Source organism: Aquarana catesbeiana, linkage group LG04 (assembly GCF_042186555.1).
Source record: "Aquarana catesbeiana isolate 2022-GZ linkage group LG04, ASM4218655v1, whole genome shotgun sequence".
NCBI lineage: Eukaryota > Metazoa > Chordata > Amphibia > Anura > Ranidae > Aquarana > Aquarana catesbeiana.
In genome coordinates this window covers 130,915,419-131,049,776 of record NC_133327.1, presented here as the reverse complement: position 1 = coordinate 131,049,776, position 134,358 = coordinate 130,915,419, and the positions used below count along the sequence as shown (strand labels likewise).

General features: G+C 43.1%; 1 protein-coding gene across 1 annotated transcript; it reads left to right on the top strand.

Moving 5' to 3' along the window:
• The first annotated feature begins 27,468 nt into the window (after nucleotides 1-27,468).
• GRK7 (G protein-coupled receptor kinase 7) lies at nucleotides 27,469-132,302 on the top strand. Its single transcript, XM_073625639.1, has 4 exons — nucleotides 27,469-28,227; nucleotides 77,326-77,763; nucleotides 117,176-117,447; nucleotides 130,019-132,302. The coding sequence occupies exons 1-4, from the start codon at nucleotides 27,622-27,624 to the stop codon at nucleotides 130,362-130,364; spliced, it is 1,662 nt and encodes a 553-aa protein (XP_073481740.1). The 5' UTR covers nucleotides 27,469-27,621; the 3' UTR covers nucleotides 130,365-132,302.
• The last annotated feature ends 2,056 nt before the right edge of the window (nucleotides 132,303-134,358 follow it).

Genomic DNA, 134,358 nt, shown 5'->3' with positions numbered 1-134,358 from the left:
TATATATATATATATATATATATATATTTTTTTTTTCCATATTCCGTATATACTCGAGTATAAGCCGAGTTTTTCAGCACTTTTTTTTTTTTTTTTTTTTTTTTTTTTTTTTTTTTTTTTTGTGCTGAAAGTGCCTCCCCCCTCGGCTTATACTCGAGTCAAGCACTTTTCTGGTGCAAAGAATGACCTTTCCCGAACCGAATTTGGGGCCCCGTATCCCGGGGCCACTTGGTGCTAGGAACCCCAAATTTGGTGTGCAAACCCACTGGAACTAGCACTACAACATAAGCCCAAAGCTGGGCTTCCTAGCACCAAGTGGCCCCCAAGATATGGGGCCCCAAAATCGGTTCAGAAAATGTAATTCTCTGCTGCAGAAAAGTGCTTGACATTTTCTGAACTGATTTTTGGGGCCCCATATCTCGGGGCCACTTGGTGCTAGGAACCCCAGCTTTGGATATGTTGTAGTGTTAGTTCCACTGGGTTTGCACACCAAATTTGGGGTTCCTAGCACCAAGTGGCCCTGGGATACGGTGCCCCAAAATCGGTCAACTGTGTCCATCTGCGGCAATGTCATTGCGGGACCCTTTGGTTCCAGAGACCCCAAATTTTGGCTGCAGCTAGGGGGCATCTAGGAACCCTTTAACTACCGAGTTTGAAATTCGGGGGACCTATGGCTGCAAATGGGCACAGTGAGGCTGCAAATGGGCATTGTTGACCCTCTTTTTCACTTACAGTAGCTGCGCATTTCTCACCCTAGGCTTATACTCGAGTCAATAAGTTTTCCCAGTTTTTTTGTGGTAAAATTAGGTGCCTCGGCTTATATTTGGGTCGACTTATACTCGAGTATATACGGTAGTTCTAGACTGACATAAAAACGTAAAGGCTTAGGCCCCTTTCACTCGATCGTCCTGCAAAGATCCGCTTGTCCATTTTTCAGGCAGATCTGACCGGGCCACCCATTAACTTCTATGGGCAGGCGGATGTCAGCGGAGATGTCTGCTGACACCCGCGTGGCATCTGATCCAACAAGATCTGCTCGAAAAAGATGAATGGCGATACGTTTACCATCCGTCCATCAGATGAGATGAGAACAGACAGGCTGTCTGTTTTCATCCGATCTCACCATAGAGGCACCGTCATCTGCCGGCTCAGCTGGGATTAACGGAGCCTTTATTTTTCTCCCTTCGCCTTTCAGGACAGCACCTTGGAGAGAGCGCAGCTCCACCTCTTGACAGGAAACACTGCGCAACAACGCCCCTTTAAAAGCAGCTGCTTCCACCATGCCGTCAGTTCTAGTGTTTCCTCCGCCATGGTGGAAGCACTGCTTGGGGAACCAGAGGGACTGCGCGCTCTCCAAGGAGAGGGTTTTGGGAGGACCTCCACGTTTTGGTGCTCAAGACCAGCCCAGCTCCTTCCCGCACGTGAGGGGGGTGCTCCGGTGTCCCTTCCTTCTCCGGCTCACAGAAGTAATGGTCTGCCGGAAGTTTTACACCCAGGGTGTTCGGGGGCCGCGGTTGTGCTCAGTAAGAGCGTCCATGCCAGGCCTCTGCATGGCGGCGCCGAATCCCGGACAGCGGATGACGCCAGTTCCGGTGGGTTGAGACTTCCGGCGGGGCATAGCAGCAATTGGTTCCTGCTGCTGGAACGCAGGAGGAAGGGGCGGGTCCTCTGGCCGGGACTTCCTTTTGTTTGGCACATGGAGCCTTGTACACAGTGCAGTGGCTGCAGATTTCACAATGGACACAGTGGAATCGTCAGCAGCTATGGCGGATGCAGGCGCCCAGGTTCCTAGCCAGGCCCAGGTAGGAGAGGTGTGGTGGCACCTCTTTCCTTTTGTCACTGGATGTTTTTCTTTTATATGGTTCAAAGCCTGCTGCTGTCTGCTATGGGGTACAATTTTTCCATTAGCAGTTTAGCAAAGGAGTGAGACTCGGGGTACTACTTTTCTCTGAGGCCTTAGTTCTAAGGACCTGGCTTTCTCTTGTTTCTCTGTTTCAGAAAGCTACTGCCAAATCAGTGCCCCTCATGCAAAAATCCTTTAAGGGACTCTTGGCCCAAACCACTGTGCAAATCCTGCATTGCGGATTTAGTAAAAGAAGAGTCCTCACAAGAGTGTAAAGAACTCTTATCTTCTGTGAGGAAAGAATTAGCAGAGGCCCTAGGGACAGTGCGTTCCCTTGTGAAACGCGGCCAGAGTTCCAGCCAAGAACAGAGTTCTCACTCCAGTTTCCCTCAGTCCACTTCCAGACAGCTGGAAAGTGAGTCGGAGGAGGAAAGGGAAAGCATTCCACCCTCAACCATTGTTTTTGAGGAGGTGGAAGAAGAGACAAGATCATCTAGATATAAGCTTTCACTTGAGGAGGTGGATGAATTACTCAAGGCAATTTATACTACCCTGGAGATCCAGGAAGAAAAAGCCCAGCATGACAAGATGTACCTGGGGCTGGAGGAAATTAGACACAGGGTGTTCCCTGTGCATAAAGTGTTAACAGACACTATTAAAAAGGAATGGAAGGATCCAGAGAAAGGACAGTTCTTTTCTAAAGCCCTCAAAAGGAGGTTTCCTTTTGAGGAGAATGAGGAACTGTTGTGGAATAAAAAACCAAAGATAGATGCTGCTTTTTCTCAAGTATCTAGGAAAACTGATTTAGCTTTTGAGGACATGGGTATTCTCAAAGGTGCTATGGATAAGAGGGCAGATGGGCTACTGAAGAAAGCCTGAGACTCATCTCTGGCTAATCTTAAGCCAGCAATGGCGGCTACAGTTGTGGCTAGGAATTTGGAGTGTTGGTTAGATCAACTTAAAAATCATGTAGTTGCAGGTACCTCCAGAAAAGACTTGTTGGAGTCCTTCCCTACTCTGCTTAAGGCGGTAAAATATATGGCAGATGCCTCTGCAGAATCTATCAGGATGTCAGCCAGGTCCTCTGCGCTTGTTAACTCAGCAAGAAGAGCACTCTGGCTAAAGACCTGGTCAGGGGATTCAGCTTCTAAAGTAAAACTGAAGAATTCCCTTTTCAGGAGACCTGTTGTTCGGGCCAGAACTGGAGACTGTCCTTGACAGGACAGCAGATAAGAAGAAAGCTTTCCCGCAGAAGAAGAAAATGGTACAGCAGAGGAAAAATTTTCGTCCTTTTCGACAAGCTGATAAGGAAAAGGACCAGACACAGAAAAGACCCTGGTCTTCTCAGAGAGGAAGAGGTAGAGGTGGGGTACTCTTTAGAACCCCAGAACAAACCCCTAAAAAACAATGACCATCTAGTAGGGGGGAAGACTACAGGACTTTTTACCAATTTGGGAAAAAACAACAGAGTCCTTTTGTTCTGGGGTTAATCAAAAAGGGTTATCAATTGGAATCCTCGCAAAGCCCCCCAAATCTGTTTTACATCACAAACCTGCCAAAGGATCGGGAAAAGGCTCTGGCCATGAAGTCTGTTACAGGAACTGATGCAACAGAAGGTCATTTCCCAGGTTCCGGAAGATCAAGAGGGGAAGGAGTTTTACTCCCACATTTTTCTGGTCAAAAAGCCATCAGGAAAGTTCCGCCTGATTCTCAATTTGAAGGTTCTAAATCGATCCATAAAATACAAAAAATTCAGGATGGATACGATTTTCTCAGTGAGGAACTTGCTAACCCCCAAATGTCATATGGCTTCCATCGATTTGAGAGATGCCTATCTCCATATACCAATAGCGCCCCCATCACAAAGATTCCTGCATCTCGCAGTCAATCTGGGAGGGGGAGAGATTTGGCACCTGCAGTTTTGGGCTCTGCCCTTCGGACTTTCCTCCTCTCCCAGAAAGGTGATGGTGGAATCTTTGGAGCCCCTGAGGCTGAAGGGGATCTCAATAGTACCCTATTTGGACGACCAGCTACTGTTTGCCAACTCAAAGGGTCAAGTAGAGGTCAACCTACAGACAGTTCAAACACATCTGAAAAGTTTGGGATGGCTTCTCAATCTTCAGAAGTCAAACTTAATACCATCTCAAAGGGTAAGGTTTCTGGGGTACGAAATACTCGATAGAACAGAGAATTTTTCTATCCCAGGAGAAAATAGAGAAGATGCAGTTGACCCTGAAAACCCTTCAATCCAATGCAGAGATCTCGGTATGACAAGCCATGTCCGTTCTGGGACTGTTGACAGGGGCAATTCCTTTGGTACAGTGGGCCAGGTTGCATGCCCGTCCTCTGCAATCACATATTCTGATGAATTGGTCATACCAGGAACCTCTGGAGAAGAAATTCAACATGGGGGCAAGAGCAAAAAGATCGCTCTGGTGGTGGAGGAACCAAGAAAACATTTCGAAAGGGCTTCCTTGGGCCTTTCCGGTAACCAGAAGGCTGACTACAGATGCCAGCGCATGGGGATGGGGAGCTCATCTGGAAGAAAAAACAATTCAGGAAGTTTGGTCCAAACCAGAGGCGAGAAGATCTTCAAATTGGAGAGAGTTAAAGGCGGTTCACCTAAGCCTCCTCTCCTTCCGGGAATTTCTAGTGAATCAACATGTCCAAATATTGTCAGACAATATGACGGCAGTATTATATTTAACAAAGCAAGGGGGCACAAAAAGCAGAACCCTAATGGGTCTAGCTCATCAGATCCTAAGATGGGCAGAGAACAATGTGGCCTCTCTATCAGCAGTCCATCTGAAGGGGACAGAAAACACCTTAGCAGATCTCCTCAGCAGGAAAGAAATAAGGGAAGCAGAGTGGTCTCTCAATCAGGAATTATTCAAAACAATTTCCAGGAGTCGGGGTTATCCCCAGGTGGACCTCTTTGCAAAACAGGAAAATACAAAAATACCAGTCTTCTCTCTTCAGAGACAGGATCAAGCTCTCGGAGTAGATGCGTTAGCTCACAAGTGGGACTTCCATCTGTCCTACGCTTTTCCCCCGTTTCAACTGATACCAAAGGTGTTAGCCAAATTCAGACTGGAGTCCACGGAGCTAATATTAAAGAGGAGCTGTACCTTTAAAAAAAAAAATATTAAAAGCCAGCAGCTACAAATACTGCAGCTGCTGACTTTTAATTAATGGACACTTACCTGTCCCAGGGTCCAGCGATGTCGGAAGCCAATCAATCGCTCGGCTCTCGGCTGCCCCCGCCGCCATCCTCGGTCAGGGAATCGGGAAGTGAAGCACTGCGACTTCACTGTCTGGTTCCCTACTGCACATGCACGAGTCGCGCTGCGCCTCTGCACTGGTCCCCGTTGTGTGCTGGGAACTGTGTTTCCCAGCACACAATGGGGGGGGGGGCGGGCTTCTGTGGCTGTCTAAGCCCGGAAGTGGCTGCAGATACCTGTATTAGACAGGTATCTGCACCCCCTCCCCCCTGAAAGGTGCCAATTGTGGCACCGGAGGGTAGGAGGAATCCGATGAGCGGAAGTTCCACTTTAGGGTGGAACTCCGCTTTAATAGCTCCTTATTGGCCGAAAAGACCCTGGTTTTCAACCTTGATGAACCTTTCAGTGAAACCTGCTTGGAGATTACCAATCAGGGCAGATCTGTTGAGTCAGGGCCAGATTCTCCATCCGGGTCCAGCTTATCTCAAACTAACAGCTTGGTTTCTGAAGAACAAATCTTAAGACAGAAGGGTTTATCAGAGAAGCTTATTTCTACCCTTCTTGCAAGTAGGAAAAAAGTGACGAGAGACTTTAAAGTCTGGAAGATCTATAATTCTTAATGTTCCAGTAAAAACTTTGATTTTCGTTCCACATTTTCAGTTTTGGAATTTCTTCAAGAGGGATTGGAGAAGGGGGTTAGCAGCAAGTATGCTCAAGACGCAGGTAGCTGCTTTATCAGTTTTTTTGGAAAGAACCCTGTCAGGGGAACCTTTTTAATAATCAGATTTTTTAGGGCAATGGCAAAGGTAAAGCCTAGACCTGTTGTTAGTTTTCCCAAATGGGATTTATCTTTAGTTCTTCAGGGACTGACTAAGGCACTGGTTGAACCCATACAACCCCTGGCAAAAATTATGGAATCATCAGTCCCTGAGGATGTTCCTTCAGTTGTTTATTGTTTGTAGAAAAAAAGCAGATCACAGACATGGCCAAAACCTAAAGGCATTTCAAATGGCAACTTTCTGGCTTTAAGAAACACTAAAAGAAATCAAGAAAAATAATTGTGGTGGCCAGTAACAGTTAGATTTATAGAACAAGCACAGGGAATAAATTATGGAATCACTCAATTCTGAGGAAAAAATTATGGAATCACCCTGTAAATTTTCATTACAAACACTAACGCCTGCATCAGATTAAATCTGCTTGTTAGTATGTAGGTAAAAAGGAGTGATCACACCTTGGAGAGCTGTTGCAACAAGTGGACTGACATGAAGCATGGCTCCAACACCAGAGATGTCAATTGAAAAAAAGGAGAGGATTATCAAACTCCTTAACCACTTCAGCCCCGGACCATTATGCTGCCTAAGGACCAGAGGTCTTTTTCCAATTTGGCACTGTGTCGCTTTAACTGCTAATTGCGCGGTCATGCAATGCTGTACCCAAACGAAATTTGCGTCCTTTTCTTCCCACAAATAGAGCTTTCTTTTGATGGTATAATATGTGGTAGGACCTCTGCGCTACTAAATAAACGTGCTAAATAATCAAAAATGTGTAGAATCATGAAAGTGATGCTGCAAAATCAATAGTGCTCACTGAATCACCATAAGAATAAATGCTGTAAATAGGATTTTGCGCAAACACATACAGTGAATAAAGATTAATAAATGTAGGCTGATAAATCACATAAGTGGTGTACAACTAATAAAGACAATAATAAAAGTGTCCAATAGTGGTAAAAAGTGCAGGTTTCTAATTTCCAGTTAGACAATTTAGTGATAAATCAGCTGGATGATAAGCTTCCATATATACTCAGTGGTCAAATAATTTCCTTCCCTTTATATAAGGTCTCCCATTGCCCTTACCTTGAAGGGCTTAAGATAAAGCCTTAATGTAGATAAAAGGTGATAATCTAGGAGTAGTTGGAAGGTATCCACTGGTTATGGTTCCTGGTGAGTGGATGCTTTAGCCGCTTCTGGTCAGGGGCGATTCAGGATCATGGGCTCCAATCCAACCGAGCAAGGAAAAAAGAGAAGGAACAAGGGGGCTCCCAATGGTGTAGTTCGTTTAAAAGATGGTTTTATTACATCAAAAAGGAATAACTTTCCAGCAAATAGCTACACACTGCTTTAACCCAGAAGTGCTGTCAGTGTGAACCGGAAGCTTTGCACCAGGTGACGGCGTTCCGCCACCATCTTTGTCTGTCACCGCCCCACACTGTATCCACAGTGTGTATGTTTTTACCCACCGTTTTGGAAAGTTATTCCTTTTTGATGTAATAAAACCATCTTTTAAACGAACTACACCATTGGGAACCCCCTTGTTCCTTCTCTTTTTTCCTTGCTCGGTTGGATTGGAGCCCATGATCCTGAATCGCCCCTGACCAGAAGCGGCTAAAGCATCCACTCACCAGGAACCATAACCAGTGGATACCTTCCAACTACTCCTAGATTATCACCTTTTATCTACATTAAGGCTTTATCTTAAGCCCTTCAAGGTAAGGGCAATGGGAGACCTTATATAAAGGGAAGGAAGTTATTTGACCACTGAGTATATATGGAAGCTTATCATCCAGCTGATTTATCACTAAATTGTCTAACTGGAAATTAGAAACCTGCACTTTTTACCACTATTGGACACTTTTATTATTGTCTTTATTAGTTGTACACCACTTATGTGATTTATCAGCCTACATTTATTAATCTTTCTTTTGATGGTATTTGATCACCTCTGCGGTTTTTATTTTTTGCGCTATAAACGGAAAAAGACCGAAAATTTTGAAAAAAAATGATATTTTTTTACTTTTTGTTATAAAAAAAAAAACCTCGATTTTAGTCATACATTTAGGCCAAAATGTATTCGGCCACATGTCTTTGGTAAAAAAAATGTTAATAAGCGTATATTTATTGGTTTGCGCAAAAGTTATAGCGTCTACAAACTAGGGTACATTTTCTGGAATTTACACAGCTTTTAGTTTATGACTGCCTATGTCATTTCTTGAGGTACTAAAATGGCAGGGCAGTACAACCCCCCCCCCCCCCAAATGACCCCATTTTGGAAAGTAGACACCCCAAGGAAATTGCTGAGAGGCATGTTGAACCCATTGAATATTTTTTTTTTTTCCCAAGTGATTGAATAATGACAAAAAAAAAAAAAAAATATTTACAAAAAGTTGTCACTAAATGATATATTGCTCACACAGGCCATGGGCCTATGTATAATTGCAAGTTAAAATATAGGGAGTGGCGCTGTGTTAGAGCAAAGGGTGTGGCTGTAAATTAAACAAGTGCTCAAGTGTGTAATATAATTGCTTGTTAAAAGTGAAGAAATTTGTTATAATACAAAACTCCCACATTGATTTTTGGGAGTTTTGTATTATAACAAATTTCTTCACTTTTAACAAGCAATTATATTACACACTTGAGCACTTGTTTAATTTACAGCCACACCCTTTGCTCTAACACAGCGCCACTCTCTATATTTTGACTTTCAATTTTTTGGGGGATCACTTAGGTGTCCCCTCCTTACATAGGGGGGCTGCAGGTGTAAATCAGTCTGTAAGCGCAGATCTGTTGACATATTTACTATGTATAATTGCACCCCAAAATACATTCAGCTGCTTCTCCTGAGTACGGGGATGCCACATGTGTGGGACTTTTTGGGAGCCTAGCCGTGTACGGGGCCCCGAAAACCAATCACCGCCTTCAGGGTTTCTAAGGGCGTACATTTTTGATTTCACTCCTCACTACCTATTAAAGTTTTGAAGGCCATAAAATGCCCAGATGGCACAACCCCCCCCCCCCCCAAATGACCCCATTTTGGAAAGTAGACACCCCAAGCGGCGGTCTGTCGTCAAACATAAACAGCAATTGCACCATGCATGTGAGGTATCACCGTGAAGGTCAGATCGAGGGCAGTAATTTTAGCAGTAGACCTCCTCTGTAAATCTAAAGTGGTAACCTGTAAAGGCTTTTAAAAATGTATTTATTTTGTTGCCACTGCACGTTTGTGCGCAATTGTAAAGCATGTCATGTTTGGTATCCATGTACTCGGCCTAAGATCATCTTTTTTATTTCATCAAACATTTGGGCAATATAGTGTGTTTTAGTGCATTAACATTTAAAAAAGTGTGTTTTTTCCCCAAAAAATGCGTTTGAAAAATCGCCGCGCAAATACTGTGTGAAAAAAAAAAATGAAACACCCACCATTTTAATCTGTAGGGCATTTGCTTTAAAAAATATATATAATGTTTGGGGGTTCAAAGTAATTTTCTTGCAAAAAAAAATAATTTTTTCATGTAAACAAAAAGTGTCAGAAAGGGCTTTGTCTTCAAATGGTTAGAAGAGTGGGTGATGTGTGACATAAGCTTCTAAATGTTGTGCATAAAATGCCAGGACAGTTCAAAACCCCCCAGACACGACATCTTTTTTTGGGGGGGTTCGTTGGGTAGGGGTACTCGGGAGGACATAAAGAAAATGCCTCTCATGCAGCCGACTGCATTTGGTTGGGGATGTGAATGGGGGAAGTACGGGCGATGCAGAAGCGGTGGGTTCCCAATTATTAGGATTGGCGAATGCAGCAGGAAGGGCACTATGGGCATGACGGGGCTTTGTTTGTCTTCTTGGTGGCAGCGGGACACTACTTGTGCTTGCCACCTCACCAGCTTGAACTGCACTTATGGGACTCGCCACGTCACCAAGTGTTACTGCAGTGCTGGTTTGACTACAACCGGGGTGTACTAGGCCGCTGGCGCTTGCCAGTCCACCAAAGCGCTACCAAAAAAACTGTTAGCGATCGCAGGGATCAGGCCTGACTCTGCGAACGCTGCAGTTATGTGTTTTGTAAGTGACAGTGATCGATCGATACTGCACTTGGGTGGGGTGGGCTGGGCTGGGCCGGGCGGAGGGGCAAAACGCAGGTGCTAGCAGGTATCTGGGCTGATCCCGCTAACACTGCGTTTTTGGGAACCCTAAACTGCTGGGGACGCTAGTATAGATCTGATCGGATCAGATATTATACCACTAAGGGAGGTGTACGGTGCGTGCGTGGGTGTTAGCGCTACTGGCGCTAACCTGACGCTGCCTGGGGCTTGTGCTTGCCAGTTCACCAAAACGCTACCCAAAAAACTGTTAGCGATCGCAGGGATCAGGCCGGACTCTGCGAACGCTGCAGTTATGCGTTTTGTAAGTGACAGTGATCGATCGATACTGCACTTGGGTGGGCTGGGCCGGGCGGAGGGGCAAAACGCAGGTGCCAGCAGGTTTCTGGGCTGATTCCGCTAACACTGCGTTTTTGGGAATCCTAAACTGCTGGGGACGCTAGTATAGATCTGATCGGATCAGATATTGATGCGTTCAGATACTATATCACTAAGGGAGGCGTATGCTGCGTGCGTGGGTGTTAGCGGTACTGGCGCTAATCTGACGCTGCCTGGGGCGACGCATATCACCGCCGAGCGATCAGGGGGCTAAACCTTTATTCGGTAATAAATGGCGGGTGCCCTGACACTATAAAAAATAAACGAACTAACCAGCGTCACCCGTAACGGTTATACGGTGATCAGTGGTGAAAGGGTTAACTAGGGGGATATCAAGGGGTTAAAACATTTATTAGGTAGTATATGGGGGTCCCTGACGCTATAAAACGCTGACGGCGAACCTAAATATTTACCTCCCTGACTAGCGTCACCAGTGACACTAATACAGCGATCAGAAAAATGATCGCTTAGTGACACTGGCGACGGGGGGTGATCAAGGGGTTAAAACTTTATTAGGGGGGGTTAGGGGGGTACCCTAGACCTAAAGGGGGCTAATACTAACTGTCCTAACACAGTAACTGTCACAAACTGACACCATGCAGTAATCAGAAAAAAAAAAAAAACCTGCTTGGTGTCAGTGTGACAGGGAGGGGCGATCGGGGGTGTTTTGTGTGCCTGGCATGTTCTACTGTGTGTGTGTGTGTGTGTGTGTGTGTGTGTGTATAGTGTTTGTGCACTCACATAGATGTCTTCTCTCCTCGGCGCCGGAACGGAAAATACCGAGCCAAGGAGAGATGACATTTCCTTTGCTGCTGTTTAGCATACAGCAGCAAAGGAAGATTCTCATTGGCCGGCGGCGATCGCGAGGGGGGGGCCACGAACGGATGGCCTCCCCCTCACCTCCGATCACCGGGGGACAAAAGAGGACCGCCTCGGGCACCGGGGGGGGTCCGATCGGACCCCCCACCCGCGGGAGGCAGATCACGTAGACGTACGTGATTTTGCCTGCCCTTGCCGACGTACATCGGCGTGAGGCGGTCCTTAAGTGGTTAAAGAGGGTAAATCATCATGCAGTGTTGTACAAGATGTTGGTTGTTCACAGTCGGCTATGTCTAAAACATGGACCAAATACAAACAACATGGGAAGGTGGTTAAAGGCAAGCATACTGGTAGACCAAGGAAGACATTGATTTTTTTTTTTTTCTGCCTGGAAACTCCCCTGCGTGTTAGCCAATGTGTCCATGCGCACACTGGCATTTTTCAGGAGCTTACAGGCATAAAACTAAACCCAAAACCACCACGAACTCGCATTTTTGAGAGGGACTTTTGAGCAAAAAAGCAGAAAAATGAGGGGAGGGTTTGTGGAAAAAATAAAATGCAATAAAAACGTGCGAAAGAGCTAAAAGTATAAACTCTGGCACGAACCCTGTTGCCCGTACATCCAAGGATGCCACACCTTGTCATATTTTCATGGACAGTCTCTATTTATATAGGTAAGTTTGTACACTGGAAGAGCAGCATCAATTATGGCTTCTCGGGAAGATACGGCAAGAGAGTCTGCCGAGGTCCACTTCAATGGTATTTCTTTCTTAGCATAGTATAATAAATAAGATACCAGCAGTTTCACATGGTATGAGTGTTGTGCGTCCTCATGAATTCTTAGCAAGGCTAATTCTGTTGAAATAGGTAAAGACATTTGCAAGACTGATCAGTTAAAAAATGGACTGTATTCTTAAACACACAAATGTACTTAGAGGAACTTCACCCTTCTCATAAAAATTACAACAAAGGCCGCTTTAGAAATATTTAGTAATGGCAAACTACAAACAGAAACTTATTGATACTTGCAAGCTTTTTATACTTTGCATAATTTTGTTTTCTTCCCTGGTGACCATTTTCATTAAGGACAGATGAATCCATCTCCTTTTACTTCCTGGAATTCTAAAACATGTGACAGGAACTTTCCAGTATGCAGCTGTGAGACCAGAGGTACAGTATATCACCAGTGCCTCAAGAAACCAAGAAGTGAAACAACAGTAAAAATGAACGCTGCAGCACACAAACATTTAACACACGTGCATGCTTACAACCAGTTTGGTGAAGGCCCTTTTCTGCATGACTGTACTCCTGTACAGACAGCCAGGTCTATAAAGGCATGGTTTGATGCAGAGGAACTTAAATGGTTTGCACAGAGCCTTGATCTCAATCCTACAGAACACTTTTAGGGTGAATTGAAATGCTGATTGCGAGCCAAGTCTTCCCATCCAACATTCATACCTGACCCCACAAATGCGATGTTGGCTGAATGGGCACAAATTATTACCAGACCACTCCCAAATCTTATAAAAGCCTTCCCTAAAGGAGGCCACTAAGGGAGGGGGGTGAAATTTGATATTGAAGAGATCGCCATATACTTGCCTTCCCTGTGCTCCTTTACCATTCCTTTCATTGCAGCCAGTGACGCTCGCAGGTATGGGGTAGCTTGTGACAAGCATGAGTGCCACCAGCTTTTAGGGTAGTATACACCCTGAGTTGAATGCTCAGAGTGCCTACTGCTTGCAGTCTGAGTATTTGTTCTAGGGCATATACAGTGCCTTATAATACCCCTTTGAAATGTTCCACATTTTGTCATGTTACAACCAAAAATGTAAATGTATTTTATTGGGATTTTATGTCATAGACCAACACAAAGTGGCACATAATTGTGAAGTGGAAGGAAAATAATAAATGAGTTTTAACATTTTATTTGTTAAAAGAAAAGTGTGGTGTGCATTTGTATTCAGCCCCCTGAGTCAATACTTTGTAGAACCACCCTTCGCTGCAATTACAGATGCAAGTCTTTTGGGGATGTCTCTACCAGCTTTGCACATCTAGAGTATAATTTTTGCCCATTCTTTGCAAAATAATTCAAGCTGTATCAGATTGGATGGAGAGTGTCTGCGAACAGCAATTTTCAAGTCTTGCCACAGATTCTCAATTGGATTTAGGTCTGGACTTTGATTGGGCCATTCTAACACATGAATATGCTTTTATCTAAACCATACAAATGTAGCTCTGGCTGTATGTTTAGGGTTGTTGTCCCGCTGGAAGGTGAACATCTGCCGCAGTCTCAAGTCTTTTGCAGACTCTAATGCCCTGTACACACGGTCAGATTTTCCGACGGAAAATGTTCGATGGGAGCTTTTTGTTGGAAATATCAACCGTGGCTGGCTCCATCGGACATTTTCCATCGGAATATCCATCGCACAAAATTTGAGATCTGGATCTCAAATTTTCTGACAAAATCCATTCTTGTAAATTCCGATCATGTGTACACAATTCCGATGCACGAAGTGCCACACATGCTCAGAATAAATTACGAGACGGAAGCGATCGGTCTGGTAAAACTAGTGTTCGTAATGGAGATAGCACATTCGTCACGTTGCAATTTTTAAAATAGTTTAATGCAGCGCATTCACTTCTTTATAATGCTAGAATAATGAAGTTGTTTTGCTGCTCATATTCACACAGAGTTCTGACAAGCTGATTTCTTTATTATTTCTCATGATCTCCTGAATCATATTTTTTTTTCCGTCAGATCTCCATAATAATGTTTAATTTTTGTTAATATAATTTTTTTTTATCAAGATCTCCTATTTTTATTTTATAGTGATCTCCATAATATATTTTCTCATTTTGTGTGTCAAGTTACCACAACACCATCATGCTCTTGTATTTTTTAATCTCAAGGAGGTTGGTTGGTGTTGGTGTCCCTTGTTAATTTGACATTGTATTTTTGGAAATGTACCTGCCTACTCACAAACAAACTGTCCTTTTTGAAGTAAAACACATAGCCAAGTATTTCTGAATAAAAATATCCATTTTATTATGGGTTATAACAAAATAAAGAGGAAGGCAATGCTGGAGAAACTGCAGAAATTTGTGAAACCTTTGTACCCCAGGGCAAACATTAATAATTTTACAGTCAGAATTGGTGGCCTGAGGAGTCCTTATAATAAAGAGATCAGGAACAGCAGCAGATGACATCTATGTCCCCAGGCTGTGGTCATACCACAGCCTGCATCTTTTGTCAGACCAGACTGAACCCAGGCCATCACTCTTGTCTTCCTTACACACTTCCTTCCAGGCTTCCTTTCAGGCTGTGGCTCTGGTGTTGTAGTTGTTGCAGGAGTTGGAAGAGGTGGTAGTGGAGGAGGACCATGGTTTAACTCACAAACATGGCTTTGGTTTGTGAGTACATCCCTCAACCCCTTATTTAGGGCTTGTAAGATCAGATACTCACATAAGAGGTGGTGGCCCTCCTCCATTTTGCAGGCTGCCATGTAGGCATATTCCACTTGATTATTGGGGGGGGGGTTTCTGAGGGCTGCAGTAGCCTTCTAAAATCGGGCAAATGCAGCCTCTTCCTGGCACTTTTTGTTGGAATGCGGAGGGGAGGGACCTGGGATTCGGGCAGGCTACTGGGCCCGGCCACCTCCTGGCTAGGGATGAGCCGAACACCCCCCTGTTCGGTTCGCACCAGAACATGCGAACAGGCAAAAAATTCGTGCGAACACCGTTAAAGTCTATAGGACACGAACATGAATAATCAAAAGTGCTAATTTTAAGGGCTTATATGCAAGTTATTGTCATAAAGTGTTTGGGGACCTGGGTCCTGCCCCAGGGGACATGGATCAATGCAAAAAAAAGTTTTAAAAAACAGACGTTTTTTCGGGAGCAGTGATTTTAATAATGCTTAAAGTGAAACAATAAAAGTGTAATATCCCTTTAAATTTCGTACCTGGGGGGTGTCTATAGTATGCCTGTAAAGGGGCGCATGTTTCCCGTGTTTAGAACAGTCTGACAGCAAAATGACATTTCAAAGGGGAAAAAGTCAGGAAAGGGGAGAGAGCACCCCCCCTCCTGAACCGTACCAGGCCACATGTCCTCAACATTGGGAGAGTGCTTTGGGGTAGCCCCCCAAAACACCTTGTCCCCATGTTGATGAGGACAAGGGCCTCATCCCCACAACCCTGGCCGGTGGTTGTGGGGGTCTGTGGGTGGGGGGCTTATCGGAATCTGGAAGCCCCCTTTAACAAGGGGACCCCCAGATCCCAGCCCTCCCCCCTGTGTAAAATGGTAAGGGTGTACCATTTCACTAAAAAACTCAAAAATGTTAACAATGACAAGAGACAGTTTTTGACAATTCCTTTATTTAAATGCTTCTTTCTTCTATCTTCTATCTTCCTTCGGTTTCTTCCTCCATCTTCTTCTTCTGGTTCTTCCTCCGGTGTTCTCGTCCGGCATCTTCCTCCGCAGCGTCGGCGTCTTCTTCCCTTCTTCTCCTCGGGCCGCTCCGCATCCATGATGGCATGGAGTTAGGCTCCTGCTGTGTGACGCTTCTCCTCTTCTGACGGTTCTTAAATAATGGGGGGGGGCACCCGGTGACCCCGCCCCCCCCCTCTGACGCACGGTGACTTGACGGGACTTCCCTGTGTCATCTCGGGGAATGCCACAGGGAAGTTCCGTCAAGTCACCGTGCATCAGAGGGGGACGGGGTCACTGGGTGGCCCCGCCCCCCATTATTTGAGAACCGTCAGAAGAGGAGAAGCGTCACACAGCGGGAACCTCCCTCCATGCCATCATGGATGCGGAGCGGCCCGAAAAGAAGATGAAGCCAAGAGCGGGAGCCTCCCTCTATGCCATCATGGATGCGGAGCGGCCCGAGGAGAAGAAGATGCCGGACGAGAACACCAGAGGAAGAACCAGAAGAAGAAGATGGAGGAAAAAACCGAAGGAAGATAGAAGAAGCATTTAAATAAAGGAATTGTCAAAAACTGTCTCTTGTCAGTTTTTTAGTGAAATGGTAATGGCCCTTACCATTCCACACAGGGGGGAGGGCCGGGATCTGGGGGTCCCCTTGTTAAAGGGGGCTTCCAGATTCCGATAAGCCCCCTGCCCGCAGACCCCCACAACCACCGGCCAGGGTTGTGGGGATGAGGCCCTTGTCCTCATCAACATGGGGACAAGGTGTTTTGGGGGGCTACCCCAAAGCACACTCCCAATGTTGAGGGCATGTGGCCTGGTACGGTTCAGGAGGGGGGCGCTCTCTCGTCCCCCCCTCTTTTCCTGCGGCCTGCCAGGTTGCGTGCTCGGATAAGGGTCTGTTATGGATTTTTGGGGGGACCCCACGCCGTTTTTTTTTTTTTTAATTTTGGCCGGGGTTCCCCTTAATATCCATACCAGACCTGAAGGGCCGTTTTTATCAATGAACTTCTATGTGTATTGTCGGACCGGCAATGCATTAATAGCCGCGAGTAGTTTTAAATTACTTTTTCCCCTTTGAAATGTCATTTTGCTGTCAGACTGTTCTAAACACGGGGAAACATGCGCCCCTTTACAGGCGTACTATAGACACCCCCCAGGTACGAAATTTAAAGGGATATTACACTTTTATTGTTTCACTTTAAGCATTATTAAAATCACTGCTCCCGAAAAAACGTCTGTTTTTTAAAACTTTTTTTTGCATTGATCCATGTCCCCTGGGGCAGGACCCAGGTCCCCAAACACTTTTTATGACAATACCATGAATATAAGCCTTTAAAATTAGCACTTTTGATTTCTCCCATAGACTTTTAAAGGGTGTTCCGCGGCATTCGAATTTGCCGCGAACACGCCAAATTGTTCGCTGTTTGGTGAACTTGCGAACAGCCGATGTTCGAGTCGAACATGAGTTCGACTCAAACTCGAAGCTCATCCCTACTCCTGGCTGCCACTTTCCACTGCCTGGCTGAGGCTTTCCTGTGTATGAAAAAGGGACATAGTTTTAGTTTTTTGTTCAGAAATCACACACAATTTTCAGCTCATGACTGTTGCAAATTGAATGTTAATAAATAGAAATGACTATCATTCTGACCCCAGCATTTTTCATTCTTGTCCCAATCATTTGTGGCCACTACTGACTATTGATATGTAAAATACTGTGAAATCATAAATTAGTGATCAAAACTAACATCTATTTAACATAATTAATTTGCCAACCAGAAATATTTTTAAGAATGCTATACTTGACTCAAGCTGGGCTCCTCCACATGTTGCTGCCTGGAAGGCCCAGGTTGGTCGTCGGAAGCCTCAGCTGGGGGGAAAGAAAGCCTTAAAGGAAGACTGGAGAGTGCTGGCCTGTGTTCCCTATGGTCTGACAGAAAACGCAGTCTGTCATATTACCACAGCCTGGGTACATAAACGTTATCTGCTGCTCCTGATCTCAGGGAAACCTGGACTTTCTTGCGGTTCCTATTATAAGTGCTCCTCTTGCCACCAATTTTGGACGTTAAATACTTGATGTCTGCTGTGGGGATCATCGGCTTCACAAATTCAAGCCGTTTCTCTAGCGCTGCCTGCCTCTTTGATTATTAAAAAAGGTTGGTTCAGCTGCCAGACAGGGCAGCTCCCTGAACATATCAATGAATATTCCTAGAAATTCCCTATCATTGAGATCCATTTTCTCTGCAAGACCAACCCTAATGTCAGGCAAAACTCTCCTAATCTTGACCCAATATAGGCCTCAATCTATAAGCAGTATAGGCCACTGATGCACCAAGTTAAAATTGTGCCTTTGTTATAACGATCGTCGCTTCCGCTTCTCCGTCCTCCGCTCACAGATCGTACTTATGTCGCACACGTGTTACGCTTTATATACACTGCGCATGTATGAAACTGCCCGCCCCTGAAGTTCTTTATAGAATATTCCCCTCCCCTTCTCTTTCAGCGCAGTGGAAGAGCACATGGCGGAGAAAGAACAAGTGCATGAAGACAGCAGCAACGATGAAAAGCCGGAGCCACGAACGTCCCGATCCTGGAGGAGACTTAAGGCCTCAAATATGTCCTTTATGGAGATGGTGGACTTCTTGAAGAGGGCCGACTATGACCGGAAGCATGGACCTTGCCCAAACCCAGATGTGAGAAAGGCCAAGATCATGACTAAAGTTGTGAAGAGGCCCACTTTCCCCTGCCCTGTTCGCCCTGGCCATAGAACCAATGGCAATCCTCCTCCGATCCTCCCCTTTAGTTACCGGGATTATGATTGGCACGGTACTCGAAAAGATATCCCTATATGCGGATGACACCCTGCTGTACCTTAGGAATACCAGTGATTCCCTGGGTGCTGCCCTGTCACTTATTAATACCTTTGGTGGGTTCTCCGGCGTCTGTGTTAACTGGACCAAATCGGTAATCTTTGCATTACATCCCGGGGAAGCCTCAATACCTGCTAACACTCCCCTCAAAAAGGTATCTCAATTTAGGTATCTGGGAGTAGAAATACACAGAGACTTTGCGCAGTTTATTCCCCTTAACTTAACTCCTATAATGTCTACTCTGACCCAAAAATGCACCATTTGGAAAACACTGCCTCTGACCCCAGTAGGCAGGGTGAACTTGATAAAAATGTCCATATTGCCGAAATTTCTTTATATCTTTAGACAGACACCTGTACACATACCGAATGCCTTTTTTTTAAAAATTGACACCGTGATCACTGCGTTTATATGGAACGGTAGCATACCTAGAATCTCTAAATCTACTCTACAACTCCCTCTGACACTAGGGGGACTTGCTCTACCGTGCTTCCAAAAGTATTATTGGGCAGCGGTGTTGGTTACCCTCCTCTGGTGGCTGTCTGAGGAACCAGCAAATCCTGCTTCCACTTTGGAGGCGGCTTTGCTGGGCTCATACTCAGAACTAAGAAACCTGATACACAGAGGGCCCAGATCTAGCTCTGGTGTTACCACCTCAATGAAAACTACTCTGAAGGTTTGGGAGACGGTTAGGGGCAAGATTAGAGGAGCGGACAGTTGGTCCCCCCGCACACCCTTGTGGGGGAATCCGCGCTTACCGCACTTCCAGACCATCCCGGACCCAGTGCTATGGGCCCGCTACGGAATAACCACCGTGGCGGACATAGTATCACGAGATGGCCTACTTCCCTTCGATACCCTAAAACAACAAAAAGGACTACCCAACAGTATGTTCTTCAGATACCTACAGCTCAGACATGCCTACCACTCCCAATTTCTCACACCCCCGACACTCATAACTACTGGGCTTGAGCGATTGCTGGGCGAAGAGGGTGAGGGTAGGTTCCTATCCAATCTATACGCGGCCCTGGCGGGCCTGGACACATCTAGAGTCTCGCAGTTGTTTTCGGTCTGGCAGAAGGATATACCTTCGCTGGCCGATGATGATTGGGAAGAGGGTATCCAGCAATATTTGCCCCTGGTGGTCTCTGCCAGAGACAGATTCATCCAGCTAAAATTTTTGCACAGAGCCTACTTCTCTCCTCAGCGTCTAGCCAAAATATACCCCACTAACAACCCGGTTTGTACCAAATGTGCAGCAGAGGAGGGGTCCTTCTTCCATGTAGTTTGGTCTTGCCGCTATATACAGACGTTCTGGAGAGGGGTGGTTAATACGATAAATCGAATTGGCAAATTAAAAGTCCCCTGCGACCCAATACCCTTACTGCTTGGAATAGTTGACACATTAGATTCTTCCCGAGCTAAAAAACTCTTTATATTCTATGCAGCCTTCTACGCCAGAAAGGCGATCTTGCTGCATTGGAAGGGATCTGTCCCCCCATCGATAGGTTTTTGGAAAACTCTCATTAACAAGGCACTACCGATATATAAGTTAACGTATCTAAGCCGTAACTGCCCAAAAAAATTTGGGAAAATCTGGGATCCCTGGATATGTGCGGAACACCTAGACTTAGAATAGAGAGTTGACACGCAGATGCGAAACTCCTCCTCATGCGCAGTGGGCATGTCGACTCTCACATATGCAAGCTATTTCTACTCTGCTGATCTCCATGTTGGGTCATCTGTGAATCAAGGGGGCCCCCCCTATGCTTATATAGTATATAGCTATATTGTACACGAAGCTGAAGTCACTAGTCTACTATTAAGGAAAAGATGAGGAGGTCCTAGAAGGGATGTAGCCACAATATTCTCAATTCATGTATACCCCCACCACCACCACTGTTCCTACTGACCTACTTCTGGTGCCTATATATGTGCTATAAGACTTGCTCTGTAACATCTGCTGCTAAACACCTGTACACCCTGTACTGTAACCACTGCACAATGTATCAACTGTATGTTTTTTTTTTTTTTGTATTTGCTTTTATTAAATAAAAAAACTTTATGTTAAAAAAAAAAAAAAAGTTGTGAAGAGTCTGCACAGGAATTTTGGGGTACGGCGATCCAAGGAGCAATTGAGGAAACGCTGGTCAGACAAATTGAGGGAGCACGATCAGTACAGAAAGATCAGGAAACTGCTTCTAAAGCAAGTACTTGTCGTGTGTGTTCGTTGTGTATTATTATTATTATTACTTGCATACTGCTCCATGTGCTTTTCTTTACTGTTGTACAGTTTAAAATGGCAACTTTCATGTTCATGGGCACAGTAATTGGTCGTAGGAAACATTGTTCGTTCGCCCACTTATATTTTTGGCAGATACAGGTTAACTACATTTGTTCACACCTATTTTGTATTAAAAGAAGTTTGATGTCTAAATGGGTTTGTAACTAGAATGAAATGCAAACTTGATTCAGTGTAAGGAGAGGACACTCAGCAGCTGTTTACACATCTGGACACAGGAGCACTAGTGTGGGATACCAGAACAAACTTTTTAGGGTGTCCCACGCAGGTGCTCCAGTGCATACTAGAGGTGTCTTCATGTGTGAAACTTTTACAAAAAAAGTGAAGTATTCCAGCTTTAGAAAGGAGATAAAAATTTCTTCAGCTTGGAACTCTGCCAAAACAGACAATTGTACGACACTTCCAAGCAATGTTTCATATTCCTATTTCTGCCATCAAATATCTGTGTGCTAAGTATACCTTTTTTTTTTTTTTTTTTTTATTCACATAGGGGAGAAAAGACTTGGGACATCTGAGGACACCTGGACCCAAAACCTCCTAAAGAAGGGGAAAGCCCAAAACAGAATCTCATTTCACAAGTGAAAGTGCCCAGATCCTCGTCGGGGAGTTAATGGGGTGCAATCGTGATTTCGAAAATATAAAGGAAATCATCAATGATGTTCAACAAAAAATGAAGAACATCATTGATGTTTTAGGCAGAATATAAAACACACAAACATTGTACCGTTTTAGCGTGTATTTTTGCTTTTAAAAACAAGCTTTAAAGTATTTTAAAAGCCAAATTTTGAAGATGCACACGGTGTGTCAACATGTGCTATCTGCCATCACGAGATATCCATGATATCAACCCCTTCCTCGCAACTCAAGTAGGTGAGAGGAAGGGGTTGCACCCCTAAAACATGTCCATTGACCCCACATGATGGGAGTTAGCACATGTTGACATTAGGCATGGGATCAGGAGGGAAATCACCATTTTGAATCACAATTTGTGTGCATCTTCAAAATTTGGCTTTCACAGGGGTGACATCACCCCATCTATGAAGGTAATATCAACACAGTTTGGACATACTCATGTCTGATATTGCCTTCACTTTATCTAAGTTGAACTTTGTAAGTTTCTGAGTTGTGGATGTTATGGTTTGAAACATGCCTGTTTAACCAAAAAAAGGATATTTACAATGTGAAAAAAAAAAATGTTATAAACCAAAGATGTTGGTTTGTTCAAAAACCCTTTTTTAACGCACATGTGAATGTGCTTTGAGTAAAATGTTTTCTACTCAACAATGTGTGGCTTCTTCTTTCAATGCTCAATAGCAATTTTTGTAGTAAGTTGGTGTTTACAGTGGCAATGGGGGTTATTTACTAAAGGCAAATCCACTTTGCACTACAAGTGCAGTTTCAGTGCAGTTTCAAATGCACTTTTGCAGTGCACTTGGAGTGCAAAGTGGAATTTCCTTAAGTAAATAACACCCACAGTGCTTTATAATTTGCCACAATCACGCCATTTTCGTGACTCCCCAAAATTCATTAATGGTGCTGAAAATGATGAATATTTTTCTCAGCAATGTATTACATACATTAACAACAAAAACAAGATGTGTGTGTAGCAGACCCACATCATAATAATATTTCGCTGAAGAAGAGATTGTCACCTCATGTATCAAATAAGTTACATTTGCACTATTGAAGAAAATGTCCAAAAAGAAAAAGCCCATTGGAGAACCTAGGAGACAGCTAAAATAAACCCAGGCAGTAAATCAAAGTAAATCTTTCAGTTTAAGTTAAAAAATTTTCGATAAAATGTTTCTTAAACAGTTGTTTTGCATATCAATGGCCACCCTACCCGCAAAGTACTCGACATACTTCTGTCTTACTTCGTGGGCGCTTTGGGGGGGCAAGCCAGGATGGCCAGCTTCAAGCGCCATCAGTGTTTCTTGTTGAAGTCCGGCCTCAGGCCTGACTGAGGCCATATAGTTCATTGAATTTCTCCTTAAATAGTTTTGTAGAACGCAGCATGCAAGGATTATGTGGTCAAGATTATATTCCGCCATGTTGATTGGCGTAAGGAATAGGAGGAACCGGCTGGCCATTATCCCGAAAGTGTTCTCCACCACTCTTCTGGCTCTGGCCAAACGGTAGTTATAAACCCTCTGGTCCAAGGTGAGTGTCCTCCATGGCTTCAAAATGTTCGGCTGGTCAGAACAAACTAACAGGAAGCACTGAAAAACAGACAGGCCGGAGCTGAAAATCAGAAACAAAAGGACAAGAATGCACTGAAAATTAAATACGTAATATAAATACGAACCCACAAACTGAAGAGCAGTAACGATCGGAAAAGCACAAAGCTGAAAAGAGCGAATCGTCTGTCACCAAACTTCTACTAACACGAGATTAGCAGAAGGTGCCCAAGGGGTGGCGCACTTGGTATTGAACTTCCTTTTTCTAGGGCTGTCGTGCGTGTTGTACGCCACTGCGTTCTTGACGTTCGGAATTTCTAACAACATTGTGTGACCGTGTGTATGCAAGAGACGTTTGAGCCAACATCCGTCGGAAAAAATCACATGGATTTTGTTGTTGGAATGTGCGATCGTGTGTACGCGGCATAACAGGTTTTCTTCTAAGATTTCCCTGCAGTTGGCTCCATCCATCTTCCCATAAACTCTGACCAGCTTCCCTGTCCTTGCTGAAGAAAATCATCCCCACAACATGATGCTACCACCACCATGTTTCACGGTGGGGATGGTGTGTTCAGAGTGATGTGCAGTGTTAGTTTTCCGCCACACATAGCGTTTTGCTTTTAGCCCAAAAAGTTCAATTTTTGTCTCTTCTGACCAGAGCACCTTCTTCCACGTTTGCTGTGTCCCCCACATGGCTTCTTGCAAACTGCAGACGGGACTTCTTATGGCTTTCTTTAAACAATGGCTTTCTTCTTGCCACTCTTCCATAAAGGCCAGATTTGTGGAGTGCACAACTAATAGTTGTCCTGTGGACAGATTCTCCCACCTGAGCTGTGGATATCTGCAGCTCCTCCAGAGTTACTATGGGCCTCTTGGCTGCTTCACTGATTAATGCTCTCCTTGCCTGGCCTGTCAGTTTAAGTGGACGGCCATGTCTTGGTAGGTTTGCAGTTGTGCCATACACTTTCCATTTTTGGATATTTTTTATTTTTTTTATAACCCAACCCTGCTTTAAAATTCTCCCTGACCTGTCTGGTGTGTTCCTTGGCCTTCATGATGCTGTTTGTTTACTAAAGTTCTCTAACAAACCTCTTAGGGCTTCACAGAACTGAGATTAAATTACACATAGGTCTTTACTAATTAGGTGACTTCTGAAGGCAGTTGGTTCCACTACATTTTCGTTCGGGGTATCAGAGTAAAGGGGGCTGATTACAAATGCATGCCACACTTTTCAAATATTTATTTGTAAAAAAAAAAATTCAAAATCATTTATCATTTTCCTTCCACTTCACAATTATGTGCCACTTTGTGTTGGTCTATCACATAAAATCCATTTACATTTTTTGGTTGTTACATGACAAAAATGTGGAAAATGTCAAGGGATATTTTACAAGGCACTGTAAATATCTTTAAAACCCGGTGAGTGTGTGCATTAAACCGCAAGTCTACAAAGGTCAGAGAATACCTCTGTGCAGCACTTTTCTGTCACTTCTCAATATTAGCTTGGTGGCTATGGGATTTCCTTTCTTGCATGATTACCAAAAGGATTATGCAGTGTGGTTGAGGAAAAAGCAGTGAGGATTTATAAAGTGAATCAGACGACTGTAATTAGACCATTTCAGGAGTGATTTCTGATCCTGTGGGTTTCTGCTCTCTACATATCTTTATTGATTCTGAACCCTGTAGTGCTTTACTGAATAAACCTCTTTGTTTGCAAGCTTCTTGATGAAGCACTTGTATGGTCCAAGGTGGACCAGCAAACCCAATTTAAGCTTAATTCACCAATCTCTGACCATTATAACTAGCTGTGGCTATTGTTATTTTATAACTTTGAGAGCTAAAAAAAAAAAAAAAAAGTGTCTTTATATTAAGATTGTTGAGCGTATAGTCCTGAGCTGCAGTTGCTTGGTGTTATTTGTATGTCCTTGCTAAAAGTATTCTGCTGAACAGCTGCAAGATTCCTGCTAAACACATTCTGTGCCAGGTACAGCATTTAAATAATCTGGTGCAGTAACAAAGGTTTTGAAGAAAAATAAAAGTACATGATGTCCTTTTGTAATCAAAACTTCTAAGATTCACTTTAAATCTGCTGTTTCCCTTGCTGCTTCCATAAAGCAACAGTTACACCATTAAAATACTTACCTCTTTGCATTTAGCCTGCTGGTAGGTGTTCCTCTGACATTTCATTTTCTGTCGCATAGCATGAACCTGGGGTCTGTGTAAACTTAAGGCAGTAATCTACTTGGGCAGATAAACAGGGACAAGTTGGTCCCATTCTATGCATGAAGGTAAAAAAACTTCAGTATGCAGGTCCCCCTGCAACCCCTGTCTAATACTTACCCGAGTCCGATCATGATCCAGCGATGTGCATGAGAGCGGCTGCTCTCCCAGACCTCTGCCTCCTCATTGGCTGAGAGACAGAAGTCAATCACAGCCAGAGCGAGAGGAGGCGGAGGCAGGGCTGAGTCTTATGGATGCACAGAGCAGGTCTCCTCCTATTCTCTGAGTACCCCCCATAGGGTCAAGTCATTTGCTGTGGAGGCACTTGGAGAAGAGGAGGAGCCAGGAGCAATTGGACCCCAGAAGCGGAAGATCGGGGCTGCTCTGTGCAAAACCACAGACGCGGTAAGTATAACATGTTTGTATTTTTTATTTTAAGCTTTAATATCACTTTAAAGTGGTTGTAAACCCTTACACATCATGTTCCCTACAGGTAAGCCTATAATAAGGTACTGGAAATATCTCCTAAACCTGCACTTTTTAGGAGATATTTACATATACGCTTGCGCCAACGTTAGCGGTGCACTAAAGAAAGGGCACGATCGTGCTGTGGCTGTTGGCTCGGGACTGATGTCACGCGACTCCGGCCAGACACAGAGCTGGAGTCCACGGCCCCGGGAAGGAAGAGAGGTTGAAAATGGACGCTTCCGCACAGTGGGCTTCGTTTGCAGGTAAGTGCAACATAATGGGCTAGCGTGCGATGCATACTAGCCCATTATGCTTTTACTTTGTAGGGGTATAAAGAGGAAGTAAAACCCATCAGGGTTTACTTCCTCTTTAAGTAAACCTTTGACCACAAGGTCCACTTCTGTGTCAAGTTTATACAGTGGGTATAGAAAAGAATGACCCTTTAACAAAATCCCATTTTGTTGCAGTCCACAAATGATCACCATCAAATTTAAGTGAACTATAGCAGTTCTGCAAAGAAGAATGGGCAAATATTACAAAGTATAGATGTGCTAGTAGAGACATCCCAACAGACTAACGGGCTGTAAATAAAGCAAAAGATGGTTCGACAAAAAACTGACCATAAGGGGGTGATCCTTTTTCCAACTCAGTGATTCTGCTTTTGTTTTTTCCTGACATGTTGATGTTACATCTTTCACTTGGATGTTATAGGTTAAAAAATACAGCTGGATAAAACAAAAACTGTGCCTGTCTTCATTTCAGGCTGCAAAGCAACAAATTGTGATTATTTTAAAGGGGGGGGTGATTCTTTTTCTATACCCCCTTCAATTAGAGCAGCTTTTCAATAAAATGTACTGTTTCATAGGTAAGGCCTCATCGCTTTGTATATAAAAACTTGTTTCCGATTTATAAGTTGCAAATCCATTATATACCTGGGTGCAGCCTTATTTGCTCATTACATACTCATGTTATGCTTCCCACCTTCAACTGCTATACAGTGACTGTGCTTTACTGCTCCTTCTCACAATGCAAGAGTAAAGCTGGCCATACACTGTCTGGATCAACAGTTTTCATGTCCTAGCAACAAGTTAGGACATAGGGGGCTGCTAACTCTGACTTTTAAGGCCAGGCTTCTGAGGGGACCCAAATGGCCTACAGGTATGAAAATAATATTACTGAACACTTTACAAAGTTGCACAGTTTTTTCTTTTAATACCCCCTGTGCCCTTTGACTGAATAGGCTATTTTCTAGGAAAAGGTGAATACTAAAATGCTGCTGCTGTTCTCTCCTAGTACAGGTATGCCAGTCCATTAAGACTTGGCAACAGGACATTGGCTTAACCGTCATCTTATCAGGTATTCAGATAAGTAACTTGTATGGCCTATACACAAATGGCTATTAAAATAAGTATTGAAAAAGATTACAAAATAGTCAGATCAGTGTGGTACATCCCATTCATCTCCTACCATATACAAAAAAAAAATCTACTTTGGCTAGATCTACACCTCCATTTTTTTTCTCACCTAATAACATTTTACTTATTTTGGAAAAAATATCATATAATGATGTGGTGAAGTCATAGTGCAGACAGTGCAGTTTAACCACAAGACTGTCAAAGGTAACCTATTATTTTGATCAATTTGTTCTTTATCTTTACCATTTTTTTTTAGTGTACATAATTCACCATGAAGGTTCACACCTGGCTCTTGCTGTTCTACCTTGTACATGTGTTGGGCTCCCATTGACTCTCATAACACGCCTTGCTGTATGTAATCGGCAGCTATAGATAGCAAAAGAAAAGCTCCTTACAGCAGATATACCTCTTACTAGTCACTTTCCACAAATGGTACAAGCAAAGGTCTTAATGAAAATCCCTCAGTGGTATTTAATGCTAACTGTTGCTGGCACCTGTGTCACAGTGGCTGAGGAGAGAGACGATAGTCCCAGGGAGAGAGGGTAGAAGTCTTGTGACCTCTGTCCCAGAAAGGTGTATTTCTCATATTTGCTAAGACCCAGCAGCAGCCATGTGTGATATGGGAGGACTAGATAATCTTATAGCCAACACAGCTTACTTGCAGGCCAGGAAAAGCAGTGAGGGGGATCTGAGAGAGTTGCAGAAAAGGCGTAAGAGCCTGTCTTTGCCCCCGCCGGATGTTTGTCGCAAGGAAATAAAAGACACCATTACTCTTGACTTTCAGAGCATCTGTGTGGATCAGCCCATTGGCCGACGTCTGTTCAGAGACTTCTTAAACTCAGTACCAGAGTACCTTATGGTTCAGGAACTCCTGGATGAAATACATGACTGGGAGCTGGAGGAGGGTTCTGCCAAGGAGCAGCTACTACAATCTTTGGTGAGCAAAAGGTTTAAACAGGACTCTCCGTATCGCCTCACTTTTTTCAGCGAAGACCTTTCCAAACGCCTCCAGAATGCCCAGGGTGCTGAGATTCCACCACTGGTTCAGCTTGTCAAGGAGGAGACAAATGCTTACCTTGCAAAAGACCCATTTGAGGCCTACCAAAACAGCAATTACTATGACCGATTCCTCCAGTGGAAAGCCTTTGAGAGGCAACCAATTACCCATAAATATTTCTATGAGTTTAGAGTGTTGGGAAAAGGTGGTTTTGGAGAGGTAAGAACAACTGATTTCACAACTGCATTTAAAATATAATGCACTTTACATCTCAGTATTGTAGACGTTGTGTATCTGCAATGGCATATATATTATGATGCGCACTGCTGAAAGTGCAAGCTAGTTTTCAGTGTTTTATGTTCATATTTGATAAAAGACTCTTACAGGTCTACTAACTGTGCTTTGACAGTATGAGAATCATGAGATGAGATATGTGTATTTTAATTCCTGTGCCAGTACACCTGGCGTGACCACTATAAAGGAGTCCCACTCTCTGTGTTGTATTCTTATGTTATATTATAAAAGATGTAACAAGGGAGTACTGGGACATGCAAAGGTGGAAGGAACACCCTAAACTCCCATCTGAACAGGAACGCTGTTGCGAAACATCGTATTTTAGGAACCAGGGCTCACCAGGCCCTGCCTATAACTAAAGTTAAATTTTTGATGGACTGACCCTTACCTGCCTACACGCAGACAGATTAGGCCTCCCAACAACTTCCTGTTAGCTTTAGGTATCCCAATCTGCTTTTGGCCATTCTTACCAACTTGACACATCTTTGTGATTGGAATCATAGTCTTTTAAAGACCCCAAAAATATTTCACTATCTGCATTATGTAAAGGAGATGCTGCTGACACTTACAGCTTTGTATTAAAATAAAATTTAAAAAAAGCTCTCTAGTCCAGCAAATCCACTGATCTGATGAATCCTCTTTATTTTGGATGATTAGATTCCCACTGGAAATAATAGGATTCCCCAGGTTAAAGTAGGCAAACACAAATCACCAAAACCCGTCAAACGGGGACAGTGGCAAAAGTTTCTAAATAAATAACCCCATATGTTAGAATACAACACTGCAAAATAGTTGTCCTGTACATATCTTCTGTTCTGATAATCACTTGAAACTTCTACTTATAGTGATGAGTAATTTTTTAATTGTTTTTGCATACATTACATAAATAATGTAAATTATGCACAGTGACTCTTTACTGTCTTGATGATATCTTATACATATAAATAACTTCAAGTAAGGGTTTATCATAAGCATGCACTGTCCCGATGAGCAACCAGATCTAGTTATGAGAAAACACCCATGTGTACAGTAAGACTTTCTGAATGACGGTAGACTTGCATTACTATGCAATCATCATGTTATGTACCATGATGATTGTGTTTTCAGAGCTTATGTATTCAGTTGCTCCCATTGAAGTCAATGTGCCAAAAACGCCCAAATCTACGTAAAAAAAAAAATAAAAAAAATCTCCTGCACTTTCAGGTGCTCTAAAGCTTTGAAATTTAAGCTACAAATTACTCAGGTGTGAAAGAGGCCTAGATGGTTTTTCTTGGTAGGATTGACGTATGCTGGTGATGCCCAAATATCTCTGAACCTTATGAATGACAGCGCCATCTGTTGAGCCTTTACTACAGCACCCTCTAATCTTTTGGTCCACATACTGTTTGGAGTGCGCTGAATAATATCACCTTTTGTGTTATGGTGATGCCTTAGTGAATTAAGCCTACTGCAGTTTTCTACAGGGGATCTATTATAATGCCTTTTAGCAGCAAACTTCTATATCTGATGTAAACCCCAGGTTTTGTTGCAATCATTTTAGGCCTTGAGGGAACATACATATTACAATTAATGGAGCAGCCTATAAAGAGAGATTACTTAGCTGTCTATCAAAGGGGCATCAGGCCTAATTCACTAAGCTATAACACATGCTTTACGTACATTAGTTGTACTTTTCAGCCATGTTTTTTTGTTTATTTTTCTTAATGGCTCTCATTGCTGAAAATACAGGTCACTGTATCAAATAATGATAGTTATTGCTTGTTTTTTTTAGACTATTGTAAAAAGAATATATAGAGTGTTCAGATTTACTTTGGAGATTGTTAGCTGTGACATATGCATCCGTATGAGAGAAAAACAAAATATGATGACCTGTAGTCACTGGGTTGGCAGTTTGCTGGGTAAGCCTTAACTTTTCCCCCAATTTTTTAAACCTATGGAGGTGATATAGGATTGCTTCTTTTTATAAGTATGCAAAGGCATCCCTACATCACAAGGGAAGCTCAAGTCTGTCAAACAAATCAGGCAGTGATTATGTGACCTAGGTAGTTCAGTTACCTTATGTGGGTAAAGTCATTCAAGACTCAAGAGAATAAGTTGTCTATTAGAGCAGCCTGTAAATCTGAGAAGTAATGTACACAGCCAAGTTTCTGGTGTCATAGATATTTGTGTGACATAGTACAGAGGGAGAAGTCACCTGATAAAAGTGAAAGGTGTACAAAATTCAAAGATTGATGTGTTGGTCTTCACTGCAGAGAATCCCGCTGCAGAAGAGGTTAATATGCAACAAGAGGTCACATTTATATAAGGGGGATTAGTGGGAGGGTTAGTATGAGGGGGCCCTAGGGCTATTCTAGCAAATTTGTCTCTAGTGGCAACTCACGAGCGACAGGGGATGAAAGCACTCACCTGTTTTTAAACTGTTGCTTCAGCTAAAGCGTTGAACCAGCAAAATGTTGCTCCATCCCTTGCTGCTGAGTGAGATTCCACAGCATTTCAGTCAGCAAGCAATGCTATTGGAGCAGGTGAATGGTCTCTTTAGCAATCTTATTCCTAGCGAGTGACTGCCATTGACAGGGTAACTAGTATGACATGGCCTTCATGGCAAGGCATTACCTTCCACACCAAGAAACTGCTTGTGCCTAACCAATATAATATCACATACAGTTTTTGCAGGGCAGGTTCATACATGGAGAAAACCCTCATAATGGGACTTTAATTGCAATAGGTCATATCTAAGGAAATAGAAAGTGTCTGACCGGCCGCCGTCATTTTACTGCGGCAGGTCGGCACGATCCCGATCGCTGTCGTAGGCAGAACAGGGATGAGTGTGTGTAAATACACACTCATCCCTGTTCTGAGAGTCATGACGATCGTGACTTCCTATTAGCTAGGAACCACGATCCGTCACTTCCTCTAGATCAGTCCCTCCCCCTACAGTTACAAACACAGAGAACACAGTTAAACCCTTCCCTGCCAGTGACATTTTTACAGTAATTAGTGCATTTTTATAGCACTGATCGCTGTATAAATGCCAATGGTCCCAAAAAAGTGTCTGATGTGTCCGCCATAATGTTGCAATCCCAATAAAAATCGCAGATCACCGCCATTACTAGTAAAAAAAAATAAAAATAAATAAAAATGCTATAAATCTATCTCCTATTTTGTAGATGCTATAACTTTTGTGCAAACCAATCGCTTATTGTGATATTTTTTTTTACCAAAAATATGTAGAAGAATACATATTGGCCTAAACTGAGAAAAAATTAGCTTTTTTAAATTAAAAAAAAAATGGGGATATTTATTATAGCAAAAAGTACAAAATATTGCATTTTTTTTTTTCAAAATTGTCGCTCTTTTTTAGTTTATAGTGCAAAAAAAAAAACCGCAGAGGCGATCAAATACCACCAAAAGAAAGCTCTATTTAGGAGAAAAAAGAAAGTCAATTTTATTTGGGTGCAGCATCGCACGACCGCGCAATTGTCAGTTAAAGCGACGCAGTGCTGAATCGCAAAAAATGGCCTGGTCATTCAGCAGCCAAATCTTCCAGGGCTGACCTATATTCTTTTGGACAAATATATCATGACCAATGTATGATGTCCACTTGTATGGTTTAAATATACAGATGGTGCAACACAATTAGAACACTTTTTAATATAATACTCCTTCATTTTTAGTGACCATGTAACAAAATAAATACAAATGCCACTGGCTCTGCATGGACATTACAGATTTAGCACACACACCAATACTCCCGTTCGCGGTGAGCCATCTGGCCCCAGTGGATCTCCGTTTGGGCATTGGTTCTGACGCTCTTTGGTGATGTTTAGAGGACAATATGCAACCAATTTTTAATCCTGGTTATATTTTTTCTATATGTACTCATTGTTTTAAAAAAAGGGTAATCTTCTCTCTTTACTGTTCATGCACCTCTGAAGAAGAAAATCTATTTCGAAACACGTTGGGTGTTCTCCATCTTCACCTTCTGACAATTATTCAGCCCATTTTTTTTAACGTGCATTATAATTTTGTACATTTTCTAACAAAGATTTTGTAAACTTTTTAAACTAACTTTAAGACACTTTCTATTTACTTAGATATGATCTATTGCCGTTAAAGTCACATTATGAGGGTTTTCTCCATGTATATATCTTAGGGATGTTGGCATGCAATCAGCTACTAATTCCATTTTGAATTGCAGGGCAGATTTGTATGAAGCAGGGGTCTCCAAAGGCTTCTTTCATGCTGGGGCAGGCAGGTGTTGACAGTAAAATGGTGCTAGTTTTAGCGGTGCTTTACCGTTGTTTTAGCGGCGCTATTTGGGTGCTTTTAACCCCCGCTAGCGGTGTAATAAAGGGTTGTATGTGCCCGTGTAGCGCCGCTGCCGAAGCGCTTTGCAGGTGCTTCGGCAGTGATGCCCATTCATTTCAATGGGGAGGAGCGGTGTATACACTGCTCCTCCACCACCCCAAAGATGCTGCTTGCAGGACTTTTTTTAACGTCCTGCCAGCGCAGCGCCCCAATGTGAAAGCACTCTGGTTTTCACACTGGGACTGCAAGGGAGGCATTTTACAGGCACTATTTTTAGCCCAAAAGCGCCTGAAAAATGCCCCAGTGTGAAAGGGGTCTAAGGGGTATAAAGCAGTGAATTTGACTTTCACCAAGCATTCACTGGTGGTAAATCCATTACTGTCAGCTAAAATACATTCAGCTGCAGTGAATGTCAGATTCACTGCTTTTTAAATATGCCCTAAGTGCTTTTGGTGTTTTCTTGTAACACATGTGCAAAGGGATTTCAAAGTCAGTTCTGGGCTCTAAAACCCCGTACACAAGATCCGAATGTTGAGAGACATCAGCCAGTTGAATCAAAACCAGCTAACATTCGGCCCGTGTGTATGTCAGCCGGTCCAAATGAAACTGGCCCTTTGGACTTGGACGAGCATGCTGGAAAACCAGCAGCCGACTGGCTCCGGATCAGCACTCTCAGCCAATGGCTGAGAGCACCGACTGGAGTGTTCTGGCGGGGGGGCCATCAGAACACAACAGCTCAGCAGGGGAGATCACTGTACTAACGTTGGATCGCTAGTACAGTGGCTGTCAGTGTTTTTTTTTTTTTTTTTTTTTTTAGTGTGTACTAGGCTTAAGGCTGGGGCCAGCACAGTCGAAAGTCGGATTCCTACTAAAATGTTATTACTAAGAACATAGAACAAAACATGTTCTAGAGAAAATGCAGGGAAAGCTGTAAGTATTTATTTTGTTCTGGCACTGTAAGGGTTTTAAACAAAGTGAGGTTTGGTGGCAGGGCCTATTTTAATTGCATTTACTAAGAGCTCTTTCACACTAGTTTTAGCGGCGCTTTACTGCTATTTGAGTGGTGCTATTCGTCCGCTAGCAGGGAACTTTTAACCCCCACTAGCGGCCAAAGAAAGAGTTAACCACTTGCCGACCGCCGCACGACTATATACGTCGACAGAGCGGCACGGGCAGGCAAAAGGACGTATATGTACGTCCTTGCCTGCCCGCGGGTGGGGGGTCCGATCGGACCCCCCCCCCGGTGCCTGCGGCGGTCGGCAAATCTCCCCCGGCGATCGGAGGTGAGGGGGAGGCCATCCATTCGTGGCCCCCCCCCCTCGCGATCGCTCTCAGCCAATGGGATCATTTCCCTGCCTCTGTATTGTACACAGAGGCAGAGGAAATGATGTCATCTCTCCTCGGCTCGGTATTTTCTGTTCCGGGCCGAGGAGAGAAGACTGCAATGTAAGTGCACCAACACACTACACACAGTAGAACATGCCAGGCACACTAAACACCCCGATCCCCTCCCCGATCGCCCCCCCGATCCCCCCCCAATCACCCCCCCCCTGTCACAAACTGACACCAAGCAGGTTTTTTTTTTTTTTTTTTTTTCTGATTACTGTATTGGTGTCAGTTTGTGACAGTTACAGTGTCAGGGCAGTGAGTGTTAGGCCCCCTGTAGGTCTAGGGTACCCCCCTAACCCCCCCTAATAAAGTTTTAACCCCTTGATCACCCCCTGTCACCAGTGTCGCTAAGCGATCATTTTTCTGATCGCTGTATTAGTGTCGCTGGTGATGCTAGTTAGGGACGTAAATATTTAGGTTCGCCGTCAGAGTTTTATAGCGACAGGGACCCCCATATACTATCTAATAAATGTTTTAACCCCTTGATTGCCCCCTAGTTAACCCTTTCACCACTGATCACTGTATAACCGTTACGGGTGACGCTGGTTAGTTTGTTTATTTTTTATAGTGTCAGGGCACCCGCCGTTTATTACTGAATAAAGATTTAGCCCCCTGATCGCCCGGCGGTGATATGCGTCGCCCCAGGCAGCGTCAGATTAGCGCCAGTACCGCTAACACCCACGCACGCAGCATACGCCTCCCTTAGTGGTATAGTATCTGTACAGATCAATATCTGATCCGATCAGATCTATACTAGCGTCCCCAGCAGTTTAGGGTTCCCAAAAACACAGTGTTAGCGGGATCAGCCCAGATACCTGCTAGCACCTGCGTTTTGCCCCTCCGCCCGGCTCGGCCCAGCCCACCCAAGTGCAGTATCGATCGATCACTGTCACTTACAAAACACTAAACGCATAACTGCAGCGTTCGCAGAGTCAGGCCTGATCCCTGCGATCGCTAACAGTTTTTTTGGTAGCATTTTGGTGAAATGGCAAGCACCAGCCCCAGGCAGCGTCAGGTTAGTGCCAGTACCGCTAACACCCACGCACCGTACACCTCCCTTAGTGGTATAGTATCTGAACGCATCAATATCTGATCCGATCAGATCTATACTGGCGTCCCCAGCAGTTTAGGGTTCCCAAAAACGCAGTGTTAGCGGGATCAGCCCAGATACCTGCTAGCACCTGCGTTTTGCCCCTCCGCCCGGCCCAGCCCAGCCCACCCAAGTGCAGTATCGATCGATCACTGTCACTTACAAAACACTAAATGCATAACTGCAGCGTTCGCAGAGTCAGGCCTGATCCCTGCGATCGTTAACAGTTTTTTTGGTAGCGTTTTGGTGAACTGGCAAGCGCCAGCGGCCTAGTACACCCCGGTCGTAGTCAAACCAGCACTGCAGTAACACTTGGTGACGTGGCGAGTCCCATAAGTGCAGTTCAAGCTGGTGAGGTGGCAAGCACAAATAGTGTCCCGCTGCCACCAAGAAGACAAACACAGGCCCGTCATGCCCATAGTGCCCTTCCTGCTGCATTCGCCAATCCTAATTGGGAACCCACCACTTCTGCAGCGCCCGTACTTCCCCCATTCACATCCCCAACCAAATGCAGTCGGCTGCATGAGAGGCATTTTTATGTCCTCCCGAGTACCCCTACCCAACGAACCCCCCCAAAAAAGATGTTGTGTCTGCAGCAAGCGCGGATATAGGCGTGACACCCACTATTATTGTCCCTCCTGTCCTGACAATCCTGGTCTTTGCATTGGTGAATGTTTTGAACGCTACCATTCACTAGCTGAGTATTAGCGTAGGGTACAGCATTGCACAGACTAGGACACACTTTCACAGGGTCTCCCAAGATGCCATCGCATTTTGAGAGACCCAAACCTGGAACCGATTACAGTTATAAAAGTTACAGTTACAAAAAAAGTGTAAAAAAAAAAAAAAAAAAAACACAAACAAAAATATAAAATAAAAAATAATAGTTGTCGTTTTATTGTTCTCTCTCTATTCTCTCTTTCTCTATTCTCTCTATTGTTCTGCTCTTTTTTACTGTATTCTATTCTGCAATGTTTTATTGTTATTATGTTTTATCATGTTTGCTTTTCAGGTCTGCAATTTTTTATACTTTACCGTTTACTGTGCTTTATTGTTAACCATATTTTTGTCTTCAGGTACAGCATTCATGACTTTGAGTGGTTATACCAGAATGATGCTTGCAGGTTTAGGTATCATCTTGGTATCATTCTTTTCAGCCAGCGGTCGGCTTTCATGTAGAAGCAATCCTAGCGGCTAATTAGCCTCTAGACTGCTTTTACAAGCAGTGGGAGAGAATGCCCCCCCCCCCACCGTCTTCCGTGTTTTTCTCTGGCTCTTCTGTCTCAACAGGGAACCTGAGAATGCAGCCGGTGATTCAGCCAGCTGACCATAGAGCTGATCAGAGACCAGAGTGGCTCCAAACATCTCTATGGCCTAAGAAACCGGAAGCTACGAGCATTTTATGACTTAGATTTCGCCGGATGTAAATAGCGCCATTGGGAAATTGGGAAAGCATTTCATCATACCGATCTTGGTGTGGTCAGATGCTTTGAGGGCAGAGGAGAAATCTAGGGTCTAATAGACCCCAATTTTTTCAAAAAAGAGTACCTGTCACTACCTATTGCTATCATAGGGGATATTTACATTCCCTGAGATAACAATAAAAATGATTAAAAAAAAAAAAAAAATGAAAGGAACAGTTTTAAAATAAGATAAAAAAGCAAAAAAATAATAAAGAAAAAAAAAAAAAAAAAAAAAAAAAAGCACCCCTGTCCCCCCTGCTCTCGCGCTAAGGCGAACGCAAGCGTCGGTCTGGCGTCAAATGTAAACAGCAATTGCACCATGCATGTGAGGTATCACCGCGACGGTCAGATCGAGGGCAGTAATTTTAGCAGTAGACCTCCTCTGTAAATCTAAAGTGGTAACCTGTAAAGGCTTTTAAAGGCTTTTAAAAATGTATTTATTTTGTTGTCACTGCACGTTTGTGCGCAATTGTAAAGCATGTCATGTTTGGTATCCATGTACTCGGCCTAAGATCATCTTTTTTATTTCATCAAACATTTGGGCAATATAGTGTGTTTTAGTGCATTAAAATGTAAAAAAGTGTGTTTTTTCCCCAAAAAATGCGTTTGAAAAATCGCTGCGCAAATACTGTGTGAAAAAAAAAAATTAAACACCCACCATTTTAATCTGTAGGGCATTTGCTTTAAAAAAATATATAATGTGTGGGGGTTCAAAGTAATTTTCTTGCAAAAAAAAATAATTTTTTCATGTAATCAAAAAGTGTCAGAAAGGGCTTTGTCTTCAAGTGGTTAGAAGAGTGGGTGATGTGTGACATAAGCTTCTAAATGTTGTGCATAAAATGCCAGGACAGTTCAAACCCCCCCAAATGACCCCATTTTGGAAAGTAGACACCCCAAGCTATTTGCTGAGAGGCATGTCGAGTCCATGGAATATTTTATATTGTGACACAAGTTGCGGGAAAGAGACAAATTATTATTTTTTTTTTTTTGCACAAAGTTGTCACTAAATGATATATTGCTCAAACATGCCATGGGAATATGTGAAATTACACCCCAAAATACATTCTGTTGCTTCTCCTGAGTACGGGGATACCACATGTGTGAGACTTTTTGGGAGCCTAGCCACGTATGGGACCCCGAAAACCAAGCACCGCCTTCAGGCTTTCTAAGGGCGTAAATTTTTGATTTCACTCTTCACTGCCTATCACAGTCTCGGAGGCCATGGAATGCCCAGGTGGCACAAACCCCCCCCAAATGACCCCATTTTGGAAAGTAGACACCCCAAGCTATTTGCTGAGAGGTATAGTGAGTATTTTGCAGACCTCACTTTTTGTCACAAAGTTTTGAAAATTAAAAAAAGAAAAAAAAAATTTTTTTTTTTGTCTTTCTTCATTTTCAAAAACAAATGAGAGCTGCAAAATACTCACCATGCCTCTCAGCAAATAGCTTGGGGTGTCTACTTTCCAAAATGGGGTCATTTGGGGGGGGTTTGTGCCACCTGGGCATTCCATGGCCTCCGAAACTGTGATAGGCAGTGAAGAGTGAAATCAAAAATGTACACCCTTAGAAATCCTGAAGGCGGTGATTGGTTTTCGGGGTCCCGTACGCGGCTAGGCTCCTAAAAAGTCCCACACATGTGGTATCCCCGTACTCAAGAGAAGCAGCAGAATGTATTTTGGGGTGCAATTCCACATATGCCCATGACCTGTGTGAGCAATATATCATTTAGTGACAACTTTGTGCAAAAAAAATAAAAAAAAATAAATAAATTGTCACTTTCCCGCAACTTGTGTCAAAATATAAAATATTCCATGGACTCAACATGCCTCTCAGCAAATAGCTTGGGGTGTCTACTTTCCAAAATGGGGTCATTTGGGGGGGGTTTGTGCCATCTGGGCATTTTATGGCCTTCAAAACTGTGATAGGTAGTGAGGAGTAAAATCAAAAATGTACGCCCTTAGAAATCCTGAAGGCAGTGATTGGTTTTCGGGGCCCCGTATGTGGCTAGGCTCCCAAAAAGTCCCACACATGTGGTATCCCCATACTCAGGAGAAGCAGCTAAATGTATTTTGGGGTGCAATTCCACATATGCCCATGGCCTGTGTGAGCAATATATCATTTAGTGACAACTTTTTGTAATTTTTTTTTTTTTTTTTTTTCATTATTCAATCACTTGGGACAAAAAAAATGAATATTCAATGGGCTCAACATGCCTCTCAGCAATTTCCTTGGGGTGTCTACTTTCCAAAATGGGGTCATTTGTGGGGGTTTTGTACTGCCCTGTCATTTTAGCACCTCAAGAAATGACATAGGCAGTCATAAATTAAAGACTGTGTAAATTCCAGAAAATGTACCCTAGTTTGTAGGCGCTATAACTTTTGCGCAAACCAATAAATATACACTTATTGACATTTTTTTTACCAAAGACATGTGGCCAAATACATTTTGGCCTAAATGTATGACTAAAATTGAGTTTATTGGATTTTTTTTAGAACAAAAAGTAGAAAATATCATTTTTTTTCAAAATTTTCGGTCTTTTTCCGTGTATAGCGCAAAAAATAAAAACGGCAGAGGTGATCAAATACCATCAAAAGAAAGCTCTATTTGTGGGAAGAAAAGGACGCAAATTTCGTTTGGTTACAGCATTGCATGACCGCGCAATTAGCAGTTAAAGCGACGCAGTGCCAAATTGTAAAAAGTGCTCTGGTCAGGAAGGGGGTAAATCCTTCCGGGGCTGAAGTGGTTAAATAGCCCGTGAATCACTTTGCAGGTGCTTCGGCAGCTGTCCCTATTCATTTCAATGGGCAGGGGAGGTTTAGGAGTGGTGTATACACAGTTCCTCCACCGCCCCAAAGATGCTGCTTGCAGGACTTTTTTTAATTTCCTACAAGCACAGCACCCCAGTGTGAAAGCACTCAGGCTTTCACATTGGGGTAGCAGGGGAGGCCTTTTTCAGGTGCTTTACAGGCGATATTTTTAGCCCTTTAGCGCCTAAAAAACTCCTCAGTGTGAAAAGGGTCTTACAGTGACAGTTTGGTATTTGGTAAAGGGGTGGTAAATCTGTCAGAGGCCTTCTGTTTGAATTTAGTATAGTATGAAACTAGAAAAAGAAACAACTGCCACGAGGGATTAGAGTTTCTTCCAATCTTTGGGGGTTACAAAAGCATTAAGGGTTTCACTGATTTCTTTTTCTTTTTAAGACATCAGCCATCTCAGTACATTGTATACAAAATAAAGTGTGCAACCATAAATATATAACATAGTGATAAAAAGTGAGATGATAAACCTATAGTAAAGTCCACATCACTAATAAAAAATGATAGGTGAACAAAATAAATACATTTCTGTATATTCAGTGCCAAGCATGGATATCTGTGATGTACAGTGCTGTATTTTCTTACATCAGAGAGGGAAAGATTATAATAGCCTCTTACCAGACAGGATGGATCACAATTTATAGGGATCTAACACGTTTGTCATCAAAGTAACCACCTGTGATAGCCTTCTCTGTCGGCTCAGCTGCAAAAAAGCTTCATTTTCATTCCCCAGTGATGATCGTTCCATCCACCCCTTTGAGGGCGTGGCTTTTTTTGACACACAATTTTCAATTCCACCATTCCCTATAAAAGCGCTTGCCCATAGTGTACGAGACTAGCCTAGCTCTGAGGAAGGGGGTGCGCCCCCGAAAAGCGTTAGTTGTACCCCGTGTTCTGTGCATGTCCATGCTCTGTGTTTATGGCCTTTTGTCAGTTGCATTTTGTGAGTACCCACTTTTTTTTTAAATTCCTTCTTATTAAATTATCTTTGTTAATGCACTAGGTGTGTGCGCCTTCTATTTCTGTTTTTCTTGTTTTTGAGTAGTAAGGGTTGGTCTTCCTTGCAGAGAATCTACTCCCCCCCCCCCCCCCCCCCACCGCCCCCCGCCCTGCAGGAAAGCTGCTATGCATGTAGCAATTGGATTGAGTAATCTATTTATTGTGGCCCTGTCAAGATTATTAAAATACCCACAAGGAATACTCCTTAGAGAAGATGGTAAATACTTACCGCTGAAGTCTTCTGCATTTTTGGGAGTGTTGATCTCTTAGTCCTTCGCAACACTCCCTGGTCCCTCTCACCAATTTCATGTCACTATTGAGCAAATTTATACATGAATGGCCTATATGGAGGTATTTGCTTGGGATCTCTCTATTATTCGTTTGTGACATTCCTGGTTGCTGCCTTTGACTCTTTGGTGTTATCACTGTGTAGCACATGTACACTGTGTGAGGCTGAGAATAGGACTAGCACTGAGCTACAAGGTGAAATGCTTCTCCTTGAAATGATGAACTGTACATCAATACAATTAATCAGACTGAAAAAGTTGCCGTCCCCTGCTCCCTTCTCTAATTCCCGTTAATCCTCTGCATACAGTACAGATTCACCGCTGTGAAAAGGAACATTTCTGCTGGTAATTACAAGGGTTAGGAGGTGACTGCATCCACATTCAGGAACAATTATATAGACCTGTCAGGATTTAGATGAACTGGCTGACAAGTAGCTTAATGGAGCCAGGAATCCACTGAAGGCTATAGAGCCAATTTCAGGCTGCCTGCTTACATTTCCTGGCAATATGGCACAGGGCAGATCTAACCTGTCTGATCTGGGGTACCGTTAAAAAAAAAAAAAAAAAAAACTTTGGCGGTATAGTGTTTGTGCTATTCTCTCTAGGTTTTGCTGTCTCTCCAGGTGTCCCCACTGGCACTGGCTGTGTGTACTTGAATGGTTGTGTAGTACCCTTCTAGTTAGGATGCTAGGCAAATTTCGTTTTATTTGGCTCCCCTGTAATCAGTGGAGCAGTTGCTTAATTGATTTTGGCTGTTCAGGGTTTCACAGGCTGCAGGTTTGATTAATTCCCCCTGAATTCTAGACTTTCCAAGAACATAGTGGGCTGGAAGGTCAAATAGGCAGTCTGAATATGTATGGGACTTCAGCCAATCTCTGGGGAGGTGTGCCCAGTAGGTGGCTGAAGAGCATATAAATAGTCTTGGCTTGGAGCAGCCATGTTCTTGTCCTAATTTCCCAGGGGGGCTCTTCCCCCTTTGGGCAGACTGCTAGAGTTTGCTGCATGTTCATCGAGGTCCCAGCTGTGACATAGCTAGGGAGCGTTTTCTGGAGCTAATTGAAGGGTTTCACCTAAGGACCCGGTCTGGAGAGCTCACTAAAGAGTGGCCAGTGGAGGTTGGAAAGGGTCTGGCTGTCTTGTGGCATTGTCAGCATTAACCTGTCCCTCACTGAAGAGTGTCTGGTGGATACTGAAAGGAGGCATCCGGTGATCCTGTGGCATTGTGACTACTGACCTAAGCTCATGGTCTGTGTGCTGTTTACTTTGGGTGGAAGAGGCAAGAGTAGTCTTGCCTGGTATTGCTTTGCTATAGCTGGTAAAGACTCAGTTCTGCCATCCATACTTGTTCCTACATAGAGACTGTTCAGGGAGTCTTAGCAAAGTGGAGTGTCCTCCTGCAAATATTTAGTAAATTTGTTGTATCCCATATCATCCTATCCAAGTTCTTCAGCAAATAAAATAAATCATAAAAAGGCATCCCCTAGACTGATTACTGAGACAGAGTGGGAAAAGATCTGGTTAAATTACAGCGGCTCCTTCGAGGTTAGTGCTACAATAGTTTCCTATATCTCTACATGGCTGTATCAAAAAGTGCATGTATTAAGCCAGCTTTTCTCTGCCTTTTTTCAGTCAGGGGACCCTTTAGAAATATGCAAAATTTTGAAGCACCCTATCTACCTCACCTAAGAGTTCCCTTCTTTACATTATAGTCCATCCTATCACTCCTCCGTTACCCCTTTACAGATAGTCCTACCTTCAAATCTCTACCGACGCTGCGGCATCATGACAGAGGGCAGCAGGCATAGCATTTTCATGTATCCATGTATCGGAGGTATACAGCGGCCGCGAGTGATGTGACCGGCCTGAAGACAGCTCTAAACAGCTGGGGAGATACGATGGGATCTGAGTTCCAATAGTTCCATTTGGTGTCTTTGGATGTTTAATGACCACTCACGATTTTTGAATCTGAAGTCTATTTGTCAAGCCCCGGAGGGCTATCTCCGTACAGGCTTCCCCTGATCCTCTGTAGTGGGGGGTCATGGGGCTCTGGTAAGTGGCTAATTTTTATCACTGGTGGTGAATTGAACACATTTTCCACATTCACAGAAAACCTCATATATCTTACAATTTGATGTACTCTTTTCAATATTTTATTTATTTATTTGTACACGGGTGTTTGATTATTTATTTTTGGCTATTACACCATATGCCATATATATTTTATATTCAATCAATATTTCTATACTTTTTCTAATTTCTGGCACTATATTGTTTTTTGGCTACCTGCTCATCTTACATATAATTATGTCTCATGGACAGCATTACTGATTAATTATATATTATTGAGTTAACCACCTGGCATCCGCGCTATAGCCGAATGACGGCTACAGTGCGGACCTACATTCCCGGGAGGACGTCATATGACGTCCTCCCCTGTGCACGCTCCCTGCGCGCGCCCTGCAGGGCGCACGCCGGGCGCGTTGTGATCACCGAGTCACTGAGACTCGGCTGATCACCGATCTGTGTAAGGGGCCGGTCCCGGCCCCTTACCATGTGATCAGCTGTCAGCCAATGACAGCTGATCACATGATGTAAACAAAAGATCGGTAATCGTTTTTTTTTTTTTACTCACGCTGACAGCGCGAGTAGAAAAAAAGCCGATCACCGGATCGGATGTGAGGGACATCGGTCCCCAAGTGGAAGAGGCACATCTGCCTCATCAGTGCCCAATAAAAGTGCCACCTAATAGTGCCCACAGTGCCACCTAATAGTGCCCACAGTGCCCACAGTGCCACCTAACAGTGCCCACAGTGCCACCTAACAGTGCCCACAAGTGCCACCTATCAGTGCCCACAAGTACCACCTATCAATGCCCACCTGTAGTGCCAATCAGTGCCACCTGCCAGTGCTGCCCATCACTGCCACCCATCAGTGCCCATCACTGCCACCCATCAGTGCCCATCACTGCCGCCTATCAGTGCCCATCACTGCCGCCTCATCAGCGTACATCAATGAAGGAGAAAAATTACCCGTTTAAAATTTTTTAAAACAAAATATAAAAAAATAAACTTTTTAAAAAAAAAAAAATCAGTTTTTTACATTTTTTTAATAAAAAGTAAAAACCGCAGAGGTGATCAAATACCACCAAAAGAAAGCTCTATTTGTGGTGAAAAAATGATAAAAATTTCATTTGGGTACAGTGTTGTATGACCACGCAATTGTCATTCAAAGTGCGTCAGCGCCGAAAGCTGAAAATTGGTCTGGATAGGAGGGGGGTTTAAGTGCCCAGTAAGCAAGTGGTTAATGTTTTAGCACAATTTTATTATTATCTTTATATTTACACTGTTTTTGTTATGCAGAAGAATCTCTGCTTATATCATCCAGACTGTTCACTATTTGTTAAAATTGTAATTTGTGATTTGGCACATCTTGATACACCTTAGCACAGTTTTAATTCTTTTTTCCATAGCATTTTCATAGTTTTCTGAATGCCCACCCTGGAGCTTTGGCATCTATTGCCATGAGCAGGCCGGCATCGTAGCAATGAGTGATGCTCTGTGCTAATCAGCCATTCTGCACCATGGAAACAAATGATGCGGTCCAGTGGATAGGGACAGGGCACTGTGCAACCATGAAGATTTTGCATCACCCAGGCTGAGCGGTGCCCTATGGCCTGCCACTTCATAATACCAATGTTACTGTTCCTGGGGGGTTGCAACTGAGCACCCCAGCACCCCCCTAGACCTGGCCCTGGCATGGCAGTTATTGAACTTACTAAAGATGACACTTTTTAAGATTCTACATGTAGTACTACTGCGCTAAATGCAGGCAAAAAGGATCGCCCCCTGTTGCTGCTGGAGAGAAAAGGAAAGGACCATGACATTATCGGACTGACCCTTGGGAGAAAGGTGGAAAGGGTGGGGCTTAGGCTAAAGGGTTGACCAAAATATTTGTTAGTTCATTTTAAAAGTGCCTAGGGTAACAACCCACAAACCTGGGTGTTAGGTTCCCTTAATAATACAGGTCAGGGCTCAGGTGGTAAAGGTGGTGCTCAGCTCTTAGGGGAGGCACAGTTTAGAGCAAGAGAACCTCACCTAGCTTAGGAAGTACCTCAAGGTACTGATGAACTGTCACAAGCTGTGAATGCACCCTAATACTTATGCTACTAGGCTTAGTAGTAAATAGATGGGAAGCGTTAAGCGGTATGCGTTTGAGAATAATTTCCCGTAGGATGATTATAACGAGTTGTTTTTATCAATCAAATTTCTTTTTAAAAGCACACATCAATCGATAAGAATACCGACAAAATAGGGAATATTTATTCACAAGACATGTATTCACAATAAATAGTTAGTTAATGGATGACATAAAAACAAAACCTACTTACAATACAAAATTTGCAACACTCGCTACTGGGTTTTCCTAAGCAATGTGGGTGACATGAAATGATTAATATCTCCCTGTGTACATAAAAAAAAAAAAAAATATATATATATATATATATATATATATATATATATATATATATATATATATATATATATATATAATTATAATATATATTAGGGAATCAGACTCAATGCAGGGACAAACTCAGTTTCTTTAGGAAAACATAATGTGTCATGTGCCTTACTGTGTCCGTAGTCTGACCAGTCCTTGGTTTTGTAGTAAGTGTCCTTACAAACGCAAACCCTTTGTATCCAGAGTCAGGGAATAAGCAGCCATGCTCCTAGTTGGCTCCTCACATGGAGACACACACTCTCTCTGAGAGCTAGGCCCAGCTGCCTTAATCAAAACCTGAAATGAAAACATTAAACTGCGGTCCATGGACTTCGGAGTCTGTCCCATCCAGATCTCTATCAGACTCAATAAAACCAGCCCCAGGACGGACTTTACAAATACAGAGTAAAGAACTATCCTTCTTTACCCTGAAGTCTTTGCTGGTATTATCTTAGATTGCAAATCTAAGAATCCGTGCAGGAACATATATTCCATCAATCACTTTTCCTGAAATTTTAAACCGTTTCACAAGCACCCCGCTACATATCCCCCACTCTGCTCAAACTCGGGGGGGTTGAGCAACTTGGGCAAACAAACTATAAACTCTGGTGAGAGCATCTGCATTAGCTTGTTGGCTACCTGGTCTATGTTCTACTAAAAATTTTAAATTCTGTAGAGCCAAGAACCATCTAGTAACTCTTGCATTTTTCTCCTTATTTTGGGCCATCCATTTGAGAGTTTAAACTGTCACCCTAACAGATAATATTTTAAACTTTCAAGAGCCCATTTGATGGCTAGGCATTCCCTTTCTACAATGGCGTATCTTTTTTCAGCAGGGGTCAACTTTCTGCTTAAGAATGCTATGGGGTGTTCCTCCCCATTCACCACTTGGGAAAACACTGCACCTAATCCCACTTCTGAAGCATCCGTCTGCACTATAAATTCCTGGTAAGTGGCTCTCCCAGTCTGCACTAAAAATGACCACGTCATCTAAATATGCAGATGCATAGGCTTGGTGGGGTTTAAGGATGCGATCCATCATCTTCTGAAAAGTGGCCGGGGCGCAATGTAGGCCAAATGGCGTCCTCTTATAATGCCAGTGCCCTTCAGAAGTGGATAAGCATCAAATTTTGACACCTCATTCAGCTTTCGAAAGTCATTACAAAATCGGATGCTTCCATCCGGCTTGGGAATAAGGATGATTGGACTACACCACTCACTATGGGATTCTTCTATTAAGTTCCAACATCCTCCTTATTTCCTCTGAAACTACTTGGCGCCGGGCTTCTGGGATGCGATAAGGTTTTAAGTTAACTTTCACCCCTGGCTCAGTCATATCGTGCCTTATTACTGAAGTTACCCCTGGAAGATCAGAGAAGAACTCCCTATTTCTTAGTAGAAATTCCTTGGTCTCTTGTTTCCGGCTTACGGACAGAACCTCATCTCTACCCCAGGCACGGTAGAAGGACCTGCGGTAGTCATCGCCATGGGTGCGTGGACCACAAGGGATTCTCTCCTTCCATGGCTTTAAGAGATTGACATGATAGATTTGGTAGGGCTTCCTTTTGCCAGGCTCATGTACTCTATAGTTCACTTCCCCCACCTGTTCTACAACCTCGTATGGCCCTTGCTATTTCGCCAGAAATGTGCTCTCCACCGTAGGTACCAGCACAAGAACTCTGTCACCGGGGTTAAAGGTTCGGATCTTGGCTGGACAGTTATAGACTCTAGCCTGAGCTTGCTGAGCCTGTTGCAAATGGGATTTAACAATGAGCATGACTTTTCCAATCCGGTCTTGCATTTGAGCAATATGTTCCACTACACTTTTGAGTGGGGTTGCCTCTTGTTCCCCGGTTTCTTTTGCTATATCTAATAGGCCTCTCTGATGTCAGCCATGCAGCAACTCGAGAGGGGAAAAGGCAGCGGAGGCTTGGGGTACCTCCCATATAGCAAGCATAGGATATTGCAAGAGGCAGTCCCAGTCCCTACCATCTGCCGCTACCACTCGTTTTAACATTCCTTTCAGTGTTTTGTTGAACCTTTACACTAGACCATCTGTTTGTGGGTGGTACACAGAAGTGCGTAAGTGATTAATTTTAATCAATTTACACAATTCTTCAGTAACCTTCAACATTAAGGGCGTGCCCTGGTCAGTTAACAGCTCCCGAGGAATACCCACACGTGAAAACATAAGAAAAAGCTCTTTAGCAATACTCTTGGCTGAGGAGTTCCTTAACAGGATTTCCTCTGGGTACCGGGTGGCATAGTCCAAGACAACCAGGATATACTGGTGCCCCCTAGGGGACTTAACCAAGGGACCTATGATGTCAATGGCAATCCTGTCAAAGGGCACCCCAATGATGGGTAAAGGTACCAATGGACTCCGTAAATGTGAGACCGGAGCGGTGAGCTGATAAACTGGGCAAGATTCACAGTACAATTTTACCTCTTTATGTAAGCCTGGCCAATAAAACCTTTTCAATATTCTCTCCTTAGATTTATCCACCCCCAGATGTCCCCCAAGAACATGAGAATGTGCCAGGTCTAGCACCATGCGTCTATGAGGTTGAGGTACTAGCAACTGTTCCAGTCTCTCTCCTCGTATTTCATCAACTCGGTATAACAGGTCATTTTCCATAGCAAAATGGGGGAATAGAGCCTCCTCCCCTGGCTCCAGGGGTACCCCATTTACCTGTTCCTTTGCCCTAGCTAAAGTGGGGTCCATAAGCTGGGCCATGCCAAACTTTTCTCGGGTTGTGGGCAGGTCCGTTAGGTCTAACTCCAGAGGGGGGTCCTCGGTGTCACCTGCAAGGACCTCCAAGGGAAAATTTGCAGACTCTTTCTCTTCATTCTGCCCCTCCAGCAGTTCCGGGCAGTAGTAATCCATTCCAGCTGGGGGCCCTGCTAGCTGGCCTTTCCCCATAAGTCCTAGGAAAAAAGGGAAGGCTCGTCCGAGGACAGTGTTATACATGAGATTTGGGACTACTCCAACCTCATGGTCCATGGTGCCACAGGGAGATTCGATAGACACAATGGCCGTGGGGTAGCACTTGATATCCCCATGAATACAAACAACGCCCATTAGCTGTTGTTGCAACTTTTGGGGGTTCACGAGACTGGCATGCACTAGAGTTACTAGACTGCCAGAATCCAGCAAGGCAGTCATCTGGCAACCGTCCACTTTAATGTCGCATCTGTTTCTCAGTGCCGCGGCTGTTGTGAGGCGCCTCCTGGTGTAGCAACAAAAGAGCTTTGCTGGGTCATACTGTAATTCATAGATTACTGATTTAGCGGACAACTGGCAGCCAGGTGCCCTAGTTCTTGGCAATGCCAGCACATTATAGGGCCCCGGTCCTGGTGGGTCTCCCTTTGGTGATTGAACCTCTTCACACCTTGCGCCTCAGGAACCTCAATCACATTTACCACCTTTTTCCCCCACTTTAGGGCGGGATCGCCTTTCCCTGGGTTGGTGGGCTTCTGTTTCTTGGAGAAGGATTCTTTGGGTACTACCCCCCCGAAGAAAATCCTCAGTAAACAAGTACCGCTCCACGAGGGCCACCAACTCATTGGCATCTTAAGGATCAGCTCTCTCGGCAAACCGCTGTATAGGGGTTGGAAGGGCTCTCAAAAAGCGGTCCACTACAACTCTCTCCACGATTTGGGCTGGGGTGGCAACCTCTGGCTGTAACCACATCTGTGTGAGGTGAATGAGGTCATACATCTGGGACCTTGCAGGTTGGTCCACCTTAAATTGCCAAGCATGGACGCGCTAAGCTCTCACCGCCATTGTTTCGCCAAGGCGAGCCAGAATCTCATTTTTCAGAGTTTTATATTGCTGGGCCTCAGCAGCATTCAAATCAAAATAGGCCTTCTGTGGGTCCCCGGTCAAAAAGGGGGCAAGGACCTCAGCCCATTGGTCCTTTTGAAGCTCTTCATGCTCTGCCACTCTCTCAAAAACTGTGAGGAAAGCCTCCACGTCAGCCTCGGCCGTCATTCTCTGTAGTGCAGCCTGCACTCACTTGCATAAATCTGCAACATTGTCCACGCGTATGACCTTGTCAATCAGGGACTGTACCTGACTCTGTATGAGCTTATTGAACTTCTTCTGTTCCTTCATGGCCACTTGGGTAGCAGTTATCAACAAGTGGTTAGTTTCTTGTTGGTCTGTGCGTGTTTGTACCAGCTATTTGATTATTTCCTCCAGTCTTTTAACAGTATACTGGTACCAGTGAATTAAAAAAAAATCTTCCTCTTCTTTTTTTTTTTTTTACTTTTTTTCAAAAATGCTGCTGCAAGAGGTACAGTCTCTGGGTCTTGTGCCCACATTCTCCACCAATTGTAGGGAATTGGACTCAATGCAGGGACAAACTCAGTTTCTTTAGGAAAACATCATGTTTAATCCACAGGATATTCCCACACAGAAGAAAAAGGGCAATTTGCCATTAATCAAGCAAAAATAAACATATAAACATAAATATATATATATATATATATATATATATATATATATATATATATATATATATAATTATAATATATATTAGGGAATCAGACTCAATGCAGGGACAAACTCAGTTTCTTTAGGAAAACATCATGTGTCATGTGCCTTACTGTGTCTGTAGTCTGACCAGTCCTTGGTTTTGTAGTAAGTGTCCTTACAAACGCAAACCCTTTGTATCCAGAGTCAGGGAATAAGCAGCCATGCTCCTAGTTGCCTCCTCACATGGAGACACACACTCTCTCTGAGAGCTAGGACCAGCTTCCTTAATCAAGACCTGAAAAGAAAACATTAAACTTGCGGTCCATGGACTTGGGAGTCTGTCCCACCCAGATCTCTATCAGACTCCCAATAAAACTAGCCCCGTAACGGACTTTACCAATACAGGGTAAAGAACTATCCTTCTTTACCCTGAAGTCTTTGCTGGTATTATCTTAGATTGCAAATCTAAGAATCCGTGGAGGAACATATATCCCATCAATCACTTTTCCTGAAATTTTAACCTGTTTCACACCCCGCACCCCGCTACAATATATATACATTTAATTTTCAGACAAAAACATCTGCGATTTGCATAGCCAACAGTTACCACTCTGCAGTTGGGGTAAGAGTAAAACTACATAAAACTGGTATGCTAATAGAGTGCCAAACAAAAGATGGTAAAATTTAGAAAAACAAAAAAAAAGTTAAAGAAAAATCTACTAAAGAACGTAATAATTCCCCTAGGTTTTTTAGTAGCAAAAAAAATTAGTCAATTACAATAAGTTATATATAAAGTCTTTTTATTTTACAAAATAATTAAAATTCCCAAAGTTTTAAAATTATGAGCTCTGGCTGCAAATTATAACACGTAATCCATACAGTAGCAACAGTAAAAAAATAGGGCGGATATGCTCAAATCCTGCAGCAATCCAGCCATGAAATTAAACACCAATGCATTTCGACCCAATGTAGTCGTGGCCTTCTTCAGAGGGATTGTTTTGTCTAAAAGACACATCAGAAACTTAGAATTGTAACATATCACAGTATATAGCTATCCATATGGACACATCAGGTATATTTACCGCTAGTGGATGGAAGACAATCTTGTAACCAGAGACTTGTTAAAAAGTGATCCAAATCATTCCATGAGTTATCCTCGTCACCCCCAAACCTGATCCAGTGGAGGGACTGGCTTACAAGAAACCACACTCTTGGTGTCCCAAAGGTGGGGCAGAGAGCCACCTGTAATGTAATGCCCGAAAACATGAATGAATAAAAGGTTGTATGGAAAAATGTGTATTGGTTGTGGCGGCGAAAAAGAGAGTTCTGATAGTGTTAAATATAGATATAGTATAAATATGTGTTAAATATTTATACTATCTTAGAAAATGTCCTTTTTTGGTTGGGTCAAAATGCGTTGGAGTTTAATTTCATGGCTGGATTGCTGCATTGTTTGAGTATATCCACCCTATTTTTTACTGTTGCTATGTTTGGATTACGTCTTATAATTTGCAGCCAGAACTCATACTTAAAACTTTGTGAATTTATTTTTGTAAAATAAAAAGACCTTTTATACACTGAGCAAAATTATAAACGCAACACTTTTTTGTGTTTGTCCCTGTTTATTATGAGCTGAACTCCAGGATCTACGACTTTTTCTATGTACGCAAAAGGCCTATTTTCCTCAAATATTGTTCACAAATCTGTCTAAATCTGTGTTGATGAGCACTTCTCCTTTGCCGAGATAATCCATCCACCTCACAGGTATGGCATATTAAGATGCTGATTAGACAGCATGATTATTGCACAGGTGTTCCTTAGGCTGGCCACAATAAAAGGCCACACTAAAATGTACAGTTTTACTGCATTGGGGGGTCAGGCGGGTCCAAAAACCAGCCAGTATCTGGTGTGACCACCATTTGCCTCACGCAGTGCAGCACATCTCCTTCGCATAGAGTTGATCAGGTTGTTGATTGTGGCCTGTGGAATGTTGTTCCATTCCTCTTCAATGGCTGTGCGAAGTTGCTGGATGTTGGCAGGAACTGGAACACGCTGTCGTATACGCTGATCCAGAGCATCCCAAACATGCTCAATGGGTGACATGTCCGGTGAGTATGCTGGCCATGCAAGAACTGGGATGTTTTCAGCTTCCAGGAATTGTGTATAGATCCTTGCAACATGGGGCGTGCTTTGTCATGCTGCAACATGAGGTGATGGTCGTGGATGAATGGCACAACAATGGGCCTCAGGATCTCGTCACAGTATCTATGTGCATTCAAAATTCCATCAATAAAATGCATCTGTGTTTGTTGCCATAGCATACGGCTGCCCATACCATAACCCCACCACCACCATGGGCCACTTGATCCACAAAGTTGACATCAGCAGACCGCTCACCCACACAACGCCATACACGCTGTTTGTCATCTGCCCTGTACAGTGAAAACCGGGATTCAGACGTGAAGAGAACACCTCTCCAAAGTGCCAGACGCCATGGAATGTAAGCATTTGCCCACTCAAGTCAGTTACGACGACAAACTGCAGTCAGGTTGAAACCCTGATGTGGACGACGAGCATGCAGATAAGCTTCACTGAGACGGTTTCTGACAGTTTGTGCAGGAATTCTTTGGTTCTGAAAACCAATTGTTGTAGCAGCTGTCCGGGTGGCTCGTCTCAGAAGATCTTGGAGGTGAAGATGCTGGATGTGGAGGTCCTGGGCTGGTGTGGTTACATGTGGTCTGCAGTTGTGAGGCCAGTTGAATGTACTGCAAAATTCTTTGAAACGCCTTTGAGACGGCTTATGGTAGAGAAATAAACATTCAGTTCAAGGGCAACAGCTCTGGTGGACATTGCTGCAGTGAGCATGCCAATTGCACGGTCCCTCCAAACTTGCGACATCTGTGGCATTGTGCTGTGTGATAAAACTGCAGATTTTAGACTGGCCTTTTATTGTGGCCAGCCTAAGGCACACCTGTGCAATAATCATGCTGTCTAATCAGCATCTTGGTATGCCACACCTGTGAGGTGAATGGAATATATCGGCAAAGGAGAAGTGCTCACTAACACAGATTTAGACAGATTTGTGAACAATATTTGAAAGAAATAGGGATTTTGTGTACATAGAAAAAGTCGTAGATCTTTGCGTTCAACTCGATAAATAGGGGCAAACAAGTGTTGCATTTATAATTTTGCTCAGTGTATATAGCTCATTGTAATTGACTAATAATTTTTGCTGCTAAATACCCCTGGGGGAATTATTTTGCTCTTTTGTCACTGTTAGGGTGTGCAGCCTTCCCACTAGAGATGGGTGAATGGTTCAGCCCAAGCATAAGTTCGGGCCGAACTTTGGTTGTTCGGACGTTCAGCGAACGAACATTAAGCGGAACCCCGTTAAAGTCTGTGGGACACTAACATGAAAAACCAAAAGTGCTCATTTTAAAGGCTTATATGCAAGTTATTGTCATAAAAAGTGTTTGGGGACCCGGGTTCTGCCCCAGAGGACATGTATCAATGCAAAAAAAGTTTTAAAAACTGAAGTTTTTTCGGGAGCAGTGATTTTAATAATACTTAAAGTGAAACATTAAAAATGAAATATTCCTTTATATATCGTGCCTGGGGGGTGTCTATAGTATGCCTGTATAGCGGCACAGTTTTCCTGTGTTTAGAACAGTACCACAGCAAAATGACATTTCTAAAGGGAAACCCATAAAACCCATTGAAAAAAACGGCATGGGTTCTCCCCCCAATCCATTACCAGGCCCTTTGGGTCTGGTATGAATATTAAGGGGAAGCCCGAACCAAAAATAAAATAAACAATTGCGTGGGGTCCCCCCAAAATCCATACCAGGCCCTTCAGGTCTCATATGGATATTAAGGGGAACCCTGCACCAAATTTAAAAACAAATGGCGTAGCAGTCCCCCCCCCCCCAAAATCCATCCTAGACCCTTCAGGTTTGGGATGGATTTTAAGGGGAACCCTGCACCAACAAAAATGGCATAGGGGTCCCCCCAAAATCCATACCAGACCCTCACCTGAGCATGCAACCTGGCAGGCCACAGGAAAAGAGGGGAGGACAAGAGAGCGCCCCCCCTCCTGAACCATACCAGGCCACATGCACTCAACATGGGGGGATGCTTTGGAGTCACCCCCATAGCACCTTGTCCCCATGTTGATGGGGACAAGGGTCTCATCCCCACAACCCTTGCCCGGTGGTTGTGGGGGTCTGCGGGCGGTGGGCTTATTGGAACCTGGAAGCCCCCTTTAACAAGGGGACCCACAGATCCCTGCCTCCCCCCCATGTGCTCCACCTCCATGGGAGGCTCCCGCCAAGTGAAGCTTCTTCTCGTGACAGCCGTTTTTAATAGCTGAGGGTGAGGCCACTCAATGTAAATGGGTGACCCTGCCTTCCTCTGACATCACGTGGCGTCAGAAGGGGGCGGGGTTGCCAGGTACGGTTCAGGAGGGGACGGGGGCACTCTCTCATTCTCCCTCTTCTCCTGTGGCCTGCCAGATTGCGTGCTCACATAAGGGTCTGGTATGGATTATGGGGGGGGACCCCTACTCCTTTTTTTTATTTGGCGCAGGGTTCCCCTTAATATCTATATTAGACCTCAAGGGCCTGGTATAGATTTTGGGGGGACCCCCACACATTTGTTTTTTTTTTTTACATTTTTGGTTCGGGGTTCCCCTTAATATTCATACTAGACCCAAAGGGCCTGGGAATCGACCGGGGGGGGGGGACGACCCATGCCTTTTTTTTCAATGAGTTTTATCTATTTTGCCAAGACCCGACAATTCATTACAGCCGCAATCAGTTTTAAATGACTTTTTTTCCTTTAGAAATGTCATTTTGCTGTGGTACTGTTCTAAACACGGGAAAACTGTGCCACTTTACAGGCATACTATAGACACCCCCAGGCACGATATTTAAAGGAATATTTCATTTTTATTGTTTCACTTTAAGCATTATTAAAATCACTGCTCCCTAAAAAAACGGCTGTTTTTAAAACTTTTTTTTGCATTGATACATGTCCCCTGGGGCAGGACCCGGGTACCCAAACACTTTTTATGACAATAACTTGCATTTAAGCCTTTTAAAATTAGCACTTTTTGATTTTTCGTGTTCCTGTCTAATAGATTTTAACGGTGTTCGTCCCAATTTTTTGCCTGTTCCCAAGCTCTGTTGCGAACCAAACCGGGGGGGGGGGGGGGGTTTGGCTCATAATTACTTACCTTCCCACTTCAATATGTTTCTTCTTATTTAAAAAAAAAATCTACAATGGTTGTTTTGGGGGATAATAATCTAAATATCATGAGCACTCAATAGTAACCATTTAAATAATCAATGACAAGATTAATGTAGCATATTCACCCTTCCAAAATGGCTGCTGGCTCACAGTGGTCCTTACCAGAGTTCCCTGAGATGGCTGCCTTTCCCAAAATGGTGGCTTGTTAAGGAGGAGCTTGCGTTTTGCATCCTTAAAGTTTAAGAGTATGAGGTGTGATAATGAGGATATGAAGTGTGGGTGTGTGTAAGCAGGGTGTGTAGCGATGAGTATGATCAGAGTGATCCTGTCTATGAAGTGTCCTGGTCCTATATACCATTCTGGACAATAAGTTCATAAAAATTATAATAGGCCTAGTCCAGAAGGTGTAACTTCTTGTCATTGGTTGATGCAGATAATAAATGGCTTCCTTGTAATTCTGTTGTTTGATCAGTCACTTCCCCTTTTAACCACGAAGTGTCAATCTAAGATCAGGGAGCTTTTTGTTCTAAATAACTTGTAGGACTGTGCACTTCTCATGATCAGGGGCGTTGCTAGGTCTACAAAAGATCTGGGGCTAGAGCCCATAGCAGTGAAGTAAAGAAAGTCATACGCTTGGACGGGCATACACTTGTATATAATGTGTGTGTGTGTGTGTGTAACATTATATATTGTCATTAAATCAGGGTACCCAAATCCCCCCCTCATTAAATCAGGGTCCCCAGAAAGCCCCCCCTTACATCAGGGTCACCAGAGAGCTTGTCATGTTACCTGCCACAAGATGCAGATTGTTACATACAGAGAGGCTAGTGTATATAGAAGAGAGGCTGGGAATACAGATAGGAGAGTGGCTAGGTATACAGAGAGGCTAGATTATACAGAGAAGGGAGAGGCTGCGTATACAGAGAGGGGAGAGGCTGCGTATACAGAGAGGGGAGAGGCTGCGTATACAGGGAGGGGAGATGTTTGGTATTGTCAGGGCTGGGCTCAGCCCTTCCTTCTCTGAGCTGGCCGCTCAGCTGTTGGCTAATTGCCAGCTCCTATCTCTCAACAGTTACTCAGCTGTTGATGATATCCTGCTCGTCAGTCCTGCCTACTTAAGCCGTCCAGCCCAGAGGATCTCTGCCTTCGACTTAGTCAACATCACAGAGACGCTCTCCTGCATTCCTGTTAAGACTTGCTTGGCTGACATCCCTTCTGGCTACAGATCCTGCTTGCTGTTTTACTACGCTCAGCTGTGGCTCCCTGACGTTTGGCTTGTCTGACTATCCGTTCTGGTTCCTGAACTCTGGCTATGTTTTTACTACGTTTGTTCTATTTACTTTTATTATTAAACAAGTGTGATTTGACTGTACTTCTGTCTCGGTCTGATTTCATGGTTTCTGACAGGTATACAGAGAGGGGAGATGTTTGGTATACAGAGAGGGGAGAGGCTGTATATACAGTGTTTCCCCCCTCCCCCTTGGTCTGCACTCACCTGCTCAGGAGCTCTGTATGATAAAGTTCTTCCTGACTCTATGATATGGGTGGAGCAAGGGAGGAGACTCACTCTCACATTGATCTCCCTTCTCTGGCTGTCAGTGAACCACCGAGTGCAAAGTGAGAGTGCCGCGGCTGCGCGGGAAGCGCTGTGTCAGACAGCCTGGGACACTCTTACTGTAGGGCCGGCCCTGGACTCGGGGCTATGGTCCCCAGATTCTGGGGGTTCCAGCCTCAATAGCCACCCCTTAACAACACCACTGCTCACGATACAAGTGTAGCCAATATGATATTTCTAATATATGTAATGTTAGGAGATCTGGTAACACTTGTTAGATGAGTATCCATTTCTAATGTGGCAATATTTGGGCCGGCACATCAGACTAAAGGCTTTTATTGATGTGAATTGCTGTAAGTGCAGTACTTTTTTTTTTTTTTTATAATAAATTTATAAAGGTTTAATACTATTGGAGCGTTTTATCTTATATGTACCACGTGCATCCATGCACCAGTCTGACTGGTATTGAGGCGGTCTGAGGAACCCTGAGCGTGCACGCTGCACATTGGAATTAAGCTGTGTCTTACAATATATGCTTTCCTTGATCCTTTGTAACGGGGGATCACGGTCATCTGGTAAGAAGTAATTCCCTCTAAACTTGGAGGTGGATTCAGCACGTTTTTATTAGCATTTGGAGTCGTCACTGCACATAAAGATGGACTTTATTGATTAAGATTTGAGCACCGGTGGATTATTTACAGATGAACTTTATTGGTTTTCTTTGAATTTATTTATTTTAAGTTTGTTTATTAGTGGTATTTATTTGATCAATTAATTTTTTCACATTAATATAATTATCAATTAGGATTTATATAGTATTTGTTTGAACACTGGTATAAGATGTATTGATTAAGTTATCATTCATTATTTATTAGGTTTAGCGCAATTCTATTTTTCTTTTAATTTATTTTTACTGTGCTGGTGTTACACAGGGGAATTGCAGCTTCCGATTTATCTTGAGTACTTTGTACTCAAGTCAAGCATATTTTTCATAGCCTATTTTCCATTTTGATTAGAATGACCTGAAGAATTTGTGTTTACACCAGCAATTCAGATGAAAGCCACAGTCATCCCAAAGATGTGTGCTGAAGCAGCAGGCTGGTCTTGGATTTCAATACATTTTCTCATAATGTACAAAACCTGCCTCAGCAAAACCATATCCCTAGCCATTGTGTACCAATAAGTATTTTGAGGTACCAAATTCTGGTTTTGTGGATAAGTTAAGTGTATTCATAGAACTTTCCTAAGTTGCATAGAACTTTTTAGTGTTGTGCTTTTTACCTAATGCATCCTCAATCTAATTCCTGAAAGGGTTGACTGAAAATCTGTTTTGAAGAATCATTTTCCTGGAATCTGCAAATATTATCAGAGCCAAGTTTCTGATGTGCAAATGACATTTATCAAATTAGAATTAGCAGAATAATACAATTTGATTTCTGTATCTCATATATATATATATATGATATAGTTGAAGCTGCACAACAGATCAGCTTGTATTTTTCACATATTAAACAATTCTGGGAATTGAAGGGGTGTGCGTGAAATCATTTAATGGGAACATACACTCATTGGCCACTTTATTAGGTACACCTTGCTAGCACCAGGTTTGACCCCATTTTGCCTTCAGAACTTCACTAATTCTTTTTGGCATAGATTCAATAAGGTGTTGGAAACATTCCTCAGAGGTTTTGGTCCATTTTGACATGATAGCAGTTGCTGCAGATTTGTCGGCTGCATATCCATGATGCGAATTTCCCGTTCCACCACATCCCAAAGGTGTTCCTATTGGATTGAGATGTGGTGACTGTGGAGGCCACTGGAGTACAGTGAATTCATTGTCATGTTTAAGAAACCACTTTGAGATGATTTTTAGCTTTGATTACATGGTGTATTATCCTGCTGGATGTAGCCATCAGAAGATGGGTACACTGTAATCATAAAGGGATGGACATGGTCAGCAACAATACTCAGGTAGGCCGTGGCATTTAAACAATGCAAAATATCCCCCACACCATTACGCCACCACCCACCATTGATACAAGGCAAGATGGACCATGCTTTCATGTTTATGCCAATTTCTGACCCTACCATCTGAATGTTGCAGCTGAAATTGAGACTTATCAGAGCAGGCAAGGTTTTTCCAATCTATTGTCCAATTTTGGTGAGCCTGTGCGATTTGTAGACTCCATTTCCTGTTCTTACCTGACAGGAGGGGCACCTGGTGTAGTCTTCTGCTGCTGTAGCCAGGGGTCAAGTCCTGGGAAAAAGTATGGGAACTCACCCAAGATTCCCCCCTCCCCCTCAAAAATAAAAAAGTGTGTGTGTGTATATCGAAGGAAGGGGATCATGCTCTGCTTCAGTATGTCACAGTACATGTTGCTATTCATGGTTCCCTCAATGAACTGTAGCTCCCCAGTGCCGGCAGCACTTATGCAGCCCCAGACCATGACACTCCCACCACCATGCTTGACTGTAGACAAGACACTCTTGTCTTTGTACTTCTCACCTGGTTGCCGCACACACGCTTGACACCATCTGAACCAAATATATGTTTATCTTGGTCTCAGACCACAGGACATGGTTCCAGTAATCCATGTCCTTAGTCTGCTTGTCTTCAGCAAACGGTTTGTGGGCTTTCTTCTGCATCATCTTTAGAAGAGGCTTCCTTCTGGGATGACAGCCATGCAGACCAATTTGATGCAGTGTATGGCGTATGGTCTGAGCACTGACAGGCTGACTCCCCCACCCTTTCAACCCGTGCAGCAATGCTGACAGCACTCATACGCCTATTTTCCAAAGATGACCTCTGGATATGACGCTGAGCACGTGCATTCAACTTCTTTGGTCGACCATGACGAGGCCTGTTCTTAGTGGAGCCTGTCTTGTTAAACCCCTGTAGGGTCTTGGCCACCGTGCTGCAGCTCAGTTTCAGGGTCTTGGCAATCTTCTTATAGCCTAGGCCATCTTTATGTAGAGCAACAGTATTCCCGTGAAGTGAGTGTCCTGGTACACAGAGCCTTGGATTTCCAGGAATATGATATTAAGGTTGACTCAGAGGGTCGCTTTGTGTTTTTGTTGTATAGGTACCTTGCAATGTATCTTATGTATATACACTATTTCTTATCGTACATCACGGGACACAGAGCCATAGTAGTTACTATGTGGGTTATAGGCCACCTTCAGGTGATGGACACTGGCACGCCCTAAGATAAAAAGTGCACTCCCTTTATAACCCCTCCCACTACTGGGAATGTCTGTTTTTTTCACCAGTGTCTAAGGTGTTGGTCACGAGTAAAGATGTGCTCTGCTGAGCTCCTCTGGAGCAATCCTTGCTGCGGCTAGCCATGCAGCTGGGTCCATTCAAAGTGTCTTTTAGGCCGAATTTAAGGGTACCCGGGCCTCATGTCCGAAGAAATGAGGTCTTGCCTGTAAACGCTTCTCTTTTTTAGAGAGCTGGACCCCGGGATCCAGTACTTTTGGTAGTAAGGCCATAAAGTTTTATTGGCGGTGGTGCTATTACAGGTCCAGGATTGTGGGTTTCCTCGAGGATCCCCAGCTCCTGAAGGTTTAACAGAACCCACCATGAAAGGTGAAGATTAGGTCTGTTGGTTTTGCCACAGAAAACTCTGCGGCGGGAAAGGTAAGTGGAGTTTTTCTAAGAAATGTTTGAATTTTCTTATGAATGTCTCCTTTAAGTTAGTAAATGTTGTCATGCTTATGTTTCACCACTGGGGGCTGTATAGAGCACATACCTTCTCACGCTTCCTCAGAGAGCTCACATTGTGTCCGGAACAAGCAGTTTTCCTTTCCTCCAGCCAGCAGCAGACCTCCGGTAAGTCTGGGGGGTGTCCGGAAAGGTTCCCTCCACTGGTAATATCTATCATTTGGCGTGCAGTACTGAGGTCCACCAGCAGGTGTCTCCTGGCAGTTTGGAACTGTCAGGAGAGCCTTTCCCTGATGGTATTATGTGATCTTTTGGCCGCAGTACTGGCGTCCACCAGCGGGTGGTTCCTGGCAGTGTGGGGCTTACATTACCTCTTGCAATCAGGCATCACCTGAGTCTAATTGAGATGTGTATAAATACCCGGCAAGTGCACTCACACCTTGCCTTGGTATTGCCCTTGTGCGCTGACCTGCAGCCTGTTTATCTGTTATCCTGATCCTGGATCTGAACCCTGAACCCCGATTCCTGTATCCTGAACCTGTTTGTATCTGATCCTGTATTCCTTCCATCTTGTTCCCTGTCTGTTTTACTCCTGGCCTCCATCTGCTGATCTCCTGTTTATGACCCTGACCTGGCTTGACTGTGATTCCAGTACTCCCTTTTGCTATATATACTGGTTGGTTTATTATCACTGTTTGGTTGTTCAGTTTGTTCCCTGTGTATTGGTGGTGTGTTCACGTTTATATGCATTTACTTTAATAAACTTACTTACTTTCACCTATTTATGTCTGGTTCACTCTGTCGCAGTCACACAGTTCTGGTCACATATGGTTTATGACGGGGGGTTTTCTTCCCCACCAGACGCCCCCCACCTATGCCATTTGCTACCCCTCTTCAAGAGGAAGAAGCACTAAAAAAAAAAAAAAAAAAAAAAGAATGGCAAGCCGCACTACTCGGCGGCTTCCAGGCTCTCCTCGCCATTTTCTCCCCTCTCTGAAGATCCCATAGGATCAGAGGCCCGCACTCGCGTGGGAAAACACTTTTTTTGAAAGAGAGGAGGGGGGCCGTGGGCGACGGAGGGGGGGGCGGGGTTTAGCATGGTGTTGGCATCCTTCAACGCCCAGCGCAGGAAAGAGTGTTTTTAAAAAGCACTAGTGTTATTGCTGCAAGCTGCGGAGGGACACAAGAGTGTAGAGGAGCATGTAAGAGGTTGGTGACACAAGCATTCTTTTTGAACACATTTACTATTGCATCAGGCTGAGCATTAATAGCAGCGGCAGTGGCTGACTATTGCTCAAGCAGTGGATACGATTTCTTCTGGTAGTACCTCTGCTTTGTGCACCGGGCTATATTCAGAAGGGGGGGTTGAAACAACCCCAAAAAAGGAGCTAAAGGGTCTCCCTCAAGCTCTGGAAAGCCTACTCTTCAAATGGCCTCCTCCCCTGAGAGGGGGTGGCTGGTCAGAGTGAGCATCAGGGCCATGAAATGTTTGCAACTGTTTTCAACACTGTAGCCCCTGTTCTTTTACTCTTTTTCCTCAGCCATGGTAGGTTTTTAAAAGAAGTTTAGCGACTTTAATCGCATCCCAGAGTGGTTAATCTCATCCCAGTGTGGTCAAGATGTGACCGGTTCTCTTCCATTTTCCTAAGACCCTCAGACTGAGGAACTAGGGGCAGGAGAAGCGTATTCCCTTAGGGGACCATGGTGAGGCTGATGACTCCTCTTCTGAGGTGTCAATTGCGGGTAAAATTTCTTGCTGAATGATCCACTCCACATTTATGTACCCTTAACTGAGTGTTGGGTTCGCTAAAGCTTCCTCAAACTGTGCATGCTTTTTCCTGTCCATTCATTGTTGGGAAAATTGTTTTGTATCTGGAGGATCACCCAGATAAGCATTATTCAATTCTAAAAAGTTTTTCACACTTTTTATCCTATGGTAGAGGAAATTCTTTAAGCGGGGTATACCAGCAATTTATGCAACTATATCCTTTGTGAGTAAGTTTGACTTGGAGTTCCTATTAAACAAAAAAAAACACTTTTTATCTCTGGCAGGTTGAGTGTCTCAACCTGCGCTGACAGTAATTGGTTAAATTACCAGCAATTAACGCTACTATATCCTTTTGTGAGTAAGTTTGACTTGTCCGGCAGACATTACTCAAATACTTAGGGATCCAATGGATAAAAGGTTGGAATTCCTATTAAAAAACAAAACAAAACAAAAAACACTTTTTTTCTCTGGCAGGTTGAGTGTCTCAGCCTGTGCTGACAGTAATTGGTTAAATTACTGAGAAACCAGTTTTAACAGGTGTTTAAGGTTATCCTGCTCAACAGGTCCAGGAGGCAGCTTTATGTTTGCAATAGCTGTTATGACAGATTGCACCTTCGCTAAGCATCATGCAAAAAGCTCCTGGTTAGTCTTCCCTTTTGCGGTAAGACAGCTATCTGGGGATATTTTGGATATATCCAAAGAATTTCTAGCTAAAGAAAGATACCCCTTTTGCCTTTTTAAATGAAGGACTAATTGTGTTTTTTATTTCAAAGTTCCTTCTTCTGTGCCAGGGGCATCAGCCACCAGGCAGTCAGGTTCAAAGGGGAAATCCTCAGGGTTAACCCCAGGAACAAAAGAGGTCTTGAACAAGATACTGTAGCCTCCTTTTATAAGGAGGTGCCCCCGCTTGCTCAATAGGGAGAATTCTTCTCAGGGATCTGGCAGAAGGAATGTCAAGACGAATGGGGGACATCCTCAATAGCTCCAATGTACAAACTGGAGTTCCAAGAGTTTCCGTCTCCTCATTTTCACAGATCAAACGTTCCTAAGGATCCAGAGAAAAAAAATCTTTTTCTCTTTTAGCATTGGACCATATTTTGGCAAAAAAGTGTTCATGGTGGCCCCATGTAAGAGCAGAGATTGGGATTTGGTTGAATCCAAATGGACATTTTAGATTTTAAAAATCTAAAATTCAGTTGCTGAATATAATCTCTCCTTTTTTTGCATGAAGATGCATATCTCCATATGCCTATTTCCTCGCTCACTAGTAATATTTTCTGCGAAAGAAGGGGAAAATCCTTCTTTCAGTTACCTGGGAAATAGTATCAACATATGGCAACCTTTTTTTGTTTAGGTTGGGGGACAGTTCTGAAAGAGGCAGCTGTCCAGGAGAAGTGGCCTAGATCACAAATGGTCTTGCCCATTAACATTTTAAAAATTCAGGCAGAACACTTGGTTCTGAGGCCTGAACGTTCAGTTTAAGCTATTGTCCTGCTAGGAGTCAATCCGTTTATGCCACAGCAATGGCCTATAGTAATCTCCAAGGGGGCGCAAGAGAAAGGGGGCCCAGAGAAAGGTGAAGCTTATCCTATCTTGGGAAGAAAACAATGTACTTTGCCTATCGGCAGTTTTCATTCTAGGTATAGAAAATTGGCAGGCGGACTACTTGAGTCGCCAGCAGTTTTTCCTGGGAGAATGATCCTTCACCCCGCTATCTTCCTGTCAATATGTCAAGGATGGGGAATCCCAGACATAGATATGTTTGCATCCAGGATCAACAAATAAGATTGACGACTTTGTGTCAAGAACAAAGGATCCACTAGCATGCGGAACGGATACCTTGCTATTCCCGTGGAATCGATTCTCACTGATTTGTGCATTCCCTCCTATTCAGCCTGCATAAACAACTTCTTCACAGGATCAAGCAGGAAGGGAAGTCGTCGATTCTTGTAACCCCAGGAAATCTTGGTATGCAGAGATCGTAGAAATGGCAGTAGGGAACCCATAGACCCTACCTTCATGGCCAGACCTTCTCTTGCAGGGTCTGAAGTTCCATCCTACCTTACAAACAATAAATTTAACGGTTTGGCTATTGAGGCCCACTCTTTGAAGAAAAGTGGGCTGCCAGGATCGGTAGTTTTCTACCTTGGTTTATGCAGAGCCAGCCTCCATGATTATATATTATGGAGTCTGGGAAACATATGTCTCCTGGTGTGAAACCAGGAGCTGCACCCCAGGAAATAAGTCTAGGTAGAGTCCTTAATTTTTTTTCTGCACATGGGGTGAGAAATAGAGCTGGCCTTGAGTGCTTTCTAAGGACAGGTCTTGGCCTTATTGGTATTTTTTCAACGACCACATGCTTCGCATTCTTTGGTCCATAACTTTATTCAGGGGGTAACTCTGCTTAATCTCTGGTTAAGTAACCCCTGAACCCTTGGGACTTGAATTTAGTTTTGTCGGCATTACAAAACAGCTTTTTTTGGGCCGATACAACATATTCCCTTGGTCCTTACATTTAAATGCCCATCATTGCAGCCTTCTCAGTGCAGCCTTGCCCCAGTGCAGCCTTGTCAGTGCAGCCATGTCAGTGCAGCCTTGTCAGTGCAGCCTTGTCAGTGCAGCCTTGTCAGTGCAGCCATGTCAGTGCAGCCTGCCCCAGTCCAGCCTTGCCCCAGTCCAGCCTTTCCCCAGTGCAGCCTTGCAGCTCGCTGAGCTTCAAAATCGCCGACCGCGATTTGAAAATGGCGCCGCCGGCGCCGAAATACACAGAGCCGGTCCTCGGCTCTTCTAGGCGGCTCTCGTTCACTTTCGGCTCCACTCGGGATGGGCGTGACGGTGAGCGGAGCTATCCGAACCTAGCCGAGTACACTCGGCTAGGTTCGGGCGGCGCTCGAGTGAAGCCGAAAGTGCCGAGAAGAGCCGAGGACCGGCACTGTGTATTTCGGCGCCGGCGGCGCCATTTTCAAATTGCGGTCGGCGATTTTTTAGATCTGACAGCGGGGGATCGCAGGGGATCGGCGTATAACACGCACCTGTGATTTTCCCCTGATTTTAAGGGGAAAAAAGTGCGTGTTATACGCCGATAAATACGGTATTTTTTTCTGGTAACCATATCTGCTGCAAGAAGGGTATCATATCAGTATTGGCTGCTTTTTCTTGTAAAAAGCCATATTTTTCTTGTTCACAAGGATGAGGTAGTATTGCGTCCTCATCCTAACCTTTTTACCAAAGGTAGTATCAGGTTTTTATCTAAACCAGGATATTGTTCTACCGTCCTTTTTCCAGAACCCTGTTCTTTGGAAGGAAAATCACTACATTTTTTTGATCTGGTGAGAGCAGTCTACTTTAAAGGCGATTGCTCAGATTCGAAAAACTGATGTTTTTATTCGTGCTGTCTGAAAGTCCTAAAGGAGGACAGGCAAATCTACTATTCTTAATAGATTTGACATGTAATCGTTCAAGCCTATGGTTAATGAGGTGGATTCCATCCTCTCAAATCAAAACGCACTCCTCTAGGGCTGTTAGTGCTTCCTGGGCAGTGCATCACCAAGCCTCCATGGCTCAAATCTGTAAGGCTGCAACTTAGTCTTCAGTCTATACATTTACCAGATTCTATCAAATAGATGTAAAAGGTCATGAGGATATCGCCTTTTGGTGCAGGTTACTGCAGGCTGCAGTATTAGACCTCTTGTCTCTTATTGCCCTAAATTTTGTTGTGTCTCCCTCCCTTCAGTTGGCATTGCTATGCGACATCCCACATAGTAACTACTATGGCTCTGTGTCCCGTGATGTACGATCAGAAAATAGGATTTTTAAAACAGCTTACCTGTAAAATCCTTTTCTTAGAAGTACATCACGGGACACGGAGGTCCCTCCCTTCTTTGGTATACACGTGTATTGCTTTGCTACAAAACTGAGATACTCCCAGTAGTGGGAGGGGTTATATAGGGAGTGCACTTTTTATCCTAGGGCATGCCAGTGTCCATCACATGAAGGTGGCCTATAACCCACATAGTAACTACTATGGCTCTGTGTCCCGTGATGTACTTCAAATAAAAGGATTTTAAAGATAAGCTGTTTTAAAAATCCTATTATTGCCAAAAGTATTGGACGGATAAAGTGCGCAACCAAATAATATAACTCCCTTAGTAAAAAAGGGGTATTGGAACAAATGTGATAAAAAACCATATGATTTAGGCAAAGTAATATTGTTTAAAATAAAGTCCATATTGAAGTGCTTCAATAGGTGCAAAATATGTTAAAGGACATTCACAGGATCACTCTGTTCTTTCAGGAAACCAATCGATCAGCGCCGCTAACCAGAGTTGTTGGATCTCAAGTTATAGAGTTTAAAAAGGCTTACACGGGGATCGCTCAACCAAGGAATGCGCCTACATGAGCTCATCCTCTAAAGGGATCTTCTCCCCTACAGCGGGCTATCCAATGATATGATATGGATTCTATTACAACGTATCCGCTTGCTGACCGCTGCACGACGATGTGCGTCGGCAGAATGGCACGGCTGCGCAAATGGGAGTACCCGTACGTCCCTCCATCATTGCAGGCTAGTGGACACGCGCCCACTGCGGGTCCCGCGGACTCGATGTCTGCCGGTGGACTACGATCATGGCACGGAGAGGCAGAGCGGGGAGATGTAAGCAAGGCATCTCCATGTTCTGTCTAGTGATATAAGACAGGGATCTACTGTTCCCAGTGATTGGGAGCAGTGATCTCTGTCATGTCCTAGGTAGCCCATCCCCCTAGTTAGAACACACTGAGGGAACACACTTAACACCTTGATCGCCTCCTAGTGCTTAACCCCTTCCCAGCCTGTGACATTTATACAGTAATCAGTGGCTATTTTTAGCTCTGATCGCTGTATTAAAGTCAATGGTCCCAAAATAGTGTCAAAAGTGTCTGATCTGTCCGCCGCAATGTCGCAGTCACAATAAAAAAATGCTCTGGTCATTAAGGGGGTAAATTCTTCTGGGGCTGAAGTGGTTAATGCCTTAAAATCTGTGTATACTAATTTAGACGTAATCTCTTATATACAGTGGGGACGGAAAGTATTCAGACCCCTTTAAATTTTTCACTCTTTGTTATATTGCAGCCATTTGCTAAAATCATTTAAGTTCATTTTTTTCCTCATTAATGTACACACAGCACCCCATATTGACAGAAAAACACAGAATTGTTGATATTTTTGCAGATTTATTAAAAAAGAAAACTGAAATATCACATGGTCCTAAGTATTCAGACCCTTTGCTGTGACACTCATATATTTAACTGTCATTTAAGCTGTCCATTTCTTCTGATCATCCTTGAGATGGTTCTACACCTTCATTTGAGTCCAGCTGTGTTTGATTATACTGATTGGACTTGATTAGGAAAGCCACACACCTGTCTATATAAGACCTTACAGCTCACAGTGCATGCCAGAGCAAATGAGAATCATGAGGTCAAAGGAACTGCCTGAAGAGCTCAGAGACAGAATTGTGGCAAGGCAGAGATCTGGCCAAGGTTACAAAAAAATTTCTGCTGCACTTAATGTTCTTAAGAGCACAGTGGCCTCCATAATCCTTAAATGGAAGACGTTTGGGAGGACCAGAACCCTTCCTAGAGCTGGCTGTCTGGCCAAACTGAGCTATCGGGGTAGAAGAACCTTGGTGAGAGAGGTAAAGAAGAACCCAAAGATCACTGTGGCTGAGCTCCAGAGATGCAGTCGGGAGATGGGAGAAAGTTGTAGAAAGTCAACCATCACTGCAGCCCTCCACCAGTCAGGGCTTTATGGCAGAGTGGCCCAACGGAAGCCTCTCCTCAGTGCAAGACACATGAAAGCCCGCACGGAGTGTGCTAAAAAAACACCTGAAGGACTCCAAGATGGTGAGAAATAAGATTTTCTGGTCTGATGAGACCAAGATAGAACTTTTTGGCCTTAATTCTAAGCGGTATGTGTGGAGAAAACCAGGCACTGCTCATCACCTGTCCAATACAGTCCCAACAGTGAAGCATGGTGGTGGCAGCATCATGCTGTGGGGGTGTTTTTCAGCTGCTTGGACAGGACGACTGGTTGCAATCAAGGGAAAGATGAATGCGGCCAAGTACAGGGATATCCTGGATGAAAACCTTCTCCAGAGTGCTCAGGACCTCAGACTGGGCCGAAGGTTTACCTTCCAACAAGACAATGACTCTAAGCACACAGCTAAAATAACGAAGGAGTGGCTTCACAACAACTCCATGACTGTTCCTGAATGGCCTAGCCAGAGCCCTGACTTAAACCCAAATGAGCATCTCTGGAGAGACCTAAAAATGGCTGTCCACCATCGTTTACCATCCAACCTGACAGAACTGGAGAGGATCTGCAAGGAGGAATGGCAGAGGATCCCCAAATCCAGGTGTGAAAAACTTGTTGCATCTTTCCCAAAAAGACTCATGGCTGTATTAGATCAAAAGGGTGATTCTACTAAATACCGAGCAAAGGGTCTGAATACTTAGGACCATGTGATATTTCAGTTTTTCTTTTTAATAAATCTGCAAAAATGTCAACAATTCTGTGTTTTTCTGTCAATATGGGGAGCTGTGTGTAAATGAACTTAACGATTTTAGCAAATGGCTGCAATATAACAAAGAGTGAAAAATTTAAGGGGGTCTGAACACTTTCTGTCCCCACTATATACAAACACTGAAAAAAGTATGAATACTATATCAAATAATTATAAATATTTCAAATCTATGCAAATATACAATTAATGACATTAAATATCCATTTGACATAAATACATTGTGACATATAATAATTATTGCAAAATAAAAATACATAATAAATGAAAAATTTATGACATAAAAATAAAATGTAAAATAATAAAAGGGACTCAACCTCCTCCATAAAACTAACGTAGTATGAAAATACATTAATGTGGGTTAAGGTGGAAGGGTAAAATCCTCCTACCCACCCACCTCCAACAACCATCTGAAAAAAACCTAAAGCTACTAAACATGGAATAAGTGTGTGCCAAGGGTCCAGCTCTTGGCAACAACACAAATTCCAATACAATTATTAAATTCCCACAAATGAAAGTATTGAGGATGGACCAATAATTATTGGGGTTATGAACTTAAAGAAAGTACAGAGCTGATGTATCACGCTATAACAGATACATGATGGGAGGACACTTATCTATGTATTATCTATATAGCAATTAATATCCCATTCCACGTTGAGTCCTAAGGGACTATAAGATTACATATCAAATATCCACCTGGTTTCTCTACGTGAAATGTGTCGTTTACGGTTATTCACTCTCCAATGGGGAATATACCTTTCAATGGCAATAACCTGAAGTAGGGAAGGGTTCCTATTATGATGATGGCGAAAATGCCTAGAAACACTATGACCAATGAGCCCTTTATGTATACTCTGAAAGATATACTGGCACCTAGTGCAATAGACCCACCTCAGAAAATTTGTATGTTTGGGAACCTGAAAAGTTTTTTTCCATGTAAAAATGCACTGTCTGTAAAACTTAAAGAATTATAAAAACTTCTTCTTCTTTTTCCTTACATGTCACTTACAAGGTTTTTAAGATCACAGATTTTATTACCTGTGGAACTATAGGGGTTATATAACTCCTCAGGTGTCCATGTGGCCTCCAGTATATTGGGGGAATCACAAGGGCACTTAATGTACAAATAGGGGAACACCTTGCGAATATACGTAAAGGGTTCATTGGTCATAGTGTCTCTAGGCATTTTCGCCATAATAGGAACCCTTCCCTACTTCAGGTTATTACCATTGAATGGTATATTCCCCACTGGAGAGGGAAGTCCCCTAGGACTCAACGTAGAAAAGGATATTAATTGCTATATAGATAGAAAAGTGTCCTCCCATCAAGTATCTATTATCTGTGATAGCGAGATATCATCAGCTCTGTCCTTTCTCTAAATTCATAATCCCACACGTTATTGGTTCATCCTGAATACTTTCCTTTGACGGAATTTAATAATTTAATTGGAATTTGTGTTGTTGCCAAGAGCTGGACCCTTGGCACACACTTATTCCATGTCTAGTTGGGATGGGCCGAACACCCTCTCGGTTCGGTTCGCACCAGAACATACTGAACAGGAGCTATTAGATCCTAGGCGGGTCCTTTAGTATGTTCCCCATAATTAGTGATGTGTGAACTGACGACATTCTATGAAAACTTACACTTCCCTAACGCATCATATATGCCCAAAGATCTTGAAAGTTATTTGCACCAGATTTCCTTTCCACGACTCTCTGTAGCTCAGAGACCCCACTTACCATTGAGGATCTTCAGGAGGTGGTCAGCTCCTTCCCGAATTGCAGAGCACCCGTGGAAGATGGTCTCCCCATGGAAATACAAACAATATGCTGCCTTGATATTACCACGGTTATTGTGTTTAATGCTTCACTAGAGAGGCAAGCTTTGCCTCCTTCTATGTCTAAAGCAAACATTGTCCTTCTTTTGAAACTAGGTAAAGATCTGGTTGTTCTGGGCTCTTAGACCTATGTCATGATTACAGCATGACATTGAACTCCTGGCGAAGGTACTGGCACTCAGACTGAATGGGGTTATCATGTCTATTGTGCATTCTAATCAGGCTGGCTTCATGCCAAATAAATTCACAGCCATTTTTCTGCCAAGGCTCTTTATTAATATGCAGTAACCACCTGACATTATGAGACACAGGACGTCGCTGTCATTGGACGCTACAAAGACCTTTGACAGCATTGATTGGGCCTATTTATGGGCGGTATTAGACAAAAAGTCTTCATCTTCTGGTTACACCTACTGTATAGTCATTCACAGGTGGCCATAAGGGAATCCAGTAGATTGTCACAAGTTTTTACCCTAGGGAAAGGTACTAGACAGGGGTGTCCCTTTTCGCCCCTCTTATTCGCCCATGTGATTGAGCCCCTGGCTATTATGATTAGATCTAATCCCCATATCGGTGGTGGCTGGTGCTCAATTTTTGAAGGGGCGGCAAACAAACCTAGCCCCCTCACTTCTTCCACCCACCCCCAAGTCGCTCGATGGATTGCCCACTCGCTCGCCTGTCCGCCTGCCAGTCCACCCGTCAGCCCCGCACTTACCCCATCCAGGTCGTGGCTTCGGCGGCATCCCCCCTGCTTCTCCTCCCGGCCAATAGGGTCTTGGGACTCCTGGCCAATAGAGTCTTAGGACTCCTGGTCAATCGGGCCTTGGGTCTCCCGGCCAATTGGGTCTCAAGACTTGCTTCCTGATTGACCAGGAGGAGAAACAGGAAGACATTACATAGTTACATAGTAGGTATATAGATAGTAGGTGAGGTTGAAAAAAGACACAAGTCCATCAAGTCCAACCCATGTGTGTGATTATGTGTCAGTATTACATTACATATCCCTGTATATTGCGGTCATTCAGGTGATTATCTAATAGTTTCTTGAAGCTATCAATGCTCCCCGCTGAGACCACCGCCTGTGGAAGGGAATTCCACATCCTTGCCGCTCTTACAGTAAAGAACCCTCTACGTAGTTTAAGGTTAAACCTCTTTTCTTCTAATTGTAATGAGTGGTCACGAGTCTTATTAAACTCTCTTCTGCGAAAAAGTTTTATCCCTATTGTGGGGTCACCAGTACAGTATTTGTAAATTGAAATCATATCCCCTCTCAAGCGTCTCTTCTCCAGAGAGAATAAGTTCAGTGCTCGCAACCTTTCCTCATAACTAAGATCCTCCAGACCCTTTATTAGCTTTGTTGCCCTTCTTTGTACTCGCTCCATTTGCAGTACGTCCCTCCTGAGGACTGGTGCCCAGAACTGGACAGCATACTCCAGGTGCGGGCGGACCAGAGTCTTGTAGAGCGGGAGAATTATCGTTTTATCTCTGCAGTTGATCCCCCTTTTAATGCATGCCAATATTCTGTTTGCTTTATTAGCAGCAGCTTGGCATTGCATGCCATTGCTGAGCCTATCATCCACTAGGACCCCCAGGTCCTTTTCCATCCTAGATTCCCCCAGAGGTTCTCCCCCCAGTGTATAGATTGCATTCATATTTTTGCCACCCAAATGCATTATTTTACATTTTTCTACATTGAACCTCATTTGCCAAGTAGTCGCCCACCCCATTAATTTGTTCAGGTGTTTTTGCAAGATTTCCACATCCTGCGGAGAAGTTATTGCCCTGCTTAGCTTAGTATCGTCTGCAAATACAGAGATTGAACTGTTTATCCCATCCTCCAGGTCGTTTATGAACAAATTAAATAGGATTGGTCCCAGCACAGAACCCTGGGGAACCCCACTACCCACCCCTGACCATTCTGAGTACTCCCCATTTATCACCACCCTCTGAACATGCCCTTGTAGCCAGTTTTCAATCCATGTACTCACCCTATGGTCCATGCCAACGCACCTTATTTTGTACAGTAAACGTTTATGGGGAACTGTGTCAAATGCTTTTGCAAAATCCAGATACACCACGTCTACGGGCCTTCCTTTATCTAGATGGCAACTCACCTCCTCATAGAAGGTTAATAGATTGGTTTGGCAAGAACGATTCTTCATGAATCCATGCTGATTACTGCTAATGATATCATTCTTATTACTAAAATCTTGTATATAGTCCCTTATCATCCCCTCCAAGAGTTTACATACTATTGATGTTAGGCTAACTGGTCTGTAATTCCCAGGGATGTTTTTGGGCCCTTTTTAAATATTGGTGCTACATTGGCTTTTCTGCAATCAGCTGGTACCATTCCAGTCAATAGACTGTCTGTAAAAATTAGGAACAACGGTCTGGCAATCACCTGACTGAGTTCCCTAAGTACCCTCGGATGCAAGCCATCTGATTTATTAATGTTAAGTTTCTCAAGTCTAATTTTAATTCCGTCCTCTGTTAACCATGTAGGTGCTTCCTGTGTTGTGTCATGAGGATAAACACTGCAGTTTTGGTTACTGAAGCCCCCCGATTCACTCGTGAAGACTGAGGAGAAGAATAAATTCAATACCTCTGCCATCTCCCCATCCTTTGTAACCAGATGTCCTTCCTCATTCTTTATGGGGCCAATATGGTCTGTCCTCCCTTTTTTACTGTTTACATACTTAAAGAATTTCTTGGGATTTTTTTTGCTCTCCTCCGCTATGTGTCTTTCATGTTCTATCTTAGCCATCCTAATTGCACCCTTACATTTCTTATTGCATTCTTTATAAATTCTGAATGCTGTGGATGATCCCTCAACCTTGTATTTTTTGAAGGCCTTCTCCTTTGCTTTTATATGCATTTTTACATTGAAGTTAAGCCATCCAGGATGTTTGTTCGCTCTTTTAAATTTATTACCCAATGGGATACATTGGCTAATGCCCTTATTTAATATGCTCTTAAAGCAAACCCATCTCTCCTCCGTATTCTTTGTTCCTAATATTTTATCCCAATTTATGCCTTTTAGCAAGGTTTGTAGTTTAGGGAAGTTGGCTCTTTTGAAATTCAGTGTCTTTGTGTTCCCTTCATGTCTCCTATTTGTGTGATTTATACTGAAACTAATTGACCTGTGATCGCTGTTACCTAAATTGCCCCGTATTTCCACATCTGTTATCGGGTCTGTATTGTTGGTAATCAGTAGATCTAGTAATGTTTTATTTCTAGTTGGTGCGTCTACCATCTGACCCATAAAATTGTCCTGCAAGACACTAAGGAACTGGCGAGCCTTAAATAAATGCGCGGTTCCCTCCGCCCAGTCTATGTCTGGATAATTAAAATCCCCCATTATGATAACACTTCCCATCCTTGCTGCTAATCCAATTTGTGATAGGAGATCCGTCTCCACTTCCTCCCTCAGGTTAGGGGGCCTATAGCATACTCCCAGTATTATTTTCCCCTTAGCTTCATCCCTTTGGAGCTCTACCCATAAAGATTCCACCTCCTCCCTAGCCCCCTCAGTGATGTCATCTCTCACATTCACTTGTACATTATTCTTGATATATAGGCATACCCCTCCCCCTTTTTTACCCTCTCTATCCTTGCGGTATAGGGTATACCCTTGAATGTTTGCCAGCCAATCATGAGAGCTGTTGAACCAGGTGTCTGAAATTCCCACAAAATCCAAATCCTCCTTGTACAGCAGTATCTCTAGTTCACCCATCTTGTCCGCCAGGCTCCTGGCATTGGTGAACATGCCACATAGTTTAGACCGGTCGCATATTGTCCTCGTATTGGGTGTTTCAAGATTGCAACTTGGACTTGCTACTATACTCACCTTGTGTTTTTGTGCTTTGGTTAACCTACCACTAATGCCCCCAATACTACCCTCTGGAATATCTTCCGCGCTGGCTTTCACTGTCTCTGGACCCTCCCCCCCATCGCCTAGTTTAAAAACCCCTCTAACTTTTTATAATAATTCGCTAATGTCACAAAAATGGCCCACCCTTTTTGATGCCACCTCCACTGCCTCTTCCGCAGCGGCGCTACACGGGCGCATTTAACCCTTCGGCCGCTAGCAGGGCTTAAAAGCGCCAGGCAATCGGCCAAATAGCGCCACTAAAACAGCGGTAAAGCGCCACTAAAACTAGCGGCACTTTAGCGCTAATGCTGCCCATGACTCAGTGTGAAAGGGCTTTGTATGCTTAAGTGAAATGCAAACACCTTAAAGCTAGATTCACACTATTGCAGGTGCAGGAAGGCCTGTAAATTGCAAGCGCTCCAGCATCTGTAGCAAAAGCGCGCTGCTGTTCAGCATATGGTAAATGTGGCACGGGAAAACCTGCGGCCATGTTTGTGTGGGCATAGCAGCCCATTCAAATGAATGGGCTGCTATGCCCACACAAACATGGCCGCAGGGAATCACATAAGTGTAATCCTAGCCAGGCAGAAAGTGCTTTACAGGCTGGGTCATCAAGTGAAACTAAAACCCCCAAACAAATGCAGCCACTACATTTAGGAATTGGTAAACGATATAGTACATTTTTGATTTTGGGCTTAAAGTGTTACCAAACCTAAAAACATTTTTACCTTAATGCATTGCTTGCATTAGGGTAAAAAAAACCTGTCCCTGTGCCCCCTTCCCCTGTGTGAAGGGGAAGAGAGGGGAGAAGAGATCAACGCTGTGCAGGGCTGCATCTTGTCTTCCCTTATTTCCTCTTTACACAGCCATTGGCTCTTGCTGCTGTCAATCAAAGGAAGTGGAAGCGGGCCTAAGTCCCGCTGTGTAAGTCTATAGAGTGCGGCTCCATAGACACACAAGTCGGGAGTGTGGGGACTACCTCTCCCCATAGCCAGCGGCTGGCTATGGTAGTCCCGCAGAGGAAGAGGAGGAGCCAAGATCGCAGTCGGGGACCTCAGAAGAGTAGGATCAGGCCGCTCTGAGCAATACCACTGCACAGAGCAGGTAAGTATAACATGTTTATTATTTAAAAAAAAATAATAATTTGAGTTTAGTAACACTTTAACCACTTCAGCCCCGGAAGGATTTACCCCCTTCCTGACCAAGCCATTTTTTGCGATACGGCACTGCGTCGCTTTAACTGAGAATTGCGCGGTCGTGCAATGTTGTACCCAAACAAAATGTATGTCCTATTTTTCCCACAAATAGAGCTTTCTTCTGGTGGTATTTGATCAACTCTGCGTTTTTTTATTTTTTGCGCTATAAACAAAAGAAGAGCGACAATTTTGAAAAAACACAATATTTTTTACTTTTTGCTATAATACAGTATTGCAAAATTAAAAAAAAAAAAAAGTCTTCATCAGTTTAGGCCGATATATATTCTTTCACGTATATTTTTGGTAAAAAAAAAATCGCAATAAGCGTATATATATTGGTTTGCGCAAAAGTTATAGTGTCTACAAAATCGGGGATAAATTTATGGCATTTTTATTATTATTTTTCTTACTAGTAATGGCATTGATCTGCAATTTTTATTGGGACTGCGACATTGCAGCGGACAGATTGGACACTTTTGACACATTTTTGGGACCAATGACATTTATACAGCGATCAGTGTTATAAAAATGCACTGATTTCTGTATAAATGTCACTGGCAGGGAAGGGGTTAAAACTAGGGGGGATCAAAGGGTTAAATGTCTTCCCTTACTGTGTGTTCTAACTGGGGGGGAATGGGACTGACTTGGGGAGGAGACCGATCATTGTTCCTATATACTAGATCTGTCTTGTCTCCCCTGGTAGGATGTGGATTTGTGTGTTTACACACACAAATCCCCGTTCTTGCTCTGTCAGGAGCGATCGCGGCTGCTGGGCACACGCATCGGCTCCTTAGAGACGCGTATACTCCTTAAAGTGCCTGACGATATGCGCAGGAGTGCCATTCTGCCGCCGTCATACAGCGGACAGTCGGCAAGTGGTTAATTACGCTTTAAAAAGTTGTGAAGGCTCCAGTGGCCATGCTAAGTAATTTCTTGAAAAGAAGGATGCGTGGGCAAGGAAGAGACAGGGGGCTGTTTCAAAGGCCAAGTGAGACATGATGGAGAGTTGTTAGTTCCAAATGGCAATAATAGGCCCAGCTGAAAGATACAGCTACCACAAAAGTAGATATGTTTTACTTACATTGCAAAAATAAAAAAAAAAAATCACTGCTACAGAGATATTAAAGCTCAACTCTGCATTTTATTTTCATTGTCTGGGTTTAGTACAGTATAAAAAAATAATATAATTAACTACATAACAATGCTGGCTTCAGAAAGTGTGTATGTGAACTCTGATTCACATTTAGAGCACAAAACACCTTTGCCCTGAAATCTGGTCATTGCAGGAGTTCCATATGGTATAACTACTACAAAAACATATTCTGTATGATCAACACTCTCCAGGTACCACTGTAGCTATGACAGTAAAGTCTTTTGATGTGGCACAGGGGTCCCAAAGGATAAGAGAGTCAGATCAGACTTTTAATAATCAAAAGAAAAGTGGAGAGAGGGCTCTCAGTACTAGAGTGTACATGCAAGATGGTGCTGACAAATTAGTAACTTAGTAGGTGCTGGACGTGGATTAGTTTTGTTGGCAAGGCAGATGACTGGTGCATGTGGGACACAGAATGGAAAAACATGCCAAGGAACAGAATTAAAGAACAAAACTGTGCTGACAAATTAATGTTTTGATGGGTTCCGAGTCCAAACTCTTTTTATGCACAGGAGCTCAATAAAATCTGTTTCAATTCTGATCATGGTTTAAATTATTAATAGCCTTCACAGGCCATTCCTGTGCATAGGTAGCCTTCTGTAGGCCCCACTCATAATAAGGATGACCAATCTTTAGGCCCTGTTCAGCTTGGTGTGAATCTGAGTGCTCAGTGGTGGTAATTTGTGGTTACTGGGAAAGTACCCCTTTACATTGAGGGTAAGATGGAAATATGCTCCTAGCCCTGGTTGAGAAAGGCTGGTATATACAATAGATAGATATTGTAAAATTCTTTATATTTGAAGTAATTCAAACCTTGTTGTTGTGTGTTTGCAGGTGTGTGCTATACAAGTGAAGAACACAGGTCAGATGTATGCTTGTAAAAAACTGGACAAGAAGCGTCTCAAGAAGAAAAATGGGGAAAAAATGGCCTTGCTGGAGAAGGAGATCCTAGAGAAGGTTCACAGCCCTTTCATTGTCTCTTTGGCCTATGCATATGAGACTAAAACTCACTTGTGCCTAGTGATGACCATTATGAATGGTGGAGACCTCAAATATCACATCTACAATGTAGGAGAGAAAGGACTAGAGATTAAGCGGGTGATATTTTATTCAGCCCAGATTTGCTGTGGCATCCTGCACCTTCACTCTCTGAATATCCTATACCGGGACATGAAGCCAGAAAATGTTCTTCTAGATGACAATGGCAACTGTCGTCTTTCTGACTTGGGACTTGCTGTTAAGGTGAAGGAAGGACAACCCATCACTAGCAGGGTAGGTAACAATTCTCTCTGGCTACTGACATGCCTTTCCTGATGAAGATCTATTTTCCTTTGTATTATAAGAGCAAGTCTTAATTCCTTTGGATTTGGCCTTCGCTAAAGACCTTACGTGGCTATTTAATTTTAAAGCCAGATGGTAAGAAGATTTTGCCAATTAACCATTTGAGAACTACTCAGCTGCCAGTTTACATAATATATGAGACATTTATGCTAGAACACCTCTGATGGTTTGTAACTGTTAGTTTTCTGTTACATAATACTGATATTTGCAGGCGAGTACCTTTTTGGAGTGGCAGGCCTAGATGTGAGATGACTACATTCAGCAAAGCATAATAATATAATAATGCTGCACCTGTAATGCTGTCTTTTTTGTGGGCACAGAGAGTCTCACACTTTTCATATGTGTAGGGACGCTGCTGATAGCTATTCTCAGAGTGGGTTATCAGAAGTATAAACAAGTCCAGTTATACAGATTGTAGAGGAAGAAGCAGAGCTCTACGATTAAAAGACTTAGCTCACTTGTCTGAAGATATGAGTTTTAAGAAGTTTAAAGGATTACAGAGTGCTGAGTGACATGTGGAAGGGAATTCAAGAGAAGTAGACAGGCTTATGAGAAGACTTGGAGACTGTAATGAAATTATGAAAATGGAGAGTGGAGATTAACCTTGGTATAGTATCTAAAAATAAGCAAAAAAGTATGGAAGAGCTAGAGTGGAGAGAGCCTTGTAGGACAGAGTCAGAAGTTATTTGTGTAAATGGCAGCCAGTGGAGTGACTGACAGAGAAGAGAAGCATTAGAGAAGCTAGAACAAAAGTTGGTGGGTCAGGCAACAGGTTTCAGCAAAATTAGGTGTGGTGTCAAACTCTAAAAGAGAGGGCAAGCTGAAAAGAGGCGCCTGCGGGCCGAGTAAAAGACAGTGATTGGTTAAACACTGTGCTTAAAAATGCCTGGGGTGTCCTTTTAGTTACTAATTCCTTCTTCAATCTAATAAACGATCAGCGCTGTTCGTAAATGCACAGAAAATCACGGCTGACCTCGGCAAATCTCAGGTAGGAAGTCTTTCCGAGGTTTGCCGAGGTCAGCCGAAGTGTCCTTGGGCCTTTTCGGCCGTTTCCGAGGCTCTCCAGCACCCCCCGCCTCTGGCCGCATGCGGTATTGCATCCCATTGAAGTCAATGCGGAACAAGTTATTTTCGTTTCCATTGACTTTAATGGGAAAACTCTCTTTGATATGCAAGTACTTTGATACCTTGGATTACGAGCATACTCCTGTAACGGATTATGCTCGTAATCCGAGGTTCCACTGTGTGTGTGTGTGTGTGTGTGTGTGTGTGTGTGTGTGTGTATATATATATATATATATATATATATATATATATATATACACACACACATATACATATAGAAACACAATTTTTTTTTTCTTTTTGTCGTTATGTTTAAGGACAACTCAAGGCTGTTTTTCCTAAACAGTTTCACCCTATCAGGTGAATCTTGGTGCGTCTCTGTTGTGGTGCTAGACAAGGGGTGGAATTTTCTATTTCCAGTCCCCTTGTATTCTTTGGTCCTGTGGCAAAAGATCATTCCTCCTTGTTGGGACGGCAGTCCCTATTGGTTCTATTTTTGTCGATAATTGAGTTAAATGTTTTTCCTTAATCACAACCATATACTCTATGGGATTATTTAATATTATGCAAATATGGTTTAATTTATATTTTTCTGTTTGGTTACAATTAGGTCCTTCCAGTCCTTTAAACCTTGGCCTTTGTCTATGTATCTATTAAATAGGCATTCCTCTTTTCAGTTTATCATTATTCTTTACAAAATGTATAGAGAGAGAGAGAGAGAGAGAGAGAGAGAGAGAGAGAGAGAGAGAGAGAGAGATATGCTGGAGGGTCTATTGTCACTGGTGGGGATCTGATTTTGTGTGAGGGTTTATTGTTGCTGGAAGGGATCTACTGTTGAGGGAAAGGTCTATTTTTACAGGCTGCTGGGAGATCTGTTGTTGCTGCTGGGGGGTCTAATGTTGCTTGGGTGGATATTTTGTTACTGGGTGTAATATTTTGTCGTAGGTGGTTCACTGTTGCTGCAGGGAATCTATTGTTGTTGGGGTAGAGTCCATTCTTGCTGGGGGGAGTTTATTGTTGTGTGGGGATCTATTGCTGGGATTCTATTGTTGCTGGCTGCAGGGGATCTATTTTACTGCTTTTCTTTTTATCATTAACATGTTCCATACCAATGATTTAGCACCACAAAACGATACTTGGTTCTGTATTCTCTAAACGGGGCAGTACTGGTAGGTGGGTAGGGGGTGGAATCAAGGGACGGTGGTCTGAGGTGGGTAAGGGGCAGAGACATGGGGTGGCTCAGACGGGGGGAGTTCCTGCACCTATTCTCCGAGAAAAAAAGCCCTGTATATGTATGTGTGTGTATATATATATATATATATATATATATATATATATATATATATATATATATATGTGTATGTGTGTGTGTATGTATATATATATATATATATATATATATATATATATATATATATGGGACGGAAAGTATTGAGACCCCCTTAAATTTTTCACTCTTTGTTATATTGCAGCCATTTGCTAAAATCATTTAAGTTCATTTTTTTCCCTCCATTAATGTACACACAGCACCCCATATTGACAGAAAAACACAGAATTGTTGACATTTTTGCAGATTTATTAAAAAAGAAAAACTGAAATATCACATGGTCTTAAGTATTCAGACCTTTTGATCTGTATTTAGTAGAAGCACCCTTTTGATCAAATACAGCCATGAGTCTCTTTGGGAAATATGCAACAAGTTTTTCACACCTGGATTTGGGGATCCTCTACCATTCATCTATATCCCCACCACCACTGTAGAATAAAGGAGACTCTGGGGACATATCCGGGGTCTAAACAGGGATATTTCGCTTAAGACGACAGGGAGTTGTCAATTTCCATCTCCCCTGCAGACCTGCTATCTACAGTACACAGGTATGCTCTATACACAAAGCATTGTGTTCATTTCAGAAAACAGAAACAAGAAACAGGTTACTATGCTCCTTACCATGTCTCCTCTTCTGAAATAACACAGTGACTGTGTAGAGAGCTTACCTGTGTTCATTGCTGGACATGAGCCCCCTCCCCCCATCGGATGGAGGAGAAGCCGACAAACTTGGAGAGCCTCTGGGTGTGGTGGAGGAGGGAGAATTCGGAGGACACAGGAGCATCAAAGCCCAGGGTGTTAGAGTCTCGCAGAGGAGAGCTTTCAGATAACAGCCAGAGAAAGGTGAGGACTTCACTGCTTTTGTTGTGGTGTCTCTGGGTTTTAGCTGGGGGCATGCTGCCATGGAAACAGAGGCACATGAAGAGTGTGCTCGTTCTAGATAGCAGCCTGGGTGTGCACCTCTTCTCCAAGCACGCCCACATGTCCGAGAGAGGGAGGGAGTGAAGGAGGGGCTGGATTGTGGAGATGTTTCCACCCCCTGCAAACTTTTGAACTGAGAAAGAACCGTTAGAGGCTGATTCTGGAATCTTCAAAAGACTGCAATGCAGGTTTGAAGGTACTACCTATTTTTACATTCCCATACTTCTCCTTTTAAAGTATAACTAAAGGCATTTTTTCTAGTATTTGATAGAGAGGAGTGTTATTGGAACATCTGTGAGATATTTCTTATTGTTTCTCCCTCTATCCAAAACGAAAAAACGCATTGCCTTTAGTTCTACTTTAAATAGACAGTATTAGACGCTGCTACCATATGGGAGATTAGTCTTCGGTTCTGTTCAGCATTTTAGTTGTATGAACAATATTGTCTCAAACAAGAATCATCCTCACTTAAACTCTGTAGTTTGCAGAGTATTGATCCCCAGTGTCCTTTTTCAGTAATAGCTTCTCTCTCAAATGTTTACTAATTGCTCCAACATTACTATACTTGGCAACAGAGCATTGTATAAAGTATTTTTTTGTGAAAGTTCCAGCCAAGAAACGCTGTGCCAGATATCAATAAGATCATAATTATATGCGTATTAGACTTTACTGTTGCCTTAGTCCTGAGGGACACTGTTCAACAGTGAGTTCCTTGGTAAATTGCCAATATGAAAGTGCCTCTATTGACAAAAGCTTATGTCAGATTGAACAAGCATAGTCACTGTATCATCAAAAACTGTGCACCAACTGATATTCTGCTAACATTTTTATGCATGGAAAGTATAATGGGCAATATGCAGTAACCTTTAGCAACCAATCAGATTACATATTTCACTTATCCAACCTCAATAAATTGAATACTGGTTGGTTACACAATGGAGCTTGCATCACCTTATTAATCCTCAGCAATCATAAATATAGCATTTATGCTGAAAATGTGTATGTATTATAAATGTATAAATTATGTAAATATCCTTATATTCATTCTCTACCTTTTACAGATGTAGCCACCCTGTTTTATGCAGAAATTACTCTTTAAATTTAGTTCTGCTAGGCTGTAATCAGCCTAGGCTGAAATTGATAGCTCTGTTGTCGCGCTTGAGGTGTCAATAGGGTAAACTTCAAGGGATTACAAATACACAGTCTTGAATTTAGTTTCAGTAGTTCTTTATTACAAGTGAGGGAAAAAAGTATTTGATCTCCTTCTGATTTTGTACGTTTGCCCACCGACAAAGAAATGATCAGTCTAAAATTTTAAGGGTAGGTATATTTTAACAGTGAGAGATAGAATAACAACAAAATTATCCAGAAAAACGCATTTCAAAAAAGTTATAAATTGATTTTGCATTTTAATGAGTGAAATAACTATTTGACCCCCTATCAATAAGCAAGATTTCTGGCTCCCAGGTGTCTTCTATACAGGTAACGATCTGGGATTAGGAGTGCTTCTAATCTCAGCTTGTTACCTGTATAAAAGACACCTGTCCACAGAAGCAATCAGATTCCAATCTCTCCGCCATGGCCAAGACCATAGAGCTGTCCAAGGATGTCAGGGACAAGATTTTAGATCTACAAAAGGCTGCAATGGGCTACAAGACCATCGCCAAGCAGCATGGTGAGAGGGTGACAACCGTTGGTGAGATTATTCGCAAATGGAAGAAACGCAAAATAACTGTCAATCTCCCTCAGTCTGGGGCTCCATGCAAGATCTCACCTCGTGGACTCTCAGTGATCATAAGAATGGTGAGGACTCAGCCCAGAACTACATGGGAGAATTTTGTCAGTGATCTCAAGGCAGCTGGGAACATAGTCACCAAGAAAACAATTGGTAATACACTAAGCCGTGAAGGACTGAAATCCTGCAGCGCCCGTAAGGTCCCCATCTTGTACATGCCCGTCTAAAGTTTGCTAATGAACATCTGAATGATTCAGAGGATAACTGGGTGAAAGTGTTGTTGTCAGATGAGACCAAAATGGAGCTCTTTGGCATCAACTCAACACGCTGTGTTTGGAGGAGGAGGAATACTGCCTATTTGTGGAGGTGGAAACGTTATGCTTTGGGGTGTTTTTCTGCTATGGGGACAGGACAACTTCACCGCATTAAAGGGACGATGAACAGGGCCATGCACCATCAAATCTTGGGTGAGAATCTCCTTCTCTCAGCCAGGGCATTAAAAATGGGTCATGGATGGGTATTACAGCATGACAATGACCCAAAACACACAGCCAAGGCAACGAAGGAGTGGCTCAAGAAGAAGCACATTAAGGTCCTGGAGTGGCCTAGCCAGCCTCCAGATCTTAATCCCATAGAAAATATGTAGAGGGAGCTGAAAGTTTGTGTTACTAACCGTCAGCCTCGAAACCTTATTGGCATCGAGAGGATCTGCAAAGAGGACAAAATCCTGTGTGCAAACCTGGTGGCCAACTACAAGAAATGTCTGACCTCTGTGATTGCCAACAAGCGATTTGCCACCAAGTACTAAGTAATGTTTTGCAAAAGGGTCAAATACTTATTTCACTCATAAACATGAGATCAATGTATAACTTTTTTGAAATGCATTTTTCTGGATATTTCTGTTGTTATTCTATCTCTCACTGTTAATATAAACCTACCATTAAAATTATAGACTGATAATTTCTTTGTCAGTGGGCAAACGTACAAAATCAGAAGGGGATCAAATACGTTTTTTCCTCACTGTATATCAGTACACAAAAGATTACAAATAGTAAATGTAAAGAAAATATAACAAATAAGCAAGCAATGAGTTAAAATGAGCGTCCAAATGAGGAGTGAGTACAGTATAAAAACAAAGTTTGAAAAGCACATTGGATAACAAAACATACTGTAAAGAACAAAACAACAAGATACCTCTGAAAAGGTAAAGTATTGCTTTGGCCAGTATCTAGGTTGCGCATAAATGGGTTAACAGATTATAAAGACCATGGAATATAATGGATCCAGCATGTAAAATTGTATTTGTTGCAAAGAAGGTGATTGAGCCATTGTTGCCATGAACAATAGAAGTCAGTGTAGGAGTTGTTTTTGAACGCAAATATATGTTCAAATTAACTTTGCAAATTTAATCCCACAGTAAACAGAACATAGAAATGCAATTATTTGAGTAAATATAAACTGCTAAATTACTTTTCTCACCAGCAGTAAATAGTAGTCTTGTGACTTCTATCAGTGTCTGGTTAAAGCTTGTAGGATGAATTTTCATTCTCCTCTGACTGTCCTTTGAGGCTGCAGGCCCCCGACACTGTCTGCACAGTGCTGATTGGCCCTGTGCTGATCACATGCACCCACCAAAGGATAAAAAAACTCTCTAGCAATTGACACCAAACTGAGCATGTGCAGAGCCCCCAGGCCCCCCCCCCAGGCTCTGTTCTATCAGCTGATAGATTGGGGACTGTGAAAGAAGGGGAGGATCAGAAAAGACAGGATCAAACTGCATTTTTCCACAATAAGGAGAATAAACCCCTTAGGTTCCAAACTGAGTATAAGAAGCATGCTTTACTACATATAAAGACCGATTTTACTGTTGTGGGTTTAGTAACACTAACTTCTCTAATGATTTCTTCTTGGCCTGGCGGGGTAGATGAATTCCAATTACATGCTATATGGAATTAGCTGTGAGTAAAAAAATGTAAGTTTATTGTTCTAGAAGGTGTAGGAAAGTCAGTTATATTGAGATGGAGGGTAGCTAATTCTATGGAAGGTTGTAGGTATGGGTTTATGATATCGGAGAGCAGCCTAAATAACTGATTGCAAAATGATCAAAGAGACTTGCAGTACTAAAAAATATGGCAGAGAGAGCCAATGGAGCCACATGTTCTCAAACAATAAGGAAAGTGATTTGAGGAAAATTTGGAGTTTGTATGGTGTCAGGTACAGCCCATGGAGGAGTTTTTGCAAGTACTCCCAGTGATTGGTGCATTGGGTCGCTCTAAATGTGGATCTGATGGCTAAAATCCATGTCTGATCTGGGAGTTCTTCACTTAGTTCTTGCTTTCACTTAGGATAGTAGTTGTTTTAGAAAAACATTTTTTTGCCCAATTTATTGTAAAAGACGGATATTAAAATGAAATACTGGGAAGTCATAGAACTTGAAAACATCAACATCTCTCAGGTAGGAGGTATCACGGTTTCAGATTTATTAAGTAAAAAATACATTTTATAACATACTGGACGTCAGAAATATGCATATGGTTTTTGTGGATGGCTACTCTCAATATTCATAATAGATAAATATGTAAATGTTTCAGAAAATGATCAAAAGTACATAGTTACATAGTAGGTGAGGTTGAAAAAAGACACAAGTCTATCAAGTCCAACCTATGCGTGTGATTATATGTCAGTATTACATTGTATATCCCTGTATGTTGTGGCCGTTCAGGTGCTTATCTAATAGTTTTTTTGAAACTATTGATTCCCCCTGTTGAGACCACAGCCTGTGGAAGGGAATTCCACATCCTTGCTGCTCTTATAGTAAAGAACCCTCTACTCAGTTTAAGGTTAAACCTCTTTTCTTCTAATTTTAGTGAGTGGCCACGTGTCTTGTTAAACTCCCTTCCGCAAAAAAGTTTTATCCCTATTGTAGGGTCACCAGTACAGTATTTGTAAATTGAAATTGTATCCCCTCTCAAGCGTCTCTTCTCCAGAGAGAATAAGTTCAGTGCTCGCAACCTTTCCTCGTAACTAATATCCTCCAGACCCTTCATTAGCTTTGTTGCCCTTCTTTGTACTCGCTCCATTTCCAGTACATCCTTCCTGAGGACTGGTGCCCAGAACTGGACAGCATACTCTAGGTGAGGCCGGACCAGAGTCTTGTAGAGCGGGTGAATTATCGTTTCATCTCTGGAGTTGATCCCCCTTTTAAATCATATGAAGCATTCATATCCTTTTCAAGTTATGTGAGTTTTTCATTAAAAAGCACACCTTTTGCAAAAAATCTCTAATGATTTCTTAATGCAAAGCTCACAAAAAAACAGTAAAAGTAATATACTTTGATGGGGGTGTATCAGCCTTTACCATACGCAAATACAGTATGGGTTTCCATTTTTCAAATAGTAATTTTTGTGCATACACTCCCATATCATATGCAGCACAAAGTTTGAACCACCCTGCTTGAATCCCCTAGCACATGCTTGTTCAGAACTCAGCAAAGAGTTAAAGTGGTTGTAAACTCTGTTACACCATTTGTACCTACAGGTAACCCTACAATAAGGCTTACCTGTAGGTACTGTGAATATCTCCTAAACTTGCATCTGATGACATAATCGGCGCATGCGCTCTAAAGGTCCAGCTTACAGTGCCGGACCTTCAGAGCCTGTACCGGAAACAGCGGTACACTGCATTAGCAGGAGTGACACCATTGCAGCTCCGGCCACTCACTGCGCCAGAACCTGGGAACCCAGAAGAAACATCATAGGAAGAAGTCAGCCGTCTCAGCAGTAAGTGGGCACCGCTGGAAGGGATTCGTTCTAAGGTAAGTATTTCATAATGTGGTAGTATGCAATGCATACTAGCACATTAGGCCATTGCCTTACAGGTTTTTTTTTCATTCTTCAGCAGCGTACACCCTTTTTAAGTAAACCCGCAGAATTTTTTTTACTAGCTTACTAGCGCATATTAGCTCATTATGAAATACTTACCTTAGAACGAGGCGTCGGCAGGTGATCTCGGTCCATGTGGAGGGAGCGGACATTTTCCCTCGGCGTGTCTTCCGGGTATCGTGGCTCCGGTGCTGTGAGTGGCCGGAGCCGCAATGTCGACACTCCCGGGCATGCGCGCGGGAGGCCTTTCAGCCGGGAAACTCGGAGCACATGCGCAGCTGAAGTCAGCGGCTGCATGCAAGGGGAATATCTCCTAAACTGTACAGGTTTAGGAGATATTCTTTTTACCTACATGTAAGCCGTTATTATAGGCTTACCTGTAGGTCAAAGTGAAAAAAAAGGGTATACAACCGCTTTAATTAAATTGAACCAAGATGTAGGTATAATTTAAAGAAAGTTAATATGTTGTTACTTTAAATGTTCTTGAAAATCCAGCCAAAACTTTGTTTTATGCAGGAAATATTAGGAAATCTTTCAAATAGGGACACACACAAAAAAAAATAATTAGTAGAGTGTGGAAGGATTACATTGCTGTCCATGCTTTCCCATCTCAGTAACGGCTACATCCAAATTTTGAATGGGCATCACAGGGACAGAAAGTGAGGAAAAATCTCCCCACTGGGGTGACAGACAGAAGTTTATACTTGCCGACAAGCTGTGCAGAGAAGTGGCAACCACCCCAATCCATAACTAACCTTACAGTAAGGTGCACATGGAAGGGGCTTAGCACATTACAGACAACGAAAAATCCCAGCACACTTACCAGTTAGCCTGCAAAAACCAATTTAGCGCTGTCTAACAGTGTATGTCAAAGACAGAGGGTTTAGTTGCACACATTTGCAAATATATTAAAGCTACAGTGCCTTGTTAAGGCTCCTCTGTGTACTGCGGCCCTAACTTTATAGCTTTCAGAGTCTCCCAAATTGGAGCAGTGGGTAAATGAACCACCTAAAGTGATACTAAAGGATTGTTTTTTTAATTTTTTTTAAAAAGTTAATAATAAAAATTACATAACTCTATCCCCTATTTTGCAGATGCTATAACTTTTGCGCAAACCAATCAATATACACTTATTGCGATTTTTTTTTTTTTTTTACCAAAAATATGTAGAAGAATACATATCGGCCTAAACTGAGAAAAAAAATTGTTTTTAAAAGAAAAAAAATTGGGATATTTATTATAGCAAAAAGTAATAAATATTGAATTTTTTTCAAAATTGTCGGTCTTTTTTTGTTTATAGCGCAAAAAATAAAAAAACGCAGAAGTGATCAAATACCACCAAAAGAAGCCTCTATTTGTGGGGAAGAAAAATTATCAAAATTTAATTTAGGTACAACGTCGCATGACCGTGCCATTGTCATTCAAAGTGTGACAGCGCTGCAAGCTGAAAATTGGCCTGGGCAGGAAGGGGGTGAAAATGCCCTGTATTGAAGTGGTTAAAGACCGAGCCTCTTTCTGAGATTTGTTGTTTACAAGTTAAAAACAGGTTTTTTTTTTTTGCTAGAAAATTACTTGGAGCTCCCAAACATTATACATTTTTTTTTAACAACCTAAAATGGCGGTTGTTGCAATACTATCTGTCACACCGTATTTGCGCAGCGGTCTTACAAGCACACTTTTTTTTTTAAAAATACACTTTTTGGAATGAAAAAATAAGACAACAGTAACGTTAGCCCAATTTTTATTTATATTGTGAAAGATAATGTTACGCTGAGTAAATTGACGTTTAAGGTGACGTTTAAAAAATTCTGCAGGTTGCATGTCTTGAGTTACAGAGGAGGTCTAGGGCTAGAATTATTGCTCTCGCTCTAGTGATCGCGGCGATACCTCACATGTGTGGTTTGAACACCGTTTTCATATGCGGGCGCTACACGCGTATGCGTTCGCTTCTGCACGCAAGCTCATTCGGATGGGGCACGTTTAAAAAAAATGTTTTTCTTATTTATTTTACCTTTTTATTTTATTTTTACACTGTTCTTTTTTTTAAAAAAAATTTGCTTTTATTCCTATAAACATCCCTTGTAATAGAAAAAAAGCAAGACAGGACCTCTTAAATATGAGATCTGGGGTCAAAAAGACCTCAGATCTCATATTTAAACTAAAATTCAATAAAAAAAATAAAAATGTCATTTGAAAAAAAAAAAAAATGGCCCTTTAAGAGCTATGGGTCGGAAGTGACGTTGCTTACTCCCTGCAATGGTATGGAGACGGGTGGGAGACACTTGGAGACACTTGTCTCCATACCCAGCAACGACAAGGATCCGATCGCTTTTATTTTTTATTTTTTGCGATATAAACGAAAAAATAAATATTTTTTACTTTTTGTTATAAAACATATCCAATTAAAAAAATTTAGAAAATCTAATTTCTTCATAACTTTTGACAAAAATGTATTCTGCTATGTTTTTGATAAAAAAAAATCCCAATAAATTGTAAATTGATTGGTTTGTGTGAAAATTATAGCGTCGACAAACTATGGTAGATATACTGAATTTTTTTGGTTATACTACTAATGGTTTTCGATCAACAACTTAAAATGGGACTGCAATAGCGGGGCGAACGATCTGCGAGTAACTGACATGGGGGGGGGGGACTGACTGCCACTGACATCACCAGTGGCATTAATACAGTGATCAGTGATACTACTATACACTGCCACTGTACCAATGACACTGGCTGGGAAGGGGTTAACATCTAGGGCAGTGTTTCTCAACTCCAGTTCTCAAGGTGCCACAACAGGTCATGTTTTCAGGATTTCCCTCAATGAAATGGCTGTGGTAAATACTAAGGCAGTGGAACTGATCAAATCACCTGTGCAAAATAATGCACAGCCTGAAAAAATGGCCTGTTGGGGCGCCTTGAGGACTGGAGTTGAGAAACACTGATCTAGGGCGATCAAGGGGTTAAATATGTGCTTAACTATGTGTAATGTGTGTATAGTGTGCTGCTTTTACTAAATGATCGCAAAGTTTCTCATCCCTGCAACACAGAGATCGTTCCCAGTGTACAGAGCTCTGTGTTGAATGTTAACACAGAGCTCTGGGCTGTGAATGTACACAGTCGATCAGCATGTCACAGTGGGTGCCGGCGGGGGTGTGCGCATGCATGTGCCTTAAACCCGGAATTAGGTACGTATGGGTACGTCGTTTTGCCTACAGCGACTGCTCATCCGCAGTACATTGCAGGCGGATGGTCGCTAAGTTGCAACCACCCCTATCTATAACTAGCCTTCACAGTAAGGTGCACATGGAAGGGGCTTAGCACATTACAAACAACAAAAAAATTCCCAGCATACTTGCCAGCTAGCCTGAAAAAATCAAATTAGCGCTGTCTAACAGTGTATGTCACAGCTTGTCGGCTTGACATGCTTGAGACTCTATTCCCTTTCCGTCCGACGAATCTGATGACATTCGGATGGAAAGGGGCCTTAGGGCTATTTCTTTATCGCACATCACGGGACACAGAGCCATAGTAGTTACTATGTAGGTCATAGGCCACTTTTTTTTTTTTTTTTTTCTTGTGCGAATATTTTTATTGTTGACAAAGAAATATACAGGATACAGGGAAAATATCACATTCAAAGGTAGTGCATCGTAAATAATCAGTACAATCAATCCTAAAATAAGTGGGATTGGGAGGAACCTCATCAACAGAGAAGCGTAATAAGGCAATAACAGTGTGGTTATTATACAGAAACTTTTTAATCTGGAAGAGCAAAGATAAAGTTGACACAAATTTGCTTTATTACACAAACTCAGCCACGCAAGGAGAAAATGTGATCAAATAATCCCTTTATGTTTTATTCCTAAGTCCAGGTGCATGATATATATATATATATATCTATAGCTAGGTTACAAAACATCAGTGTCTTATTGTCAATGTCATATTGCCAACACTTTGGAATGTTCTGCAACCCAAGAAAGGTTACATATTAACTCTTATTAAGGTTGCAAAATATATATCTAACACTTTCTTGTCTCCACACCTTATTTCATAAATACCTAAGCTTATGAACTATAACATTTTTGACAAGTCATATATTATATTAATTGAGGAAACGTTTGCCATAGGCCACCTTTAGGTGATGGACACTGGCACACCCTAAGACAAGAGGTCCACTCCCTATATAACCCCTCACACTACTGGGAGTACTTCAGTTTTTTCGCCAGTGTCTTAGGTGTTGGTCACAAGTAAAGATGTGCTGTGCTGAGCTCCGCTGGAATATTCCTTGCTGGGGCAGGCTATGCAATCGGATCCATTAGAAGTGTCTTTTCAGTCCGAAACTGAATGGTACCCGGGCATCGTGGCGGAAGAAATGAGGTTTAGCCCGTTGCACTTCTCTTTTTAGAGAGTTGGACCCTGGGATCCAGTGCTTTGGTTTTTTCAGCCATAAAGTTTTCCTGGTGGGGTGCTTTATGGGACCAGGAGTGTGGATCCCCCGATAAAAAGGGGCCCTGGTTCCTGAAGGTTTTTTAACGGAGCCCACCGTGAGGGGTGAAGATTGGGTCTGTTGGTTTTACCACAGAATCCCTGAGGCGGAAAGGGAAGTGGAGATTTCTAAGGAATTTTAAATTCTCTTATGAATTGTCTCCTTTAAAATGTAAATGTCATGCCTAAAAGTCACCACTGGGAGGTGTATAGAGCAGGTACCTTTCATGCTTTCCTCAGATCATTCTGTAATCAGCAGAAGCTGCAGACTTCCCGCCGGCGAGCAGTCCCAGGCCTCCAGTAAGGTGTTGGGGGGGAAATTTTTTCCTAAAACACCCCTCGCCTGGACAGAAGCTCTTTCCCTCTCTCTCTCTCTGGATAGAGGGGGAAGCCAGAAACGACACACGCAAATCGCCGACAGATCGGAGGCCCGCGCTCGCACGGGAAACGCTCTTTTTTAAAAAAAAGAGGAGGAGGGGTGCGGTATACGGAGGGGGCATGGCTTAGCGCAGCGTTGGCGTGCAGCAACGTCTAGTGCAGGAGTACTTCTAAAAGGCTCCATTTTGCTGTCTGCAACTGTCGGAGGGACACAAGAGCAAAAAGGGGGCATGTAAGTGGTGATACAGGCATTCCCTTGACATATTTTCCAAAGCACCAGGCTGAGCATTAATAGCAGCGGCAGTTGCTGGACTATTTGCTCAAGCAGTGGGTGCAATTTCTTCTGGTAGTACCTCTGTATTTGTGCCTCGGGCTATGATCAGAAGGGGAGGTAGAAACACCCCAAAAAGGGCTCAAGAGGGACTCCTTCAAGTTCTAAAAAGCCTAAACTCATCTCTACAATGGCACCCTCCCCTGAGAGATCTGAGGTGGCTGGTCAGAGTGAGCCATCAGGGCCGTCAAGTGTTGCAACTGTTTCCAACACTGCAGCCCCTGTCTATATTACTGAAGAGGTTTTTTCTGCAACCATGATAGGTTTGGAGATAGGTTAGCGGCTTTAATCACATCCCAGTGTGGGACAAACCGCGACAGGTCCCCTTCCATTACCCAAGACCCTCAAACTGAGGATCTTGAGGTGGGGGAAGATGAATTTCCTTCAGGGGACCATGAAGAGGCTGATGACTCCTCTTCTGGGGGGTCAAATGCGGAAGGATCAGCTTCACAATCGGATAGATTGTTGGTGCAATCCCTTACTGAGATCGTCCGTTCCACATTTTCGCTACCCTTAACTGAGTCGGTTGATAAGCCCACTTATTGTTTGGGTTTGCTAAAGCCTCCTCAAGCCGTGCATGCCTTTCCTGTCCATTCATTGGTGGAAAAGCTTATGTATTCTGAGTGGGATCACCCAGATAAGCATTTTTCACAAAAAAGTGGGAGATACCAGCAATTGACGCTGCTATATCCTCTGTGTGTAAAAGTTTGACTTGTCTAGTAGACAATTTTCAAATGCTTAGGGATCCAACGGACAAAAAGTTGGAATTCCTATTAAAAAACACTTTTTCTCTGGCAGGTTGTGGCTCAGCCTGCGCTGGCAGCAATTGGTGTATGTTAATCCTTGAGAGACCAGTTTAAACAGGTGCTCAAGGTTATTCCTGATCAGCAGGCCCAGGATTCTGAATCCAGGGGTTGGCACCCCAGGAAGTATGTCATAGGTAGAATCCTTGACTTTCTGCAGATGGGGTTAGAGATGAAGCTGGCCTTGAGTACTATCAAAGGCCAGGTCTCGGCCTTATCGGTATTGTTTCAATGACCACTTGCTTCGCATTCTTTGGTTCATAGTTTTATTCAGGGGGTAAAACGGCTTAATCCCCCGGTTAGGTCTGAACCCTTGGGACTTGAATTTAGTTCTGTCAGCGTTGCAGAAACAGCCTTTTAAGCCGATACGGCATATTCCCTTGGTCCTTTTGACAAGGAAACTAATTTTTCTGATAGCCATATCTTCTGCAAGAAGGGTGTCAGAGTTGGATGCTCTTTCTTGTAAATAGCCATATTTAATTATTCACAAGGATAAGGTAGTATTGCGTCCTCATCCTAATTTTCTACTGAAGGTAGTGTCAGGTTTTCATTTAAACAAGGACATTATTCTGCCTTCATTTTTTCCAGAACCCTCTTCTACGGAAGAGAAATCACTACATTCTCTGGATGTGGTGAGAGCAGTCAAAGTCTACTTGAAGGCGACTGCTCAGATTCGAAAAACAGATGTTTTGTTTGTGTTGCCTGAAGGTCCTAAAGAGGACAGGCAGCATCGAAATCTACTATTTCTAAATGGATTCGGCAAGTAATTGTTCAAACTTATGGTTTGAAGAGGAAGATTCCACCCGCTCAAATCAAAGCGCACTGCACTAGGGCTGTTAGTGCTTTGTGGGCAGTGCATCACCAAGCCTCCATGGCTCAAATCTGCAAGACTGCAACTTGGTATTCAGTCCATATATTTACCAGATTCTATCAGGTGAATATAAAAAAGGGTGAGGATATTGCCTTTGGGCATAGTGTGCTGCAGGCAGCAGTATAAGTCCTCTAGTCTCACAGTGCCCTACTTTTGTTGTCTCCCTCTCCTCAGTTGGCATTGCTCTGTGTGTCCCTTGATGTACGATAAAGAAAATAGGATTTTTATAACAGCTTACCTAGTAAAATCCTTTTCTTGGAGTACATCACGGGACACAGAGGTCTCTCCCCTCTTCTAATACACGTATATTGTTTTGCTACAAAACCTGAGGTACTCCCAGTAGTGGGAGAGGTTATATAGGGAGTGGACTTCTTGTCTTGGGGTGTGCCAGTGTCCATCACCTGAAGGTGGCCTATAACCCACATAGTAACTACTATGGCTCCGTGTCCCATGATGTACTCCAAGAAAAGGATTTTACATGTAAGCTGTTATAAAAATACAATTTTTTTTTTTTTGCAGGCTAGCTGGTAATGTGCTGGGAATTATTTATTGTTTGTAAGTTGTTTACATTTTTAGCTGGGGGCAGTAAAAACATGCATCTGAGATGCATTTTTACCACCTCCAACCGCTACAAAGGCATCAGTGGTAATGTTCACAATTATACCGGCACAGTTATACCCACTGTTGCGCTGGCAGGCAGTACAGCCTGCCAAACATGACCCATTCACCTGAATGGGGGTTGCATTGCTACCTTTCCACAATAGTTTTGGTTTTCAGGTGTTAAAAGAGGGGGTGAGGAGATGACATAATGCCTCCTCAGTGTCTGTCAAATGGTCACTGAAGAGTGATCCTACACAGATCACTCTTCCCAGGGCAACACAAGTGTAAATGAGCCCTTAGGGAATACAAGACTATTTCTGAATGGAGGATGTGGAATAAGTACATGGCTAACATGCTCAGAAGTCAAGTGGCAGAATGTGACTGTGGGAAAAAGGTTGACCTCTATGGCAAGCAGTACCCTATCAAAAGGGAGCATACTGGCAAGATGGTGTGTATACTGGAATATATCAATGTGTGTTGAAGGGGGCACGTTTTACTCTAGAAGTGTCACCTGCAGTATGTGTCTGCCACTAAATGTAAATTATATGCACCTTGAGACATGAATAAGGAATGTTCGCATTCATAGTATATATGTTCACATTTAACAAATTAAAACAATTTCTAAGAACACTTTGGTGGATTTATGAAACTGGGTTCATCATACAAAATACTGAGAAGGCAGGAAGAGGTGTATTTACAACAAATGTTGTTAGTCTATTTCCTGTGCTGTCTTCCACCAGTGTTGGCGGAGGACACACGTGGATAGATCCTTTCCTCTCAGGCTACAGTTTGACCACATCTCCGCCATCATGTTATATAATTAGTCATCCATTGGCTGCATAGGCTGTGGGTTATGCCAGACTATCAAGTGATTCAAACGTACTGTATATATGTGGGACTCATTTTGGAAGTTACGTACCCTGAGAACGGATTATTCTACCCCATTTTTGGGGTTCAGTACTGGTCCATTTATTCCATTGCTACCAGAATCACGACCAACTTAGTCCCAAACAATATCTTGCTAAGAATCTCCAGTGGCTCTGGTATACCTGCTCCCATGCTTGCCTGTGGTCCTTTTCCTTGATGCCCTTCTGCAGCTGTCTTTGAATTGTGGGTGTTTTTATCCCCTTTACATTCTCCTGAAGAAGCGGGTAACCACGAAACATGTTGAGAGCCTGATGGCCTACACCAACACAAGTCCCCTGGAGTAGCTTATCGGGTAGAGTCGGCTCCATTGGTGGGGGTGTAGAAGCCGCCAAGACTGATCAATTGGAACTCCTTTATGTCCTGATGGATCTTTGTTTTTATATACTGTAATTTGTATGCAAATAAAACTTATTTTAAATAAATATGTAGCGCCAACCCACCTAAAGGGCAGTGACTGGTAATCCTAAAGGTAGATAATAGCTAAATACTATAGTAAACACTATAAATGCTATAGTAAACACAAAATGCTGGCACAGTGATCAAAAATACATTAATAGGTGACGACGTGCAAAAAGGCAATGGAATAAATACAATCCTTAAAGTGCAATGTGCATACAAATAAGGGCCATAATAGATATACCTAAAGATGTAAAAAAAATATGTGAACTAATAAATATAATAAAGTATCCAAAAAAATGTATGAATAACACAATGCAGTCCACAAATGCATGCAGTGCGACTCCTAGTGGTGACATCCAAATCTTCTCAAAATAGTGGGTAAAGTCCAAGTGCAATAAAAAAATCAGTGTGCAAAAAATTAAATGAACTGATAATAACTAGCAAATAAATGTCCAAACAAACAGTTCAAGATTGCATAAAGTGCAATTCCTGATAACAGCCCAATGAGATCTTCTTAAAGAAGGTGCAAAAGTGCGAGTGCAATAAATAATGTAACGACCAGCGTCTAATTGAGTATATCCATTCTTGTTCCAGAGTGTAGCAGCAGTTTCCCCAGCCTCTCACCTGAAGTTGCGGCCCCCAAATGGGCCGAATCGAGTGTTATACAAGCTAGTAATAGACTTAAATTCTGGGGATCAACTTCCAATGGTTGTCACGGCCTTCGGGGGACACAGGTACACCAGCCACAGCGGACACTCTCCCGTCCTCCAAGGTTGTCCTCAGATGTCCTCAGATGGATGGTAAAGAAAGCAGAAATGGCTCCATAGAGTAGTATTCAGAAGTTTATTTAAAAAATATAAAGTAGCGACTTGCATAAAAGAACACTGCTTTCCACAGTGAAGGAGAAACTTCCGGGTTCGGCCGTACCCGGAAGCAGCGGCACCCCACTCCTCCCTGACGTGTTGGGTCACACCACACATGACTTTATCAACGGGTAAAGGAGTCAGGTGTCAGGTAGCCGATATAAATAGCAGCGGATAATTAAGCCAGATTAAAATACATGCACATAAAAAGCAATAGAGGACATCTTAAAAAAGCAAAAAAATTACATAAAATCATCGAAATGATTAAAAAAATAATAATAAACGCGGACGCTAACACTGTTCATCGAAGGATTTGGAACAGGAAAAAAATTTATCATAACATAACCTAACTAACAGGCTCCATCTAGTGGTGAATAAACATAAGTATCCTCTGTTTATTCACCACTAGATGGAGCTTGTTAGTTTATGTAGGCGGCTTCCTCTGTTATATTAGCGAGTGTGGTCATTTGCGCACTAGTTACATCTTCTGTTGTTTTTGTTAAATAAAACTTATTGTTTTTAACTAAACCTTGTAATGTCCTTTGACGGTACCAAGAAATTCCCGCTGCCCCACTTTTTGCAATTTTCTTCTTTTTCTTAATTTCTAGGATGTAGGTACCTATATTACAGAATAATGTCTCCCTTTGAGTAGTCATTCCTATTTCCTGTGCTGGTTGAATGTGTTTTCATTTAACACAGAAAATACTGCATTTGGCCAATAGATATATATATGTGCCTGCACTCTCCATTTGTGTCTATAACACCCCAGCTGCTGACACAAAAAAAAGTACCCCTAGATAGATATAAAAAAATTTATATCTAAAACAAGGTCTGCCCTAAAACACACATGTTCAGTGCAGTGAATAAATATTGGGGCTCATTTACTAAAACGGGAGAGCGCAAAATCTGGTGCAGCTTTGCATGAAAACCAATCAGCTTCCATGTTTTTTATTTTTTTTAGAAGCTGATTGGCTGCAGATATGTAAATTGATGTACACAGAGATACCACCTAAATGTGCAGGTCCATGCATTGAACAGATACTAAGGGACATTTCTATACCAGAATGAATGTGACTTTCCCACATAATCACTGCAGATTAATCTTGCTGGTGAACGGGTTTTAAATTACAAGAAATGATGATCCACCTGTGAATGTTTAGTGAATCTAACATTCACTTTATTAATAGGCGTGTTATCTGGAGACAAAGAGAAGGCAAATTTATTAAATACTTTCTTCAGCTCTGTGTATACAAAGGAGCATGGGGGAGCTCATGTCCATAATGGGGGTGGTAGTGACACAGCCCCAAAAGATCCACAATAGCTCAAAAGTGATATGGTCCAGACATATTTAGACAGAATAAAGGTGGATAAAGCACCTGGACCAGATGGCATCCACCCACAGATCCTAAAAGATTTGAGCTCTGTCATTTCAAGACCATTGTTTCTAATATTTAGGGACTAGTAATGACTGAAACGATGCCACTGGACTGGCTCAGGGCCAATGTGGTGCGTATATTTTAAAAAGCGATCAAAGTCTTTACCAAGTAACTATAGATCTGTTAGTTTAACTTCTATAGTCTGGGAAAATACTGGAGATTTTAATAAAAGACCACATAGAAGAGTTCTTGCTCGTTCTTGCTGGTGTAGCACCCTGATGTTTAGGCAGGGTTGCTCTTAAATTTACCTGCCAAGTGATGGTTGTCTTGCTAGGAGGTCAATTGATTTCACCCCAATTCTGGAATTGCCGCACTTCTCTCTTCTGTTGCTAGGTGGCCAGGTATCTGGTGATATTGGATAATACAAGAGCATAGCAAGGACAGATTAGGAATGAATGGGGTGTCCCAGCTAATGGGCAGGGATTTTCTTGGGTCCCTTGGCCTGCTGGAAGAACCTATTTATTTTGGTGGAGTCTGGTGATCAGCGTTCTGTGCCACCTGGATGGCTGTCTGGGTGGACTTGTGTTGTATTGCCCTGGGATGCTAGGCCAGAGACATCTGGCTGCTAGGCTGAGGGCCTATCCAGAAGCAAGAGAGCAGCATATGGTTGGGATTGCGGCTTGCAGTCCAACCAGAAGTAACGGTTCTGCTGGCCAGAGAACCTGTCATGGTCTGAGGTAGAGGGGAAGCTGTCGCCACTAAGGGACCAGCCACCTTATTACCAGGGACCACTGTGAGTAGCTGAAGCAAGTACCTGAGCAGTATTCTCGCCACCCAGGGAATTGGAAAACTTCAGCAGAGGTCAAGCCAGGGACCAAGCAGGCCAGTGGGGTGAAGCTTGAAGCGTGTCTGGGAGTGCCAAGCTAGGGACCCAGCAGGGACGCGGGGGTGACGCTTGAGGAAGATACTCAGTGAGAAGATTGGAAGAGCTCAGGAGATCCAGTGGCAGTGGATCAGCGGGTCTAAGGCTCGATTCACACAGGGGCAACACGACTTCAACGCGACTTTGCAACGCGACTTCAACGCGACTTCAACGCGACTTGTGGATCCGACTTTGCCCTGTGACATGTGTCCGACTTTCAATGAACGGGGATCCGGCTTGGATCCCCGCCACTGTGTTTGGTATGAATCTTTAGGGGGAACTCTGCGCCAAATTTAAAATAAAAAACCGGCATGGGTTCCCCCTCCAGGAGCATACCAGGCCCTTGGGTCTGGTATGGACCTTGAGGGGAACCCCCTACGCCGAAAAAACGGCGTGGGGAGTCCCCCCCAATCCATACCAGACCCTTATCCGAGCACGCAGCCCGGCCGGACAGGAATGGGAGTGGGGACGAGCGAGCGCCCCCCCCCTCCTGAACCGTACCAGGCCGCATGCCCTCAACATGGGGGGTTGGTGCCTTGGGGGAGGGGGGCGCGTTGCGGCCCCCCACCCCCAAAGCACCTTGTCCCCATGTTGATGAGGACAAGGGCCTCTTCCCGACAACCCTGGCCGTTGGTTGTCGGGGTCTGCGGGCGGAGGGCTTATCAGAATCCGGGAGCCTCCTTTAATAAGGGGGCCCCCAGATCCTGGCCCCCCACCCTATGTGAATGAGTATGGGGTACATCGTACCCCTACCCATTCACCTAGGGAAAAAGTGTCAATTTAAAAAAAACACTACATAGATTTTTAAAGTATTTTATTAGACAGCTCCGGGGGTCTTCTTCCGACTTCGGGGGTCTCTCCGGTTCTTCTCCACGCTCTCCGGATCTTCCTCCGGGCTCCTCCGCTCTCTTCTGCCGCTCTTTTGCTAAAGCGGAGGAGCCCGGTCTTCCGTCTTCTGCCCTCTTCTCTTCTTCTGATGTTGACACGACACTCTCTCCGGCTAGAATGCTCTCTGTGCGCTCTGCTCTGACTTATATAGGCGGTGACCCCGCCCCCTTATGCCGTCACAGTCCCTGGGCATGCTGGGACTATGACTGCATAAGGGGGCATGGTCATTGGGTGATGACCACGCCCCCTAAAATGTCACAGTCCCAGCATGCCCAGGGACTGTGACGGCATAAGGGGGCGTGGTCACCACCTATATAAGTCAGAGCGGAGCGCTCAGAGTGCATTCCAGCCCCAGAGAGCGTCGTGTCAACATCAGGAGAAGAGGGCAGAAGGCAGAAGATTGAAGACCGGGCTCCTTCGCTATAGCAAATGAGCGGCAAAAGAGCAGAAAATAGCGGAGGAGCCCGGCAGAAGATCCGGAGAGCGCGGAGAAGAACCGGAGAGACCCCCGAAGAGAAGAAGGCAGCAGACCGGGCTCCTCCGCTATAGCAAAAGAGCAGAAAATAGCGGAGGAGCCCGGCAGAAGACCCGGAGAGCACGGAGAAGAACCGGAGAGATCCCGAAGTCGGAAGAAGACCCCCGGAGCTGTCTAATAAATTACTTTAAAAATCTGTGTAGTGTTTTTTTTTAAATTGACACTTTCCCTAGGTGAATGGGTAGGGGTTCGATGTACCCCATACTCATTCACATAGGGTGGGGGACCGGGATCTGGGGGCCCTCTTATTAAAGGGGGCTCCCGGATTCCGATAAGCCCACAGACCCCGACAACCAACGGCCAGGGTTGTCGGGAAGAGGCCCTTGTCCTCATCAACATGGGGACAAGGTGCTTTGGGGTGGGGGGGCCGCAGCACGGATTTTTATTTAAAATTTGGCGCGGAGTTCCCCCTCAAGATCATCTGAGCACAAGTCGCATGCCGAAGTCGGATGATGCGAGACGGCGATCCGACTTTGATCCGACTTCAATGATAGTCAATAGGCTGAAGTCGGATCAAAGTCGGATCAAAGTAGTACAGGGAGTACGCTCTGAAGTCGGAGCGACTTCAGTAGTGTCTATTAAGACGCTCCCATTCACTTAAATGTGAATCTCTTTCTGGGGCGACTTGGGGCGACTTGAGGGCGTACAAGTCGGATCCCAAGTCGTCCCAGTGTGAACCGACCCTAAGTGATAGACTGGGAGCTCAGTTGAGCGAAGATCTAAAAAGGAGATTGTGGAGGAAGTGAAAGAGTTCATTACAACTTTTGTTAGAAATTGTTCAAGATTGTTGCCATAGGAGACAGCGTGTCTACACATGCAGACGTGGTGTCTGGCTGGGTGACTTTCCCTGCATGGCTGTTTACCTATAGAAGCCTCGGAGTCTGCTAATTAACATTGCAACTACTAAAGGGTGTCCTGGACCTAACCCTCTCTCCCACAGTTCTGTTTAAGAGAAAATAAATCTCTTTGCATTCAAGAAGTGTCTGGCGCCCATTAATCTACCTTACATTACACCCACCATGCCTCGTAACCCACTCTACACAGAAGGATGTCAGCTGTCCCTAGCTCTGGAGGTCACCATTAGGCCTGGAGAGGCTCGGAACTTGGCTACACTGGAAAAAAATATATTTTAAGCAACAGACAGCATGGATTCATGAAAGATAGAAGTTGTCGGGGGGCGTGTCCGGATGTAGTGGGAACAAGACGTGTTCCAGAGGAGCTCCGCCGGTCCTTACTAAATCTGTAGCAATCCTGCCTCAAAAATCCTTGCTTTCTCTATATAATGATCCCTAAGTGCTGGCAGGCACCATCGGCAGCAGAGCCGGGGGTTATTGAGGAGGCCGGCCGACTGATGGAGCCGCTATAGGCCCTCGGCTGGCTCCACATCCCGGAGGCAATCCGCCATCTTGCAGCCTACGGAGCCCTCGCGATCCCCGACCTCGGGTGCCGCAATCGGCGGGAGGAGGGCCGCAGCAAGCCACACATTGAAGCCATCCGGCTGTGAGACGAGGAGCGACCCGGAGAAGACAGGCGGGGACATCAACAGCACCTCGGCGGCCTTCGGCTGGCTCCACACTCCGGAGGGGATCCGCCATCTTGAGGCCCACGGAGCCTCCGCGATCCCCGGCCTCGGGTGCCGCAATCGCCGGGAGGAGGGCCGCCGCACACCACACAGTAATACCACCCAGCTGTGAGCTGCAGCGGGACCCGGGGGAGACAAGTAGGGACACAAAATACACTATAGTAACCCTAGGCTGGCTCCACATTCAGGCCGCCAGCCGCCATCTTGCGGCCTTCAACAAAAGTACCAATCCCTGGACTCAGGTGCCGTGGTCCGCGGGAGGGGAGCCGCCGCCCGGCCTGGGACTTATACAGTGTCTAAGAGGGGACTACACCCAAAGATCATTGAAGGAGTCGCAGAGATCATTTTTTGTGCAGCCGAGGCCTACATCCTGCTTGCGGCCTAAAGGACAGTCTACAGCATATACAATAAGGTACTGGACTTTGGGGGTGTTGTATAGCTGCAGATTTAACCGCCTGAACCCTTGCTGCCCAACACTATAGTTTATCCCATCCAGCAGTGGAGGGCATCTGGGCATGAGAAGAGGCAGGTCTGGTTCCGCAAAGACAGGTGGGCATACCCCTAAAGCTTCCTCACAGCGGAGGTCACAGGCCCCAGTGGGCTTGACCAGCTACACGCACATTGCGTCTCAGACCGTCCCTGCAGATCCGGGTTTGGAGGAGGACCACTTCCAAGCTCTAATGCTGGCTATTTCTGGCTGTCAGAACACCTTAATGGCCAAAATTGACACTCTGCAAATGGAATTCGGGCTCATGCGCAGGGATATGGACAAGATTTGGGACCGCATGAATGAAGCGGAGCGACGTATCGGTGACTCGGAGGATGCCGTTCGAGACAACCGGGCCTCTATCCATACCCTACAAGCCAAGGTAAAGATCCTCGAATTGCGGGCTGAGGATAGTGAGAACCGTAGTCGCAGAAACAATTTGCGGCTGGTGGGCCTCCCGGAGGAGGCTGAGGGTCGGGAACCTACAGCTTTCACGGAGACCCTGCTCCGCACCCTACTCCCACAAGCCACATTCTCCCCGCATTTTGTGGTGGAACGAGCGCACAGGATGCTTCCTATGCGAGGCCCACCTGGGGCCCCACCGCGTACTTTCATCTTTCGGTTGCTGAATTTCCATGACAGAGACTTGGCCCTCAGGGAGGCCCAGAAGATTCCGGAGCTTCGCTTCGAAAACACCAAGATCATGATGTTTCCAGACTACTCTGTCGACACCCAGCGGCTCCGCAGAACCTTCGACCACGTCAAAGCACAGCTTTGCCTGAAAAGGCTACAGTATAACATGTTGTTCCCGGCTCACCTTAGAGTGATTGACGGAGAATCCTCTCGATACTTCACCTCGCCAGAGGAGGCTTCCCGATGGTTGGATACCCTACCCCTAAGATCGAAGAGGACAGGAGTAGTCTGTACAGAAATGCTTGTGTAAATCCCCAGCGATGTATCCTAATGCCTTAGGAGTAACTTTCTTGGTAACGAATGCCTGTCACCTTCAACATTTACCTAGATGACGGTTTTTGTTCTTACTGTTGCTCACACAGCTTTAATGCCACCCCTCCCCCCCCCCCTTGTTATCGGTTCTGGTTCACTAAAATGTGCCTGTTGGGGATGGAGGGGCCGGAGTGGTGGATGGCTCCCTTGCTGATTTTCCCGCTTACTCCACCATTGAGCTCTACATGGCGGCTTTATCCTCAACCACCTTAAGTAAGTGGACGCTATGGCAGCACAGACACACCATACTTTGTTGACTGAAGGGAATGGAGACCGATGGAGGAGAGCATTATTTCCCAAGGCCTCATTGAAAGGTCTATGGGGGTTTTATGTTACAGGTCTGACCAAAAGTATGTGCCCCTAGCTGCGGCTAGGTGTTTTTCTTTTCAATTTTTCTTATCACGTTTACTCTTCTAGTTTACAACTTGCATGGATTCCTATTACGTTTCTTTTATCCTCAGGATACGGACGGATGTCTCTGGACTGCACCGAACTCTGACCGCCCCTGTGTTGTTTGGTGCCGTTCTGGGGGTTGTCTCTCTGCCTTATAGGAGACTTTCCTAGAATTTAATGGGTTTTGTTTGGGGTCTAGGCACGCCGAGTTCCACAGCGGTTGTGTTGGGTGGGAGGGGCTTGGGTTTTTGTTTTTTCTTGTTTTATAGTGTTCTTTTTTACTACATAAGACAGATGAGTGACAGTGTATGTTATACAAGGGTGCTGTGGATTTGGGCCCTGCCACCGCTCTGCCTTGATCCATGGCGGACCCATAGGTACAGTGTATTGATGATGATGATGCCGGCCTCCCAGGGTCCAGCTGACTGTAACTTAATCCTTGCATATTTATATCCTCCCATGCTATGGCCCCCTTGAGAATTCTTTCCTGGAATGTCCGGGGACTTGGCGATAAAATAAAGCGCTCCCTAGTGTTTGATTATATTAAGAAATACAACCCCCACATCTGCATATTGCAAGAAACACATCTAGTGGGGAGTAAAATAATGAGTCTCAAACGCCCCTGGGTGTGGCGGCATTTTCATGCCACCCACTCTGGCTACTCCCATGGAGTCAGTATTTTGACTCATAAGTCCCTTCAATTTGAGTTGCTTCATGTTAAGCTGGACCCTGGGGGTAGGTACGTATTAATTCATGCACTTATTGATACGGTTGAGATGGTAGTGGTGGGCATTTACTTACCACCCCGGCTGACATTTCCCTTATACATAATCTTATCCCCCTCCTAGCTCAATACCCCACAGATAATGTCCTTCTGGCAGGGGATTTCACTATAGCGCCGGATCCGTCCCGCGATAGACTCAACCCCGACCCAGCCACGGACTCTTCCTTATCCAGATGGGCAGGTATCTTTTGGTTTTGAGGATGTGTGGAGATGGAAGTACCCTAATGAACGCTCATACACATGCTGCTCCCTTTCACACAATACGCTATCTCGCATTGATCTCATCTATGTCAGTGGCAGTCTTTTGCCTAAGATTAGAGAGATCAAGATCCTCCCCAGAGGAATATCGGACCATTCACGGATGTTCTGTGTTATACAAGCGGTGACACCCCCTGCTGACAGAATCTGGCATCTGTCTAGATTTTGGATAAACCACCCGACTATAGAGTTTGAGATGGCCACCTTGATTAGACAATACTGGTTGATAAATGCTGACTCAACTTCACCGGGTAATGACTGGGATGCATTTAAGGCCTATATCAGAGGATGTTATATGTCTTCTATAGCTACAGAACGTAAAAATAACCAGATTATACTTGAGGAGGCAGAGGCCAAGGCTCAGACTCTTGAATCTGACTTTGCCCTCACGGCTAACCCCATCACAGGACAGGACATGAAAGCAGCGTACAGGGAGGTTTTGCTTCTTAGGGTGGCCAAAGTCAATAAAAGACAGTTGGTTCAATCACAAAAAATCTTTGAACAGGGGGAGAAGACAGGGAGACTGTTAGCCTGGCTTGCTAAAGAACAATCCACGACCCCCACTATAGCGAGAATTGAGGCGACTGAAGGAACAATAAAGACAGACCCATCAGATATAAACACATGCTTTATGGAATTCTACTCCAATCTGTACTCATCAAGAGCAGGATACTCTGAAGAAGAGCTACCTGGGTTCTTAGATGAAGTGGAATTTCCTACTCTTACCCCGGAGGCAAGGCAGTCCCTGGATAGTCTGATCACATTAGAAGAGGTCCAAATAGCCTTGGGCTCTCTACAACTAGGTAAAACTCCTGGGGCGGATGGATTTCCTCCTGAGTTCTATCAGCAATATACTGAGGAAATGGCTCCAAGACTACACAACATGTTTGTTAAGACGCTAAAGGAGGGAGTCCTCCCCCCTTCTATGGCACAAGCAATAATAGTTGTGGTGCCCAAACCAGGGAACGATCCCCAACTATGTTCATCCTATAGGCCCATTTCCCTATTGAATTCTGATGCAAAAATTTTAACCAAAATTCTCGCCAGATGTCTCAATGAGGTAATACTGTCATTAGTGCACGAAGATCAATCGGGGTTCATGCCGGGCAAGGGCACAGAAATTAACCTGCGGAGACTGTATGCGGTCTTGTCCTCGGGGATTGGAGACGTTGACCAAGCGGTAGTGGCCTCCCTAGATGCAGAAAAAGCTTTCGATTCCGTGGAATGGAAATATCTGTGGGAGGTCCTCCGCAGATTTGGATTTGGTCCCGTCTTCATTTCCTGGGTTGAGGCAGTGTACAGATCCCCGACGGCCAGGGTATGCACTGGAGCGGTCCTCTCTCCGTCTTTTCCCCTTCGTAGGGGAATGAGACAGGGCTGCCCATTTATCCCCGGGGCTCTTTGCGCTGGAGATAGAGCCCATGGCTATCCTTATTAGGTCCACCTCACACATACAGGGTATTACTATAGGCCCACTACAGGAAAAGGTGTCATTGTATGCGGATGACACCTTGTTATATCTTAAAGACGACGGACAATCATTGACACAAGCGCTTCAGGTTATAGATAGATGTGGGCGATATTCAGGAATATGTATTAACTGGGGAAAATCAGTATTGTTCCCACTGCACTCTGGGGTTGCTCCTTTGCATTTGGACGCACAGCTTCGCCGGGTATCACAGTTCAGATACCTTGGCGTAGAGATACATAGAGACCTTCGTCAGTTCATTGGCCTGAATCTAACCCCGGTGATGTCTCGAGTGACCCACCAATTTTCCTCATGGAAATCTCTTCCCCTTAGTCCAGTGGCCACGTAAATTTAATTAAGATGTCCATCCTGCCCAAATTCACCTATCTATTCAGACAAACTCCTGTACCCATATCTCTTTCTTTCTTTGCCAAGTTAGACAGTTTGGTCATCTCCTTTGTATGGAATGGAAAGGCCCCTAGAATTGCAAAAACAACATTACAACTACCGGTTACGTTGGGAGGCCTGGCACTCCCATGTTTCTTAAAATATTGGGCGGCAGTCCTGGTGACGTTAAAGTGGTGGTTCGCGGAGGAGCCCTCTAACCCGGCATCTGATGTGGAGGCCGCATTACTTGGTTCCTACTCGGAGCTACAAAATCTCATACATAGAGGGCCCCGCTCCAATCCCAAAATATCTGTGCCCATGAAAACGACCATTAAGGTGTGGGATACGGTGAATGCGAAACTAGAGAAACAAAATACGTGGTCCCCTGTGACACCACTTTGGGGTAACCCGCGGTCGAGTCATTTTCAGTCGATACCAGATCCCGCCATATGGGCTAGATACGGAATAGTTGCCCTTGGTGATATTGTATCGCAGGGACAACTGATAACGTTCGATGATCTGAAGAGTAGAAAGGGCCTCCCAAACCAGATGTTTTTTAGATTTCTTCAGATAAGACATGCTTTTCGCTCCCAGTTTCCCAACCCAATAATTTTGCAGATGTTTGATTTGGAAACTGAACTTCGTGCACCTGAAGGCACTAGACTACTCTCGTCTATTTATAACAAACTTACCCTGTTGGACACGTCTAGAGTCTCACAACTAATGATAACCTGGCAGCGTGACATCCCTGATCTGACTGATGACTGGGAGGAGGGGGTGCAGCAATACCTAACTCTGACCATCTCCTCTAGGGATAGATTTACCCAATTAAAATTCTACACCGGGCTTATTACTCTCCATCGCGCCTGGCCAAAATTTATACAAATAGAACAGCCACCTGTCCCAGGTGTGGCTCAGACGATGCAGATTTTTATCATACTGTGTGGACATATCCAAGGATAGTGTGTTTTTTTTGGAAGACAGTCCTGGATGATATTAACTCGGTGGGCAAATTTAGGGTTCCCTATAGTCCTATCCCCCTCCTGCTGGGCATATGTGACTCTCCAAAAGGAAAAAATTATTTGTTTTTTACACTGCGATGTATGCCAGAAAGGCGATTCTCCTCAACTGGAACCAGCCTCAACCACCTACTAAACAACTATGGCCCCTATATAAACTAAAATATATGGGAAGGAACTGTCCGAAGAAATTTGATAGGGTGGGTTGGGTGGAGGCCAAACACCTGACCATTCCATAGATAAACTAAGTACCATAACTTACACTCTTGGCTGTCCAATCATCCCTGCTTCATGTAATTTTGCCCCTGACAAGGCCTCCCCGATACACAGTTAATATATAGCTAAGATTGGAGGATCCCTGCCGGGGCTCCCTCCCCGGGCCCCCCCCCCCACTCTTCCTCCCTCCTCACGCGGGCTCTTATAGCAACTTTGATTTGAAGTTTTAAAAGTCTACTCTCACCATTAATTGTGTGGTATGGATGATCATTATACAATATCTGTCTTGAGCTAATGTAACTTGCTTTGTATTCTGTTTGTTTGGGGCAAATAAATAAACTTTATGTTTAAAAAAAAAAAAAAAAAAAAGATAGAAGTTGTCAAACAAACCTGATTTCTTTTTATGAGGAGGTAAGTAAAACCTTGGACAAAGGGGTGGCTGTGGACGTGGTATACCTGGGTTTTGCAAAAGCATTTGAGACCGTTCTCCACATACGGCTCATGTGTAAGGTAAAGTCTATATGCTTGGAAAGATCAGTTTGACATTTGATAATACATTGCATTTGACTGCAGCTGACCTGCATCTGACCCACCCTTAAATCTAAGCTGCCTCAACCTTATTCAAGCAACTTTTGTGTTCCCGTTGACTGATATGACTGATATTAGGAGAGAAGCAGTCTAAAGCTGCTCCTAAAGCCTCGTACACATGATGAGAATATTTGACGTAGACCATTTTGTTTTTTTCAAGCTAGTCTCATATCGAAAATTGAAGGTTACCCAATTTATGAAAATTCTCATATGACAGAATACAAACTCAGAAGTGATATAGTGTATTGTATTGCATTCTTTCATTTCTGAGCATGTGTAGTTACATAGTTGGTAAGGCTGAAAAAAGACACCAGTTCAACCTGTGTGGTTGTGTGTGAATGTGTTTATTTCAATAGTTTAACGTATATCCCTGTATGTTGTAATCATTAAGATGCACATCTAATAGTTTTTTTTGTTAATATCGATGCTCCCTGCTGAAACCACTGCTTGTGGAAGAGAATTCCACATCCTTACTGCTCTAACAGTAAAGAACCATTTACAGTGATTATGGTTAAACCACTTCTCTTCCAATTTCAGTGGATGGCTGTAATGTCTTTTTAAACTCCTTTTCACTGAAAAGTTTTCTCCCTATGCTCAGGTCACCAGTAAGATATATTTGTGGATCGCTATCATGTCTCCTCTCCAGAGGCTTGTAGTCTTTCCCCATAGCTGAGGTCCTCCAGTCCCTTTATTAGTTTTGTTGCCCTTCTCTGAACTTTTTCCAGTTCCAGCACATCCTTCTTGAGGACTAGTGCCTAGAACTGGATGGCATGCTCAAGATGTGGCCGGAGTAGAGTCTTGTAGAGTGGGAGAATTATCGTTTTGTCCCTTGAGTAAATCCCTTTTTTGATGCATGCTGGAATTCTGTTGGCTTTGTTTACAGCAGCTTGGCATTGCATGCCATTGCTGAGCTTGTCATCTACTAAGACCCCCAGATTCATCCCCACCTCCATCCTGGATTCTCCCAGAGGTCCCCCCCTAGCGAGTAAATTGGGTTTGTATTTTTGGCACCCAAATGCATCACCTTACATTTTTCAACATTAAACCTCATTTGCTATGTAGTTGCCCACCCATTATTTTATTTAGGCCTCCCTGTAAGGTTTCCACATCCAGCACAGAAGTTATTGACCTGCTTAGCTTTGTGTCATCCACAAATACTGAGATTGAGCTATTTATCCCATCCTCTATATTATTCATGAATAAATTAAACAGAATTGGCCCCAGGACAGATTCCTGGGGGACCCCACTTACCACACTAGACCATTCTACTCGCCATTTATCACCACCCTTTAGACACACCTCTGTAACCAGTTTTCAGTCCAGGTACATACCCTATGGTCCATGCCAAAACACCTCAGTTTGTAAAGTAAACGTTCGTGGGGGACTTTATCAAATGCCTTTGCAAAATCCAGATACACCACCGGCCTTCCTTGATCTAGATGACAGCTCACTTCCTCATAGATTGATCTGGCACAAACGATCCTTCATGAATCCATGCTAATTACTGCTAATTATACTGTTTTCATCAGCAAAATCTTGTATATGGTCCCTTGTTATCCCTTCCAATAGCTTACATATTATTGATGTTAGACTGACTGGCCTGTAGTTTCCAGGGATATATTTCTGCCCTTTTTTTTTGAATATTGGTACCATGTTGGCTTTTCTCCAATCAGCTGGTACCATTCCAGTCAGTACACTGTCCATAAAAATTAGGAACAATGGTCTGGCTATCGCCTGACTGAGTTCCTTAAAGGCCCTTGGGTGTAAGCCATCTGGTCCTGTGGTGACTTATTTATGTTAAGTTTTTCAAGTCTATTTCTGTGACGTGTTATTAGCATTACAGTCTTGGTTACAATATCTCCTCTTTTCCTTTGTGAAAACTGAGAAGAATGCATTCAAAACCTTTGCCTGTCACATACAATTTCCTTGTTAGTTGTTATGAGGCTGCAATTTGGATTTGCTAGCTTACTTACCTTGAGTTTTGGTATTCTAGTCGCCCTGCCACTAATGCCCCAATATTATCCGCTGAACCTTGCTCAATGCTGACTAGCTGTATATCTGGACCCCCCAACACCTAGTTTAAAAACCCCTCTAACTTCTCGGCCATCTCTCCCATCAGAGTTGCACCCTTCCCATTTAGGTGCTCTTCTTGCTCTTCCGTTTTTTTTTGTTTTTTTTTGGACGAAAACTGTACCGGTTAAATGAAAATCGTACGATCTGCTACTGTACCAGAAAAATGTTTGTTTCTTTGGATAATTTCGGACCAACGGTTATGATTGGCTACTAACGATCAGATTATTGTACGATCGCTTCAATTCTCATCCAATTTTCTGATCGTGTGTACTAGGTTTGAAGTTGTCCTCCTAAAATATAGTTCATCTCTCTAGGCTGCCAAAGACTTAAAGCCAAAAGAGTTTAGGAGTCCCATTAACACCCTCTCATCCAGCCCTTTTTTCTGCTTTTTAACTCATTCCTCACTGCCTCCACCCACTAATGCTGGCCATACACGTGTAGCACTAGCCCAGAAGGAGCCGCTTGAATTTGTTTGCCCGAGTCTCCCACTGATTAATCCACAGCCAAGTTACAGGGTATTTTCACACAGCCAGGTGCACACACTCTTCTGCTCGTTGTCTCCAATAACCAGTCTAGGGGAGGTGTGTTTTTGTATTTTATTTGGAGAATTTGGATAGGAAAAGGGAATTAGTAGGATACTCTAAATTAACTATTCACAAGCGAGTACAGCCTTCTCTTCAGAACTGTATAGCAGAACGTCAGTAAAACTATGCAACAGGCTATACAGAATAGAGAAAATCTCTTTTTAGCAGAAGGAATTTAGTGAACTTTGCTTCTTTAAGACAGTGCCCCCTTTAGCTTACAACCAGTATGATGACATCTAGCACCAAGAGGGAGATTTAGCAACATGAGTCTCTAGGATCCCTTTAGGGGGTCTGTACTCACAAGGCCCTGGCCGCAGCTCACTTTCTTTGGTGATATCAGACGGGATCCAAGGACATCAGACGCTCGGTTGGCCAACAATTGTACCGTGTGTACGAGGTTTTAGTCTAGGGTTGTCCTTTTGAAGAATTATTGCAGTACTTGAACAAGAGTGTGCAGATACTCCAAAAACACACACAGGTATCACAGGACAATTTCTCAGCAGAGTTCTTCAGTAGTTTACAAAGATCACCTTTTGTAAAAAAAATAATAAATGCACATGATTTTGCAAGTAAAAAAATTTGCATTTAATACTTTTCTACACTACAGCCCGTAAAGCATTGCACACACAATCATTGGGTCGTGGTTGCAATGTCAGGCTCCTGCAGACACTCAGTATAGCTGTCTACCTGTACCTCGTGTATGGGCAGACAATTACTGTATTGCAGGAAGAATCAATAAACTATGAAAGTGCTCATTAACACCCTTGCAGTTCATTGAGAACTACAAGCTGCCTGTCACAGTGGAAGAAGAGTTTTGTAGTTCATTCATTCACAGATCTGTGAGTGAATGAGGTGACTGTGTCGGTGGAGCCCTGCACAGCCACACAATTTTTAAATTGTGACACTGGGTGCAGTGGCATCTTACCCTCAAAGCACAAGCATCCCTGGAGCTCTAGGCTTAGTCCTACTCACAATGTCCAGAGACAGCTCCCCAACCGGCCTCCCTGTGCTTCTCATCAATGAAAGGGTTCCCTATTCCAGTGGAGCTTCACAGGCAGTGTCTTCTAGCAGATTTCCTTAAGTCCAAGTTCCTGCAAGGCCCTCAGTAAAGCACATGCTGAGGCCTAACAGCAACAGCTCTTCAGTAACATAGGCTGCCTCCCAGGGGCAGAGGTCACAGAAGAGAGCTGATCAGGCCCTTCCAAACATTTATCTTCTGCCCAGCCACACCATCTGGCCTCCCCCTCCCAAGGATTGGCTGAGGTCAGATAAAAACTCATAATATAGTGGTTATTTCTGGAAGCTTCTTCCAGAGACAGGCAGGGACATTCAACCACCAGGCTTTGGGAGACCTGACCAGACCTAAAAAATAAATGCTGTTGATGACTGTATGTCACATTAACATTTGCATATTTTCCAAGCATGTCAAACTCAGTTGGGTGAATTGAAAGGAGTTAAAGTGACACTAAACTCTAGTCAAAACAAAATGTAAGTATGTATTCTTTTGTGTATTTAAAATTAATTTGAGCCATTGACATGGACAGGCATTCACAGGACTTTGTTACTTAATCCAACACAGACATACAGGAACCATAGATGCTAAAAATACATAATTAGACCAGAACAATAAAGAAGTGAACATATTTACAATGCTTCCCCCTACTGGATGGAGAGCAGTATGACACACTAATACAGGGGTGTCAAACTCAATTTCATCGTGGGCCACATCAGCATTATGATTGTCCTCAAAAGGGCCGGTTGTATCTGTAAGATTAGATGTCCAGGGCATCCCCTCCCCTTACAATAGATGTCAAGAGCCACCCCACCATCAGAAGTTAAGTCCCCTACTCTCCCTAACATCACAGTGCACCCCCTTTCCTTATGCTGCTGCTGGGAAGAAGCTGGATGCATTGTTTGAAAGCAGAAAGTAGGGGTCTGGAGGCGGATCAGAGGAGGGCTGGAGCTCTTCTGCAGCTGCAAGAGAGGTGCGAGGGCCACATGAAATGGCCTGGAGGGCCGGATTCGGCCTTGTATTTGACACCTGTGCACTAACACATAACACTCCTTCCCCCAAGACCTCAAAGTCTTTGCGATAACTGGGAGGGTGAATATTTCTCCTTGGACGCCTAAGGACCACTGTTTGAGACAGTTCCCTGGGACCCTCAGTTGGGTGCAATTCCTCTTTTTGTGCTGTGTCAGAGGGACTGAGAGAAACTGTCTTTGCAACAACATTTCCTGGAGCAATAGCACCTGTATCAACCAATGGTTTACCATGATCTGGCATCACTGGAATCCCAGTACCACTAGAACCAGCAGCAGGTACAATTTCCCTACTTCTTTCTTGGATCTGATCTACGTGCCTTTGAAATATTCTACCATCAGTAATATGTACTTTGTATGACAAAGGTCCTGTATAGGGATGAGCCAGTTGTTCGAGCCGAACATCGGGTGTTCGCCTGTTTGCTGAATAGCGAACAATTTGGGGTGTTCACAGCAAATTCGAAAGCCGCGGAACACCTTTTAAAAGCCTATGGGAGAAATCAAAAGTGCTAATTTTAAAGGCTTATATGCATGGTATTGTCATAAAAAGTATCAATGCAAAAAAAAGTTTTAAAAACGGCCGTTTTTTTCGGGAGCAGTGATTTTAATAATGCTTAAAGTGAAATAATGAAAGTGAAATATTCCTTTAAATTTCGTACCTGGGGGGTGTCTATAGTATGCCTGTAAAGTGGATATTTCCCGTGTTTAGAACAGTCTCTGCACAAAATGACATTTCTAAAGGAAAAAATTCATTTAAACATACTCGCGGTTATAATGAATTGTCGGTCCCGGCAATACAGAGAAAAGAAGTCATTGAAAAAAACGGCATGGGATCCCCCCCAGTCCATTACCAGTCCCTTTTGGGTCTGGTATGAATATTAAGGGGAACCCAGAACCAAAATTTTAAAAAAATTGCATGGGGGTCCCCCCAAATTCCATACCAGGCCATGCAGTTCTGGTATGGATATTAAGGGGAACCCCGCAGCAAAATTAAAAAAAAAAAAATGGCGTGGGGGCTCTCCTCAAAATCCATACCAGACCCTTCAGGTCTGGTATGAATTTTAAGGGGATCCCCACGCCAAAATTAAAAAAAAATTGCGTGGGGGCTCTCCTCAAAATCCATACCAGACTCTTCAGGTCTGGTATGAATTTTAAGGGGATCCTCATGCCAAAATTTAAAAAAAAATGGCGTGGGTCATCCCCCCAAAAATCTATACCAGACCCTTATCCGAGCACACAACCTGGCAGGCCGCAGGAAAAGAGGGGGGGGCGAGAGAGCCATTTCAGTGACACGGACGTTTAGGAAAAAACCACCCCCGGATTTTGCTGCAGGATCACTATCATGCTTGTGTTTATGCTCCCTTTGTGAGTAGTTTCACTTTTGACTTATCATTAAATGGTTTACCAATACTGCACTTAGAGGCACCATATTTCTTATCCTTTGTTGCATTGCAGAGACTGCTTCTAGCTCTTCACACTGGCTGCCCTTATTGCTGGTACATGAATTCCTCCCCCTCTTCAGTTTAGAGACTGTTGCTATGGACTTTGTCCTTCCTATTGAAAGACTCTTTTAATCACATTTATTTGATCTGTGTACACCTCCAGGGTCTCTCCTCAAACAAGCGCTGAGTTTATTTTTTTGTCTGTTCATATGTAAATGTATACAATGGGACCATTTTGTTGACAACAGTCTTAAAACCATCTAGGGTAAGGGCTTGAGCAGATTTCCATTTAAGAAGTATAGACTTACGAGCGTAAAACTATCAGAGTTCTCATGGCCCTAGAGGTAGACAGTAAATGCACTAGACCTAAAATACAGACATCAATAGATAATGGTACAGCAATGGTGGTGACTGTGCAGATACATTGGGAAACCTCTGGCCAGAATAATTTTATACCCAGACACTCCCAAAAAACATGTAGGAACGTGACAGGGTCTGCCGTACAGCACCAACATTGTGAGGAGTGTGAGGGATAATCTTATGTAACCTTTGAGGCGTTAGATAAACTCTGTGAAGAATCTTAAATTGTATTAGCCTGTCTCTGGCTGAGACCAACCTTTGCATGGGATAGTCCCAAACATCCTCCCAGTCCTTTGAATCTAACTCTGGTACCTCCGCACGCCCACGCGCTAATAATTTGTCAAGGCCGTCGTGAACGGTAGGTTGGAGGGTCTTATATATGGAAGAGAGTGTTTGTGTTTTTTCAAAGCATCCACATGTAGTAGGGATTCAATTTGGGACAAATTGATAGTTATAGGCTTTATAGGATTGCCGAATTGTGACTGAAAGGCATGTCGCAACTAAAGGTATCTGAACAAATATGAGTTAGAGAGGGCATATGTCACTTTTAGGGAGTTGAATGTCTAGTGCCCCCCTTCACAAATTTGGCTAAGATATTTTATCCCCTTAGAGGCCCACACAATAGGGTCAGGAAACAAGCAAAATTGCTTAAGGGAGGGATTATGCCATGTGGTGAAAAAGTATTAGAGGATACCGGATGCTGAAGTTGCCATGCCTTAATGACAGCTCTCATAGACTGAGTGATCAGGATCAAGGCTGACCGACCTCTATATAGTAAATTACTTAGGGCTTCATAAGAGCCAAGCTACGCTGCTTCAAGCACTACAGCAGCGTTGGTCTCATCAGCTACAATCTACTACTAGCTACTCATAGAGCTACTACAATTGTGGGCCTGAGTAAGCAGGGTGGGAAGGTAATACGAAAAAATAGATTTGGGCAAGCCACTCCACCCTCAGTCCATGGTCTTTGCAGGATTGTCACCCGAAACCTAGGCCTTTGAGCTCCCCACAGAAATGAGGTCATTGCAGATTCAAATTACCTAAAGTATTTCCTAGGGATCCACACTGGGGCATGAGGAAGGATATACAATATAGAGGGGAGCAACTTAATTTTAATTAGATTAATTCTGCCAACGTGGCAAAGGGGGAGGTGGGACCAAGCCAATAAACGTTGGTTCATTACATTCAATAGCGGCAATAAATTCAGGGTTGTGTAGTCTGATGCATTAGGGGATATCACTACCCCCAAATTTTTGGCCCATTTCTTTTTTTTTTTTTATTAATATTTACCCACTTCCCGCACGGCCTATAGCAGATTGATGGCCAGGCGGTGGTTCTGTTATCCTGACTGGGCATCGTATGACGTCCAGCAGGATGACATGCCGGCGCACGCCCACGGGGGTGGGCAGCACGTCGATCAGAGGTGCTGTGGGTCAGTCTGACACACTGCATCTCTGATTGTAGTAAGGAGCCTCTGACAGAGGCTTCTTACCACGTGATCAGCTGTGACCAATCACAGCTGATTACCGGCACTTCCTGGTTTGTGCGATGAACGACATTCCTTGGTTCGCACTGACAGGGAGAGCCGATCGGCGGCTCAGCCAGTGCCAATCAGAGCCCAGCAGTAACATCTGTCAGTAAATCATCATCAGTGCTGCCCACCAGTGCTGCATATCAGTGCCACCTGTTAGTGCCCATCAGTGCTGCATATCAGTGCCCGTCCGTGAAGAAGAAAAAAAAATTTTACGACAGAAACTAAGAAACTTTTTTTTTTTTTTTCAAAAATTTCTGTCTTTTTAAGTTTAGCGAATAATAAAAACACCAGAGGTGATCAAATACCACCAAAAGAAAGCTCTATTTGTGGGAAGAAAATGATAAAAATGTAGTTTGAGTATAGTGTTGCATGATCGTGCAATTGTCATTCAAAGTGCGACAGCGCTGAAAATTGTCCTGGGCAGAAAGGGATGAAAGTGCCTGGTATGGAAGTGGTTAATGTTGGTAATATATTCAAGTCATATGTGCAATGGCATTACAGCCAATAGTCTACTTTTTTTTTATTATTTTAAAGTTGTGCTTCTGTTGTGACATCAAAATTAACACTGGCTCTGTGGAATAAAATGGTAAGCTGAAACCAAACTTACATTTTCTAGTTCTGGACTTTTTGAAAAGGAGAGTTTTTAGCATATGTTAAAAAAATGTGAAGGTGTTCATTAAGCCACTTTCCAGGATTTCACAACTGATCTGATATTTCCTTTTTCTTGTTTAGCTTTCTTTAATAGATATATTTGTCACACTTTCTGGTAGTAATGCTATTCTGCAAAACACTGCTGTCTCTTTCTGTATCTTAGGCTGGGACCAATGGTTACATGGCACCTGAAATTCTGAAAGATGAGAATTACAGTTATCCTGTGGATTGGTTTGCAATGGGCTGCAGTGTGTATGAAATGATTGCAGCCCAAACACCTTTCAGAGATCCAAAGGAGAAACCAAACAAGGACGAGGTAAAACGGAAGACACTGGAGGACCCGGTTACATTTAACCATCCAAATTTCACTGCAGAGACTAAGGATATATGTAAACTCTTTTTAGCAAAGAAACCAGAGGAGCGATTGGGAAGCAGGTGAGGAAAGCCCAATATGCCTTGTGTGTACAAAAAATCACAATGATTTGTTTCCAGTAAAAATGCTTATTTGTTATTTTCTTTTTGGATGGCCATATGTGCTTATGTACAAATATACACATACACAAATATATACATCATCAATACACCAAAGTAGGGATGGGCCAAACACCCCCCGTTTCGGTTCGCACCAGAACATGTCAAACAGGCAAAAAGTTCTTCCGAACATGTGAAATCTATTAACTACTTCAATACAGGGCACTTAAACCCCCTTTCTGCCCAGGCCATTTTTCAGCTTTCAGCGCTGTCACACTTTGAATGACAATTGCGTGGTCATGCTACACTGTAACCATGTGAAATTGTTATCATTTTCTTCACACAAATAGAGCTTTCTTTTGGTGGTATTTAATCACTTCTGGTTTTTTTATCTTTTCCTAAAAAAAAAAAAAAAAAGACTGAAAATTTTGAAAAAAATTAAAGTTTTTCTTAGTGTCTGTCAGTAAATTTTGTAAATAAGAAATTTTTCTCCTTCACTGATGGGCACTGATGAGGCGGCACTGATGGGCACTGATAGGCTGTACTGATGGGCACTGATGAGGCGGCACTCATGGGCACTGATTAGGTGGCACTGATGAGGAACGAATATGCCGCACTTATGGGCACTGATAGGTGGCACTGATAGGCAGCACTGATGGGTGGCACTGGTGGGTGACACTGATGGGCACAGATAGGTGACACGGATGGGCGGCACTGAGCACTGATGGGCATTGATGGGCAGCAGTGATAGGTATTGATGGGCAGCAGTGATAGCCAGCACTGACTGGCATCACTAATGGGTACTGATTGCTGGCACTTGTGGGCGATCACTGCTGGCACTGGTGAGCACTCACTGCTGGCACTGGTGGGAAAACTGCTGGCACTGGTGGGCACTCACTTCTGGCACTGTGGGCGCTTTATTGTAATCAGGACACTGATTATCTTAGCCAACCTAGGCTGTAGCACCCCCCTTGACCCTCAGGAGTGTGGTGGTATCCCGAGAGACAGGGTGGGCTGACATTTCACCTTAGGGGGACAAAAAAAAACAAAAAAGGGGAGGAATTGGTGTGTGTATACCAAATAACTTGGTCTGACCGATCCGGTAAATTGAAACAATTGGAATATCCAGTGCAAAAGCACTGGAGAGAACCCCTATTGGATCTATTTTAGACAGACCAAGTGTTATTGTAAAAATAGTACATTTTATTACATATAAACAAAAGTGGATAAGAACGTTAGTGACTTGAATAAAAACAAAGATACAAAGTACCCAAAATTGCAATGGTATGTAAACCCACTGCCCTGAGAACAGGCAGGCTAGTGGTGATGCATACAGGCGTTGACACCTTACATGTTACGGACAAGACAGTCCTTCTTCAGAGGTTATTTAAGTCAAGTTGGGTACAGGGTTTCTATAATACAAGGAATACCAAAATATAACGAAGAAGGAATGTCTTGTCCATAACATGTAAGGTGTCAATGCCTGTATGCATCACCACTAGCCTGCCTGCTCTTAGGGCAGTGGGTTTACATACTTTGTATCTTTGTTTTTATTGAAGTCACTAATGTTCTTATCCACTTTCGTTTATATGTATTTGTAATAAACTTTACTATTTTTACAATAACACTTGGTCTGTCTATAATAGATCCAATAGGGGTTCTCTCCAGTGCTTTTGCACTGGGTATTCCAATTGTTTCACCTTAGGGGGTACATCATTTAGGCATAGTGGGACATATAAACTGAAAAGGCATAAATTGCCGTTTAAATAGTCTACATTTTATTGCGTGCAAAATATTAAAAACCATTTCAATAGATAGTGTACATTTTAAAAAGAATATACCAGACACTCCCAGCTATTTGTCCACAGTATCCATCAATATGTAATAAGCCAAAACAATGTATATACAAAGATATTTATTCTGCCCAGTGGAACTTTTGAAGTTATGAAATCTCAATGCGTTTCGCAGTTTTTGCTTCTTCAGGAGATAAATTGTGCTGGTAATAACACAAATGATCATTATTTTCACAAACATAAAAGTCGCATATAGAGGAGTGTACCCCAGGGATGGAAAGATCCCTGGGGTACCTTCCTCCTGTGTTCTCCCTTTGATTGTGGACGGCGCCTGTGGTATTGCTATACCAGTTGTCAGTAACTCTCTAAATACACATTGTTATTTATATGTGATTTTATATTTACATGCAAGTTTTATGTTTGTGAAAGTAATGATCATTTGTGTTATTACCAGCACAGTTTAAGTTTATCTCCTGAAGAAGCAAAAACTGTGAAACGCGTAGAGCTTTACAGCTTCAGAAGTTCCACTGAGCAGAATTAATATCTTTGTATATGCATTGCTTTGACTTATTAGTGAACAAATAGCTGGGAGTATCTGGTATATTCTTTTTAAAATGCACACTATATATTGAAATGCTTTTTAGTGTTTTGTGCGCAATGAAATGTAAACTTTTTTAACTGCAATTTATATCTTTCCAGTCCTGAGATGACCGTTAAAGTCCCGCGCTTTGCTTGAATTATGTAGGAGGACCTGTTTCTCTATGTAACACCTGAGGTCAGTTATGGGTTTACAACCACTGTTAGTGTCCGTAATTAATCAAAGTTTTGTACACATACAGTGCTGTGAAAATTTTTTTCCCCCTTCCTGATTTTTATTTATTTTTTTTGCATATAATCTCACACTTAAATGATTCAGATCATCAAAAAAATTTTAATATTACACAAAGATAACCCGAGTAAATCCATGATGCAGTTTTTAAATTCATATTTCATTTATTAGGGGAAAAAAGCTGTTCAAACCTTCCTGGCCCTATGTGAAAAAGTAATTGCCCCCTCCCATGCTGAAGCATGATTAACCACAATTTTTTGGAAAGCTGAGTTAAATTGCACTTGCCGCACCCAGGCCTGACTACTGCCAGACCTGTTGAATTAAGAAATCACATAAATAGAAGCTGTCTGACAAAGTGAAGCATGCCAACGGGTCACAAAAAGCCACACATCCTGCCACAAGCTAAAAAAAATTCAAGAACAGATTAGAAACAAACATCATTTCTAAGGGTTTGGGACTCCAGTGAACCATGGGGAGAGCCATTATCCACAAATGGAAATAACTTGGAACATTGGTGAACCTTCCCAGGAGTGGCCGGCCTACAAAAATTTCTTCAAGAATATGACGACGACTCATCCAGGAGGTCATAAAAGAACCCAGAACAACATCTAAAGAACTGCAGGCTTCACTTGCCTCAGGTAAAATCAGTGTTCATGATTCAACAATAAGAAAGAGACTGGGCAAAAATGGCATCCATGGGAGAGTTCCAAGGCCAAAGCCACTGCTGACCGAAAAGAACACAAAGGCTCATCTCACATTTACCAAAAAAACATCTTGATTATCCCCAAGACTTTTAGGCAAATATTCTTTGGACTGATGAGACAAAAATTTAACTTTTTGGAAGGTGTGTGTCCCGTTACATCTGGCATAAAACTAATACAGCATTTCATAACAAGAACATCATACCAACAGTCAGACATGGTGGTGGTAGAGTGATGGTCTGGGACTGCTTTGCAGCTTCAGGACCTGGACAACTTACCATAATTAATGGAACCATGAACTCTGAGCTCTACCAGAAAATCCTAAAGGAGAATGTTTGGCCATCAGTTTGTGACCTTAAGCTCAAGTGCACTTGCGTTATACAGCAGGACAATGATCCGAAACACAACAGCAAGTTCACCTCCAAATGGTTCAAACAAAGCAAAATTTAGGTTTTGGAGTGGCCTAGTCAAAGCCCGGACTTAAATCCAATTGAGATGCTGTATCATGACCTTACACAGGCTATTTATGCTGGAAAACCCTTCAATGTGGCTGAATTAAAACGATTCTGCAAAGAAGAGTGTGCCAAAATTGCTCCACAGCAATGTGAAAGACTCATTGCCAGTTATCACAAACGCTTGATTGCAGTTGTTGCCGCCGGTGGCACAACCAGCAATTAGGTTGTTTAATTACTTTTTCACATAAAGCCAGGCAGGTTTGGACAGCTTTTTTGCCTTAATAAATGAAACCATCGTTTAAAAATTGCCTTTTGTATTTACTCCAGTTATCTTTGTGTAATAATAAAATGTATTTGATGATCTGAGTCATTTAAGTATGACAAATATGCGAAAAAATAAAAAAACAGAAAGAGGGCAAATACTTTTACACAGCATTGTATTTATTAAAATTAAAAATGAAAATAAAATATATGTAAAAGGATCATGGAATGTCTCACCTGGGGTATAGTGAGCAAACCACAAAATGAGAACAAACACAGATATACACATGCACACCAGAAGCAGGTTGTCATATGAAAATGTGATTCATTTTAAAAGGTGACCCACCTCTCACCAAATCATGAGTTATAAATCTCACTTCTTACTCATGCTGTCCCTTCTGGTTTGCTTAATAATATTGTATATTTTTGTAGGTTTAATAATAGGAATTATTTGCCAAATGTAAATTAAAATCATTACTAAGGCCGTGTACACACGAGCAGACTTTTCGACAGCAAAGGTCCGATGGAATGAATCCGCTGCACAATTCGATCATGTGTGGGCTTCATCGGACCTTTGCTGTCGAAAAATCAGACAGACTTTACAAATAGAACATGTTTCAAATCTTTCCGACAGACTTGAGTCCGGTCGAAAAATCCGTTCGTCTGTATGCTAGTCCGACGGACCAAAAACAACGCAAGGGCAGCTATTGGCTACTGGCTATGAACTTCCTTATTTTAGTCCGGTCGTACATCATCACGTTCGAATCTGTCGGACTTTGGTGTGATCGTGTGTAGGCAAGTCCGTTGCGTTGGAACTCCGTTGAAAGTCCGTCAAAGAGTCCTTCGGATTTCAGTCCGTCGAAAGTCCACTCGTGTGTACACGGCATAAGTTGTTATTTCCATCTGTACATGTTGAATTTATTAACACATATGCAAAATTAAGAAAATGGCTATGTACAGTACGAGGAAGGTGGGTGCTCTGACTCAATTTAAAAGAAAAGTATGACCAAAGCTTGTTTGGCCATACTTCACACGTGGGTCACAGCAGTACACTTACTTTTGCAGTCCTGTGTCCCAGAATCATCCAAGAGAGGGCTAAAGTCTGCTGTGGGCTGATGTCACACACCAGCAACGGTCTTTCAGAGGATCCCAGGTCAGATCCACCTAGATTCCTGGCAGCTGGCTCATCCTCTCAGTACTCCAGTGAGCATTGGAGGGGCAGAGCAGAGAGCAGTGATTGACAGTCACCGCCCCTTGCTCAGAGTGGACCTGAGAAGTGAGCAATCAGCAGTCACGTGAAAGCTCAGTTCTTGAGCTTAGAGGCAGTGGGGGACAACATCAGATGCAGCATAGGTGAGTATGTATAATTTTTTTTTTTTTTTTTTACAATCTTGCACTGTAAGGGCTTGTGTAGACAGCCAATGTAGTGTGCTTTGAAATGAATTGGTGTATTTGGGAGTTTTACTTCTGATTTCAATCTAAGTTGCTTTACAGATGCATCTGACCTACAGTTGACCTCTTTCTAAGCTGCATCAAGCTGCTTCAAGTTGCTTTTGCATGCCCATTGACTTTTATGGGGTAAAAAGCAATTCTAACATGAACAAAAGCTCATGTACACAATCCCTAAGGCTGCATTCACACCTGAGCATCGTGCTTTTACACATTTTTCCTGTGTGTTTTTATGCACGTTTACAGAATTTTAGCTATATGTGTTTTTGTATTAGACTATAGACAACAGTATCACCTGTTAAATCACTTGTTGATGTGTGGACTTATCAGCTTAAAACTGTGCATAAGTGCTCAACAAGATACATATATTGGGCTTTTTTTGCACATCAGTTAAATTTTAAAGTAATCAATGTGCACCAATTAGCCAGAATCAAACAACAAAAATGGCTCCAAAACATTTTCGGGCTCCAGGTGTTTGCCTTCAGGCCTTTTGGAGTGGACATATAATCACTACCATGGAGAGATGCATTATTTTCCTCCCTGAGCGTTTTGGTGCTTCAAGCTTCGTCTTACAAAATGCTCAGGTGTGTGACCTGACCAATATCAAAACTACCACATGAGTTATCTTATGAAGTCATGTAGTATTTTAGTAGTGAAAGCCTGTGGTAATTTACCACTGTCGGTAGTTGGCGTCCTTAACACTGTCTGTAAATAGCTGGTTGTCAAGGAGCGTCCTTAACAACAAGTAACTGTCATGGTTGTTAAGGAGCGGGTGGCTGCCACATCATCAGCTGGTTGTAAATAAAAAAAAAAAAATATGGCGGCAATGAAAAATTAAGAAAAAAAACCCTTCGGGTCTGACGGTATGGATTTTGAGGGGAACCCACACGCCGTGTCCTTAACAACCGATGAGTCATAAGCTGTCAGCGTGGTTCCCCGCTGTCAGCTAAATGTAAAAAAAAAATTAAAAATGGCGGCAATGAAAAATTAAGAAAAAATGGCGTGGGGCTCCCTCAAATCCATACCAGGTTGTTTGGGTCTGGTATGAATTTTAAGGGGGAACCCCCATGCCAAAATGTAAAAAAAAATGGTGTGGGGCCGCCCCCCAAAATTTATACCAGACCCTTATCCGAGCAAGCAGGTCAGGAAAGGGGGGGAGGGGAACGAGCACCCCACCCCCAAACCATGCCAGGCCACATGCCCTCAACATGGGGGAGAGCTTTGGGGCAGGGGGCTCTGCCCCTCACTCAAAGCACCTTGTCCCTATGTTGATGGGGACAAGGGCCTCTTCCCCACAACCCTGGCCCGTGAGGGGGTTTTTTAGGAATCTGGAAGCCCCCTTTAACAAGGGATCCTGGCCCCCCATGTGAATGAGTACTATTCATTCACCAAAAAAAAAAAAAGTTTAGTGTAAAAAAAGATAGTAGTCTTTTATTTACCGGTTCCCGGCTGGCTCACACATATACACTGCGGCAGAATGGCTCTCCTGGGCGAAATCCCATATGGGTACGTCCTTCCCCTTTTCGGCCACCAGAGGGCGCACGCCCGCTGCATGGCGGGGGACACGTTGCGTGTGGCCAGCGGTTGCGATCGCCGCCGGCCACGCACGATCGCGTTCACGAGAGCCAGCATGGGGATTTGTGTGTGTGTGTGTAAACACACAAATCCCTGTGCTGTCAGAGGAGAGGAGAGATGTCGTTTGTTCCTAGTAAGTAGGAACAGTCTCCTCTCCTACTCAGTCCTATCCCCATACAGTTGGAACATACTGAAGGAACACACATTTAACCCCTTGATCGCCCCTAGTGTTAACCCCTTCCCTGTCAGTGACATTTACACAGTAATCAGTGCATTTTTTTATAGCACTGATTGCTGTATAAATGCCAATGGTCACAAAAATCTGTCCGTCGCAATTTTGCAATACCGCTAAACATCGCAGATCAGCGCCATTACTAGTAAAAAAATAAAAATAAAATGCCATGAATCTTTCCCATAGTTTGTAGACGCTATAACTTTTGTGCAAAACAATCTATATACGCTTATTGCGATATTATTTTTTTTTTTTTTACCAAAAATATGTAGAAGAATATATATCGGCCTAAACTGATGAATAAATTATTTGTTTTCTTTTAAATTGGGGATATTTATTATAGCAAAAAGTAAAAAATATTGTTTTTTTTTTTCAAAATTGTCACTCTTTTTCTGTTTATAGCGCAAAAAATAAAAACCGCAGAGGTGATCAAATACCACAAAAAGAAAGCTCTATTTGTAGGGAAAAAAAGAACGCAATTTTTTTATGGGTGCAGCATTGCATGACCGCGCAATTGTAAGTTAAAGTGACGCAGTGCCAAATTGTAAAAAGTGCTCTGGTCAGGAAGGGGGTAAAATCTTCTGGGGCTGAGGTGGTTAAACATCAAAAATAAAAACAAATATTACCGGGTGGTACTGCCCCTTTGTGACGTCACTGACCAACATCGCCCCCCCCGCCCCAAAGCACCCTCGCTCGCCCCCCCCCCCCCTTTTCCGGACCTACCAGAATGCATGCTTGGATAAGGGTCTGGTATGAATACTGGGGGGGGACCCCACGCCTTTTTTGTTTTTTTCATTCTGGTGTGGGGGTTACCCTTAAAATCCATACCAGACCCAAAGAACCCAGACCCAAAGAAGCTGGTATGGATTGGGGGGGTGGATTCAGCCGACAGCGGGGGGAAAAAAATAGTCTCTGCCTTTTGCGAATAGGGAAAAGCTAGGTGAATGAATACATGGTCATAGGGGAACTGATCAGCCATTACACTACAAACTGCAGCCACAACATGTGAGCCCATCATTAGGCTCAGTTCACATATGAACCGCATCCGTCACACAGCAGGGGTCCGATGCATGCTGGTTCACTGTTTCAGGTCCGAATTCAGCCCAAAATTCGGAGACGGACCAAAAAAGGCACACGTTTTTCCCGCAAAACGCACCGGACCTGCTGCGGAGATATGTGAACCGGCTCCATAGAGAGCCAGTCACATTCATCTGCTATGCAAATTGGATGCAGAGAAACCCGCATCCAAATCGCATAAGTGTGAACCCAGTCTCACAAGGTAAGGCAAACAAATGAAACAAGAAATATACAGTAACTACACTAGTACTTTGTTCAAACAACTGTTTTGCAGTGTACAAAGCCTTTATCATTTTGAAGGGGGTCTAATAAAGAGAAAATTTGGAGACATACATCTAATTATTGTAAGACACATAAGAGAGACTTCTATGCAGCTGCATGCTTCATTTGCAGCCTAAAACAGTTTAAAGATTAACTTTAGGTAGCTCTTTGTTGCAGGATACATGTTTACATGTTACGTAGTATTAACTGCTTCAGCCCCGGAAGAATTTACCCCCTTCCTGACCAGAGCACTTTTTGCGATTTGGCACTGCGTCGATTTAACTGACAATTGCGCGGTCGTGCGATGTTGTACCCAAACAAAATTGACGTCCTTTTTTTCCCACAAATAGTTTTCTTTTGGTGGTATTTGACCGCCTCTGCGGTTTTTATTTTTTGCGCTATAAACAAAAAAAGAGTGACAATTTTGAAAAAAACGCATTATTTTTTACTTTTTGCTATAATACATATCCCCAAAAAATATATAAAAAAACTATTTTTTTCCTCAGTTTAGTCCGAAATGTATTCTTTTACATATTTTTGGTAAAAAAAAGAATCGTAATAAGCTTATATTGGTTTGCGCAAAAGTTATAGCGTCTACAAAATAGGGGATAGATTTATAGCATTTTTATTATTATTTTTTTTTTTTTACTAGTAATGGCGGCGATCTGCGATTTTTATCGTGACTGCGACATTATAGTGGACACGTCGGACAATTTTGACACATTTTTGGAATCGGCATTAATACAGCGATCAGTGCGATTAAAAATGAATTGATTACTGTAAAAATCTCACTGGCAGTGAAGGGGTTAACACTAGGGGGCAGTGAAGGGGTTAATAGCTAATAGGAACACACGATCTGTCACTCCTTTCAGAACAGAACAGGGAAGTATGTGTTTACACACACTAGTCCCTGTTCTGTGTCTCCTGGTCATGATCGCTCGTGGCCGGTGGTCATTGCGACCGTCGGCCACGAGCATCGGCACCCCCGCTGTGCAGCGACCCGCATGCGCCTGCTATCCGGACCTCGCGAGATCACATATAGTAACGTGATTTTGCCCAGGGGAGCCAGCCTGCCACAGTAAAACTGCAGTGGCTGGTCCGGAAGCTGTTAAAAATGATATGGTTGTAGTAATGATGATTCAGCAGCGGCGGCTTGATCCTCCTGCAAGACAGGCATGACTGGGACTAATTACTAAAATAAAAAAAAAACATAAACTGAAATATGTGTAAGGATTGCCTATAAAGCAGTGGCATCAACTAAACACCCATGTATAATGGGCCCTATGTATGGAAAAAAAGCCTATGTATAGTGCACTGTGTACACACCACTGATTTGTATGAGCTAGTTCAACCCCTAATGGAACCCCTACTACGTTCTCAGTGCTGGCCTTCATTTTTCAAAAATTGAGTGACCTGTTGGGCTTTTGCCTGCTTTCCCCAGTTGTCAGCCCTCCTCTGTTATTAATCGTAGTGAATAAACTGTGCTTGTACATATGCATATTCTATGAATGCATAATACATTTATGCTGCAAACTTAAAAAGATATTTTCTCTTTCCAGTAGAGGGTGCTGGAGTTATCCATCTAGTTGCAAACTGGTTTCTACGTTTTGAAGGCGGAATGAAATGGCTCAGTATCTGTACATTTTGTACTCAAAGCAAATCTGTTGATGTACCCATAGATATGATTTTTTTTTCTGCTTTTGTTTACCCAGTGGCCACATACGCATATCTCTCAGATTTATGAAATGATAAAGAGGGACACCTTTTAGCACACCGTATGTAGGCAAGGGACACGAACCACAAAATCTAACAGGCAGAAAAATATTGGCTAAACCACAAGTCCTTTTTTGACTTTTTTCCTTTATGTTGGCTTTACAAAATAACAAATGCAGCAATATAGAAAATAGATAAAATGTTTACTGCAGCATAAAGCCCCATACACCGGGGTCAAATGTCGGGAGACAATGGCTGGTAAAAAAGGAAAAAAATTAAAAAGTCTGACATTCGGCCTGTGTCTATGTCGGTCTGTCCGACAGAAGCCTTCTGTTGGATGTGCATGCTGGAAAATCAGCATCTGACCGACTCCCAGTCAAAGGCAAAAGGCAGAGAGCGCTGATCAGAGTGTTCTGGGGGCGGGGCCGTCCCCCTGTCAGAACACAACAGCTCAGCGCAGATCACATCACATGGTTAGTACAGTGGCTCCGACCTGAACTGACAGTTTTTTTTTGTTCTGTCCACAGAGTTGAACGAAAAAAAACTAATAGTGTGTACCCGGCTTAACACTTTTGGTAGTAAAATAGTACAATTTGTATAGAGATGTACATATCAGACCAAAAAGAGGGGCAAGTGGCAGAGGGATATGGTCCCAAATAAAGTGCAATACTGTACTTTGAAAACAGCCAGTCTTCAGTGTTTCTGCAAAGATCAGAATTAAGGCTACCGTTATTATTATTATACAGGATTTATATAGTGCTAACAGTTAGCGCAGTGCTTTACAACGTTGGGGCAAACAGTACAGTTGAATTACAATTCAAATACAGGAGGAATCAGAGGGTCCTGCTTGTTAGAGCTTACAATCTAGAAGGGATGGACCATACGTGTGAGTTTCTTCTATGGTTATGTTATTGATATAACAATGTTAGGCTCATTGAATAGGCAAGGGGCAAAGTGCTAAGGCATGTTGTTGCTTTCCATAGCAATCAATGGAAATTTATTTTGGAAATTTGCAAATAAATAATGTTTAAACTAGTCATATGAAGCTGTGCAAAAATTGTTGCAGAATACCCAGCAGGAATACACCGTTATCTGTCAACTATTTATTATGTGCAATTATTTCTGCACTAACAAAGGTGAAGAAAATATGCAATTTGGTGGCTCGGGTTTATGGGAAGAAGCCCTAAATGATCCTATGTAGTAAGGACTGAAAAAAGCACTTCCTTGCCTGAAATTCACATCCACTTAGCAGTCCTTGCCGTGTGAAGTTCTCATAGTGCAAAACACTTGGTCTGCCAAAAAGCAGCAGATAGAAGTAAATTTAACATTTTACAAATTGTCTAACTCAGTGTCATGTACTCTTACCCAATACTCTGTCAACTTGTAGTGTTCTTATTTCATATATGGATACCTTTCACAAGCATGTTCCAGCAGTAAATACCATCTTTATGGTGGAACCTTTGGAAAATCCCAATAGCCATTCAGTTGTTGGTAATTGCTTGTTATTGCTGAGATGAAACATGGCTTCTAGAATTATGCTAACTTGATTGTGACTGCCAGTTAAAATGGACTTGAGATTGAAAAGTGAAGATTTGCTGTGTTAGAGGAAACATTTGAAATGTCTTTTTGCTTATGCGATACCCTGAAAAATGTATCCTCTGTCTTGAACTTCTCCTGGAAAACAGCCGTACGTTTTCTGGCATGTGAGTGGGTCTAGGTAGTCCGGTGCCTACAGCCTCAGATGAATGAATATTGTATTTGCAGTGCGAGAGCTAAAGACGGTTCGAGGTTCGGTGGGTCCAGCAGGACCGAATGTACCCAAGTTAATCGATTGATCAACTTGCGCACGATTAGCCTGTCGGATTTTACATGCGATTATTGCCAGCGGCTATTATAGCCGTTAGCAGTAATCACTGTGTTCTCCGGCAGGGACGGCTCGTCCCCTCCAGGAGAACTGAGTGTGTTAAAGGGGGAATCGTCCCATCTATGGCCTGCCTAAGGCATTGCTGCTAGCAGTAAATAGATATCTACCTAAAATTTGCAAGGCTATGTGATTTAATAATCTTTCATTTTTTTTAAATATTAGGCGACTTGGAATGTGTCAGGGGGGCAATCAGGGGTCTTTTTATGACGTATAGCTGAACATAATGTATCTCTCTTAACCAGCTCTGTAACATTCTTTCTCATAGATCCAATGATGATGACCCGCGGAAACATCATTTCTTTAGTTCAATAAACTTCAACAGACTGGAGGCTGAGTTGGTGGACCCTCCGTTTGTCCCAGACCCGTCTGTGGTCTATGCTAAGGACATCGCAGACATAGCTGATTTCTCTGAGGTCAAAGGGATTGACTTTGATGAAAAAGATAACAAATTATTCAAGAGGTTTGCAACTGGTGCAGTGCCAATCAGCTGGCAACAAGAAATCATTGATACTGGACTCTATGATGAGCTCAATGACCCAAACAGGCAAAGCTCTGGAAAATACTCATTTAGCGATGGTGAGAAAAAATCAGGAGTGTGTTCCATAATATAGTAAGCATTCTCTGTAAATTAGTGGCAGAACGAAGCATATTTTTTAAGCAGTTTTATTCAAATAGCTGCAGATATCGTTTTCCTCTAGTTAAGTTCTCTCAATGCAAGTCACTTGTTCGCCAGATCCCTCTGGAAAAGAAGTAAACAAGGTACTATCTGAAATTGTATCAAAAGCCAGCTTAAAGGATCAGAGGATCAGAGGTTGCCTGGAATCTATCAGTTGCTGCCCTTCAATGGCCTCATTAGAGCACTCTGGTATTTGATGTTCTTTTGCACACTCAGAAGAAAACACTGTAGAAGTGCTAGCATTTAAGGGGGCAGCAACAGGTTGTCAGACAGGCTAACTCTCACTTCCAGACTTAAAGTGGAACTACACTGCATCTGAGAACCACAAACAAAAAACGCTATTTAATTTATTTTTAATATTCAAAGAAAACTCCACCCATCAATCATCTCCATGCTTTATTTTGCTGAGAAATCACTTGAAAAACACCTCCCTAGCATATTTGGTCGAGGCCATCTTGGGTAAGGGTAGATGATTCATGTAGCATTTACTTCCTGGAGTCCATGTGCCCTTAGCTTAGACATGCAGGCTGAAGGGTGTGTTTAGCTTAGAAAACCCCTCCTCCCCTCCTGAAGACTCTTGTGATGTATGACATAATTTGCCTAGGCAAGAAACCAGGAAATAACTAAAATAAATGTAAAAGTTTAAAACAAGAAAATAAGATACTTTCCAATCTATTTACTAATCCTAGCAGCATAAGGATTAAAAATAGTCAATGTTGACTAAGAGTGAAGTTCCACTATAAGCTGAAGAGTCAAACAATGCTAATAAAGCTAAATAAAAGTTAAAATATAAGCCTATCACAGGTAATTTTACATTTATGTATCTATACACACACATATGTCCAGCACCTTACACGTTTTGACAGGTTTCACTGTATGATTGATCTTAGGCTTAGTTTTGCCTAAAGTTGCACTGAACATACTGCCTTCCTGACTTCAGCAATAAGGTGCTGTCATTGTCAGTGTATTTGACCCATTAAGTATAGACAATAGGGACAGACTACAAGGATGCATCCTGCGCTGCTCTCAGGCAGCCCATATAGTCAGGATGTACTTGAGAGGCCAAGAGGTTAGATGAGAACCTAGTTGACAAAGGAAGCACATGTGCTAGTAGTGAGTCCCCCAGTTAGAGTTTACATAGAATGTCAGAGACGCAGACTTTACAAGCAATAAAATGAGTAGACACTTCATAATGAGGAGAAGGCTATTGGATGGGCATGGATTAAATGCTAGCAGTCCTGCCGGCAAAAGGGTAGACATCACTCTCTCTATTGCACTACAGGGAACAATGGGGTATCAGACAAGACCAGAAAAGAGACGGATGGGTAGGAGAGAAGTGGGAGTAAAGGTCAGAAACTAGTTTATTTCCTATACCTTATACAAAATACCCACTTTGTTTGTTTAGGTGTAAGGTTGACAGTTTTGGAATTTCATAGCCATCTTCAGGATTCTTGAATTGGGACTAAGCTGAATTTGCTCTGCTGGAAATTTTTAGATGATTCTGCTTTGTTTTCTAGTATCAATGATATGATAATGTGTGGTTTCAGGGAAGGAGGTCCTTCATGTGTATAGGACTGAAAACACAAATCTGGAATAACCCTGCCTATTGGCCATTCCAGGTTATGGGTAACTGGGTGGTGAAACCATATAAAATCCGGTCAAAACTGGAAGAAAATCATTAAAACTGCTTACAAAATATGGTGCTGTAAGTAGCTCATTACCAAAATTACCCAAAACAACAGACATATTGAAGATGTATTTTTGGCAAAGTTTTACAAAGCCTTTTTGTGTTTCAGTGTCTTGCGTCATTATGGTTTGTTACACCTCAATGCCTGGACTTATACATTTATCATTATGTCAAATGTGTTTGGTTTTTTTATTAAAAAAATGAAAGAATGAGAACAAGGGCTTGTTGTGGTCTGAATTTATTGTTCAAGAGAATAGGGAGCTAACTAATAAATTGGCAGAGGTGTCTTGGCCAAGGCAATATGAATTACTACATTTTTTAGAAGCTGGGATGTTATCAAAGATAATACCTAGCAAATGAACATCTTAAATTTTAAGATGTTTACTCTTTACAATATGCCACTGTGTCTTTAGCCAATGGCAGGATATGTAGCACTGGTTTTACATATTTTCATGATCCTTTATCAACCTTTTTTTCCATAGAGGAACCCGTAAAATAGTTTTTAGGTTTTAGGGAACCCCTGATAATATTATTTTATTTGTAGCTCACAGTACATTAGCATGATCAAGTAGGCAAGTATAGCAAGTTTTAAATGCAATAATAAAGAAATGGGTGCATATAACTCTCACTTTTCATTCTCTAAATATTTTTAGTAATAATCATTATATGAAACAAATAATAATAATGGCCACAATGGTGGTCAGTTTTGGAAGGGACCCTTTTAAATTGTTAGCATTAGTGTACTCACTGTGAACAGGAGACCAATTATCCACTGCCTTCTCTTCAAAGAACTCCTGGCATCCTCTAAGGCCTGATTTACACCTATGCAGGTTGCAGTTTGCATATTGTAGGTGCATTTTGCATTTTTCAATACATGCTTTTCATCCATTGACGTCTATGGAACCTAAAAACAGGAAAAAGTCCCGGCCCTTTCCACAAAATGCACAGATGTGAACTACATTCATAGGAAACCATGTGGACTCTATTGTGTTTCTGCAAAACTGAAAACTCACTAAAAAATGCATAGGTGTGAACCAGGCCTAAAAGAACCCAGGGGTCCACTAAACCTTGGTTGAGAAAGTCTGCTGTAGGTGATACGCTCAGAACCCAGAATTTCTTATGCAGCATCAGATACCTTAAGGCTCGATTCACATCTATGCATGTTGCTTTTGAGCATTTCTGCGGTGCTTGCCGCATTTTTGAACATGCGTTTTTGCCGCGTTTTGCTTTTTTTTTTTTTACAGTTTTTTTATACTGTATACAGTGTAAAAAAAAAAGAGGAAAAAAAAAACACAAAACGAGGCAAAAACGCGGCAAAAACGCAGGACTTGCATTTTGGATGAGGGTCCATTGAATTCTATTACATGCAAAACCCTGCATTTTGCATGAAAAAAAGTCCCCGACCCTTTCCAAAAACGCAGAGGCACAAAAATGCATTGATGTGAACATGTTCCATAGGAACCCATGTTAAAAAAATTCCCATGCATTTCTGCAAAATGCATCAAAAAATTAGCTTTTTTTGAATCGAGCCTTACATCATGTATACAGAAAGACAAAAAGGAGGAAACCCTAGTATCAAGATCCACAACAACCACACTACCATTATTACAATATACAGTACAAATACAAATTTGACCACAGAAAATGTTTTAAAATATAATTAAAACATGAATGGATTCACATGGAAAATAGTTAAGAGCAGACTTTCTTGGTTAGGAAAATGTACTTCCCTCCCAGAATACCAAACCCAGGTTTGTGCACGTCTTTCTCTAATAAAATTATTGAAAGTAGAAAGTGGCAAAGATTTAGGCCCCTTTCAGATCTATGCATAACGGGAGGGTACATTCTATCGTGCGTTACTGCAATGTGCGTTAATACATGGCAGATGTGTTGGTGCATTTCTGTGCCATTTATTTAGCGTTATTACAGAAGTGGAAAATGCACCCATGCTGAAATCCTCCACTATGCACATGCCCAGTATTATTGTGCACTGCATTAAAAAAGGGGTCAGCTTCATTTTTTGAGTTATTGCTCTGTGATCGCAACCCATTTACAATGAATAGGCTATCCTAATGCAATGCCATAGAGAAATGCACTGAAACAGCCCAGACAGGTCTGAAAGGGCTGTTAAAGATTTTACAGATCATTAATTGCAAAAAAATAAACGTATTATATATGATTGTGTATCCCTCATCTACTGTAGTATCTAGAATAGATATATAATGAAGAGCAACACAAGATT

Bases quoted from the DNA above. Each gene is read 5' to 3' on its own strand.
- GRK7 (XM_073625639.1), top strand. From the start codon at position 27,622: ATGTGTGATATGGGAGGACTAGATAATCTTATAGCCAACACAGCTTAC. The intron at 77,764-117,175 runs GTAGGTAACAAT...TCTGTATCTTAG, and splicing joins GACAACCCATCACTAGCAGG to GCTGGGACCAATGGTTACAT. The intron at 117,448-130,018 runs GTGAGGAAAGCC...TCTTTCTCATAG, and splicing joins GAGGAGCGATTGGGAAGCAG to ATCCAATGATGATGACCCGC.